The sequence below is a fragment of the Phyllobates terribilis genome, unplaced genomic scaffold (genome assembly GCF_046119375.1).
Source record: "Phyllobates terribilis strain yellow unplaced genomic scaffold, ASM4611937v1 Scaffold_5__5_contigs__length_657084704, whole genome shotgun sequence".
Taxonomy (NCBI): Eukaryota; Metazoa; Chordata; class Amphibia; order Anura; family Dendrobatidae; genus Phyllobates; species Phyllobates terribilis.
Genome location: NW_027362765.1, coordinates 538,340,320 through 538,484,498, shown reverse-complemented (window position 1 = coordinate 538,484,498; position 144,179 = coordinate 538,340,320).

The following is a 144,179-nucleotide window of genomic DNA, read 5'->3' as shown; positions in this document are numbered from 1 at the left end:
TTGGGCATCGCTACATGTGATCTCCTCTTGCCCTGCTTCAAGTGGACGAAGCGAGAGGCCCGAATCTATAGATGGAAAAGTGAACAGTTCTTCAGAGTGTCCAAGTGTGGGATACGTTGTCTCCGGGCACTCGGCATGGTGGGAGGAAGGAGGATTAGGGTGAGGAATATGCAGTCCAGACTCACGGCTACTGAGATTTGACCGTGTGAAAGACAGGGTCGTGGTGGTGGTGGCAAAGTGACTGGAAGCATTATCTACTATCCAACCAACAACCTTTTGACACTGCTCTGGGTTCAATAGTGGTGTACTGCGGTCCCCTAGGAATTGGGACTGGAAGGTCGGTGAGAATATGTGGGTGTTTATTGTGGCACAATTTCAGCTTGCCCACGGCCTCAGCCTCTGCATGCACCATCACCATCACGTCCAGTTCCCCGTCCCTTGCCACGCGCCTTACCCATTTTAAATGGAGAACAATATCTTCCATGCTCACTACAAATGGCTGAATTTGGAGCGAAGTTATATATGATCCGTGTGACAGAGAAACCACAGTTTTAAATACCTGGCCTGTAGGTAACTATTTTGAGCTGCAAATCGGTGTCAAAAACTTCACTGACACACTGAAACAAATTTTTAATGGAGGCCAGAAATGGCAATATTTTCTGAAAACGTATATGTGATCCGTGTGACGGACAAACCACAGGTTTACATAGCTGGATTTTTAGTGCTGTAATATGGAAAGGACCTGGCTGTATTCTGCACTGCCAACAAGCAAATGGCGCAGAAAAACGGTGTCCTCTGGATTGCTTTTTAAGCAAATAATGAGGATTGAGATCCCAAAAACATTATTCCTGGCCTCTGAGACCTGGGCCTATGTCTAGAAATGTTTAACAGCAGCAACAGCAGACAGAACTGGAATGGAGCCTCTTGTGCTATATGCACTGTAGTATGCTATATACACTGCCTGCCTGATATCTCTGCAGATGGATTAGTCCTCAGAAGGACTGTTTGTTGAGATGGATATGTGTAATATACTTCTGTTCTACCTACACTACCTAATAAACAAGCAAATCTCTCCCTAGCTCAGAAGCACCTCTCCCTACACTGTCTGATTGCGGAGTAGACTGACCAGCACAGCGGCGCCAGGTCTGATATAGACCTGATGACGCTGTGCGGCCAGCCAATCACTGTAATGCCACAACCAACATGGCTGTGGCATTACAGCGAGTGGCAGGTAATCCCTGCATGTTAATGGCCATGCAAAGAGCGCCAAACACGCAGCGAGGGGACCCGAGCATCCGCCCGAGCATCTTGCAAGCACTCGGCGAACTCCGAGCATCTCGAGCACTGAGACGCTCAGGCAAGTACCGAGTACTTGCCAGTATGCTCGCTCATCACTACTCATAACGTTTTTTGATCACTTTCTATTCCGATTTTTGGGAGGCAGAATGAACTAAGATCAGCAATTCAGGATTTTTTTTATGCCGTTCACCATGTGGTAAAAGTGATAAGGCAGCTTTATTCTTTGGGTCAGTACGATTACAGCGCTACCACATTTATATAATTTGTTTTCTGCTTTTACGCCATAAAATCTGTTTAATAGAAAAAAAGAATTGCTTTTTCATTGCTCTGTTCTGAGAGCTATAGCTTTATTATTTTTCTGCTGATGGAACTGTATTGCTCTGTTTTTTGAAGGACAAGATGGTATTTTCAGAACTTAATATTTGGTATAGGAACCTTTGTTTGCTATTACAGAAGTCAGATGTTTCCTGTAGTTCTTGACCAAGTTTGCACACACTGCAGCAGGGATTTTGGCCCACTCCTCCTTACAGATTTTCTCCAGATGTTTCGGGTTTTGGGGCTATCACTGGGCAACATTAACTTTCAGCTCCCTCCAAATATTTTCTATCGGGTTCGGGTCTGGAGACTGGCTAGACCATTCCAGGACCTTGAAATGCTTCTTAGGGAGCCACTCTTTAGTTGCCCTGGCTGTGTGTTTCAGGTAATTGTCATGTTGGAAGACCCAGCCACAACCCATCTTCAATGCTCTTACTAAGGGAGGGAGGTTGTTGGCCAAAATCTCGCAATACATGACCCCATCCATCCTCCCTTCAATACAGTGCAGTCATCCTGTCCCCTTTGCAGAAAAGCACCCCCAAAGTATAATGATTCCCCCACCATGCTTCATGGTTGGGACGGTGTTCTTGGGGTTGTACTCATCCTTCTTCTTCCTCCAAACACGGCGAGTGGAGTTGATACCAAAAAGTTCTATTTTGGTTTCATCTGTCCACATGACCTTCTCCCATGCCTCCTCTGGATCATTCAGATGGTCATTGGCGAACTTCAAACAGGCCTGGACATGTGCTGGTGTGAGTAGGGAGACCTTGTGTGCCCTGCAGGATTTTAATCCATGACGGCATAGTGTGTTACTAATGGTAATGTTTGAGACTGTGGTCCTAGCTCTCTTCAGATCATTGACCAGGTCCTCCCTTGTAGTTCTGGGCTGATTCCTGACCTTTCTCAGAATCATCCTTATCCCATGAGACGAGATCCTGCATGGAGCCCCAGACCGAGGAAGATTGACAGTCATCTTGTGTTTCTTCCATTTTCTAATAATTGCGCCAACATTTGTTGCCTTCTTACCAAGCTACTTACCTATTGTCCTGTAGCCCATCCCAGTCTTGTGTAGGTCTACAATTTTGTCCCTGGTGTCCTTAGACAGCTCTTTGGTCTTGGCCATGGTGGAGAGGTTGGAGTATGATTGATTGAGAGTGTGGACAGGTGTCTTTTAACAGGTAACGAGTTCAAACAGGTGCAATTAATACAGGAAATTTGTGCAGAGTAGGAGAACTTCTTATAGAAAAACAGGTCTGTGAGAACTAAAATTCTTGTTAATTGATAAGTGAGCAAATACTTATTTCATGCAATAAGAAAGTCGATATTGACTTTTAGGATTGCTACTTCCTATAGGTGGCACTAGAGTTCTAGTCCTCTTCCTCTCTGAAGAGACAATTGGCAGAATATTTTAATGCAACAAACTGTACACAGGAAGCTAGCAGATGTTCTTCCATCTACAGCCATTGTATAGAATGACATCTACACGGACAGACGGCTGAACCAATATTGTGAAATGTGTTACAGAGTTTGATTGTGCTAATTATTATCATCATCATTATTATTACACTACCTTATAGCTGTTGAAAAACTTTTATTTCACAAGTTGAAGTGGGGTTAATATCTTTGCTTAAAAAATCCTCAAGAAATGTTTCTCTTAATATTTCTCTGGGAAAAATGCATCAAAGATGATTTAAATATGCTTTTGCAAAAATGCCTTTTAAAGAACTTGTTCAGCGAACGATTGCTGTTATAATTGTTCTATTAAAAACTGTTTCCTACGGCAGAAAGGTACAATGCATAAATTAATCTTTTGCGTTTGACAGCTTTAAACTTGATCTGATAAATATAGGAACTGGCTGCGTGCCTATCAAAAGAAAAAATTAATTTATGTTAATGATCCTCTGGATTTAGCTAATGAAGCTCATTCTTCATTTATCAGCATCATTATTAGTATTAGTGTATCTGGTAAAGCAGCTCTGTTTATTGGTTTGATCTGCTACATATAAAAAATCAACCAATTCATCAAGGTTATTTTTGCTGGAATGTCATTTAGTAAAAATATAAAATTGTATAGGTAAAATATTTTTTGCTTGCTGCTTAAAATACATGAAAATACTTGTGGGATTTGGATTTTCATTATAGGATTAATTCCTGGTTAATCAGGTAATAAAAATGTTTTTTTTCTCTTAAATCCGATATGTCACTTGATTTCACAGTACAAACTGCATACATTATTACATTGATCTTTTCAACTTGATGAGCCTTGAGTACTTACTTTGAAAATTTGTGTCAGAATAATTGTATAATCCCTGTGAAAGTTTCTCTATCTAAAAAGGGCATTGTAGGAGTTGGACTCATAAAATGCTCATAAAAATGATAAGGATTATAAACCCATTCTCACATGGATTTTCAAAGTAAGTACATCAGCCTTACCAGGCCTGCTCGATCTATTTAATAATGTGTTTAGTTTCTATTGTTAAATCTTGTTATAGATCTGCTTTAATTTACTCTTTTGAATTTATTCTTTTGTGTAAGAAACTAATTAGCAGTTTTATTTGCTTTTTATCAAACTTCTCTCTATTAGTCCTTCATATCCATATCCTCTTGAGAAAGAAGCAGGCGAAACACGTGTCGGGGTGTGGAAATTCACATGGTCTTGGGGTACTTATTTCATACTTTATCATATTTATGATTATGTCTTTGGTAATGTAATTTCATACAGGGTATTTTTGTGTATATGAATTCATGATTAAGATGTGAAAATGTTCTCTATATGGCTCGGTTATGGCTATGCAGGGGTGGACATATAGTTGGCACAATCTGTGCAGCCCCGCACAGGGACCCAAGATGTAAGGGGGCCCATTTTCACCTCTAAATTCTGACCACTGTCACTTGATGAGGTAATAACTCTGGATCGCATCAACAGATCCCCCTGATTCTGAGTTTTTTTCGTGACATATTATACTTCATTATAGTGGTAAAATTTATTTAATATGACTGACGTTTATTTGTGAAAAAATCAGAAATTTGGCGAAAATGTTGAAAATTTCGCAATTTTCAAAATTTTAATATTTATGCCCTTAAATCAGAGAGAGATGTCACACAAAATAGTTAATAAATAACATTTCCCACATTTCTACTTTACGTCAACACAATTTTGGAGCCCAAATTTTTTTTAGTTAGGGAGTTATAAGCGTTAAAAGTTGACCTGTGATTTCTCATTTTTACAACAAAATTTACAAAACCATTTTTTTTAGGGACCACATTACATTTGAAGTCACTTTGAGGGGTTTATATGACAGAAAATACCCAAAAGTGACACTATTCTAAAAACTGCATCTTTCAAGGTGCTCAAAGCCACACTCAAGAAGTTTATTAACCTTTCTCGTGCTTCACAGCAATTAATCAAATGTGAAAGGAAACAATGAACATTTAACTTTTTTTCATTAAAATTTTACTTTAGACCCCAAAATCTTTATTTTCACGAGGGTAACAGCAAAAATTGGACCCCAAAAGTTGTAAATTTCTCCTGAGTACGCTGATACCCCATATGTGGGGGAAAGCCATTGTTTGGGCACACGGCAGGGCTCAGAAGGGAAGTAGCACCCTTTGATGTTTTCAACGCAAAACTCGCTGGAATTGACAGTGGATGCCAGGTCGCCAGAGCCCCTGATGTGCCTAAACAGTGGAAACCCCCCACAAATTACCCCATTATGGAAACTAGACCCCTTAAGGAACTTATTTAGATGTGTAGTGAGCACTTTGAATCCCCAAGAGTTTCGCAAAAGTTTATAACGTAGAACCGTGAAAAAAAAACATTTTTTTTCCACGTAAACGATCTTTTAGCTGCAATTTTTTTATTTTCACGAGCATAACAGAAAAAATTGGACCCCAAAAGTTGTTGTGTGTACGCGGATACCTCATGTGTTGGAGAAAACTACTGTTTGGGCGCACGTCAGGGCTCGGAAGGGAAGGAGTAACTCTTTGGAATGCAGACTTTGATGGAATGGTCTGTGGGTGTCATGTCACGTTTTCAAAGCCCCTGATGTGCCTAAACAGTGGAAATGCTCAATATGTGCCCCTTTTTTGGAAACTTGACCCCCCCAATGAATTTATCTAGATGTGTGGTGAGCACCTTCAACCCCCAGGTGCTTCACAAAAAATTATAACTTTGATTTGTGAAAATAAAAAAAATCTAATTTTTTCAACAAAAATGTTAAAAAAAATACTTTCTTAAGGGTAGCAGGAGAAAGTGGATCTCAAAATCTGTGCAATTTCTCCTGAGTACGCTGATACTCTTTGTGTTGGAGAAAACCACTGTTTGGACGCCCCTTCAGGGCTCTGAAGGGAAGGAGTGACGATTTGGAATGCAGACTTTGATGGAATACTCTGTGGGCGTCGTGTCACGTTTTCAGAGCCCCTGATGTGTCTAAACAGTGAAAATACCCAACAAGTGCCCCCTTTTTGGAACTGATTACTGATATGTGAATCTTATAATGTAGTGTCATACGTTGGTTGTGTAGGACAACCTGATGAACACTACACAACTGACGTAGGACAACCTGAGGAACACTACGTTAGTTGTGTAGTGTTAGTCAGGTTGTCAGATGTCAGAAATTAGTTTAGTAGTACGTGGAAGTATGGTACCTTCTTTGGTGCATTTGACTCGCCCCCTGGGCCGTGGGGTACCCGGAACCCGGCTTCTGTACGATGCTGGGGGTAGTAGTGGCAACCCGGTCCCGTGGCTCAGGGTGGTCCGACTGATGTTGTGGCAGTCTATTTATAGATTTGTGAATGTCCGACTACGCCACCCGTGGATTGCGGTCAGAGATAACCACCGCTGCGAGGCAGACCGCTGAGGCTGGTGTTGGGGTGCAGCACAGGGGTAGGATAACTCCCCACGGGAAGAGTGTAGCCTCAGGGCAGTGTAGGTAGATGCTGGGGGTGATGGTGCCGGCGCAGCAGAAATCACACTGAGTCCAATGATGCAGTCCAGGGTCTTTTACTCACAGTTGTTATCCAAGTCACTTCTGTCAGCAAGGACTGCCCGAGCCGCGCTGCGTCCACCAGGTGAGGAGCTCGGTCAACCCCCAGGCAATTCAGGAGTATGGCACAGGACCCCCTTCTGTCCTTTCTCTGGCCTCTCGTGCCCCACCAGTGTCCTGACTTCTGTCCGGCTACCGCGGACAGTGTCGGGTAAGCGTTGGCCTTCACTTCCCGCTATCCTATATGGTGCCTTCCTAGCAGGTTTAGCGGGGGGTCGCACCAATAAATGGTCACAACCTCTGGTTCTTGGCTGAGGGTAGATTCGCCTCCACCGACTTAGGAATCCGGTACCTTTCCACAGCCTGACCCTTCCACCCGGTATAATGGGGTATGCAACGGTTGCTGACCGCTCTGCATTCTTAGGGTCCCTTCTGCCTTCTTGTTTCTGGAGCCCTTCCACTCCTCTGTCTCTTCTCCTTCCTTCCTTCTCCTTCTTCTCTTCTCCTCTCTGGCCCCAGCCTTCTCTCTAGGCCTGCCTCGTGGAGCTGAGCTCAGGCTGAGCCGCGGCTCCCTATCAGCTCTCTCTCCCTTCCGCTGTGACTGAACTACTTCTCTCCACTCCACTCCTCGACTTAAGATGGCTCCCACCTTTTATCTACTTCTCTGTGTCTGAGCTCAGGTGACCTGCACCCAATGAGCTCCTTCCTGTGCTCCAGAAACCGCCCCCTTTCTGCTCCTACACCACTGGGTTCTCTCCCCCCTCCCCACTCCAGCCAGGGACATGGTCAGTTGTGCCCGCATCTGGGAGCACCGTCGAGCTGTCCCCCGGAAATGGGAAGTGTATGTGTGTGCAGCTAACTGAGCCCTGGTCCACACTCCATCCTTACCTGGGAGTGGAATATCACACCTCTGGTTGAGGTGCAATACCCCTGTAGCAACCGAGCCCTCTGGGCGCTACACATTCTTTCATGCACAGGCCAGGTTTGTCGGGTCAGGTGTCGCACTGATGGTATCCTTGCATATTCCCCTTTTGTAACACACTCGGCACTTCTTTTGTGACTTACCTTTTTTTCCGCTGTGAGGGACCTCCCCCCGGGAAATGCTGGCCTGGTACAATTCGAAGTCCTTCAGTTCCAGAAGTAATTGGGCCTGCTCTGTCACTACTGTCAAATATCAGGGCCTTGATCACTACCTCCTGGAACTGAAGGTATGACGTAGAAGTTTGGCCTGCACATCGTGATAGAAGGAAAGCATTGTGTATTGCCATCTGTACGATGTGCATGGCCGGCTTCTTGTACCACACCTTGGCCTTTCTCAAAGCACTGTATGGCTGGAGGACTTGATCAGAGAGATCAACTCCCCCGATGTACTTTTTGTACCCCAATACACAGTTTGGTTTAACGACCTGTGTAGTGGAACCTCGTACAATGCTAAGGATGCTGACATCACCATGTATGGTGGTCAAGATAAGGATATCTCTCTTGTCCTTGTACTTCCCCACCAGAAGGTGGTCGCTACATTGGGCTCTGCTGTCACCCCTTCTCAGCATCTGCCCAATTAGTGTCTTTGGGAGGCCTCTTTGATTTTTGTGGTACCTCGCACAGAGAGGGACTTGAAGAGAGGGACACTAGTATAAAAGTTATCCATGTAGAGGTGATTACCTTTATCCAGCAGTGGGTGCACCAAATCCCACACAATTTCCTCACTCCCTACCAAAACAGGGGGGCATTCAGGGGGTTCAATCTGGTAGTACTTCTCTTCGTAAACTCTAAACTTGTGAGTGAACCCTGAGGTACTCTCACACAGTTTATACAGCTTGATTCCATACCTGGCCCTCTTACTGGGCAGGTACTGCCGGAATCCAAGCCTACCCTTAAAATGAATTAGGGACTCTTGCACGCAGATGTCCCTTTGTGGGCACGTAAACTTCAGCAAACTTGCTGTTGATGAGCTCGAAGACCGGCCGAACTTTGAAAAGATCTTTAAAGTTCGGCTAATCGCATGCAGAACATTTTGCATTATCGTTGTAATGCAAGAACTTGTGGATGGCCTCAAAACGTGTCTGGGTCATGACTATTCGGAACACTGGAGTGTTATACAAAACGTCAACACTCCAGTATTGCCGAACTCCTGGCTTCTTCAAGATCACCATGTGAAGGAGCAGGCCCCGAAACTTCATCATTTCTACTGTGTCTACAGGAGACCAGTTTAAAATTGATGAAGTGCGGTTTTCTGCGAAAAACTGATGAACATACAAATTAGTTTGGCTCACCATAAGGTTTACAAAATCCTCAGAGAAAAAGACTTTGAAAAAGTCTATTTCAGTGAGGCCGTTGGTGTCAAACTTGATTTCTGATTCCGCTACAAAAATCAGGAATCAGTGGCTCATAATCTTTGGGGGGTGAGGTCCATACTGGGTGAGGCTTCTGTGGCACCACAAGGCCGAGCACAGCACAGATCAGATGTGTGACCACCCTGTACGAAACACTTAACAGCTTTATTTATATGGGCTAAATGGTGAAAAATAACAAATTGTATTATACAAGAAGTGCTTTGCAGTAAATCTGAATGTGAAGAGTGACAGTTTCCCTTTAAGTGACAGCAGACACAGTCGTAACTAATCACTTTTAACTCACAAATAGCAGCAGCAATGCAAATAATACAGCCCAACGTTACGGCCCGATTGCTGCGGATGTTGGCGCGCATATAGGAACTGTTGGTGCACTTCAAAGTTACAATCAAAGCAAAATCTTTTTAGTAACAGTTCTCTCATGAACTTCTCAGCAGTAGAACAACAAGTTACAGTAATATCTCCTCAACAACAGTTCCTCAGTAGTTGAACTACAGGTCCCAGCTGTATGTACTCATTCCTTGCTGCAAGAACTATTTGGTCACACTGAGATCCAGCTTGAAGTTGCAGCATTCAGATACCCTGGGAATACAAGAAGAGCAGGCAGGAACCTTCTTGGGGATAAGCTAGGCCTTGATTGACATCTTCTGCTAATCTGGCTGGTCTGAAGATGTGGTTCAGATCCAGGATTGTCTTCGCCCCTCACACCTTATCATCTGTCAGCACCATTTCTATGCCTCTGTTCTCTGCTGTCCAGTTCACAGTGGTTTGTCCTGATGAAGAAGTGTGCTACTTTGAAATGCGTTGACAATAAAGCCGCATTCTTGGATATCTGATTCCTGTTCATCATTGATCTACTAGCAGCGCAAATATTAACCCATTTATTTCCAGCCTTTTCTGGATGTTCTTTGCTGTCCAATATCTGACTCTCACCAGTCTGTAATGGATGATTGCACACATCTCTCTCTGCGCAGTCAGCACAATCCTTATTCTCAACCTGCTAGGCCAATCAGTCCCTTCCTTTGCTACTCTTCCTCTTCCATGGTGCAGAGGGGAGCAATGTCTGCTGGGAGTTGTAGTCCAGGGCAATGCAGCAAGGGAAGCATTAATGTCTGCTGCAGTGAATGTCTGTGGGATCCAAACATTCATAGTCTCTGTACACATGGCTTCCACATCAGGTGTCATACGTTTATTTGTGCTCCAGAGAGAAATTAGTTACTTGCATTGTTTAAATATGCATAAGAATATAGAAGAAGAGGCGTGGTTTAGTTTTATGTAGACCCCTGGGTTTTGTTACAGCTCAGACATTCATTTCTATGAGAGAACAATGATATAAACTTGATTAAATAGACAAATCTACCCCAGCGTCTAGACAACAAAAAACTATTGTGACATGCAGAAGTAGTGCTGTTGCTTCAAAAGCATCCAACAACTGTTACAAATAACACAAGCACAGGAGACTGGATGTGTTGTGCTTCAGAAGCATCCAGCAACTAGAGGGGTTAACACAGTCACAGGAGACAGGGAGTGTTTTAGCAGAGCCCCAAGGGGGATTGTGGGAAACTTGTTATTGTAGTCTGGCTGAAGCTGAAGAGAAAGGTGGTGTGTTGTCTGGATCTGACAGAAGTCAACTGAACAGGATTCTGATCAGGAGAGAAACTAAAGACAGGTCAGATAAACTCCTTGAACTAACAGTGCAGAGTATTATCGGGCAGGAAGATAAGGACTGGAAGGAATTGTGTCACAGGGATTATCTCCCTCATCAAACCCTCCCCCCCTCCATCTCCATGCAGGATAAAGAATGCTGTGTACTATTGTGTCCTTGTGAAGGAAAAGCCTATGGTTGTATATGCATAGAAGTGTGCTGCTAAGAGATCTAATCTATGCTGAATCATGCTACTAAAGAGACTGTAATACTGTGCCTTGTGAAGAAACTACTGTATTGTTACTGAAGCCAGTTGCTCAAGAAACTCAGACTGTACTGTAATGAAGATTGTTGCTGTAAAATCCCTGAATTGCACTGGCTGTGCTTCAGATTAAATTCCACTGTTAAACTGTTGAAAAAGACTCTTGTCAGATGTGTCTGGTCAGCAATTGAATCTATCCTGTGCCTGAGAGAAGCTACAGCCTATGGTCGCCCTGAGTAATGGTTGCCCTAGGATTCCAAAGAATTCATGAAACCCGTCTCGCCCTATCTGAACCTAGCGGCATGCGTGTAATATTGGTGGCCCGCACGGGGAATCCTGAGCGGGAATTAGCATGTAGAGAGAGAAGAGGAAAAGTGTCTGGAAAAACACAGCAGCACAGCACCTCAGTTCAAGGGGACCAGCCCTAAAGAAAATTCACTAGCAGCAATGGATGTGGAAATACAAATTAACAGAATTAGTGAGCTGCTTCTTCAGTTAACCTGTGAAGAATTGAGAACAGTAGCAGAACATGTAAAGATGTCAGAAGAACAGATTTCTAAAGCACACAACCGCAGGCAACTGTTAGCTGCCATTAATGCAAAAATGGATGAGCTGGGGGAGAAAGAAGTTGAAGACATCATGGCGACGTTCCTCCAGGAGCTAACACAGTTTCTAACCAGGTTGAAGTTGGAGGATGGAGGGGCGGCACCAATTACCAAAAGCGGGAATCTCCGTCCACAGACAGAACTACAGGAATTGAAATAACAATTCAAAGCCCTAACAACAGCCCTGCAGGAATTGACCAAAACCTCTGAACAGGTGACAGACTCAGAAAGAACCTTTACCCTTCTCGGGTTAGATAAATCAGGAAGACAGTCCTATCTAACATCACAAATCACCATAAGGAAAGAATTCAAGATCCTGGGACAGATTGGAGAGTGTGAACAGAAAGAGACACTGTTTTATACACTGTGTTCTAAATTATTATGCAAATAATATTTTCTCAGATTTTCCCAAATTACCTATATGAATTGCAGTCATTGTAATTTTCCAGTCAAATAACTATTAGAGTACAATTGAAAGTTTTTTGTACAAACTGCCTATGATAACAGTATTTTTTTAAAAAAATAAAAAACTCAAACTGCACTCAAAATGCATGTTCCAAATTATTATGCACAGCAGAGTTTTCAACCTTTTCATTTTAATAAAGAACAAAAAAATTGTCATTTTTTAATTCTAAGCATTAGCAGGTTATTACAAACTGAAATCAAACAGTTTTCAACTCAAAACTTTATTCTAGGTGATGTTACATTTGCACATAGGACCCCTTGTACGAAAGGAGCTTCTGAACTCTCTCGTCCATTGAATTTGTCAGGTTTAGGATGGTTTCTGCTTCAATTGTTTTGCATGAGGACAGAATACCCTCCCAGAGCTGTTGCTTAGATGTGAACTGCCTCCCGCCATCATAGACACTCCTTTTGATGATGCTCCAGAGGTTCTCAATGGGGTTGAGATCAGGGAAGCATGGGTGCCACACCATAAGTTTGTCCCCTTTTATGCCCATAGCAGCCAGAGATGCAGATGTGTTATGTTCAGCATGAGACGGTGGAACATGCATTTTGAGGGCAGTTTGAGTTTTTTAATTTTTTAAAAATATACTGTTATCATAGGCAGTTTGTACAAAAACCTTTCAATTGTACTCTAATAGTTATTTGACTGGAAAATTACAATGACTGCAATTCATATAGGTAATTTGGGAAAATCTGAGAAAATATTATTTGCATAATAATTTGGAACACAGTGTATGAACTTGTTGCACCAGATCGATGCAGGCTTACAAAAAGACTAGCAGCCAGATGAGATCATTGAGGGAGTGGTGAAAGCGATCAGCCCAGGACTGAACCTCCATATTATGCTAGAAATGAAGAGTCAATTGACCTTGCAATGGCTGAAGATGATTTTAAAAGGGCACTATAAAGAAGAGAGTACTTCAGAATTGTTCCACTGACTCATTAACCTCTAACAGAAAAATAATGAATCATCCCAAAGTTTCTTGAACTGAAGGATAGACTATTGTTTGCATCCAGAAATGTAGAAGCGGAGGAGAAGTTTGATGCTTGACTAGTCCAGAAGAAGTTCTTGAGATCATTGCGAACAGGGTTTATCAGCAAAGACATCAAGTTGCAGCTGAAACAGTACCTAGAATATCCTGGCATTCTGGACGAAGTCCTAATTGAAAAAATGAATGAGGCAGCTAGATTGGAGTCAGACAGTGAACAGAAGTTAAAGAAAGGCTCTGCTCCTAAAATCACCAAAATGAGTCAGCTGATGTTCGAGACACCCGGTGGCCAGTCCAAAGATCTTCATAGGACCCTCCATTGCCACCTCCGAGAGGGAACCTTAAATCACCAACAAAAGAGAGGACTGCCAGCGTTGACTGGGAGGAACTAATAGGAAAACTGCGAGCTGAGTTGATTGAGGTGAAAAAGTTGATTCGTTCCAGGCCAGAACCTGTATCCCTGAGACCCAGGAGTGGGTTCCAAAACAGAAGATACCTGGCTTGTGAAGCGTGCCATTCATCAAATCAGAGTACGGTGTGTGTCCACTGTCTAAGATGTGGTGAGGAAAGACATTATGCCAAGGAATGCCAATGGTCATGGTCGTTTGGGTTAAAAGACAGGAGGTTGCCAGTGCAGGGCGTCTGGTAACCATTGCATGGAGGATGCCACAGAAGCAAATCCAAATCTCACCAGACCCCAGAAAGGCACATAAGGTAAAATGGCTGTGTCAGTACTATCCCCAAGTGTGTTCCCATCTACAACAGCTGCAAGAGAGACAGGGGCATCAGTTACTTAATGCCCAGTGCGGAGGTCAAACAATGTACTCCTGGGAGGAGGATTCTTAGGTCAGTAAAGATAACCTCATCAGCCTAAACTATGAAAGGTACTTTATATAGCGCCAGCTAGATGGACTCCTGGTAAAAGCACTGTGGGACACAAGAGCCCAAGCGAGCCTTTTAAATGAAGAATGGAGCAGGCGCTACCTGCCACATACCTGCCTTCGGTCCCTAAAAGAACTCTTAGGACCAGTGGAACTCCACGGCAAAGCAGTTAACCAGACCGAAATCCCTTTCATAGGCTGGGTGGAAGTGACTTTCCAACTGAGGGCCACAAAGAACAGCAACACCATTGAGTTTTTGGTACCTTTTCTCGTGACCAGTGATCAGAACGTGGCAGAGGATTCTATCTGGGGTTATAATGTAATCAGTGAAGTCATCACGAAACACAAGTCAGGGATGCTGGTGACGCGCCCCCAGGGCCATGGGGTACTCGGTGCCGGGCCCGTCTTTGTTTGGGGAGATGTCACAGTGGCGGTGACCCGGTCAGTGACCCAGGGCGGTCATTCAAAAGGGGCTTATTTACAGGGGATTTTGTGATTTTATATATATATAGTTTGTGACGCCACCTGTGGTATGCGGCTATATGGGGCCGCCGCTGCTGTACAGAACCTCTGGAGCTGATGTTGGTGCAGCAGGGTTGGTTCAGCTCTCCACAGGCAGAGCTCAGCTCCAGGGCAGGGAATGTGGTAGATGTTATAGGTGAGGCTGGGCGTTGTAGTGCAGGGGTGATGGCGCAGATAATAATCACAGAGACAGTGGGGTGCAGTCCTCAGGGTCTTTACTCACGGTTGTTGCAGTCCAAGTTACAGGTACCAGTATAACTTCCCTCATCGTGCTGCGCTCACTCAGGGAGGGGTTCAGTCAACCCTCAGATATCTCCGGAGTACTTAGTGGGACCCTCTTCTGTGTGTTCTCTCTCTCTGCACCTCATACCTAGTGTCCCAATCCGGTACCCGCGGGCCTTCACTGGTGACGTCTGTTCCAGCCCCTGGGTCCTCTATGGCTACCTTCTGGTGAGACTGATATGGACTGTTGGCTGCAGGACTTGAAATACTGCAGCCTCCGGTTTCTAGTTGAGACATAGAGTACTCTGCTAGTAGAGGGACCGGTCCCCTTTGTGTGGCCTGACCCCTCCACCTCCCGGTAGATTTGGGCGTACGGGTGGCCTCCAGCACTGCCCGTACCCCTGCGGTCCCTTCCTCGTTCCAGGAGCCCTTCCTTCCTACTCCTCTCCTCTTCTCAGTCTTGGGCCTCTCACTAGGCCCTCTCGGGAGCAAAGCTTGTGCAGAGCCCCTGCTCCCCTCACTTTCCTCCTCCAACTGAATTCCCTTCACAAGATGGTTCCCTCTTTTATATCACTTCCTTTCATGTGCTCCCCTAATCTACTTCCTCCACCCACACCCTCTACATAGTTCCACCCTTCAGTTAGGGACCAGAGACTGTGCTCTCCCTTAGGAGCAATCTCGCCCTGCCCCCACTGAAGTGGAACTTGTTGGATGCAGGTGTTAGGGTCCCGGGCTGTACTCCTTCCTTAGCTGAGAATGAGATACCACACCTCTGGATGAGATGCAGTACCTCTTTGGTGACCGAACCCTCAGGGGCGCCACATACCCCCCTGGTAAAACACAGCACGTCCGCGGGCTGGAACAGAGTAAAAAACAGGGTATTTTACAGACATGCAAAATTTTTAGAATGCATTTGCATATAAGATCATAAACATAACATTTCTTCCCTTTATGGGAGGTACATTTCCTTATAGGTTTTGCTTTACTATATAAAACTTTTTTTTTTTAAAAGAACATTCTTATTTACACTCATAAAACATTTTTCATATAAAACATTTTTAGTAGGCTACAGCGCGATCTGTAACCGGGTGTCCATGTCACTGACAAAGGTGCGAAGTGTAACATGAGGGACCCGCAGGAAAACCCTCAAAGTAGGCACTGGGCGTGGCTGCAGGGCATAGGTGATCCAGGTGTTGGACCACATCTTCGGCCACGCCAACCGAGTTTTTGTTCTGAGGTCAGCTTTGTATGTATAAAACCAATAAGGGACACTTTAAGAAGTGCAACTATGTACAACGGAAAGTTCTTTGGTTATTCACCGTCCATAACCTGACAGTTCTTTTAAACGGGTAACAATAAAAGTTTAAAGGCACACAAATTAACTTTGTAAACTGGCAGGATTGTACCCTTCCAGGTAACTATAAACAGTGTCTTTAACACAGACAGTTCAACAGTGGAGCTCCCTCCGGGGGAAACTCCTGGTTCCTGCAGGCTGACCCAGCCAGGTATTCAGACTCACACTGCAGGGGCATGTCTCTCCTCTTCGCCACTCGGTACACTTGGAGGGCATACCACCCGCGCTCGCCCTTGTTGCGGGTAAAGGTGACATAGTCGCCAGGGTAAAGGTCTCGGCCGGGATGCCCATGTTGGAGGTGGGGTTCTACATCCCGCCGGTTGACGAAAACGTCCCAATCGGTGTGCGGCTCTCTCACAAAGCCCCACCCGGCGTCTACGTCAAACTTGACGACTATCCCCTCCAGACTGGGACTAGGGGTGGCAGCTCTTGCTTTGCGGGCCCGGGTTTTGGTCGCAATGTTCAGGGCCTCCATCTGTTCCCACCACACCTGCAGGTCGTGACGCTCCTTCTCCAACTGAAGGAGCTCCCTCCTGCAGTGCTCTTCCCTCCGGAGGGCCTGGGCCTGCGTCTCCCAAGGGAACCCCATGAGGTCTCCCTCCCGGTCGTCCCACCAGAACTCCTCTCCTTCTGGGCAGGTAACCGGGGGTGCAGGTGCAGGTGTCAGAGGGGGTCCTTGCTGGTCTTCATATCAGGTGGAACAGTCGTAGGAGGTCCTTCCATATACCCACTCAGGTGTGGGGGCAGGTGGATCCGGTAGGGGGCCCAAGAGCAGGTCGGCGGAGCAGGCGCCCGGGATCGGAGGTTCCACCAGAGGGCCCAGGAGCAGGTCAGTGGAGCAGGCGCCCGGGATTGGAGGTTCTACCAGGGAGCCCAGGAGCAGGTCAGCACTCTCAGCGCTTGGGACAGGGAGTCTCTTCTTACCTGCTCCTGCGGCTGCGCTTGTGCCGTCCTCTGCCTCCTGGCTCTGTTCAGGCTCCTCCGGGGCTGGGACGCTGCTGGTGGAGTGCAGCGCTGGCTGCTGCCAGGTCACAAGCTTTTCCAGCAGCTCCTTCTTCCAGCTGATGATGGCATCCTGCTGGGCCCTCTCCATCCTCTGGCCTATCTCCTGGATTTCAGCTTGGAGGAACTCGGTATCCTCCATGGATAACTCTGCCATTGCCTCCTCCAGGGTGAGAGGCATTGTTGATCGCTGTAGGCCATGGACGGGAGCTTGCTCCGGACTCTCCTCCATGTCGCCTGCCGGGTGCGGACTGTCTAGACTGCTGGAGACCCCACCCGTGTCTCCCGGGTTTCTTCTCTCCTCTCCCCTTTCGGGGGCAGTTCCATGGCAACTTGCTGTAGGACACACCTTGGGGCGGCCCCCCCAGCTTGATGGACACATCCACATACATGGTCACTGTTGCTCGGGGCGGGCCTCGCTTTTGGCGCCATTCTGGAACCCGGCCCACAATGGGAGGTGGTTTCTTGTTGTCTTTTGGCTCACACATAATGGCGCCCGTTCTTCTGGGGCGGGCGCCACATTCAGTATCGAACACAGTCTCTAGGCGCACAATACCCGGTGATAACGGGTGGGTTTGAATCCTGTTCGTGACGCCAAAGATGACGAGCCCCCTGGGCCGTGGGGTACTCGGTGCCGGGCCGGTCGTTGTTTGGTGAGATGTCACAGTGGCAGTGACCCGGTCCGTGACCCAGGGCGGTCATTCAAAAGGGGTTTATTTACAGGGGATTTTGAGATTTTATATATATATAGTTCGTGACGCCACCTGTGGTATGCGGCTATATGGGGCCGCCACTGCTGTACAGAACCTCTGGAGCTTATATTGGTGCAGCAGGGTTGGTTCAGCTTCCCACACAGGCAGAGCTCAGCTCCAGGGCAGCGAATGTGGTAGATGTTATAGGTGAGGCTGGGCGTTGTTGTGCAGGGGTGATGGCGCAGATAATAATCACAGAGACAGTGGGGTGCAGTTCTCAGGGTCTTTACTCACGGTTGTTGCAGTCCAAGTTACAGGTACCAGTGTAACTTCCCTCGTCGTGCTGTGCTTACTCAGGGAGGGGTTCAGTCAACCCTCAGATATCTCCGGAGTACTTAGCGGGACCCCCTTCTGTGTGTTCTCTTCTCTCTCTCTGGCTGTCTCCCTGCACCTCATACCTAGTGTCCCAATCCGGTACCCGCGGGCCTTGACGGGTGACGTCTGTTCCGTCCCCTGGGTCCTCTATGGCTGCCTTCTTGGTGAGACTGATATGGACTGTTGGCTGCAGGACTTGAAATACTGCAGCCTCCGGTTTCTAGTTGAGACATAGAGTACTCTGCTAGTTGAGGGACCGGTCCCCTTTGTGTGGCCTGACCCCTCCACCTCCCAGTAGATTTGGGCGTACGGGTGGCCTCCAGCACTGCCCGTACCCCTGGTGTCCCTTCCTCATTCCAGGAGCCCTTCCTTCCTGCTCCTCTCCTCTTCTCAGTCTTGGGCCTCTCACTAGGCCCTCTCAGGAGCAGAGATTGTGCAGAGCCCCTGCTCCCCTCACTTTCCTCCTCCAACTGAACTCCCTTCACAAGATGGTTCCCTCTTTTATATCACTTCCTTTCATGTGCTCCCCTAATCTACTTCCTCCACCCACACCCTCTACATAGTTCCACCCTTCAGCTAGGGACCAGAGACTGTGCTCTCCCTTAGGAGCAATCTCGCCCTGCCCCCACTGAAGTGGAACTTGTTGGATGCAGGTGTTAGGGTCCCGGGCTGTACTCCTTCCTTACATGAGAGTGAGATACCACACCTCTGGATTAGATGCAGTACCTCTGTGGCGACTGAACCCTCAGGGATGCAATTGCCACATCACTTGCCATACACAATGTGGCGGAAAATGTGATTCATAGAGTAAAGAAAGCACAGAATACAATGGATCGTAAAGAAATCAAGGTAGGCTGGCGCGCAATTATCCGCCATGCAACCCAAATGGTGGGGGGTGAGGTTTGGAGTCCGAGTAGAACCGGGAAGAAAGGTCCAGAAAAGACTGTTCGTGAAAAAGACTCCTCAGAATTTCCGGAAGGCCTAGTTCAAGGTGAGACTGTGCTTACGATTCCTACTGGTGGGTTTGCTCGACTGACAGTACCGATGATAAATGCTACAAAACACAAAATTAGACAGGATCCAAAGACTGTGTTAGGTCACATTGAAACCTTTAAAACGGTATATCCAACACTTGTGTGCTGAAGATATAGCGATAGCAAAACAGATGCTGAGAGAAGAGTGTCATGCATTCTCTAAAGATGACTCTGATATATGCTGTATCCCATCGTTGCAATTGAAAATCAATTTGCAAGACACGACCCCAGTAACCAGAAGTTACATGTCTGTGCCAAAACCATTACACCGTGAAGTGAAAGAGTATTTACAAGATCTAATAAACAGAGGTTGGGTCCAAAAGTCGAAGTCGTCTTATTCCTCTCCTATTGTGTGTGATAGGAAGAATGACGGTACGTTGAGACTCTGCTGTGATTACCGGGAACTAAACTGAAAGTCAGTACCTGATCGGCACCCGATACCAAAGATTCAAGATATGCTGGATAGCCTGTCAGGCAGTACCTGATTCTCTGTCCTCGATCAGGGTAAAGCATATCATCAAGGGTTTGTTGAAGAGTCCAGTAGACCTTCGACAGCATTCATCATACCGTGGGAGTTATCTGAGTGGATCCACATACCGTTTGGGCTCAGTTCAGCTCCAGAAGAATTTCAGAGGCGCATGGAGACCTGTTTGGAAGGATTGAGGAATGATATCTGCCAGCCATACTTGGATGACAATGTGGTACACAGCAAAACCTTCCGGGAGCATGTTGAACACATGAGGACCGTATTATAGTGGTATCAACAACACGAAGTTAAGTTAACCCCAAAGAAGTATGTACTGTTCAAAAGGCAAGTCTGATTTCTATGGAAAATTGTGTCCAGAGAAGGATTCACCATGGACCCAGCAGAAACCGCTCCAGTACTGGCCTTAAAAGACAAGCGGCCCTTTACTTTCGGGGAGTTGAGGCAGATTTTAGGATTCCTCTCCTACTATCATACTTACATTCGGAACTTCTCCAGGATTGCCGCCCCCCTTGGGGGGATGACAGAGTCAAAAACACCCATGGAGAAAAAGAAGAACGCGGATAGGATCGGGCTTAAAAGAAACAACAACTTTTCGTCCCAACAACAAATTCTCTGCACAGCAGACCACCAGGAGGTATTGGAAGAACTAATAGACTACCTGTTAAAACCACCTATCTTTGGATATCCTGATTTCAACTTACCACTTGTTCTTCACTGTGATGCTTCTCAAGTTGGACTGGGACCTGCCCTGTATCAGCATCAAGATGGAAAATTGAGAGTCATCGGTTACGGTTCTAGAACGTTGACAGACGCCGAGAAGAATTAACATCTACATTCTGGAAAATTGAAATTCCTGGCATTGAAATGAGCTACCTGTGAACGATTTAGAGATTATCTCTACTACAGCAAAGAGTTTGATGCGCCCAGGGGATGGGGATGACTCGGTACCCGGACCTTTACTTGGTTTGGTGATGTCGCGGTGGTCGGCTCTCGGGCTCGTACCCTGGGGTCACTCTTGAAAAAGGGGATTTGAACTTGGATAAAATAAATAAGTAAATAGTTTGTGACGCCACCTGTGGTTTCTGGTAATTTGTACCAGCAATGCTGCAGACCTCGGAGGCAGTTGATAAGGCAGCTGGGATGGAACGGCTCCCCACAGGTGGAGCGGGCCTCTGGGCAGGGTAGAGTTGGATGGTGGGTGGTGATGCTGGGACCTGTAGTGCAGACGGATTGGTGCAGCAGGAGTAACTGACAGAGACAGGGGATTCACTTCAATACCTTTACTGGTGCGGATGTCAGGTACGGTCCAGGGGACTCGGTAGGATGGGTGCACTTCAGGACTTCTCCCCAGTGAGTGGGTATAAGGCCTCCTGGTCCATGTCTGCCTCTCTCCCTGGAACTTCTGACCTGCCTGGAACAGGGTCTAGCTTCCTTGATGTTTCTCTCACCCGTATGCTTGGCGGCGAGGCCTTTCCCCTGGTTACCACTCTCCCTGGACGCTGGGGCCTTCGTGGTACCTAGTCCTCTAAATGTGCTGTATTCACGGGTGGACCGAGGGATATGAAATCCTCCTCAGTATGCCGTATTCCCTACTGGGCATGGAGGTCCCAATAGGCTCGGGCCCGGTGCCCGGCTTGCATCTGGGGACGAACCCTCTGTGGTTCCTCTGTCCCTCATGGCTCTTCTCCTCTCCTTGTCTTCTAGCCCACTCTAGGCTCTCCACTAGCTAGACTAGCCCGCAGCTTGGGCCTAGCCTGGCTTTCAGCCACACAGACTTCAGCTTGTCTGGAGCTGCAGCATCGTGTCACACTCACTGCTTCCCACTGACTGACTTCCTGAACTCCACCCCCCAGTATATATATACCTGACAGGGCTCCATCTAGTGGACTTTGGTGGAGGTGTCTGCATGTATTGAGGCCCCTGGGGAGAATCTGTCTGTGCAACACCCAGGAGTTCTGTGACAGCCTGCAGCCACAGGGCGTCACATATACACTGACAACAACCCTTTGACCTATGTCCTCACTACAGCCATAAAAGGTGGATAGGAAATGTGTCACTTGTTCCACATTCCACCGTGTTCAAAATAGATGCATAATCCAGATCTTATTAAATGGGTTTATTCTTCATAAAGCTAAAATCAGACGCGTTTCACAAATTAGAAAAAGATTTAAAAGACGAATTGAGTCTTGAACTGGACATTCGTTTGCTTTCCATTTACATAGATGAAGACATTTGCCCAAGGGGATTAAGGATTAATATGCCCTCTCCATTCCTAGAGGACTCTATTTTCAGCAAAGATTGGTCTACTATTTTAGAACTATGCATGCAGAATTTGTTAAATGCATTCATAAAAAAGATCTGAATTATGTCTTTCCGTCACAAACAGCATTTTTGACACTTCTAGGGAATTACTTCCTTTTGAGTCACATCCCCTTTTCAGTAAAATCAATAACAATATAACGAGTATTTTACAGAGTGAACATGAGACCATTATGCGTAAAGCAAAAAAACTCCAGAGGGATAGAGGGGATTTTGGGCTTAATCAACCCATGGGTGACTATGCCAGACTTACCACAAATAGCAACATGGCGATCACTCCCCCTTGTTAAGAAACATGGCCACGCACATTTCCCTAATGGAAGCAGATCTTTTTCCAACAGTAAGTTTCACAATAGAAAAGAAACCCATTATCAACAGTATACTAAAACAAATGATATTCCTAACAAAACTACTGCAGCTGGTAAATTGCCTACTTGCATGAGCTCTGTTAATAATATCCCTTCAGAATATGTATTGTCCTCACAATGCGATAGTACAAATAGGAATTCCACTAGGAACTTAGTTGCCACTATTGAAAGAGTGGTCATTCCACCACCATCCAATTCAGGATCTACTAAGCATGGCTCCTCTAGATCTCTGCAATCACTGGATGGCTTATCAAACATTAGCCAAAACTAAAAAAAACCTGGAGGAGATTAAACAACAGATCAGTTTAATACCGGAAGAAAGGAGAAAATCCCTCACCCAAAGTGATTTCCTATGTGACATTGGTAATATCCTTACTAACACACCAGCGAACATCACTGATATGCTTGATCTCTCCCTACATTGCACACCTGACACCTCGTCATCCTGCCTTACCGGCCAGGCAAATGACGCATTGTCCAATTCTCACATTTCATCTAATGCTACCACGCTAGTAGACAATACCAATAAGAGAGCAGCTCCACATGTGTAACTGAATTTTTACCCAGGGTAATGGTCCTCGCACAGGATACGTTATACCACTATTTCAGAAGATTAGGCGAAAGAAAAAACACAGGAGAGGCAGCAGAGGAAGAGGTAAGCAAAAAGAGATTTGTAGACAATTAGAGCCACCAGCAAGATCCAATGTTTTCAACTTGTCTTCCCACACATTAAGTGAACATGACATTTTTCTTTTATCCAAAGGATTATCATTTTTCCCCACTTATAAATGTAAGGATTTCGACATTTTTCTAGATCTTCAAGCCTTCATCAGGAAACTGACCATCAAGAGGCATTTTGCTATTAAGCCAGCTAATACCATTCAAAGCATAGATATAGTTTCTAATACATCCAACGACACGTTACACACCAATTTAAAAAATAAATCGAGATTCTATCCAGTGGAAAGTAGAAGTCACCAAATTGATACATTCAGTGAGATCACCATGGCTGATTTTAAGAAATTAGTGGAGACTCCATTATACCACAACAATAGAAACCTTAATAATAAAGAAAAAAGAGCTCTTTATGAACTTCAGAGCAACAGCAGTATAATAATCAGATCAGTAGATAAAGGTGGAGGGATTGTCATACAAAACTTCAGTAATTATATAGAGGAGGCTAACAGGATCCTCAATAATACCGATTACTACAGAGTAATCCGCCACTATCCATCAGAAGAGACCATAGGCCCACAGAGCTTATAGGAAACTAATAGAAAAAGGTTCTTCAGAAGGTGTGCTTAAAGAAAATGAGAGAAAATTTCTGCTAATACAAAATCCCTGTTTGCCTTTTTGATTATCACCTTCCAAAAAATCATAAGGATGAAAGCAAACCTCCAGGGAGACCCCATTAAATTGGGTATAGGCTTGCTTACCAGCAATCTTGCAGAATACATTGATGTTCTGCTACAACCTCTTGTTAAAAACTTAAGGAGTTACCTCCGAGACCTGGGCCATCTCATTAGACTTACTAAAAATATTAAATGGAAGGACACAAATGTTTCTTTGAGCTTAGATGTTACACCAATATAGACTGGGACATTGGTCTTTTATGTGTGCAATATATAGTCAGTAAGGACAATTGTTTATCTTCTGCTCACAAAACCTTTATTTTATCTGGCCTATTATTCATTTTGAGTAATAACTATTTCACGTTCCTCCATTGCACATACCTCAAATCAAAGGGACTACGATTGGGTTAAAGGTCGCACATACTTTCGCTAACATTTTTATGGGTGTTTTTGAACTTGTTTTCATCTATGGGGGTCCTTTTTACAAAGTTATTGTTTTCTACAAAATGTACATTGATGATTTGATTTTTATCATTGATAGCAGTATTATAGAACCATCTACCTTTACTGATTTTCATAATAATCGATGGGGTATCATCTGCTTCAATCCTGAACTTGGAGATAATAGCATTAATTTCTTAGACCTAACACTTTTTATAGAACATCACGTGATTCATACCAAAACTTTTTTTAAGAAAGTGGACGCCAACAGTTACATCCACTATGATAGTGGACATCACAATAAAAGGCTACGCAATATCCCATACAACCAATTCCAAAGAATTAGGAAGAACTGCAGTTCTGAGACAGATTTTAATGATCAATTTAGCATTCTGAAAAATAATTTTTTTCAACAATGTTACTCTAAGGGTCTTGTTAAAAAATCGTTTGAAAAGGTAAAAGATACAGTACAGACCAAAAGTTTGGACACACCTTCTCATTTAAAGATTTTTCTGTATTTTCATGACTTTGAAAATTGTACATTCACACTGAAGGCATCAAAACTATGAATTAACACATGTGGAATTATATACTTAGCAAAAATATGTCTTATATTCTAGGTTATTCAAAGTAGCCATCTTTTGCTTTGATGACTGCTTTGCACACTCTTGGCATTCTCTTTATGAGCTTCAAGAGGTAGTCACCGGAAATGATCTTCCAACAATCTTGAAGGAGTTTCCAGAGATGCTTAGCACTTGTTGGCCCTTTTGCCTTCACACTGCGGTCCAGCTCACCCCAAACCATCTCGATTGGGTTCAGGTCTGGTGACTGTGGAGGCCAGGTCACCTGGCGTAGCACCCAATCACTCTCCTTCTTGGTCAAAGAGCCCTTACACAGCCTGGAGGTGTGTTTGGGGTCATTGTCCTGTTGAAAAATAAATGATGGTCCAACTAAACGCAAACCGGATGGAATAGCATGCCGCTGCAAGATGCTGTGGTAGCCATGCTGGTTCAGTATGCCTTCAATTTTGAATAAATCCCCAACAGTGTCACCAGCAAAGCACCCTCACACCATCACACCTCCTCCTCCATGCTTCACGGTGGGAACCAGGCATGTAGAGTCCATCCGTTCACCTTTTCTGCGTTGCACAAATACACGGTGGTTGGAACCAAAGATCTCAAATTTGGACTCATAAGACCAAAGCACAGATTTCCACTGGTCTAATGTCCATTCCTTGTGTTCTTTAGCCCAAACAAGTCTCTTCTGCTTGTTGCCTGTCCTTAGCAGTGGTTTCCTAGCAGCTATTTTACCATGAAGGCCTGCTGCACAAAGTCTCCTCTTAACAGTTGTTGTAGATATGTGTCTGCTGCTAGAACTCTGTGTGGCATTGACCTGGTCTCTAATCTGAGCTGCTGTTAACCTGCAATTTCTGAGGCTGGTGACTCGGATAAACTTATTCTCAGAAGCAGAGGTGACTCTTGGTCTTCCTTTCCTGGGGCGGTCCTCATGTGAGCCAGTTTCTTTGTAGCGCTTGATGGTTTTTGCAACTGCACTTAGGGACACTTTCAAAGTTTTCCCAATTTTTTGCACTGACTGACCTTCACTTCTTAAAGTAATGATGGCCACTCGTTTTTGTTTTCTTAGCTGCTTTTTTCTTGCCATAATACAAATTCTAACAGTCTATTCAGTAGGACTATCAGCTGTGTATCCAGACTTCTGCACAACACAACTGATGGTCCCAACCACATTTATAAGGCAAGAAATCCCACTTATTAAACCTGACAGGGCACACCTGTGAAGTGAAAACCATTTCCGGTGACTACCACTTGAAGCTCATCAGGAGAATGCCAAGAGTGTGCAAAGCAGTCATCAAAGCAAAAGGTGGCTACTTTGAAGAACCTAAAATATAAGACATATTTTCAGTTGTTTCACACTTTTTTGTTAAGTATATAATTCCACATGTGTTAATTAATAGTTTTGATGCCTTCAGTGTGAATATACAATTTTCATAGTCATGAAAATACAGAAAAATCTTTAAATGAGAAGGTGTGTCCAAACTTTTGGTCTGTACTGTACCTGTAGCCACAAATCCCTTCTCACCGGTTCCAATTTAAATAAAACACATTTTGAACACAGTATGAAATTCATCACTAGTAGTGATGAGCGAGTATGTTTTGTTAACTCTTTCGCCGAGTATGCTCGGCCGAGAACGGAGTATTTATAGCATGCTCGGTGATATGTTTGAATCACTCCCGTGTGCATGATTTGTGACTTTTTGACAGCTTTGATACATGTGAGGAATGTGTAAGAAGCAGACATTCCTCACATGTATTAAAGCTGTCAAACAGTCGCAAATCATGTTCACGGAGCGACAAAAACTTAACCCCCGAGCACGCTGTAAATACTCGGTGCTCGCCCGAGTATAGTCGGCGAAGGGTTAACAGAACATACTAGCTCATCACTAGTGTTGAGCATTCCGATACTGAAATATCGGGTATCGACCGATATTCGCGGTATCGGAGTTCCGATACTGAGTTCCGATATTTTTAGAATATCGAATACCGGAATCGGAAGTTCCCATAATGCCTGCGCTCTGCAGTGTCTCTGAAGGATGACAAGCTGGATGGCAGCGCTCAGCTTATTATACTTGTCATTTAGTGTTAAAGGATTTATTAAAAAAAATAATAGTGTTTTCATGCACCGTCTCTTTAAAAAAGCCGGCCGGCAATTCAGCATCGGTACCCGACAATTTAGAATAGAAAGAATAAAGCATCACACATAGATTAGATGCATAGAAACATGTCAGTCACATATATAAGAAGTACAGTGATAGTGTTGATTACTGTACTTGTCATTTAGTGTTAAAATAAAGTATTTATTAAAAAAAAAATTGGCGTGGGGTTCCCCGTAGTTTTAGTCTCTAGTGGAGGTTAAGCAGACGGCTGGGGCTGATGTTTGAAGCCTGGGAAGGGGGTAATACCCACGGAGCTTCCCAGGCTACTAATATCAGCCCCCAGCTGAATACAGTCTGTGATGCAATGTGATGTTGGTGGATGGAATGAGGCATGATGTCCCAGATTCAGGTCTGGGGAACAGGTGGGCCAGTCCATAGCTTCAATGCCTTCATCTTGCAGTAACTGCTGACACACTCCAGCCACATGAGGTCTGACATTGTCCTGCATTAGGAGGAACTCAGGGCCAACCGCACCAGCATATAGTTTCACAAGGGGTCTGAGGATCTCATCTCGGTACCTAATGACAGTCAGGCTACCTCTGGAGAGCACATGGAGGGCTACTGACCCACTGCCAAATTGATCATGCTAAAGGATGTTGCAGCCAGCAGATCGCTCTCCACGGCGTCTCACGTCTGTCACATGTGCTCAGTGTGAACCTGCTTTCATCTGTGAAGAGCACAAGGCGCCAGTGGCGACTTTGCCAATCCTGGTGTTCTGTGGAAAATGCCAAGCATCCTGCACGGTGTTGTGCTGTGAGCACAACCCCCATCTGTGGACGTTGGGCACTCATACCACCCTCATGGAGTCGGTTTCTAACCGTTTGTGCAGACACATGCACATTTGTGGCCTGCTGGAGGTCAGTTTGTAGGGCTCTGGCAGTGCTCCTCCTGTTGCTCCTTGCACAAAGACGAAGGTAGCGGTCCTGCTATTGGGTTGTTGTCCTCCTACGGCCACCTCCACGTCTCCTAGTGTACTGGCCTGTCTCCTGGTAGCGCCTCCAGCCTCTGGACACTACGCTGACAGACACAGCAAACCTTCTTGCCACAGCTCGCATTGATGTGCCATCCTGGATGAGCTGCACTACCTGAGCAACTTCAGTGGGTTTTAGAGTCCGTCTCATGCTACCACAAGTGTGAAAGCACAACCAACATTCAAAAGAGACCAAAACATCAGCCAGAAAGCATTGGTACTGAGATCTGGTCTGTGGTCCCCACCTGCAGAACCACTCCTTTATTGAGGGTGTCTTGATAATTGGCAATAATTTCCATCTATTGTCTATTCCATTTGCACAACAGTATGTGAAATTGATTGTTAATCAGTGTTGCTTCCTAAGTGGACAGTTGATTTCACAGAAGTTTGATTAACTTGGAGTTATATTCTGCTGTTTAAGTGTTCCCTTTATTTTTTTGCGCAGTGTATTTTGAACACGGAGGAGCGCGGAATAAGTGACACATTTCCTATCCACCTTTTATGGCATTTCGGACCCTTGCGATTTGGTGTCTCCTGCAGCACTTTCAATACCATCTATATGAGTTGTGCATTTCACAACTGAACAAGGTGAGCACATTACTACTTTCATTCAATTTTTACATTGGTAACAGCACTATTGCGCCCCTACATTTTATATCTTAGTACAGCCAAACTGAATGCAACGGGTCAGAGATGGGTTGCTGAACTAGCTGACTTCAATTTCAGCATCAAGTACAGGCCAGGAAAATGTAATGCGGATGCTGACTGACTGTTGGGAATGCCACTAGTGCCTGAGGAGTTCATGCCAGAATGCTCGGAGGAAGTCAGTCTGGAGAGCACTACCCAAGCAGTGCAAGCTTATCAAGAGGAAGACACACCATTGTGGTGTCTGTTGATGGTGGAAACATACCCTAAAAGCAAGAGAACAAGATCACCCCCTGTCCATTCAACAACTACCAAAAGGAAAAATCCGTAGAGCACAGCGGGAACAACAGATAATTGGTAGAATACTATTTTATGTGGACCAAAATCGTTTTCCAAGTAAACGGGAGAGAGATAATGAGTCACCAGTAACTGTTTTAGTTATGGAATGGACGAAGCTCTACCTCAGTGAAGACAGTATCCTGTATCATAAAAGAGGACAAAAACAGCAGTTGGTACTACCCAGAGTATTCCGTAGGTTGGTCTTCAAAGAACTTCATGAAAACATGGGACACCTGGGAGTGGAAAGGACAACCAACTTGATCCGTGAACATTTCTTCTGGCCATACATGCAGAGAGATATTGAGAGGTACGTGACCAGGGAGTGTGGTAGTCTGAAAGATAAATGTCCCAGCTCATCAACCTGAGCACCTATGAGCAACATCCAAACTACGTATCCATTTCAGATGGTCTCAATAGACTTTCTACATCTGGAGACATGCAAGGATGGTTACGAATACATATTGGTGGTGCTGGACCATTTTAATCGATTTGCCCAAACATATGCCACCACCAATAAAGCAGGTCAATCAGCGGCAGAGAAGATCTTCAATGATTTTGCTTTGAGGTTTGGGTTCCCTATGAGGTTACACCATGACCAAGGAAGAGAGTTTGAGAACCAGCTCTTTGCCAAGCTAGGAAAGTACTGTAGAATTCAGAGATTCCACACAATGCCCTATTACCCAGAGGGTAATGGACAAGTGGAACATTTTAACCAGATACTATTGTTGATGTTGCGTAGTTTAACAGCTGACGAGAAGAAAGACTGGAAGAGTTCTGTCAAAAGTGGTACATATGAGAAGAAAAAAGGCCAAATGTTCAATAGTGGACAGACCATAGTACCAAAACCTAGTGTCAGGCACCAAGTCCGTATTGCCTATGCCAATAAATGCATAAAAAATAGGAGGACACTTGAGTACTGTGGCAAACAATGAATATAATTTTATTTAAGTACAAATTTCAAGTTATAAAAAGCATATAAAAGTTACAGTGGCAGGGGGGTAAGGTGCAAAGTGCCAGAGGCTGGGGAGTACCGAGGGGGAGCGGGCAGTATAAAGTTGTCGATTTGTATATACAGTCAGTACAAGCATAGGTGAGTCAATGTTGATATATACAAGATAATAAAATCTATAGCGCCAAGGAGGAGGTAGCCCCCTATATCATAACATCCACCCCGCACAAAGCGAGTAACATAAAGTAAAAATCACAGTTGATATAATTTAGCATACAGGGAAGCCTCAACCTTATTCATTGCCTATATATAAGTTCCCCCATATCAAAAGACGGGGGTATTAGTAAGGCCAGTAATCCATATGGCGCATAGGTACAGTGACTCACCACAGACAAACGGAATAAGAAGGGCCCACGACTGGCACTTTGCACCTTACCCCCCTGCCACTGTAACTTTTATATGCTTTTATAACTTGAAATTTGTACTTAAATAAAATTATATTCATTGTTTGCCACAGTACTCAAGTGTCCTCCTATTTTATATGCAAAAGTGGTACATGCCTATAACTGTACAAAGAGCAATGCAACGGATTACTCACCCTTCTTCCTATTATATGGGCGATCACCAAGACTGCCAATCGACATCATGTTTGATACGGCGGTGTCAGAGACATACAAAACGTATCTGGAGTACATTCGAAAATGGAAGGAATGGATGGCAGAGGCATACAACATAGTGTCCAAAGTGGTTACGCAAGGACAGAGCAAGAGTAAGGAGTACTACGATCGAAGATGTTATGGAGCAGAATTGGCACTGGGAAGCCGGGTGCTAGTCAAGAACGTACGTGAGAAAGGTGGTCCAGGAAAACTTTGTTCATACTGGGAAAACAAGGTGTATGTGGTTGTAAAGAGGAAAGCCGATGACAGTCCAGTGTATGAAATCCGATTGGAAAGAGGGGACAAGAAAAACAGAATAGTCCATTGGAATTTATTACTACCCTGTGATTATCTCCCACCACAACAAGACTTCCCAGAAGCAGACCACTACAGATTGAAGCTCCGGTGGTGGATAGTGACCTTGAAAGTTCAGATAAAGAAGAGCACACTGTTGTATTTCTCGGACCGACAAGGAGAGGGATGTACCATCCTCAGGAGATTGAACTAAGTCCCGAGGCTCCAGAGTTTGTACCAAGGAGTACAGAAGAAGTCCAATTCAGATTTGATGATCGAACACCGGTCACTGGAGAGACCGATCGACACTCAGGAGAAGCAGCATTACCAGATCATGTGGAATCAGGCGATTCCGGAGAAGTACAGGAACTTACAGAGGCAGTTCCAGGAGCATCTGAGGAAGCACGGGAAATGAGTGTGGAGGAAGAAACTCTTGTGACCAAAGAACCCGTGGTATCCGAGGAACAACCCACCAGGAGGATGTCAACTTGAGAAATGAGGAGGCCCGTGATGCTGACGTATGAGATACTTGGTGAACTGAGTCAAGTGCTAAGGACTGTAGACTGGAAACAGGTATCTATGCCTACAGACCAGGTAAGCCCACTGGAGTGACATTCACCACAGAGAGGCAGTATGTAAGATGTTGCCTGGTGGAAAGACTTGTTTTCATGCTTTGATTTTCCTTAAAAGACTTTGTAGAAACAAAGAACTTTTAAAGCCTAGTGAGAGAGAGCTGGTTGAAGACGTACGAAAAGCTCCAGCTGAAGAGATACTGATTGTTTTAATTGTGTTAATTATTTATTTCTTACAGGCGTCCTACAAGAAAAAGATTGCAAGAATAGGTTAGGTTGTTATCAATGTTTATGAATGTTATACCAATTTGACAATGCCAATTTGTATAATAAAAGTTATTCAACTTTTACCACTATCTTAGAATTGGTCAGATTGACCAATTAAGACGAATGTCAAGGACGACATTCAAAAAGGAGGGAAAAGTGTGACATGCAGAAGTAGTGCTGTTGCTTCAAAAGCATCAAGCAACTGTTACAAATAACACAAGCACAGGAGACAGGAAGTGTTGTGCTTCAGAAGCATCCAGCAACTAGAGGCGTTAACACAGTCACAGGAAGCAGGGAGTGTTTTAGCAGAGCCCCAGGGGGATTGTGGGGAACTTGTTATTGTAGTCTGGCTGAAGCTGAAGAGAAAGGTGGTGTGTTATCTGGATCTGACAGAAGGCAACTGAACAGGATTCAGATCAGGAGAGAAACTAAACACAGGTCAGATAAACTCCCTGAACTAACAGCGCAAAATATTATCGGGCAGGAAGATAAGTACTGGAAGGAATTGTGTCACAGGGATTATCTCCCTCATCAAACCCTTCCCCCTCCATCTCCATGCAGGATAAAGAATGCTGTGTACTATTGCGTCCTTGTGAAGGAAAAGCCTGTGGTTGTGTATGCATAGAAGTGTGCTGCTAAGAGATCTAATCTATGCTGAATTATGCTACTGAAGAGACTGTAATACTGTGCTTTGTGAAGAAACTACTCTATTGATACTGGAGCCGGTTGTTCAAGAAACTCAGACTGTATTGTAATGAAGATTATTGCTGTAAAATCCCAGAATTGCACTGGCCGTTCTTCAGATTAAATTCCACTGTTAAACTGTTGAAAAAGACTCTTGTCAGATATGTCTGGTCAGAAATTGAATCTATCGTGTGTCTGAGAGAAGCTGCAGCCTATGGTCGCCCTGAGTAACGGTTCCACCAGGATTCAAAAGAATTCATGAAACCTGTCTCACACTATCTGAACCTAGCGGCATGCATGTAACACTTTAATAGCTGCTGGTGGTCCTATAAGTGCCCTGTGTGTTTTTTCATTCCATAAAGTAAAACAAAAAATAATATGAGAAAGTACCATGGTGCTGATTATAGGAGATTAAAATAAAAGTGACCGGGAGTATATAGGACAAAACAACAAAAACTCTTGATGTGAAGATGATAGAGTATGCACCTTGAGAAAAGGTACAGAATAGTGATGAGCGAGCGTGCTAGTTTAACCCTTTAACTGAGTATGATTGAGTGCTTACCGAGTATCTTCGGCTTGCTCCTATATTATGTTCGAGTCCCTGCGTCTGCATGATTTGTGTCTGTTGGCCTCAACACATGTGAGGATTCCCTAACAAACAGGCAATCCCTGCATGTGTTGAGGCTGTCTAACAGTCATAAATCACGCAGACGCAGGGACTCGAACATATTATACGAGCATGCCAAAGATACTCGGTAAGCACCCGAGCATGCTCGGTTAAAGGGTTAAACGGGCACGCTCACTCATCACTAGTAGAGAAGTTGACATATACTTAACTGCACTGCTATGTAGGATAAGAGGTTCCATGCTTGTAGTTATGTTTCAAGTAGTTTTATTACACGTTTCAAGTCTATACTGGTCTCTTTCTCAAATCAAACTACATAATGTATACACAATCACAATCAATCGGAAATATAGTTTTGGAAAATTGTGGGAACTACCCTGACAAAGAAGAACAGCATCTTTTGAAATGTGTTAGTAGTTTTTTGGCTCATCTAAGCCACTATACTTATCAGCGAGAGACATCACATGGCATCTCCAGGAACTCTCACACATGATTTCCAAGGACACTACCAGCCAGAGCACCCTAGAAATAACCACACTCTGCTATACATGGGATATCCATAAAGACTCCAGGAGTTTACACAGACTGTGCACAGGACCTGGCACCTTGGCCCTGCATACTCCTATACTATGCCCAATGGACATTGTCACAATTTTACAAGACTTTGGCCCCAATTCATGAAAGCTTTTATGACTGAAAATGAAAACTAGTGTAAAAAGCTTTGAAAAGTAGCTCCATTGCTACAATGTTGCAACTTATGATGTTTTCAGGCCAGTTTCACCTAGCTCTGTTAAAATGGGTGGAGCTGGTGAGGGAAGGGGTTATGATGGGGGCGTGATGCCACAGCTGGTCTAGTTCATAATGAGTTGTGGTATATCTTACACTAGAAATCTTGCTCACTGACTGGAGTAAGACTTGAGGCATGGTGGATCGAGGTGCACACCACAGGAGCGTCTGACTCTACCACACCCATTCATTATGACCAACGTGAAAATTGCCAGTCTTGATGAATCAGGGCTTACAGTATATTTCTGCTTGATTCCATAGGAGCAGTTACCGGCATATTAAGTGAGACTATTCAGATACTTATTTATCTCAAGGTGCGTGTGTCATCTTCTTATCCAGAGTATTTCTATTGTTCCATATACTTGTAAGGGTGTGTTGTTGCCTAAACATGCTCTTTATCCCTTCTTGGTAAAAAAGTAGATGTGTTATGGGAGTAATAACCAGACCTTAATAATGTTTTTATGTATTGTATGTGACTAATATAATGTGTACTGTTTTGGTTGAAGGTGACTAATGTTGAAATAATGAAAATGCGTTTTAGTATGCTGTAATAAAATGACATAGGGAAAGTATAGAAAATTAGGATTAAGATAAGGTTAGTTAGAAACAGGGAGTGCAGTAGGGTGCACTGTAGTGTAAGAAATACAGTACAGACCAAAAGTTTGGACACACCTTCTCATTTTTGCTTTGCTGACTGCTTTGCACACTCTTGCCATTCTCTTGATGAGCTTGAAGAGGTAGTCACCGGAAATGGTCTCCTCAGACCAAAGCACAGATTTCCACTGGTCTAATATCCATTCCTTGTGTTCTTTAGCCCAAACAAGTCTCTTCTGCTTGTTGCCTGTCCTTAGCAGTGGTTTCCTAGCAGCTATTTTACCATGAAGGCCTGCTGCACAAAGTCTCCTCTTAACAGTTGTTGAAGAGATGTGTCTGCTGCTAGAACTCTGTGTGGCATTGACCTCGTCCCTAATCTGAGCTGCTGTTAACCTGCAATTTCTGAGGCTGGTGACTCGGATAAACTTATCCTCAGAAGCAGAGGTGACTCTTGGTCTTCCTTTCCTGGGGCGGTCCTCATGTGAGCCAGTTTCTTTGTAGGGCTTGATGGTTTTGCAACTGCACTTGGGGACACTTTCAAAGTTTTTCCAATTTTTCGCACTGACTGACCTTCATTTCTTAAAGTAATTATGGCCACTAGTTTTTCTTTACTTAGCTGCTTTTTTCTTGCCATAATTCAAATTCTAACAGTCTATTCAGTAGGACTATCAGCTGTGTATCCACCAGACATCTGCACAACACAACTGATGGTCCCAACCCCATTTATAAGGCAAGAAATCCCACTTATTAAACCTGACAGGGCACACCTGTGAAGTGAAAACCATTTCCGGTGACTACCTCTTGAAGCTCATCAAGAGAATGCCAAGAGTGTGCAAAGCAGTCATCAAAGCAAAAGGTGGCTACTTTGAAGAACCTAGAATATAAGACATATTTTCAGTTGTTTCACACTTTTTTGTTAAGTAAATAATTCCCTATGTGTTAATTCATAGTTTTGGTGCCTTCATTTTGAATGTACAATACAGAAAAATCTTTAAATGAGAAGGAGTGTCCAAACTTTTGGTCTGTACTGTAGGTAAAATTATAGTTATGAGGTTCAGAGAATTCCCCAGATGGGAGGGGGGGTGAAGTGATAAATAGGAAGAGTATTTCCTGAGTGGACCAGATAGGGGAATATAGATAAAAGAGTTGGAGCATTGAAGTATGTGCAGGAGGAATAACTGAGAAAAGGGGCAGGAAAGGTTCAGGGCCAGTGGGCCAAAGGTCAATGGTGATGCAGAAAGAGGAATAGAAAGGGAGAAGCAGCATTATGGAAATGGAAGCGGCCCACTTCAAAGAACCTTCTTTAAATGTCTGAGGCCTATTGCATTGAAAAGACATGGAGGAGCCAGCCTTACTTTCGTCCCAAAAGGGGAAAATGGACGGTGATGCCCAGATAGGAAGCAGAACCATGTTCTTGAAAGCTGCGGATCCAGGTGAAACATTCCTGAGGAATAAAGAGTCAGGAGAGAGAGGGAAATTGAAGGTGTCTGAAACTGAGACTGCTGTATTTCATTGTGCTGTAACTGTGACCAATACTGAACTGAAGGAGTTAAGTAAAATTGTTCTGTTGAAAAAGGAGTCTGTGCTTGATTATATGCCTGCACCTGAGATCGGAGCCCTGGAGCACATGGGACCCTCAAAGAAAATGTGAGTGTTACCTATTATACACAAACCACATGGAGAACAGGACACTATCTTCAATTTGTGGTGAGCCAGGGTGTGGGAGAATAACAGTCTCTCGTCACTACCACCTTGTGTCCCTCACATACTCCCTGTCACTGTCATTTTTAATCTCCTATTATCAGAATATAAACTTCTTCAAATGGCAACTTGTAGTCCTTTAATTAAGTCTTCATGTAACCTTTCACAGTGCGCTGAAGGAATCATGACAGATACTTTTCTCTGTCATGCAACAAAAAAATTCAAATGTCAGGAAGATTTAAAATGTGAAGTAGATGTGTGATTTACAGGGGTTTTCTTTTCACAGATAATCCATTTAATCTGAGAGCTGCTGTAGAGGCCAGTTGGAAGACATAGCTTTGACTTCCAAGACCACAAGCAGACATCTTATTTTCATAGAGGAGAAGGCAGCTGGGTGGTCATTTCTCTAGTAGAGAAAATGTACAGTGGCATGTAAAAGTTTGGGCACCCCTGGTCAAAATTACTGTTATTGTGAATAGTGATGAGCGAATATGTTAAAAATTCGATCTTAAATGTTAAGTTTGACACATATGTGGCACATTCGGATTTGTGATCGGAAAGGCGAGCAAAATTTGTTAAATTCGGGAAAATAAGTAACATTCGGCGAATTTACGTGGTTACGTAATTGCGAGGCAACTACTGCATTTTTTACAGTTTTGCTACCATAGTGCTTGCGTATGATGAACGGGGAGACGTGGCAGATGAGTGGGGGGCTGGTGAAAGCTCAGAACAGGCCAGATCAGCGGAGCGCTGTTTTTTTTTTTTCCTTCCTGTAGGCGATAACTTTAAGCTAGGAAAGCCAAAGAGAGCACAGGATGCATCCACAGTGTCCCAGACACAAGGGCTTCTGCAATTGGCTGCTGAAATCACATGTCCATATAAAAACCGACCATGTTCCCTCAGCGCCATTTTATGCATATCACTGCTGGACACAGATGCTGCTCCTGGACCCAGCTCCTGTGTAATGACAAATATTAGCTAGATAGATGGGCGCTTCTGTTGAAGTCAGATAGTGTAGATAAATTTTTTTTTTTGTGCAATTACTGAGATTCTCACAGAAAGGGCAGGGTATATGGCTCAGAACAGTGCTGTGCATCAGTTGTACTGTGCTCCATGCAAACCTTCAATCTAGTTTTGCACTTGCTAATGTGATAAAGCAAGCAAACAAGCAAGCAAGCCCTTGTGGGCTACTTTTTGCTTTTGTGGGGTTGAAAGAAGCTCTGCACTGACAAGCTCTGCAGATAGCTGAATGAGTGTAGAGCACCAAAAACTTTTTTTTCATTTGCTAATATGATAGTGCAAGCTGTGTTAGCCCAGTTTGTCATTTTTTTGGTGTGTGAACTTCAGCTTTATGCACAGTAAAACAAATATTTTTTTGCTGTTGCTAGCCACAGTGAACCAAAGATTTTTTTTGTGTCGGAGACGTGTTACACTCTGCTATAAGGCATCTAGTGCTTTTAGTGGTGGTGAAATTCAGCTGTTCTCAGAGTAAAAAATAGATATTTTCTGTTGCTAGCCACAGTCCACCAACGATTTTTTTGTGTCGCAGACATGTTACACTCTGCTATAAGCCACCTAGTGCTTTTAGTGGTGGTGAAATTCAGCTGTTCTCAGAGTAAAAAATAGATATTTTCTGTTGCTTGCCACAGTCCACCAAAGATTTTTTTGTGTCGCAGACGTGTTACACTCTTATATAAGCCACCTAGCCACGGTGAAATTCAACTCAACTGTTTTCAGAGTAAAAAAATGTTTTTTTATTGTTGCTAGTCAGAGTCCACCAAAGATTTTTTGGTGTCACAAACGTGATGCACTTTGCTAAAAGCCACATACTATATTAGTGGTGGTGAAATTCAGCTGTAGGCAGAGCTTATGTTGAGTAAATAAATCTATTTTTTACTGTGACTACCGTGATACAGCAGGCTAGATCTGAGTATGAAATATCTTGGAACATATAGTCTATGTTTTACAGGCCTCATCCACAGTCAAAAAATACTTTCTTTGATTCCTAACGTTATACAGCTGGGGATATCTCAGTTTGAATTAGTTTGGAGAATATCTCGTATGTTATACAGGCCTCATCCACAATAAAAAAATACTTTCTTCTGTTACTAATGTGACAGTATTACTTATGTGATACAGTAGGGGACATCTCAGTTTGAAATTGTTCGTAGCATATCTCCTGTGTTATACAGGTCTTATCCACACTAAAAGATACTTTCTTCTGTTACTAACATCATACACTAGGGGATATCTCAGGGTGCCAAGGGAGGGTGGTTCACTGCGATCAAATTATGTTGTCGATACAAGAAAAACTATTAGTGAAGGTGTTAGTGAAGGCGAGGAACAAATGGAAGAGGAAGAGGTGATGGGCAAGCAACAGTCAGAACATGAAAAGGATAATCATCCCCTCTCTGTTCTTGTTTGGCAGGTGGGGACGGAGGAAATTACCCAGCCACCAACAGAGCATGGGCTTAAACCCATATACGGGGATCATAACATGATCCCCGTATAGTTATGATTCAAAATAGTGCTGACGACTGGGTTGTCACTCTGTTAGAGCCACGTTATGAGAGTAAATTTTGCCAGATCCTTCCCGCCCTGGAAAGGGACCCGCAAATGCTGGAGCATCGAAACACGCTTTTACACAACCTTCACATAGGTTTTCCCCAAGCCAGTAGTGAGGCACACAGAGTTCATCGCAGCTCTATACTTCCAACCCCCGGCACGTCAATTCGTCAATGCCAAAATATTAGCAGCAGCAGTAGTGTAAGTGGCAGATGAAATTTCTGTGAGTCCTTTCACACATTTTTTAGACCAGCTCATACACCTGCACTACAGAGTACAAGTCTGACACATCGTGAACGACTGGAGAGTATGGTGTACTCCTGATTGAGTCTCCATCTGCTGAGTTGGCTGTAGTGGAAGTGGTTTTGGTTCCTAATTCTACAATTTCTACTGTAGTGAAATTAATGCCACTTTGCTGGTGTCTGCCACAAATTTTTGGAAATGTGGGGAATCCTGATTTCGTCTCCATCTATTGGGTTGGCTGTAGTGGAAGCCGTGTCGGTCCCCATTATACTACTTAAACTCTAGTGAAATTCATGCCACTTTGGTGGTTTTAGGCCCTCATTTTTTTTAATGTGAACACTCCTGATTGTGTCTCCATCTATTGGGTTGGCTGTAGTGGAAGAGGTTTCTGTCTCCATTATACTACTTCTACTCTGATGAAATTGATGCCACTTTGCTGGTGTCTGCCACTAATTTTTGGAAATGTGGAGAATCCTGATTGGGTCTCCATTTATTGGGGGGGGCTGTAGTGAAAGAGGTTCTGGTCTCCATTAAACTACTTCTACTCTGGTGAAATTGATGCCACTTTGCTGGTGTTTGCCACTAATTTTTGGAACTATGGGGAATCCTGACAGGGTCTCCATCTACTGGGTTGGCTATAGGGGAAGAGGTGTCGTTCCTAATTCTACAATTTGTTCTGCACTGAAATTAATGCCACTTTGGTGGGTTTAGGCCCTAATTTTTGGAAATGTGGAGAATCCTGATTGGGTCTCTCCATCTATTGGGTTGACTGTAGTGGAAGAGGTTTCGGTCTCCATTAAACTACTTCTACTCTGGTGAAATTGATGCCACTTTGGTGGTGCTAGGCCCTAATTTAGGGAAATGGAAATGTGGCACCCCAGGGGTCTGGTTACCACAGTAATAGAAATATTACGTCTGAGAGCAAGTGGGAGGTTTCCTGGTCAGGAGCCCTTAAACATGCAACACCTCCTGTCCCAGACCAGATAGGGGAGGAACCTGCCCTATATAAACTGGATCTGGGGCGGGGTTAGTGAGTCAGAGCCTGGAGTTTGTTCCAGACACAGGGAAAGTAACAGTGAGGAGCTCTGTAGGAGCAGGAGCTGAAGACCAGGGACTTGAGCTAAGCGGAGTTCGTCCTGGCAGAAGAATCTAGGAACCGGACACCGGAGTCCGAGGCTGCAAGGATCTTTAAGTCCAGCAGCAGAAACCAGCCGGCAGGGGATTCCAGGTCCTCTGGCCATAGAAGCCCGGAGGCTCAGTCACGAGCAAGGGACCAGCACCGCCATCGAGGAGCGGAGGCTAACAGAAGGCCCCAAGTCACCAGCCATACGGGTGAGCACCACACGGTGCACTCAGGGACGTGGGCTACTTCCACTCGCTTACAGCAAGTTATCCAGGAAGAGTGCAGACAGACGGGGAGGCCTACAACTCCACCTGGCCAGGGGAACTCCTGTTTGCTCACAGACTGACCAGGCCTCTTATGCCAGCCAGTACTCCCGGGAGGGTCTGCATTATTAACTTCAGTAAAGACCCTGAACTGCACTGCAAAGACTCGTTCCTGCTGCGCTCGTGCACCATCACTCCCATCATCCACACTCACTGCCCTGAGGTAATACTCCTCCCGTGGGGAGTCATCCCATTTTCTGCTGCGCATACAACACCAGCCTCAGCGGTCTGCCTCGCAGCGGCGGTACACCATGACCGCAATCCACGGGTGGCATAGTCGGACAATTAACCTAAAACCTATAAAGACTGCCACTGGTTTGACCACCCTGAGCCACGGGACCGGGTCACCACTACTACTCCCAGCGTTGTCCGGAAGTCTGGTCCCGGGTGCCCCATGGCCCAGGGGGCGAGTCAGCTTTTTGGCGTAGTCAGCAGGATTGTGACCAACTCGCTACAAACGGGTATTGTGTGCCTGAAAAAAGACTTTGCACTTACCTGAGTGAAGTTTCCCGCCATCCGGAGCCGTTTCCCGCCATCTTCAGTCGTTTCCCGCCGTCATCAGCCGTTTTCCCGCCATCAGACTCCATCTTCAGGACGCCGCGCGGGAAGAAGAGGGGCGTGGACGTCCAAACCACGCGAGACCCGAAGCTCCACCCCACGCACCGACGCTGCACAAGGTCCTGGAAGGGAGAGAGAGCGACGCTGACGTCACCAGGACGCGACGCAAGGTCCTCGTCCGGAGCAGCACCAGCGGAGCCGCGGCCTACAGAAGAGGAACATCGGAAGGTAGGCCACGCTTAACTAGGGGGGAGGAAGATGACGGACGCAGAGGGACCTTCTACCACCAGCGCCGCTGCAGCAGCGGTGATGCCATTCACAATGCCATACATCCCCGGAGCGGCCTGGCTGCCCCAATATTCAGGGGAGTCGCATAGCCTAAGCGACTTTAAAGAGAGACTGTACAGCCTATTTAAAGTATACCCCCTGACGGAGGGGCAGAAAGTGAGCATATTGATAGGCCAGTTAACCGGCGCAGCCCAGCGTGAAGTAAAATCCTGGTCAGTCCGGGACAAGGAGACCGTAAAGGAGATCTTGGCCCGTCTGAAGGACACTTTTGATACCCGCACCTCAGCCGAGATCAAAATGAGATTTTAAGGGTGCAAGCAGCGGGCCCAAGACAGTATAAGAGACTATGCTTTGAGTTTGCAAGAAGCCCTGGGAGCCATTAAACAGGCAGACCCTGACAGTGTGCGGAATGCAGATGAACTGTTAACTGAGCAATTCATTGAGGGTCTGCTGTCCAACGCCCACCGAACCCAGTTACATGCAATGGCCTTGCAGAACCCTGGTTTAGACTTTGCAAAGTTCAAAGACAGGGCCATCCGGGTGCTCCGAGAACCGGCACCGGGTAGCGCTGTAACCCACCGGCGCCCTGCTATTACCTATCATCAGGAGGCGGCGCCCTTGTCTACAGAGTCTGCAGGAGCTGGTGCGCAGGCTTTGGACAACAACCCGGCTACAGACCTGCACCATCAGGTCCAAGAGCTGACTAAAAGCGTAGCCGCGCTAACCATAACTGTGCAGTCTTTACAGGTCTCTCCTCCAGGAAAGATCCAGCTGGCATCCGGACCAGAGGACGTCCCGTGGCGCCGACAGAGGAGGATCCCATCGTCCAGAGGAAGACCCAGCGACAGATACAACGAGGACAGACAAGCCATCTGCCGCCGCTGCAATCAACCCGGACATATGGCAAGGTACTGTCATTTAAACGGGCACAACCTGGGGCAGAGGGCCAACCTCCAGGCATAAGATCATCAGGCCCCTCAAACTGGCGTGATAAATACGTAGGGGGACGTCCAGTCTTGCCTGTGGTACTGGATGGCATTCCAATGAGTGCCATACTAGACACCGGGTCACAGGTAACTACCATCCCTTATGTGCTCTTTAAGCGGTATTGGAATGACTCGGACATAACCCGCTACCCAGATGACGACCTGAGTATCATCGCCAGCAATGGTCAGCCCGTGCCGCAGGTGGTATTCAAAGAGGTGACCATTAAAATCGGTAAAGTCGAACTGGTGGCACAAGGACTGATTATTGTGGGAACTAACGTGATTGAAAATTGTCTTGCAGAGATAATTCTCATTTTACAGCAGGTTGCCAAGAACGTGTTCTCCAAAAAGAGATCCGGGCACTGATGAAACGGCAACAAGTGGAACTATCTGGTGGTGAGATTGGTAGCGTGAGAATGTGTGACCCGTTCCCTATTGCCATGCCCCCGAAAAGTGAGATGATGATCTGGTGCCGGGCAGCTATTGGTCTAAGAGGTAGAGACTACCAAGCAATGGTGGAACCCGTTTACTCAGACAGTAGGCCCACCATTTTGACAGCACGGGGGGTAGTCGATGTACGCCATGGGAGAGTACCTGTCCACATCATAAATATCGGGGAGAGACAAGTATACCTGCCCCGGTATGCCACGCTAGCCAAATTGTTCACCATAAACCAAAATTCTGTAAGGGTCGTGGAACCCTTGCCTCCATCTCAACCAGAGGAAGGTAACGGCTCTAAGAATCAAATGGAGGACTGGTGTCAGCAACTGCATTTGGGTACTGACTCCACTCACTACACCAAAAACAGGGAGTCTACCGGGTGGTTCAGGAGTACGAAAGAGTCTTTAGTAAACACCCGCTAGACTTCGGACGAGTGAAGGGGGTAGAACATCACATCCCCACAGGAGACCATCCACCCATAAAGGAAAGATACCGCCCTGTACCCCCTGCACACAAAGGGGATGTTGCGGGACATGAAGGAGGCTGGGATAATCAGGGACAGCTGTAGCCCCTGGGCAGCTCCACTAGTTCTAGTGAAAAAGAAGGACAACACAATGAGAATGTGTGTAGACTACAGAAAGGTCAACCGTATCACACACAAAGATGCGCACCCGTTACCTAGAATAGAAGAATCTTTAGCTGCATTAATATCTGCTAACTTCTTCTCCACTTTGGATCTTACTAGCGGGTACTGGCAGGTTCCTGTAGCAGAGGCAGACAAGGAGAAGACTGCATTCACCACCCCGATGGGTCTCAGCGAATTCAACTGTATGCCGTTTGGGCTCTGCAACGCACCAGGAACCTTCCAGCGGTTGATGGAATGCTGTCTGGGACACCGGAATTTCGAGACGGTCCTGTTATACCTGGATGATGTTATCGTTTATTCCAAAACCTACGAGGACCATCTGAAACACCTGGCAGAAGTGTTTGACGCCCTGGCAAGCTACGGCCTAAAGGTGAAACCCTCCAAGTGTCACCTGCTGAAACCAAAGGTACAGTACCTGGGACACGTGGTGAGTGCTGACGGAGTGGCTCCCGACGACGATAAGATCACCGTGATTAAAGACTGGCCAAGACCCTCCAGCATAAAGGAAGTGCGGCAGTTCCTCGGGTTGGTAGGCTACTACCGAAGATTCATTCCCGGTTTCACCAAAATGGCAGCTCCTATGCAGGACCTCCTGATAGGTCAATCCAGGAAGGCCAAAAACCAGAAGCCGCCCTTCAGGTGGGAAAAGCTGGAAGAGGAGTCCTTCCGCCAGTTGAAGATGGCCCTCACGGGGGATGAAATCCTGGCGTACCCTGACTACGGCCAGCCCTTTATCCTCCACACAGACGCCAGCAACATCGGGCTAGGAGCCGTACAGTCCCAGATCCAGCAGGGGAAAGAACGGGTAATCGCTTACGCCAGCCGAAAACTATGGCCCACAGAGAGAAACCCTGAGAATTATAGCTCATTCAAGCTATAGTTCCTGGCAGTGGTGTGGGCAGTGACTGAATGTTTCAAGCTTTACCTTGCCTCTTCCAAGTTCGCCGTGTACACGGATAACAACCCGTTGACACACCTGGACACTGCAAAACTTGGTGCCCTGGAGCAGAGATGTATGGCCCGCCTGTCCAACTATGAATTCACCATCAAATACCGGGCGGGACGCTCAAATGCCAATGCGGATGCCCTGTCCAGAATGCCAAACTTACCGGACATAGGGGAAGATCCAGAAGAACTGGAAGAAGTCGAACTCCCTGCGTTCCACCATCATGGGATTACCCTGTATTCCCACCGTGTAAGGGACAGGCGCTCTGCTACATTCAATCCCTTACCCCACTACAGCTGGGCGGAGACACAAGACAGTGATCCCGCAGTCCGTCTGGTGAAGGAAATGCTGACACAGGCTGATGCCCGTCTTGACCCAGATGCTCCGGAGGAGACCAAGCAGCTGTGGAAGGAGAAAAGTAAACTGTTTCTTTACAAGGAGAAGCTGTGCCGGAGAATGGTCAACTCTAGAACACATGAGCTGACCTGGCAGATAGTGGTCCCAAGACGAGACGCGGCTATGGTTCTGGAGGCATACCACGACGGAGCAGGATACTTCAGATGGAAGAAGCTGGAGTTCTTGTTGCGTGGACGGTTCTACTGGGTAGGCATGAGAGGAGCCATTGAGAGGTGGTGCAGAGACTGTGACCCGTGCAGCCTAAGAAGAAGAGACCGTGCCAGCCAGAAGACTCCCCTGCAGCCCATCATCACCAGGCAGCCACTGGAACTGGTAGCCCTGGACCATGTGAAACTGGCTCCAAGAAAATCTGGGTACGTCTACGCCCTCACCATCGTATATCACTACTCCTGGTTCCTGGTGGTGGTCCCTGTCAAAGACTTAACAGCTCAAACAGCAGCCAGAGCCTTCCAGCTGCACTTCTGCCGTCCACATGGGTATCCGGAGCAAGTGCTGACAGTCCAAGGACCAGCCTTCGAAGCGGAGGTCTTCCAAGAGTTCTGCAATCTGTATGGCTGCAGGAAGATAAGAACAATGCCCTATCACCCTCAGACTAACGGACTATGTGAGAAAATGAACCAGGTGGTGATAGACTTGCTAAAACATTGCCCCTGGAAGAACGCAGTCTGTGGCCTGAAAAACTGCCTGATCTGGTGGACTTGTATAATCACATCCCCGTAGGTTCCACCAACTGTACCCCGGCTTACCTAATGAGAGCAAGACCTGCTAAGCTGCCTATTGACCTGGATATGGGAGTCCTGACACCTGAGGACACCTCGCCAGAGGCAGACTGGGATACAGAACGGCAGCTGCAGTATCGGAAAGTACAGGAGAGCAACGAGCGAAGTCTGTCTCAAGCAAGAGAAAGGCAAGAGAAGACTGATAACCAGCATGCTCCCGCTGTTCCCCTGGTACCTGGAGAGCAGGTCTTGAAGAGAAAGAGGCGGCTCCAAAAGTTGGACGACCAGTGGGAGAAGGACCCGTACACAGTACTGCCTTCAAGTCATGATAATCCAAAAGTCTGTGTAATCAGTAAGGATGGAGGAGAGACCACAGCCATTGTCTCCAGAGACCACCTAAAAAAGTGTCCCGAGCAGCTGCAAAGCCCTGACGAAGATCAAGAGAACCCTCAACCCGCAGAGGAAAGGGAAGAAATGATCAGTACTGTACTCGGAGACTTTCCCCAGTCCTGGACACAAATCAACAACGCTATCGTGGTACCCGTCCTCACCTTTCTCCAGCCAGCCCCTCAAGGGCCTACAGAAGAACAGGTAGTGTCGGAAGAGCAGCCGGCCCAGGAGGCAGAAGAATCCATACCAGCAGCCCAGGAGAATCAACCCTCTGCTAGTAGTGAGCCTGCTGTGCCCCTAGTAAGCCAAAGAGTATGCAGAAAGCTGCCAGGCCTACCCGCAACACCTCCTACACCCTGTAGGGCAGAACCAGATAGTGGGTTACGTAGGTCCACCAGGAGCACTAGAGGACAGATGCCCGCTCGCTGGAGATTCTAAACTATAATGTGAATTTACCTGTAAACTACAAATGTTGAAAATGGTTTATGTTTGCTGCCTGTTTATTAATTATGTTTCTCTAGTTACCCTTCAGGTTTATTTGGACTGACAGGTTATGGACGCTGAGTAACCGGAACTACATTGTAGATAGTTACACTTGGTGCTTCTTGCGAAAACGGCCACGGAAGAAAAACCTGTCTGGCGTGGCCCCGTGTGGTCCAAAGTAGTTAGCTTCGCCTTGCAGCCATGCCCAGGGCCAACGTTTGGGGTTTGCTTTGGACAGGTCCCCTACTCCGTTCAAAAACTTCACCCTGGGTGATATGGACACCCGGTTACGGAAGTGCCGTGACCTTAAAGACAAAATGTCCTTGTACATATGTTATGCTATTGTTATACCATGTATTTGTGTTTTCTTAAAAATGTGTTTAGTCCCGGAGTACTAAAATTCACTAGGGGGGAATGTGGCACCCCAGGGGTTTGGTTATCACAGTAATAGAAATATTATGTCTGAGAGCAAGTGGGAGGTTTCCTGGTCAGGAGCCCTTAAACATGCAACACCTCCTGTCCCAGACCAGATAGGGGAGGAACCTGCCCTATATAAACTGGATCTGGGGTGGGGTTAGTGAGTCAGAGCCTGGAGTTTGTTCCAGACACAGGGAAAGTAACAGCGAGGAGCTCTGTAGGAACAGGAGCTGAAGACCAGGGACTTGAGCTAAGCGGAGTTCGTCCTGGCAGAAGAATCTAGGAACCGGACACCGGAGTCCGAGGCTGCAAGGATCTTTAAGTCCAGCAGCAGAAACCAGCCGGCAGGGGATTCCAGGTCCTCTGGCCATAGAAGCCCGGAGGCTCAGTCACGAGCAAGGGACCAGCACCGCCATCGAGGAGCGGAGGCTAACAAAAGGCCCCAAGTTACCAGCCATACGGGTGAGCACCACACGGTACACTCATGGACGTGGGCTACTTCCACTCGCTTACAGCAATGTAGCCAGGAAGAGTGCAGACAGATGGGGAGGCCTACAACTCCACCTGACCAGGGGAACTCCTGTTTGCTCACAGACTGACCAGGCCTCTTATGCTAGCCAGTACTCCTGGGAGGGTCTGCATTATTATCATCAGTAAAGACCCTGAACTGCACTGCAAAGACTCTGAGTCGTTCCTGCTGCGCTCGTGCACCATCACTCCCATCATCCACACTCACTGCCCTGAGGCTATACTCCTCCCGTGGGGAGTCATCCCATTCTCTGCTGCGCATACAACACCAGCCTCAGCGGCGGTACACCCTGGCCGCAATCCACAGGTGGCGTAGTCGGACAATTAACCTAAAACCTAAAACCTAGAAAGACTGCCACTGGTTTGACCACCCTGAGCCACCGGGTCGCCACTACTACTCCCAGCGTTGTCCAGAAGTCCGGTCCCGGGTGCCCCATGGCCCAGGGGGCGAGTCATAAATACTTCTGATTGAGTCTCCATCTACTGGCTTAGCTTTAGGGGAAGACGTGTCATTCCTAATTCTACAATTTCTACTGTAGTGAAATTGATGCCACTTTGCTGGTGCTTGCCACTAATTTTTGGAAATGTGGGGAATCCTGATTGGGTCTTCATCTATGGGTTGGCTGTAGTGGAAGAGGTTTTTGTCTCCATTAAACTACTTCTACTTTGGTGAAATTGATGCCACTTTTGGTGGGTTTAGACCCTAATTTTTTGAAATGTGGAGAATTCTGATAGGGTCTCTCCATATATTGGGTTGGCTGTAGTGGAAGAGTTGTTGGTCACCATTCTTTGGTGCAGATATTTTTGTCACAGGGGTACAAAAGATATAATCAAAATTGGTTTTCTTAGTACCGTGGTATATAAAGCAGGCTATATTTCATCTTTTAATTTTTTCGGTGCTGATATTGTCCTCCATACAGGGGTACACATTAGTAATGAGAGAGCACTAAATGTGCTCAACTTAGTGGTTCAGCGGTTTCTCAAAACCTACCCAGATCTGCCAGAGCTGCTTGTGAAAGTACAACACGTGTGCTCATTTCAGACAGTCAGCTATAGCTTCCGTCACCCTGGCAGTGCTTCAGCAGCATATGCAGCTTCCAGGTCACCAACTGTTGTGCAATGTCACCACACATTAGAAATCAACGTTGCAGGTGTTGGTAAGAATTTGTGATCAGCAGAAGGCAGTTGTTGAGAACCAGCTTCAACATGCCTATCGGCATTCAGGTCAGCCTCCCCACATATGAACTGATGAGTGGTCATGGATGTCTTACATATGTACAATCCTCAAAAACTTTGAGGACTCCACCAAGATGGTGGGCGGCGATGAAGCCATAATTAGCATCACCATCCTGCTTCTCTGTCTACTGAAACACTTGGTTCTCACAGTTAAAGAGGAAGCATTGCAGGCGGAGCAAGGAACTATGCAGCCCAGCCTCATCTCATCTCAATGCGGATTGGGCGATAATGAGGAGGAGGATAAGGAGGAGAACATGGACAGTTGTCCTCTTGGGGAGGACAGGGAAGTCTTGGCTGTCTTGGAAGTAATGTTCTGGACCCGTGTTTGTGGGAGGCGAGGACAACACCGGGAGAAATAGTGGCGGCTGGGGACTGAGGATGGAGACCCAGCCACCGCCGCCGCTATGAGGTTGTGAAAAATAAAAAGCTTCCGCCTGCACGAGCCTAAAAGGCAACATGTCAAGTGCAAGCAGCTGTCCAGAAATGTGGAAGTTTAGTATTGCGGCCTGTGGGTGGGTAGGTGGCTGGCTGCATACTTGCGCTTGCATTCAAAGTAATAAAAAACTAAGGATATGGATGGCCTCATTATCATCACAACCTGCAAGGTTTGCGCTATGAACTCTCCTGATGGAGAAGCCAGGGCCCACCGGTGGAGTCTCTGGTTCTCTGGTGGGCCAGTCCAACCCTGCTGAGAAGCATCCCTGGCTAAGAAACGTGTGTGGGAAGGTTCCTGGACACTCTATGGCTGCTTTTTTACTATGGACTGGCTCCAGCAATCCATAAGATTGCAATATATAAGATCCCTTCACTGGCTCCCAATTGCCCAGCGTATGCAGTTCAAACTACTAACACTGACGTACAAACCCATCCCGAACCTTTCTTCTCCATACATCTCTGAACTAATCTCCCGATATATTCCCTTCTGTAATCTCCGGTCCTGCCAAGACCTCCTTCTTTCCACACTTATTTATTCCTCACGTAATCACCTCCAATACTTCTACCAAATATCCCCCATCCTCTGGAATTCTGTGCCTCAACACGTCCAATTAGCCACATTCGGATCCTTCAGACACAACCTGAAAACCCATCTCTTTAATACAGCCTACAGCCTGCTATTGTCTCACTGCCACCTCACCTCAACACCACCGGAGCTAATGCAACTCCACTACCTACTGTCTCCTTTCCCACCATCCTGTAGAATGTAAGGCCACAAGTGCAGGGTCTATAAGACTTAAGATGCAATATGGCACCTTGGAAAAGCCCAGTTATGTGCTACCTCTGATATCTAACAATAACAAACAGGTCATGCTAGAGAAACTTGCACCTACTGCCACTCAATGTCTTCAGCTCCTTTGTAAGAAGCTAATGATTGCTCAGCCAGTCTACGAATTAAAATTCCTGAGGCATGGAAAGGAGATTGTGGCCTCTATCATCATGAAGGCGTTTGCTCGTTGTCTAGTAGACTGGCTTTTATACTAAAGATCCTGCTCATTTTTATAGTTTTAAGTGAGCACGCAGAGACTGTGGTTTCTGCAGCAGCGTACCCAGGCCGGGATAGTGGTGGAGAAATTGCTGTACCATCAGGTTGAGGATGCTATCCATGCAAGGCACGTGTCTGAGGTTGCCTTGACGTAGGGCCGCCACTGGGTTTGCTTCGTTATCGCACACGGCCTTCCCTTGCTCCAGGTTCAGTGGAGACAGCCATTGCGCAAAGTCGGCCTGGAGAGCTGTCCACAACTCTCAGCTGTATGACTACAATCTCCAAGGCATATTAATTTTAACACTGCCTGATTGCGGTGAGACCTGGCTGCTCAGTACGGAGGTGGGGGAGATTCTCTCTGCACTGTTGGAACGTTGTGTCTCAGTAAGACAGAGGTTGCAGGTAGAGGCCCTAGAGGAGGTGGAGGATGCAGAAGCACTGGAGGAAGTTTTAGATATAGAGGTTTGTCCCGCAAGCCTTGGGGATTCCAACAATTGCTGTGTAGTGACACCTTGGTGTCTAGTGATTTAGTTCTCCATCCCCTGGTGTGTAGTTCTCCAACCTTAGCTGTTTAGTAGGTTAGTTTTCCAACCCCTGATGTCTTATTAGTTAAGTTCTCCAACCCCTGTTTTCTATTAGTTTAGTTCCCCATGTTCTGGTGTGTATTTGTTTCATTCTCCAACCTTAGATGTTTAGTAGTTTAGTTCTCCAACCCCTGTTATATATTAGTTTAGTTTTCCATGTTCTGGCGTGTATTTATATCTTTATCCAACCCATCCATACCCACCCCCAGGGGTTAACATCTTGTGACAAGTGTTTGGAGTCTTCTTGGACTCTACTTCGTCTGGGCCCTGATCAACTGAAAAAAAAATTGGGCATTGCTACACATGCTTTCACCCTCTTGAGTCTGTGAAGCTTTGGATCAGACCTCTGATGCCCCGGAATAGAATGTGTGAACAGCTCTGCAGACTCTCCCATCTTTGCTTCTCCACAGTCAGTTGGCCGGTTGGAGAGTTGTGACGTGGGTGAAAACAAGGGTAATTGGGGTGCCACCTCTGAGGACTGTACTGTGTGTGATGTTAATGTGGAGGAAGAGGAGCAGAGGCCACTTGATGCAGCGCTTGTCATCTACTGGAGTACATGTTCTTCCTGCCCCTCATGTACAAGGCGTACCGCTGTGTGACTGCCAAAGAAAGGGAGTGCAGTCCAGTAACAGAAGTTTTCAAAATGCTGCACAATTGCTCACTGCAGCAAAACAAACCTACTTCTCATCTCTCATATCATACGTGTCTCACAACCCTAAACAGCTATTCAGTACCTTTACATCCCTCCCCTGTCCACCAGCGCCCCCTCCCTCTCCTCTCCTCTCATCTCAGCTGAAGACTTAGCCTCATTATTTAAGCAGAAGATTGACAACATAGGGCAAAGCTTTTGCTTAAAGTCCGAACAGCCCCTTCTCATAACGATTCAACTCTCCTCCTCCAAAACCAGCTTCTCTGCCATCATGGAAGACCATCTTTACTCTCCAAATCACATCTCATCGCCTGTAAACTTGACGAAATACTATCCCACCTTATTCCAAGCCATACCACAGTCTTCATCCCAAGCCTAACCCTCCACTTCTACCTGTCACTAACAACTTGCGTCTTCGTCTCGTGATTCAAACCTCGATCACACCCATCCTCCAAAACCCCTCCCTTGACCCATCCTATGTTTAGCTATCGCCCCATCTCACTTCTCCCTTATGTCTCCAAACTACTGGATCAACATATCTATTTTGAACTGTCCTCCAACCTCTCCTCCCGCTCCCTCTTTCACCGCTTCCAACCTCACCATTCCACTGAAACGGCCCTGACTAAAGTCACCAACGACCTACTAACTGTCAAATCCAAGCAAGACTACTCTGTCTTCCTCCTCCTAGAACTGTCATCTGCCTTTGACACGTCTTAGACCATAACCTCTTACTACAGACTCTCATCTCTCGGCATTACAGACTTGGCCCTGTCTTGGATCTTTTCATACCTAACCGACAGGACATTCAGTGTCTCCCACTCACACACCACCTCCTCATCTCACCCCCTATGTGTTGGTGTCCCCTAAGGCTCAGTTATAGTACCCAGGCTCTTCTCCATCACAGATCTACCTCTCTGGACTTGATATCGCCTCCTTACTAACCAGAATCCCACAATGTTTGTACTATATTTCATCTTTCTTCTCTGCTAGATTTGTAAAAATTAACATGGATAAAACAGAATTCATCATCTTTCCACCACATCATTCACCCACCCTCCCAACTGACATACCGAAGTGAACGGCTGCCCAATCTCCCTAGTCCCGCAAGCTTGACTCTGATCTGTCCTTCAAACGTCAGATCCAAGCCCTTTCCACTTGCTGTTGACTCCAACTCCAAAGTATCTCGGGGATCCGCACATTCCTCAACCATGAATATAGAAAAACACCAGTGCATGCCCTTATCATCTCCCTCTTCGACTACTACAAGATCCTACTATGTGGCCTCCCTTTTACGACTCTCGCACCCCTCCAATCTATCCTAAACTGTGCTGGCCAATTAATCCACCTGTCACCCCGCTAATCCCAGGCTTCTCCCCTATGTCAATCCCTGCGCTGGCTCCCTGTTGCCCAGAGACTCCAGTTGAAAAGCGGAACTTTGGCATACCAAACCATGAAAAACCTGTCTCCTCTATACATGTGTGACCTAGTCTCCCTGTTTTAGTTACCTGCACGCAACTTCCCATCCTTCCAAGATCTCCTTCTCTACTTCTCTACTTCCCTCTTATCTCTTCTTGTCATGATCGCATACAAGGTTTGTCCCGTGCATCTCTGCTACTGTGTATTGCTGTACCCCAACACATCAGACTCTTGCCAACTGTGCAAACCTTGAAGAGAAAGCTGAAGACCCACTTCTTGTGACAAGCGTACAGTCTGCGGTAAGCCTTGCTCCATCATACCGCTGCATGACTAGCTGTACCCTGACCTACTGTATCCTCACCCATCCCTTGTAGATTGCTTGTGTGCCCTGGCGGGCAGGGTCCTCTCTCCTCTCGTACCAGTCGGTGACCCCTTTTGACATGTAATGCGCCACAGAATAAATGTAGCTGTAATAGTAATAATAATTATAGTACTTGTACTCTGGGTCAATTGATGGCACTTTCTATGTGTCTACCCCTAATTTGATGTATTTTGACAGCTTTTGGGCCGGTTTTAAGATGTTGCATATGCATTTTTTTTGTCCACCCATTGAATCCTATGGCGCTCGGTAACGTTCAACGAATAAATCTGCGAATATCGCAAATCCGAATCGAAGACTGAAACATTCTCTCATCTCTAATTGTGAACAGTTTAGCAAGTTGAACATGAAATTGTAACATCCCTGTCGGCGTGCTTGCATGGTGCAGCACCTCCCACCGCAATCTTACCTGTCAGTCCATGTTGCACTCTTTGCTCCAGTATCTGCTCTGTCCATGTCTCTTGTCTGATTGCTTAGGGCGTCGGCGCGGTTTTCTGCTTGTTTCTTATAGCTACTGTGTGCACAGTCCTAATGCATCCCCAGCCTATTGCTGTGAGTCACTGGATACTTATACCCCCTCCACCCAGTAGGAGGTGCCTGAGCAACACTTTCACTCAGTTTGTCTTTGCAACTGAGGTGCCAGGTCCTGTCCTGACTCTAGTCTGTCCGCCACCCTGGGGGCTGAGTACCCAGGGCGTTTTCCTGTACCTGTGACTTCTAGTCTGTTTCCGCCACCCTGGGGGCAGAGTACCCAGGGCCGCTACCTGTATCTCTGACTTCTAGTCTGTTTCCACCACCCTGGGGGCTGAGTTCCCAGGCTCGTTCCTGTATCTTGTTCCCGGTTCAGTTCCTGTCTGAACAGTGTCCTAGCCCGTTACTTGTTTCTCTCTATGTCCATACCTTCCCTTTTCCTGCAGTGTCTGAACCTGCACCTAACTCCAACTCGTTGTCTCTGTACTTCTGTTTGTGAGTTTTGCGTCCACTCGCTACTTCATTGTAAGTACCTTATGTGTATCTGGTTCTGCTTGTCCCCTTTCCCTGCCTCCGTATCTACCTCCTGTATTCTAACCATCTTCCTGTATTTTCCAGTCTGTTCCATGTGAACAGAGCCCTGTCCTGTCTGCCATAACCTTCTGCTCTGTTCTGCTCTGCTTGTTCTCCGCTCCAGCTGTTCCGCTCTGCTCCGCTTGTTTACCGCACCTGCGGTTCTGTTCTGCTCTGCTTGTTCACCGCTCCGGCGGTTCTGCTCTGCTCCGCTTGTTTACCGCACCTGCAGTTCTGTTCTGCTCTGCTTGTTCTCCGCTCTGGCGGTTCCGCTCTGCTCCACTTGTTTACCGCACCTGCGGTTCTGTTCTGCTCTGCTTGTTCACCGCTCCGGTGGTTCCGCTCTGCTCCACTTGTTTACTGCACCTGCGGTTCTGTTCTGCTCTGCTTGTTCACTGCTCCGGCGGCTCCGCTCTGCTTGTTTACCGCACCTCCGGTTTTGCTCCGCTCTGCTTGTTCACCGCACCTGCGGTTTTGCTCCGCTCTGCTGGTTCACCGCACCTGCGGTTTTGCTCCGCTCTGCTTGTTCACCGCACCTGCGGTTGTGCTCTGCTCTGCTTGCTCACTGCACATGCGGTTTTGCTCCGCTCTGCTTGTTCACCGCTCCTGCGGTTTTGCTCTGCTAGTCCACCGCACCTGCGACTCTGTTCCCGTATCCCAGTCTGTACTGGTCCCTATCCAGCCTGCGTTCATACCTGCCAGTATCTGCCTGTCTGCATTCCAGCCGTGCCTGTCAGCACCCGCCTGTCTGCATACCAGCCGTGCCTGCTAAGTACCCACCTGCCATCATACCAGCAGTGCCTGCCAGTACCCACCTGTCGGCATACCAGCAAACCTGCCTGTTCCTGCATTCCCCAGTGTGGGTCAACAGTTGTGACTGGGGTCTGACCTGGAGTAGCAACTGGTCCCTCTGCTCGGTTCCTCCCTGGTTCACGGAGTCGACTGAGCCGCCGTGCGACCTTGGTTGGACCGGGTTGATACTTAGTTACGCCCCTCCAGGCACTCCTCGGTTCATGGTACAGAGGGATCACTAATCACGCTCACGTCAGTCAGTCCGGGTGCGAGCGTAACAGAAATTATCTCTAAAAGTCCTATAGTTAAAGATGACACCTTTCCTTTGTATTTTAGGCAAAATATATATATATTTTCATCTTTTACATTTTAAAAATTACAAACAGGAAAATTTGCTTATGTAAAAGTTTGGGCACTCTTCAGGATAAGTGCCTAGTAGCATCCCCTTTTGAAAGTATCACAGCTTGTAAACACTTTTTGTAGCCAGACAAGAGTCTTTCAATTCTTGTTTGAGGGATTTTCCTCCATTCTTCCTTGGAAAATTTTTCCATTTTTGTGAGATTCCTGGGTCGTCTTACATGCACTGCTATTTTGAGGTCTAGACACAGATTTTCAATGATGTTCAGATCAGGGTACTGTGAGGGCCATTGTTAAACCTTCAGCTTGCGCATTTTGAGGCGATCTATTTTGGATTTGGACATGTTTAGAATCATTACATTATCCATTTGTAGAAGACATCCTCCTTTCAACTTCAGTTTTTTGCAGATGATGTTATGTTTGTATTAAGAATTTGTTGAAGTTTCATTGAATTCATTCTTCCCTCTACCCGAGAAATGTTCCCTGTGCCATTGGCTGCAACACAACACCAAAACATAATTGATCCACCTCCGTGTTTGATGGTTGGCGAGATGTTCTTTTTCCTGAAATTCTGTGCCCTTTTTTTCTCCACACATACCTTTGATTATTGTGGCCAAAGAGTTCTATTTTAAACTCATTGGTCCACAGGACTTGTTTCCAAAATGTATCAGGCTTGTTTAGACGCTCTTTTTCATACTTCTGACACTGAATTTTATAGGAAGGATGCAGGAGAGGTTTTCTTCTGATGACTCATCCATGAAGCCCATATGTGTGTAGGTGTCTCAGAACAGTAAAACAGTGTACCACAACTCCAGAGTCTGCTAAACCTTTCTGAAGGTCTTTTGCAGTCAAATGAGGGTTCTGATTTGCCTCTCTAGCAATCCTACGAGCAGTTCTCCCTACAATTTTGCTTGGTCTTCTAGCCCTTATCTTGACCTCTAGTGTTGCTGTTAACTGTCATTTCTTAATTACATTTCAAACTGAGGAAAGGGCAACTTGAATACACTTTGCTATCTTCTTATAGCCTTCTCCTGCTTTGTGAGCCTCCACCATTTTCAACAGGACAATGACCCCAAACACACTTCCAGGCTGTGTAAGGGCTATTTAACCAAGAAGGAGAGTGATGGGGTGCTACGCCAGATGACCTGGCCTCCACAGTCACCAGACCTGAACCCAATCGAGATGGTTTGGGGTGAGCTGGACCGCAGAGTGAAGGCAAAAGGGCCAACAAGTGCTAAGCATTTCTGGGAACTCCTTCAAGATTGTTGGAAGACCATTTCCGGTGACTACCTCTTGAAGCTCATCAAGAGAATGCCAAGAGAGTGCAAAGCAGTCATCAAAGCAAAAGGTGGCTACTTTGAAGAACCTAGAATATAAGACATATTTTCAGTTGTTTCACACTTTTTTGTTAAGCATATAATTCCACATGTGTTAATTCATAGTTTTGATGCCTTCAGTGTGAATGTACAATTTTCAAAGTCATGAAAATACAGAAAAATATTTAAATAAGAAGGTGTGTCCAAACTTTTGGTCTGTACTGTATATATTTGTCAAAAATACTAAGGAAATGTGTCATATTTAACTTTAGGCCTTTCAGAGATCATTTTATCTTCATCTTATTTAACTGTTTACAATACCAGTAATTTTAACTTGGGGTGCCAAAAATTTTACATGCCACAGTAGTAATGCATTAAAACATGGCAGACATTCATATGAGTTTGTGCTCTCCACTCTTGCTAGTAGAGATCTATATATCCTGATATGGTACATGAACAGGTGTTATCCTAATGGAAGGAATCCTTTAATTGTCCATTTCTGTATCTGCAATTGCAAATCTAAGGCGTCTAATCTGACCTGCAGTTTCTGTCTAGGCTGCTACAATATCTGTTAGTACAGGTAATTCCAAAAGTGTATTCATCTGTATAAAAGAAATTTAACTGTTAAGGCTGCATTCACACGTTGCGGCTGTGTTGCATTTTGATTTTGGAAAACATAATAAATTCAATGTGGCCCCAACATGTGAATACAAACTTTCACTTCTGTTACATAGATTTATACACTTGGCACACACATTTACCACAGTCTATAGCACAAACAAGTATTGTTCTAGTAGCTTCTCAGTGTCCCTGCTAGGCAAACCTTAGAATTATTTTACTAATCTTCCTCAGCTAGGCTAACACTTGCTCAGGTTCCTGGACAGTCTATGGTGACTCCTCGCAAACTCCAGTGGGCCTCCAGATTTTCCAGGCTACACAATACCTTCCTGTTTGCTCCCAGCAGTTTTTCACATGTCAACTCTAACTCTTCTCTAGAGGGCACTCAGCCATCTCTACTGTTATCTTCTTTGGTTTTTCCCCTCTAACTAGTTCTGCCACCAAATCACTATGATCCTCTGAGATTCTCCTTTTCAGCTGCAACTTCAGTAATACTGCATCAAGTTTATATAATTAAAAAGAATAAATTGAACCACTGTGCTGATAATCAGTTATGAGAGAAAGAAGAATAAACTTAAGAATAGCAGGATAAATAAAAAAGGAAGAAAGAAAAAGAAGAACATGGAACCCAAATGTGTTCTTCAAAGTTATACCAAAGGGTGTCTTTAATAGTGTTGAGCCACCCCCGTAGTGTTCGAGTTCGGTTCGGTTCGTCGAACACCCGTGTGTTCGCCGAACTGTTCGTCGAACTGTTTGTCGAACACCTTCGAACACCATTAAAACCAATGGCAGGCAAACAAAAACACATAGAAACACATAGAAAACACCTTCAAAGGTGTCCAAAAGATGACAAACTGCTCAGAAGACACAACTAACACATGGAAAAGTGACAAGTACATATAGTCATGCGAAAAGAAAAGAGGTGGAGGAGTAAAAGGAGGGGGAGACACAGATATAGGCATGTCATGCCCTTCTAAAATCCAAAAAGTGAGAAGCCGACACGGCCAGTCCGCTCCTGCCCGTGCCACCTCCGTGTCGCCGGGTTTGTGCCAGAGCCGCGGTGAACCCTGACGGCCAGCCCCCCTCTCCCAATACTGGTGCCTGTCCGCTGGTGGGTCGAGCGAGCCCCCCTGTGGTGGAGGCAGCTCTAAGCTTTTTAATTTAAATTGTCTCTCTAATTTGAATGAATACACTTTAAATCCATTTACAAGGATCTATTGGAGGGCAAGTCTCATGGCAGCAGCCGCGTAATTCCAGCTCTAGTAGCGTCCACTAAAGCTGCAGCAGTTAAAAAGCTTTTATAAGGATCGAGCTCGGCTGTCCACCGCAAGGCATCCTACTGCCAGTCCCAGCCCCTATGCCTTGGGGTGCCTCCTGATGCTCTTCACTGAGTATCCCGTGGTCCCGAAGCATTTCCTTTGAAAAAATTAAGTGTCCAAACTACAGGTGGTGTAGCTTGCTTAACAGCCGGGATAATCCGCTGACTAGCAGACACTGCTACTAGGCACCAAGTATTTCCTGGGCTAGATGCAGTTAAAAATTTGTAATTAGATACTCTCGTTGGATGCTGAGAAAGCATTCCATAGAGTCTCCTGGCACGCCATATATGATTCTCTTAAAAAGCTTGGGGTAGGGGTCTAGGGGACCCTTTTATAGCCAAAATCACGGCCCTGTATCGCAATACGTCACCTAGGCTGAAGATAAATGGAACTGTAGCACCCTGAGGGCTCGGTTGCTACAGAGGTATTGCACCTCACCCAGAGGTGTGATATCTCACTCTCAGGTAAGGATGGAGTGTGGATCAGGACCCGACACCTGCATGCATTACACCACATTGCCTTGGGGCAGGGCGACCAATATGCCCCTGAGATGGGCACGACAGTCCCTGTCCCTGGCTGGAGTGGGGGGAGGGAACACTGAGGAAGGGGAACCCTGTAGTGCAGGAGCAGGGAGGAAGCAGTTCCTGGGTGCATTGAGAAGGGAGTATAAAAGGTGGGCACCATCTTAGTTCAGTGCAGAGAAGTATGAGCAGAAGTGACAGGGAGCAGGGGCTCTGCATGAGCTCTGCTCCGGAGGCAGGCCTAGTAACAGAGGCCCAGGCCTGGAAGAGGGAGAAGGAAGGAAGAGGAGCGGAGAAGGCTCCAGGAACAAGGAACGAAGGGATCCCAGGGGTGCGGACGGGTGAGTCGCCACCGCACGCCAGAATCCACCTGCGTGGAGGGGTCAGGCCAAAGGGGGAGACCGGTCCCCGAAACTAGTGGAGGCAGGAAATGACCCTCAGCTAGAAACCGGAGGCTGTGACATTTTATGTGGCGCAGCCCCTCGCTACACCCGCTAGGAAGGCACCACATAGGGTGAGGGAAACTGGCGCCAAGTTTACCAAGAGGAGGCCCGAGGCAGCCGGACAGAAGGGTTGGTAAGAAAGGCCAGACAAAGGACACACAAAGGGGGACCTGTGAAGCACTCCAAAGTTATCTGGGAGTTGTCTGAGCCCCTCACCTGGTGAGCACAGTACGACGTGGGCAGCCGTTACCTGCAGACGTGGTCTGGATAATAAGAACTGTGAGTAAAGGCCCTGGACTGCATCACTGACTCCGTGTCGTTACTGCTGCTGCCCTGCACCATCACCCCCATCCTCCGCATACACTGCCCTGAGGCTATACTCCTCCCGTGGGAAGTTATGCTACGCTCTGCTGCACCCACAACACCAGCCTCAGCGGTCTGCCCTGCAGCGGCGTTTCACTCTGACCGCAATCCACGGGTGGCGTAGTTGGACATTTAAACATCAAATCCACATAAATAGTTCCGCCACTGGTTTGACCGCCCTGAGCCACGGAACCGGGTCACCGCCACGGAGACTACAACCACCAGCATCCACCAAAAAGGGTCCGGCTCCGGGTGTCCCAAGGCCCAGGGGGTGCATCAGAACATTTTCATCACCTTTCACAATCACCAATGGGACAAGGCAGGGATGTCCTCTGTCCCCTCTCTTATACATCCTAGTGACGGAGCACCTGCTCTCATCAATTCGCCATAACCCCAATATTAGGTGGATTGAGGTGGGAGGCACCGAGTACAAGTGCTCTCTATTTGCTGATGATGTCCTAGTATATATCACTGAATCACATATATCCACCCATGCTGTTATGGCTGAAATAGATCACTTTGTTACATGGTCAAATTTTAAAATCAATGCAGCGAAGTCTGAGGCCCTCGATGTCTCCCTCCCCAAATCCATACAGGATTCCATCCAGTCCAACTTTCCCTTTGCCTGGCCCTCACAGGGTATCAAATACTTAGGAATTCCTATTCATAGAGACCTCTCCCATCTATGTTATCTTAATTTTGGGCCCTTTATTGAACAACTCCATACAGTCCACGGTTGGCAAGTTAGAACTGTAAGATTCACTACGTGAACCACTGGTGTTTTGTGCAAAAGCACATGTACACTGTGTTCCAAATTATTATGCAAAAAGTGTTTAGGAGTGATAAGGGAAGAATTTGTTTGTTTGTCAGTTAAACTCATTGATGGTGATGTGTGTCAGGGCTCTTTATATCACTGTAAGCAATTGCAGACACCTGTGCTAATTAGTTTGGCAGGTGTGTCCAATGAAAGGCAAGACTACTTAAGAAGGCTGTCCCACATTATTAAGCAGCCTACATTTTCTGCCAAAATGGGAAAGAAAAAGGATGTGTCGGCTGCTGAGAAGCAACAAATTGTGGAGTGTTTAGGTCAAGGCATGACTACAATCAACATTGTGCGATGATCAGGATGAAGTGTCTTGGCAATCAAGAAGTATGTAGCTGATTCACAGTACACACGTGTGCGTGCTGATAAGGGCAAATTGAGGACTCTTTCCTACAGGCAATTACGTCAGGGTAAAAGAGCAGCGGCAAAAAAGCCTTGTCATAGCAGCAGACAAGTTTTTGAAGCTGCTGGTGCCTCCAACGTCCCCCGAACAACAAGATGCAGGGTCCTTCAGAGGTTTGCAGCTGTGCATACGCCATCCTGTCGACCTCCTCTATCCACTTCACACAAGCAGAAACGGCTCCAGTGGGCCAAACATTACATGAAGACTGATTTCAAAACAGTTTTGTTCACGGATGAGTGCCGTGCAACGCTCGATGGTCCAGATGGATGGAGTGGAGGATGGCTGGTTGATGGACACCCCACGCAAACACGGCTACAGCGCCAATAAGAAGGAGGTGGAGTAATGTTTTGGGCTGGAATCATGGGGAGAGAGATTGTCGGCCCCTTTAGGATCCCTGAAGGGATAAAGATGAACTCAATAATGTATATGGTGTTTCTCAAACAGCACTTGCTGCCATGGTTCAAGAAGAAGAACCGTGTATTCCACAGCAAGATCATTTTTATGCATGATAATGCACCATCTCATGCTGCACATAAAACATCTGCATCTCTGGCTGATATGGGCATAAAAGGGGACAAACTTATGGTGTGACCCCCATGCTCCCCTGACCTCTGCCCCATTCAGAACCTCTGGAGCATCATCAAAAGGAGCGTCTATGATGGCGGGAGGCAGTTCACATCTAAGCAACAGCTCTGGGAGGGTATTCTGTCCTCATGCAAAACAATTGAAGCAGAAACCATCCAAAACCTGACAAATTCAATGGACGAGAGAGTTCAGAAGCTCCTTTTGAACAAGGGGTCCTATGTGAAAATGTAACATCACCTAGAATAAAGTTTTGAGTTGAAAACTGTTTGATTTCAGTTTTTAATAACCTGCTAATGCTTATAATTTCAAAAATGACCATTTTTTTGGTCTTTATTAAAATGAAAAGGTTGATCGAAAAGTTTGGGGGATCTAAGAGTGTGGCAACCCAGTAGTCAGGATTACTTCGAATTCTGACATTATGAGGGTCATAGTGCAGCAAGAAGGCACTTATTGTTAGAACCTTGCTCTTAGGTTTTTTCCTTTGCTGGTCACATGACCTTGTTGGCCTATTTAATCCTGCTCCGCCCTTCTGGCTTTGCTGGACTTCATTGTATAACTACTTTCTAGCTAGCCTGTGCTCTGTATCTAACTCTGTTAGTTTGCTTGGTCTACGGACCTCAGTGTTCTATATATTTTGTTTGTTTGTCTGTCTGCTACTATTTCTGTTAGGAGGTGTCCCATTTTCCTCCCAGTCCTTAGTACTTGTAGGGATTCCTTCCCACATCTATAGGTCTCCGTACAGACTACCTTAGGACTTTAGCAGGTCTGATCGCAGGATCAGGTCCCCTATTACATCGTAGGGATAAAGCTGAGTTCTATCGTAGGGACAGATCTCCTCTCTTTCCTTAGCTCTGGTAGCAGAACATAACAGTAAGTCCAGCCTGCAAATTCTCTAAGGAAAGATTTTTCTGTTCCATCATGGTGTCGGTTCAGGATTTGGCTCATCGCCTGCAGGGACTCTCTCTGGAGGTGGCCGAGCTCCGTCAGCACGTGAGTAACTGTCCTGGAGCACATTTCTTGGAGCCTAAGGTATGTTTGCCGGATTTATTTTTTGGTGAACACCGAGAATTTTTTTCATTTAAAAATGCTTGCTTATTGTATTTTCGTTTGAGACCCAAGTCCTCTGGGGATGAATCCCAGCGCATAGGGTTCATAATGTCACTTTTGCGCAAAGAGCCTCAGGAGTGGGCCTTTTCTTTGCAACCTAGTGATACATGCTTCAGATCAGTGGATAGTTTTTTTTCTGCTTTGGGACTATTATATGATGATCCTGACCGTGTCGCATCAGCTGAGACTGAGTTGAGACGTTTGAAACAGGGATCAGGTAATGTGGAAAAATATTGTACTCATTTCCGTCGCTGGTCTACTCAAACAGGGTGGAACGATTCTGCTCTGAAAAGTCTATTTCTTGCTGGGCTCAATGAAAGGGTTAAAGACCTGCTAATTGCTTATCCTACACCTGAAGATTTGCAACAGGCTATGCAATTAGCTATACGGGTGGATAGGAGACTGCGTGCAAGGGTTAATGAGAGCAAATCCTCTGCTATGTCAGTTTCTGGTTATGAGAATGTGTGTACTAACAGTGGTGAACCGATGGAGATTGGATCGGTGGCACCTCGCTCTCAAGAAAAAGACCGTAGATTTTTTGAAGGCTTGTGTTTCTATTGCGGAAAATCTGGTCATTTGATTAAAGGCTGTGAGCTTCGTATGAAGAAAGAAAAAAAAATGGTCAGTCATGCCCGTATTGCCTGTTTAAATTCCATGGGTGTATTTTTAGCTGCTTCCACGATTGCTCAGGAAAAATTAATGGAATTTCGGGTGTTTGTTGACTGTGGGTCTACTCTGAATGTAATTGATGGGGGATTCTTGGAAAGACTCAATTTAAAACCCGAACCTTTATCATCCCCCATTGCTGTGGTTTCTGTGGATGGTTCCCCTTTGAAGAATATTACTCTCAAGGTCTGTGAATTTCCTCTCACTATTAATGGTGTTCACCATGAGAAATTGGATTTGGTAGTTTTGAATAACTTGCCTTCTCCAGTAATATTGGGATTGCCCTGGTTAAAATTTCACAATCCTGTACTGGATTGGTCTACCAGTGAAATTAAATCCTGGAGCCATAAATGTTATGACAAGTGTTGTAACGGGCGTATTGCAGCTTTGGATAGGGGAGAATTGCCTGTTCCTATTCAGGATTTTTGGAGAGTTTTTTCTGAGAAGGAATCACAGGTTTTGCCTCCCCATAGAGACTATGATTGTTCTATTGAATTTGTCCCTGGAGCGACTCTTCCTAAAAGTCGTTTATTTAACCTTACTATTCCTGAGAGGAAGGCTTTGGAGGAATACATACAGACAAGTTTGGCCGCCGGTCACATTAGGCCCTCTAAGTCTCCTGTGGCGGTTGGATTTTTTTTTGTAAAAAAAAAGGACGGCGGTTTACGTCCTTGTCTGGATTTTCGTGAGATTAACAAAATTACTGTACGCAATCCTTACCCACTGCCATTGATTCCTGATCTGTTTAACCAGTTAATGGGGGCCAAGTGGTTCTCTAAAATTGACCTTAAGGGGGCATACAATCTGTTGCGCATGAAGGAGGGTGACGAATGGAAGACTGCTTTTAACACTCCTGTGGGTCATTTTGAGAATCTGGTTATGCCTTTTGGTCTTACTAATGCTCCTGCATTTTTTCAGAATCTTATTAATGACATCCTTAGACCTTTGATCGGCAAAAATGTGGTTGTGTATTTGGATGACATTTTGATTTATTCGCCGGATCTGGAGTCTCATTGGCGGAGCGTACGTGAGGTATTACAGTTGTTAATGGACAATTCGCTTTTTGCCAAGCTGGAGAAATGTGAGTTCGCTGTACAGAGAATTAGTTTTTTGGGTTACATTATCTCCAGCGAAGGTTTTGAGATGGACCCGGTTAAAGTTCAAGCTGTACAGGAATGGCCTAGGCCTATTGGTTTGAAATCGATACAGAGGTTTTTAGGTTTCGCCAATTATTACAGAAAATTCATAAAAAAAATTTCTAGTATTGTCAAACCTCTGACCGATCTCACCAGGAAAGGTGCTGATGCGGTTCAGTGGTCTTCTGAGGCTATTGAAGCTTTTGTGTTTCTAAAGGAGAGGTTCACCTCTGCTCCCATCCTTATGCAGCCTGATGTGACTAAGCCGTTTTTGGTTGAGGTTGATGCTTCCTCTGTGGGGGTTGGCGCAGTATTGTCTCAGGATAACGGGGATGGATTACATCCCTGTGCCTTTTTTTCAAAAAAATTTTCGGAGACTGAACTGAATTACGATATTGGTAATCGGGAATTATTGGCTATTAAACTCGCATTTGAACACTGGCGCCACTTCTTGGAAGGTGCGGAATTTCCCGTTCAGGTTCTTACGGATCATAAAAATCTGATATATCTTGATGCTGCCAAGCGCCTGAATGCCCGTCAGGCTAGGTGGGCACTGTTTTTCTCGCGGTTTAATTTCTCCGTTACTTACATCCCTGGTACTAAGAATGTTAAGGCGGATGCCTTGTCTCGCAGTTTTTCTCCCATAGTCGGTGCTGAGAAAGAGGAGAACATTTTACAAGAAGGTGTTGTGATAGCTGCTTTGGACTCCGTTTTGGAAGATGAGATTCTTAAAGCACAGGAGAATGCCCCATCTAACACTCCTCATGGGAGGTTGTTTGTGCCTGGGACCTTTAGGAGAGATTTGTTTGTTGAGTGTCACGAATCTCGGTTGGCAGGTCATCCCGGAATCTCTGAGACCAAGAGACTGGTGGGTCGCAGTTTTTGGTGGCCTGGATGGCAGAAGGAAGTCATTAAGTGGGTGCGTCAATATACTATATGTGCTAGATCTAAGTCCTCACATGCTCCTGCTGCGGAGTTGCTTTGTCCTTTGGAGGTTCCCAGTGCTCCTTGGACACATTTGGCTATGGACTTTATAACTGACCTTCCCCCCTCTGAGGGTTTTACTGTCATCTGGGTGGTCGTGGACTGTTTTAGCAAGATGTGTCACTTGGTTCCCTTCGTCAAACTGCCCTGCGCTAAAACTCTCGCTAAGGCCTTTGTCAAGGAAATTGTCAGACTTCATGGCGTTCCTACTGACATTGTTTCTGATAGGGGTCCTCAGTTCGTGGCTCGTTTTTGGCGTGCCTTTTGTGACAGGTTGGGAGTTCATTTGTCGTTCTCGTCCGGATATCATCCTGAATCTAATGGCCAGAAAGAAAGGAAAAACCAGGATGTTGAGCAGTTCTTGCGTTGTTTTGTGGCAGACAATCAAGAGGGGTGGTCTGAGTTTCTGCCACTTGCTGAATTTGCTCTGAAAAATCATACATCTTCTTCTGCTGGTTGTTCGCCTTTTTTTTGTTGTTCTGGGAGACATCCGTCGTTTGGGTCGTTCTCCAAGTTGGGATCTGCCGTGCCTGAGGAGGAGAATTTTTCCGGTGATTTGGAGAGAGTTTGGACGGATGTGCGTGGTAATCTTCAGGAGGCCAACAGAAAATCTAAAGACTACTTTGATAGGAAACGACAGGAGGTTTTGTTCGCTGTTGGTGACATGGTTTGGTTGTCCTCTAGGAATCTGCGGTTGAGGATTCCTTCTAAGAAATTGGGTCCCAAGTTTGTAGGGCCCTTTAAGGTGCTTCAGGTTGTCAACCAATCTGCTGTTAGGTTGGAGGTTCCTACCTCCTGGAGAATTAATCCGGTATTTCATGTCTCTCTGTTAAAAAAAGCTGTTGTGTCGGATGGTGACGCCTCTGCCTCTGTTCCTCCGGTGGTGGAGGACGGGGAATATGCAATTTCTCGCATCCTTAACTCTAGACGGTATAGAGGTAGTTTGCAGTATCTTGTGGCCTGGAAAGGTTTCGGACCCGAGGATAACTCTTGGGTGAGGTCAGATGATGTTTCCGCGTCCAGACTTATCAGAGCGTTTCACAGGAGATTTCCTGATAAGCCTGGTCCTAGGGGATCCCCAGGATCCTCTTAGAAGGGGGGGTACTGTTAGAACCTTGCTCTTAGGTTTTTTCCTTTGCTGGTCACATGACCTTGTTGGCCTATTTAATCCTGCTCCGCCCTTCTGGCTTTGCTGGACTTCATTGTATAACTACTTTCTAGCTAGCCTGTGCTCTGTATCTAACTCTGTTAGTTTGCTTGGTCTACGGACCTCAGTGTTCTATATATTTTGTTTGTTTGTCTGTCTGCTACTATTTCTGTTAGGAGGTGTCCCATTTTCCTCCCAGTCCTTAGTACTTGTAGGGATTCCTTCCCACATCTATAGGTCTCCGTACAGACTAGCTTAGGACTTTAGCAGGTCTGATCGCAGGATCAGGTCCCCTGTTACATCGTAGGGATAAAGCTGAGTTCTATCGTAGGGACAGATCTCCTCTCTTTCCTTAGCTCTGGTAGCAGAACATAACACTTATGTGTCTTGCGCATCTCGGAGCCCCAAAATTATTTTCCGGGCTAGATGCTGCTAAAAATTATTATTAATTTTAAATCTAGTGGAGCTTAGTATACATGGCCTAATAGAATCAGTGCTGCACACTGCTACAAAGCCCAAATTATTTTCCAGCCAAGGTACAGATAAACATGATTAGTAATTTTAAATCTGGTGGAGCTTAGTATAGATGGCCTAATAGAATCAGTACTGCACACTGCTACAAAGCCCAAATTATTTTCCAGCCAAGATACAGATAAACATGATTAGTAATTTTAAATCTGGTGGAGCTTATTATAGATGGCCTAATAGAATCAGTGCTGCACACTGCTACAAAGCCCAAATTATTTTCCAGCCAAGATACAGATAAACATGATTAGTAATTTGAAAGCTTAAAACGGTTGGTGAGGTGATTTTAACCAATCATCAAGCTTTTACTCTCCCCAGGATGACACAGGGGAAGAAAAGTCGTTTCGGATCCATGATTTGTTCATCTTTATGAACGTGAGTCTGTCTACATTATCAGTGGAGAGCCGCGTGCGCTTATCTGTCAGCACACCACCAGCAGCGCTAAACACACGTTCAGACAGAACGCTGGCTGCGGGGCATGACAAGATCTCCAAGGCGTAAGTGGCTAGCTCCGGCCATTTATCCAGATTGGAAGCCCAAAAAGAGCAAGGGTCCAGTGACACAGTCATGGCTTCAATGTTTACTTGGAGATACTCTAGGCGTTGACTATGTGTCAGACTTCTTGTCTCCTGTGGCCTTGCAAAGGATGGGCTAAAAAAGTGGTGAAATGATTCCGCAAAATTGATGTTACCAGCAGATACTGTGGTTCTGTTACGGTTTGAGTGCTGAACACTCGACGGTCCCACGGTTGGCAAGTTGGAACTGTGAGATTCACTACGTGCACCACTGGTGTTTTGTGGAAAAGCACATGTAAGATTCTGCAACAGTCTCTGCTGATACTCCTGCATGCGTGCATCCCTTTCTATGGCAGGAATAATTTCTGCAAATTTACTTTTGTACCGGGGATCTAACAGTGTGGCAACGCAGTAGTCAGGATTATTTCTAATTCTCACAATTCGAGGGTCATGTTGCAGGTAGTGCAGCAAGAAGGCACTCATGTGTGTTGCGCATCCAGGAGCACCAAGTCCCTGTTGTGTTGGTGGCGAGGTAACAATCATGCTTCCTTCCTCTGTCCTCTCCCCCCAACCTCGCACAACAGAAATGTGATCAAGGTCTCCCTCATCTGATGAGTCTTCCATCAGTTCGTCCTCCACTTCTTCCTGGGCTCCTGCACCTTCCTCACTAGTTTGGCAGCTACCATGCGCCCTGGTAAAACCATCTCCCCCACCCTCACATGCCTTCCGCCTTGGTGCTGCCGACCGTCTGGACCTTGCAGATGTAAGCCCTTCCGCATACAACTCCTCTTCCTCTACTTCCTCCACCTCCTCTTGTGCCACCACCTGACTCCGAATTCTGTTTAACATGTGCTCCAGCATGTAAATCACCGGAATAGTCATGCTGATAATGGCATCGTCAGCACTAAACATCTTCGTCGCCATTTCAAAACTGTGCAGAAGGGTGCATAGGTCCCTGATCTGAGACCACTCCTCCAGCGTGATTTGCCCCACCTCTGGATCTCGTTGGCCCAGGCTATACATCAGAACGTATTGCACCAGGGCTTGTCGGTGCTGCCACAGTCACTGCAACATGTGCAGAGTTGAATTCCACCAGGTAGGCACATCGCATTTTAGCCGGTGAAGTGGCAGGCCCAAAGACTTCTGTAGAGATGTAAGTCGCTGAGCTGCGGGATGCGAACAGCGGAAGTGAGCACACAGCGACCGTGCCCTCTGCAGAAGGCCATCTAGTCCAGGATAGTGGGCTAAAAATTGCTGGACAACCAGGTTCAACACGTGAGCCATACAAGGCACATGTGTGACATTGCCCCGGCGAAGGGCCGCACCCAGGTTTGCAGCATTGTCGCACACGGCCTTCCCTGGTTTCAGGTCCAGTGGAGACAACCATTCATGAAATTGGTTCTCCAGAGCTGACCACAACTCCTCAGCTGTGTGACTCACATTTCCCAGACATTTCAAAGTAAAAACCGCCTGATGACGTTGAACCCTACTGCCAGCATAGTAAGGAGGTGTGCAGGATCCCTTCTGCGCAGTTAGAAAGCTTGTGGCATGACCAGACAGGCTTTGGGTGCAGGTGGAGGACCGAGAGGAGGTTGAGGAGGCAGAAGCAGTGGAGGAACTTTGAGATAAAGAGGATTGACGCACAACTCGTGGGGACGGCAAGACTTGGATAGCAGCCCCTTGTCCTGCTGTCACCATAGTTACCCAGTGCCCAGTCAGCGACATGTAACGCCCCTGTCCATGCCTACTCGTCCAAGTGTCTGTGGTGAAATGCACCCTGTCACACACAGAGTTTCTCAAAGAAGCGGTGATGTTGTGTGCGACATACTGGTGGAGCGCAGGCACACCTTTCTTTGAGAAGTAGTGCCGACTGGACATCTAGTACTGGGGCACTGCGACGGACATAAGGTCTCGAAAATCCTCTGTGTCCACCAGGCGGAAAGGCAGCATTTCTGTAGCCAAGAGCTTGCAGATGGTGAAATTCAACCTCTTAGCTTTCTCATGGCTAGGAGGAAATGGTCTTTTACTTGTCCACATCTGAGGGACCGAGGGCTGGCTATTGTGCTTAGATGGGGTTGATAAGGGTGTCCCCGGCAAACTGCCGGTCTGTGAGGAAGATGCAGGCGGACATGTTAGGTTGCCTTGATCCAAAGGTGGTGCTATCGATGTCGGACAGCGCTCAACACCAGCTGGTGTTACCACCTCCAAAGAAAATGATGACCTGCCAATCACGCTGGCTGTTGCGGGTAAAGAGGTGGCAGGTCTGCGCCCCAAAACAGGTGTGACTGCTGTCCCCCCAGTCACAGAGGATGAAGAGGCCGCGGATGCACAAGATATGGCAGACGGTGGTTGGCCCGGGCGGCTAGGCCGCATTGTAGCACAGTGAGCTTCCCACTGCAACTTATGCTTCATGTCCATGTGCCGGTTCATGCATGAAGTACTCAAACTATGTATTTTTTGGCCTCTACTTAGCTTTTGCTGACAAATGTTACAGATAACAAGAGTTGGGTCATGTTTATCGATCTGAAAAAATGCCCAGGCTATGCAAGGCTTAGCACCCATGCGACCTGAAGAGCCACCACGACTTGTGGTGAGAGGCAGAGTTGTGTTTGAGGATGGAGTTGTTGACGTGCTTCCAGTACTACGTCTCTGTCCAGGAAGGCGCAACCTGACCTCGTCGTCACTAGCATCCTCCTCCACCTCCTCTGCTGACCTCATCTCTTGGCTGACTGTGGGTTGACAGTAAGTGGGATCTCCAACCTCATCATCATCACCCTGTGCGTTATCACACCCGTCGTCCACAGAGCCAACCTGTTCCTGCCCTGACAAAAAACTAAAGTTGTCGCTCCAATCAGGTATTTGAGTCTCATCATCGTCTTCCTCATTGTCTCCACCAACAGGAGTTAGTTTGGGAATGAGGGTCTACATTATGGTCAGAACCTTCTGTGTCTGGTCCTGGATCCGACTCATAAAGATTCTGGGCATCAGTGCAGATCATTTCCTCGTCTGGATTCACAGAAGCGCTGGAGTCGACCTCTGATTCCCAGGCTATAGTATGAGTAAACAGCTCTGCAGACTCAACCATCTGTTCTACCTCATACTCAGACGGGCAGCTGGAGATTTGGGAGCTGTGAGGAAGCAAGTGCGATTGGGGTGACATCTTTGAGGACTGGAGTATTTGTGATGTTGAAGTTGATGTGGAGGAGAGCCCACTTAAAGGAACACTTGATATCCGTTGAAGCACCTGCTGTTTTTGTGCCTCATCTGGAATTTGTAGCGATTGGCGTGGCCGTAAGAAAGGGATCTTATCACATTGTCCGCTAAAAGAAGTAGACATTTTAGTTTGGCTGGAAGATGGTCTTTCTTCTGCAGATGTTACTGTTGTTTTAACACCTACCCCACGGACACAACCTTTTTTCCCCTTCCCAACACGCCTATTCCCCTTTCCACCAGCAGCAGGCCTTTTTCCACTCATTTTGGTGGTTAACTAATTCACAACTCTGGAGTTGTTTGCACAAAAAAACAATGGATGGGAACCGAGCAGAGCTGAGTGGCCAAACTGTGGTGTTAGGCCAAAACTATTGGCTGGGTTAGATGCAGAAAAAAATTATATTCAATTTGCAACCTGATGGAGGTCAGTATAGATGGACTAATAGAACAAGTCCCACCCACAGCTAGAAGCCCAAATATTTTTTCAGAGGTAGATGCAGAAAAAAAATATATTCAGTTTGCAACCTGATGGAGGTCAGTATAGATGGACTAATAGAGAAAGTCCCACACACTGCTAGAAGGCCAAATATTTTTTCAGAGCTAGATGCAGACAAAAAATTATTTTTAATTTGCAACCTGATGGAGGTCAGTATAGATGGACTAATTGAGAAAGTCCCACACACTGCTAGAAGGCCAAATATTTTTTCAGAGCTAGATGCAGAAAAAAATTATATTCAGTTTGCAACCTGATGGAGGCCAGTATAGATGGACTAATAGAACAAGTCCCACACACAGCTAGAAGCCCAAATATTTTTTCAGAGGTAGATGCAGAAAAAAATTATATTCAGTTTGCAACCTAATGGAGGTCAGTATAGATGGACTAATAGAACAAGTCCCACACACAGTTAGAAGCCCAAATATTTTTTCAGAGGTAGATGCAGAAAAAAAATATATTCAATTTGCAACCTGATGGAGGTCAGTATAGATGGACTAATAGAGAAAGTCCCACACACTGCTAGAAGGCCAAATATTTTTTCAGAGCTAGATGCAGACAAAAAATTATTTTTAATTTGCAACCTGATGGAGGTCAGTATAGATGGACTAATAGAGATAGTCCCACACACTGCTAGAAGGCCAAATATTTTTTCAGAGCTAGATGCAGACAAAAAATTATTTTTAATTTGCAACCTGATGGAGGTCAGTATAGATGGACTAATAGAGAAAGTCCCACACACTGCTAGAAGGCCAAATATTTTTTCAGAGCTAGATGCAGACAAAAAATTATTTTGAATTTGCAACGTGATGGAGGTCAGTATAGATGGACTAATAGAACAAGTCCCACACACTGCTGGAAGGCCAAATATTTTTTCAGAGCTAGATGCAGACAAAAAATTATTTTGAATTTGCAACGTGATGGAGGTCAGTATAGATGGACTAATAGAACAAGTCCCACACACAGTTAGAAGCCCAAATATTTTTTCAGAGGTAGATGCAGAAAAAATATATATTCAATTTGCAACCTGATGGAGGTCAGTATAGATGGACTAATAGAGAAAGTCCCACACACTGCTAGAAGGCCAAATATTTTTTCAGAGCTAGATGCAGACAAAAAATTATTTTTAATTTGCAACCTGATGGAGGTCAGTATAGATGGACTAATAGAGATAGTCCCACACACTGCTAGAAGGCCAAATATTTTTTCAGAGCTAGATGCAGACAAAAAATTATTTTTAATTTGCAACCTGATGGAGGTCAGTATAGATGGACTAATAGAGAAAGTCCCACACACTGCTAGAAGGCCAAATATTTTTTCAGACCTAGATGCAGACAAAAAATTATTTTGAATTTGCAACGTGATGGAGGTCAGTATAGATGGACTAATAGAACAAGTCCCACACACTGCTGGAAGGCCAAATATTTTTTCAGAGCTAGATGCAGACAAAAAATTATTTTGAATTTGCAACGTGATGGAGGTCAGTATAGATGGACTAATAGAACAAGTCCCACACACTGCTAGAAGGCCAAATATTTTTTCAGAGCTAGATGCAGAAAAAAATTATATTCAGTTTGCAACCTGATGGAGGTCAGTATAGATGGACTAATAGAACAAGTCCCACACACTGCTAGAAGCCCAAATATTTTTTCAGAGCTAGATGCAGAAAAAAATTATATTCAATTTGCAACCTGATGGAGGTCAGTATAGATGGACTAATAGAATGATGCTATGCCCAAAAGATTTTACTTCACTAGGTGCAGTAAAAAAATTGGTATTCTATACACAGGTGGTATATCCTGCAACACAGATAGGCTACTCCACTGACTAACACACTCTGCAGTAGGCCAAAAAGGATTAGCTTTGCTAGATTCAGCCGAATGCTGTGAAAAAAACTTGCACAGCACTGGCACAGACCTGCCTGGCAAAAACTGATAGGAACTGATGTAACCTAGTCCTGAAAAGGACTGCAATTACAATTAGTCTTTACTCCCACAACCTATCTATTTAAGAGCACAGACCTGCCTGATAAAAGTCGTAGGAAATGCTGTAACCTAGTCCTTAAAAGGACTGCAATCACAACTATTTCCTACTCCTAAGCTATCTGTAGATTTGTGCGAAAATTGGCTTGAAATTAACAAGGTATAGCGCACATAGCAACAGCGGTGCCGTCTAACACGCAGCTGCAGCAGTGAGAAAATGGTGGCGACGGGGAAAATGGCTGGGTCTTATAGGGCAAGGACATGTGACATACACTGCCAATGACACATGCCCTTGCTTGTGTGAAAAAAAGCACTTTTCTCCGTGTGTGCGCTGCTGATAGGCTGACAGATTGCACCTCCCCACTGTAAATGCGGGAAAGAGAAAAAAAAATGGAGATCTTCATTATTCCTGCAGAGATCCATCCCCTGCCCCTCCCCCCGCCCCGCTATACACTCAAACTGCGTATTAACATTAATTTTCATCATTACTGAGAAAAAATCCAGTTATGATTTTGGTGCACGAACAGTTATCGAACATAACCTCGAACAGCCGAATTTTTCTCAAATCGTTCGTGTTCGCCGAACGGCTCGAACACAGCCCAAAACAGCTCGAATTCGAGATTGGCGAACAGTTCGAGTCGAACAACGCTCATCTCTAGTCTTTAATTGCAGACGTGTCCTAGTGTACTCTTTATATATTCTTCTTTAGAACCAACCTCTCTTTGCCAGAGTGGTGGTGGTTGTATTTTGGTGGTTTATATTTGGTGGTTATATTCAGCTCTTCAAGCGAGTCATATTACAAACCTCTGCTCATCATCAATTGTACACAGCTTGAGGGGGCTGAAAGAAAGTTTTTATCAATAATTAGGAATAAAAGAATATATTCTATGGGTAAAGATGGAAGGTTAGTAATAGTGAAATGTAGTTTGTTAAAGAATGCCACCTGGCCATATAAAAAACAAGGTCTGTCATCATCTTCTGACTATTGGAAAAAACTATGGCGAATGTAGTTAATTACATTAATCCATCAAAGTATTCAGTATGTGTCTCTGGTTATGTGATTCTCTTATATTGCTTTTTATCATCTTTCTATTCTACTGTATCCTTTTTGATTCATGATTTTTTAAAAATATTTTTGAGTATTATATTCATTATTTTGCTCAAACCTAAATTGTACAACAAATATTGAGGTCCATTTTCTCCTGCTATCCTTGTGAAATTGAAACAATTTTGGGCCAAAACATTTTTGTAAAAACAAAAAGCTAATGTTTTTAATTTTCACAGTTCAACGTTGTAAAATTCTGGGAAGCACCTGTGAATTCAAGGTGCTCACCACATGTCTAAATAAATTCCGTGAGGGGTCTAGTACCCAAAATGGGGTCACTTGTAGGGGGTTTTCAATGTTTAGGCACATCAGGGGTTCTCCAAATGCGACATGACGGCCACAGACCATGCCATCAAAGTCTGCTTTCCAAACTGTCATGCTTTCCTTTCCGAGCCCTGATGTGTGCCCAAACAGTAGTTTTAACCCACATGGGGTATCGGCATACTCAGGAGAAATTGCACAACAAATTGTATGGTTCATTTTCTCCTGTTACCCCTGTGAAAATAAAAAATTTGGGGCTAAATTCATTTTAGAGGAAAAAAATAGATTTTTTATTTTCACAGCTCAATGTTATACATTTTTGTGAAGAACCTGGAGGTTCAAGGTGTTCACCACACATTAAAATAAGTTCCTTGAAGGGTCTAGTTTCCAAAATAAGATCACTTCTGGGGGGTTTCCGCTTCTTAGGCACATCAGGGGCTCTCCAAATGCAACATGGCGTCTGCTCTCAATTCCAGCCAATTTTACGTTCAAAAAGTCTCATTCCCGCTGCTCATTCCTTTCCAAGCCCTGCGGTGCGCCCAAACTGTAGATTTCCCCTACAAATGGGGTATCAGCGTTCTCGGGAGAAATCGCACTACAAATTTTGGTGTCCATTTTCTCTTGTTACCCTTGTTACCCTTATGAAAATAAAAACATTTGGTTCTGAAGTAAAATTTTTGTGCAAAAAAGTTAAATGTTCATTTTTTCCCTTCCATATTGCTTCAGTTCCAGTGAAACACAGACAGTGAATCTTGTTGAATGTGGTTTTGAGTACCTTGAGGGGTGCAGTTTTTAGAACAGTGTCACTTTTGGGTATTTTCTGTCATATAGACCCCTCAAAGTCACTTCAAATGTGAAGTGGTCCCCAAAAAAATGGTTTTGTAAATTTTGTTGTAAAAATGAAAAATCGCTGGTCAACTTTTTAACCCTTCTAGCTTCTTAACAGAAAAAATTATGTTTCAAAAATTGTGCTTATGTAAAGTAGACATGTGGGAAACGTTATTTATTAACTATTTTGTGACATAACTCTCTGGTTTCAGGACATAAAAATTAAAAGTTTGAAAATTACGGAAATTTTCGCCAAATTTCAGATTTTTTCACAAATAAGCACAAGTCATATTAAACAAATTTTACCAGTGTCATGAAGTACAATATGTGATGAAAAAACAGTCTCAGACTCAGTGGGATCCATTGAAACGTTCCAGTGTTATTATCACAAGTGACACTGGCCAGAATTGTAATATTTTGGCCTGGTCATGAAGGTGAAAACAGGCTTGGGGATAAAGGAGGGGTTAAGCAATCTGTAACAACATTATATCGTATTTCACACATGAATTGCTTGAAATTGAAAAATAACTTGCATTTATATATGCACTCGCTGATACAGAGGGAGGAGTAGAAGTGTTGAACCTGAACTTGCTACTTTAACTGGCATTTATATTCCTTTACTCCCCAGCTGTCATCAAGTCAGACAGTTTATCTCTATTATTTCATCTCAGCTTCAGACATGTCCACGTCAAGCTCACATTACAATTAGCTGTACATCATAAAAATGGAAAATTTACAGTTTGGGCCAGGCCGCCCCCAAATTTACCACTAGGCGCCAGAGATCCGGTACCTAGGGCGGCCGGTTGCGTGGAACGGCACCAGGATCAAGATTTAAAAAAAAAATATATATATATTTTTAAATATTCCCTCCCCCAGACTCTATAAGAAAACCGGAGGGGGAAGTGTGTTGGGGAGTTGCTCCCCTGTATTCCTGTATTAACATCTACAAATGAACAACTTCAAGGGTCAGTGGAGCTCCAATAAGCTCCCTGACCCAACGTGCAGCGGCATGCACACGATCCTGATGTCTCTGCAGTGAGATGAGTTTACCTCACCATGCTGCCAACATCACTACAGAGCACCACAGAGGAGGAGAGGTCACCAGAGCCAAGAGCAGGCAAGCACTCAAAGAGCCGAAGATGCAGGTGCAGCTTACAGTGGTCTCAATGTACAGAATGGGCAGCAGGCTCAGTATGCATGGGGTGGAATCACTATGAGAAACAGGTCAGCGTGAATGGAGAAGGGTTGCCGTGGGGAGGTTTTGGAATGGAAAAGGGTCAGCCTGTGGTGGGCTTGGAATGTAAAAAGGGGTAGTGTGGGGTGGGCTCAGTATGGAAAAGGAGGCAGCATGGGGTGGGATCAATATGTAAAAAGGGCAGAGTAGGGTGAGATCACAATTGAAAAGGGGGCAGTGTGGGGTGATCTCTGTATGGAAAAAGGGGCCACATGGGGTGGGATCACTGTGGGAAAAGGAGGCAGCATGGGGTGGATCACTATGGAAAAGGGGGCAGCATGGGGTAGGATCACTGTTGATAATGTGGAAGCATGTGGTGGGATTATTATGGAAAAGGGCAGCGTGGAGTGGGATCACTATAGAAAAGGGGACACCATGGGGTGGAATCACTATGAAAACAGGGAAGCGTGGGTTGGGATCACTATGGAAAAAGGGGCAGTGTGTGGTGGGCTCAGTATGAAAAAAAGGGCAGTGTGGGGTGCTCAGTATGGAGACAAGGTAACATGGGCTCAGTATAAAGAAGGGTAACATGAGAAAGACAATTTGAGGAGTGGGCAGCATGGGGTGGGGACTGTGTGGAGAATGTAATTCATAAGTAAGGAGGGTGCTGTGGGTATAATTCATAAGTGTGATGGTCATATTATGTAAGGGGGGATGGTGTGGTGATCATGGCATATAAGGATGGATAATGTGGTCGTCATAGTATATAAGGGGGAATGGTGTGAAGGTCATAGTATATAAGGGGATGCGTGGGATACTCCCTGCCCATTGCTGGTCCCTAACATCTTTTCCCCAGGATTGTGGAAGAACAGTACAATTCAAAGATACGTTAGTATTAGTGCTTACTTTCCTGTACGCTAAAAAGAAAAGTCATAGAACCACCTTTAAAGTAATCTGCTGTACATTAACCAAAAATAGAGAGTAATTTTCCTTTGAAATATATAAACATCAGGAGTGTAGAAATTTGCTATACCATTTGTGCTGCATTATTTTCCACATTTGTAATAACTCTATTGCACCTGGACTATTCCAGCAGCAACAATGAAAGCAGATATCAGGGTGATTATTTTCAATAGGTTTAATATATGTCTTCTAGTGCACAATTTTCTCTGGTTCTCTGCAGGAGCCGCTGCATGCTGAGCTTCTCCTGGGAGTACAATGCGCTCTCAGGATAGTGAGCTATCAATAATGAAGACATCTTATGATGGTAGCATTCTCATTATTGACTGGCTGGTAAATGGTTTGCTGTGGAAGCACATACCACAGGAAATAAAGGCCACCATGGAATAAGTGCAGCAGTGAACTGTTGTATTTCTTTACATGAGAGTAGCAATGAAATATGGTTCTAAAAACTTTGCAAAATGGCAAAATTGTATTTATTTACCAGTTAGAAGAGGAGAGGAAATGTCACCTACTTACATATCACTTACTTTGTTAACCTCTGGGAACAGCATTCTGTAATTATAGAAGTCAGTATGAAATTACAGATTATGCAGTAATAAAATAGACATTTCTGATTCTACAAATATCTTCTACTGATATTTCCTGGCAATTAGAATTTGTGGAAATAGCCAAATGCAGAAATATGTTCTAAATATTTGTCACTTTTAAAAGGAATCTATCAGCCGGTTTTTGCTATGTAACCTGACAGCAGCATGACGTAGGGGCAGAAACCCTGATTCCAGCGATGTGTCACTTACTTGACTGTATTTTGCTGTTTCAATACAACCAGTGTTTTATCAGCAGGAGATTATCACTATAGGACAAGCTGTCTTTTGCCTCCTAGTCCAACCACATTCCCAGCACTGATTAGCAGCTCTGTGTCACTACACAATGTACATAGAAAGCTGTGGTGTAGGCGGGTTATACACAGCTCAACATCTCAGCTATGCTAGGACTGCAGTAGAGACTGTAGAGCTGGTAATACCAAGCATAATCACATAGACTTTTTGTAATAAAATGATGCCCGACTCCCATCCATAAAGGGGTTGGCATTTTCCTTCTTCACCCCAGAAAAATTAATAAGTCTATACTCACCTTCGGTTCCAGCAATGTCAGAAGTCGCATTCCCGGGGCCTACATGACATTGTTATGACATGTGGGCCCCCAACCGATCAGTGCCCGCTTCCTTCACCCCGCCTTCGGACATTTGAGCAGGATCTCAGCTCAGTGCTCACATCCTGCTCAAATGTTTGAAGACGGGGAGACGGATGCTGGGGGGCTGATTGGTCTTGGTGCTCGCGTGTCATAACAGTGTCACGTGGGCCCTGGCTATGCGACTTCTGACATTGCCGGAACCACGGCCACAATGGACGCGAGTATAGGCTTATTTATTTTTATGGGGGCGAACAAGGGGAATGAGTAGGGGTTGTCCAAGTAGTGTACATCCCCTTTAAAGGGGTTGTTTTTTTTTTAGTAAACGTCTGGCGGCTGGCCTGTGCTGTAGGTTATTATAAATAAAGTATAAAGCTGTCACATTATTTATTCCATACGGCGAAAACCTTAAACATTTTTTTTATAAAAAAAATACTCCATAAATGTCACACTGAAAACACAAAAATTGAATAAAAAGTGAACAAAAAGTCATATGTAAAGGTATAAATGAAAATTCCAAACCATCCCAAGCGAAAGGAAATAAATTTTTGTAAAATATTGTTTTTCGTGTGTAAAAGTCGCAAAGAATAAAAAAATATATAAATCTGGTATTGCTGTAATTGTACTGAACCAAAGATGAAATCGGTCTTATCACTTTTATCGCACAGTGAACTGCACAAACCCCCCCCCCCAAAAAAAAAAAAAAACAACGAGCGAATTGCTGGTTTTTCTTCATTTTGCATCTGTTAAATATGAATACATAGCAATCAAGAAATGTTATGTACCCCATTGTGGTACTAAAAAATCCTTCAGTTCGTGCAAAAAACAAATCTCCATACAGCCCTGTTAGCCAAAAAATAGAAAAGTTACAGCTCTCAAAATATGATGACGAAAAAACTTTTTTTTCTTTCTAAAAAAGCATTTTTACTGTTTGATAACAGCAAAACAAAAGAAAAATATATAAATCTGGATTCACAGTAATCGCACTGACCCGAAGAATAAATCCATCTTATCACTTAAAACAGCATAAAAATAAAAACTATTCTTGTTCTTTTCTTTATTGGTTCATTCTGCCTCCCAAAAATCACATTTATTTTGCTCTCTTCGCTTTGCACTTACATTGAGGTTTCAATATAAATTCCCAAAAATCACGATTCAGACAAAACCCTGAAGGAACCACTCACTATAATGAGGCAGAAGGAGCCACTTTGGCCTTCGTCTGGTCTCTGTTCCGGCGGTGTCCCATTATTTTAGGCGTCTTTAAGCGCACAAGTGTGGTCAAGCACACTTCTGTGAATGCCTAAAAAGATGGATACCATCGGAGCAGACAACAAACAGTGTCAAAAGTGTCTACATCTGACTCAGAATGTCAGTTTTATCTGAAGGAGGAGAGAGTGAAGCAGCCACTGATTGGCTGCAGGTTGTATGTGACATGGTCTGGGGGCACCAAAAGAAAATTTTGTACAGGGCACAATTTAGCCTAAGGCCGGCCCTGATTCTAGTGTTAAGGTACTTTGATATTTGGAGGATATAAAGTGTTCCATAGGGACCATTTTAGATTATATTTAGAAATAGTAGTATTCTGGAGAGCAAATGTTACTTCAAAAACATTATGTGTAGAGGTTCTGTCAGTTACTTCCAATAGCGAAGGAACGTTGGGTTGTTTCCATTTAAATGCTATTATTAATTTCGTAACCAGGAATACATGAGAACAAATTGATCTTGTTTTGGGGGATAAATTATCTAAGTCTAAAGACAGAAGGGCCGAATGGGGAAGACTTGGAATATCAAAATTACATGCTTTGTTAAGTAGATAAAACACTTCTTTCCAAAGATTTTTAATTGGACAATCCCAGAAAATATGGTATAGACTTCCTTTAACACAACAGTTCCTCCAACATTGGTTCAAAAAGGCTTTATGAAGTTTGACAGGGGTAAAATACCACCTTGATAGTATTTTATAGCAAGATTTGTGTAGGCTTGCATTTAGTGATGATGAATAAGCTATTTTAATAGCTTTATGTCATTTGTCTGGAGTAAAATGGGTGTTTAATTCCTTTTCTCAGCTGAACATAAATTTATACTTAGTGAAAGAAGTATCGGCGTTGAAAAGAGAATATATTTATTTGGTATTCCAAATAGCATTGTTATCGGGATTTTTTTTATGAATGAGTAATTCTTCCGGAAATGTTAAAGGAAATTTGTATTTGTTACGTAAATAATTCCTTATTTCTAGAAAGGTGTATATAAGTCCTCTTCCAGGAAATCGTATTTGAGTTTGAGGTGTAAGAAGTTTTAAAAGGAGTCTCTTTTGTTCTCTTTTATTATTTGCGCAAAGTTGCAAATACCATTTTTTCCCATAGTTTATATGAAAACGTGGGATAGCGTTTTTTAGAGTGGAGATAGGGATATTCTCCTCCAACAGAACTTTCCATTCACCTGTCTGTAAATAACATTTATATAAACATCATGCTGATATCAGAAATACATGGTTGTAAAGGGATGAGTTTCTACATAGTTTCTTCTCATGTGTCAATCAGTTACTGATATGACAATTAATTACTAACATGAGGTGCTTCCTCTGTTTTTAAAAAAAGAGGTTCATCTAGGGGTGAGACTAGCTCTTTTCATGCCCAAGTTGGCATTTTCAGAATGTGCAATGCCACCCTCGATTCCTGAGGCATAGTAGCTGTCAGATGATGAATTTAAAGGGCTTGTCTGGTCACATTAAATGGAGCAGTGCACAAATTGAATGGTCCTATGATATTGATGAGTTCAAGGTAAATCATCAATATCAGAATAGTGAGAGTCCGACCAAGGTCATATTTATCCGTCTTCACTAGAGGGCAAGTGTCTACAGCAGCGCATTGTGAAGGGCAGTACCAGCTAATGATAATATATATATACAGTTACAGTACAGACCAAAAGTTTGGACACACCTTCTCATTTAAAGATTTTTCTGTATTATTTTCATGACTATGAAAATTGTACATTCACACTGAAGGCATCAAAACTATGAATTAACACATGTGGAAGTATGCACTTAACAAAAAAGTGTGAAACAGCTGAAAATATGTCTTATATTCTAGGTTCTTCAAAGTAGCCACCTTTTGCTTTGATGACTGCTTTGCACACTCTTGGCATTCTCTTGATGAGCTTCAAGAGGTAGTCACCGGAAATGGTCTTCACTTCACAGGTGTGCCCTATCAGGTTTAATAAGTGGGATTTCTTGCTTTATAAATGGGGTTGGGACCATCAGTGGTGTTGTGCAGAAGTCAGGTGGACTTGTTTTAATGTCCTTAAAACAAGTCAAAATGATGCTCAGTATTGTGTGTGGCCTCCACGTGCCTGTATGACCTCCCTACAATGCCTGTGCATGCTCCTGATGAGGTTGCGGATGGTCTCCTGTGGGATCTCCTCCCAGACCTTGACTAAAGCATCCGCCAACTCCTGGAAAGTCTGTGGTGCAATGTGACGTTGGTGGATGGAGTGATACATGATGTCCCAGATGTGCTCAATCAGATTCAGGTCTGGGGAATGGGCGGACCAGTCCATAGCTTCAATGCCTTCATCTTGCAGGAACTGCTGACACACTCCAGCCACATGAGGTCTGGCATTGTCCTGCATTAGGAGGAACCCAGGGCCAACCGCACCAGCATATGGTCTGATAAGTGGTCTGAGGATCTCATCTTGGTACCTAATGACAGTCAGGCTACCTCTGGCGAGCACATGGAGGGCTGTGCGGCCCTCCAAAGAATGCCACCCCACACCATTACTGACCCACTGCCAAAACGGTCATGCTGAAGAATGTTGCAGGCTGCAGATCACTCTCCACGGCGTCTCCAGACTCTATCACGTCTGTCACATGTGCTCAGTGTGAACCTGCTTTCATCTGTGAAGAGCACGGGGCACCAGTGGCGACTTTGCCAATCCTGGTGTTCTGTGGCAAATGCCAAGCGTCCTGCACGGTGTTGGGCTGTGAGTAGAACCCCCATCTGAGGATGTCGGGCCCTCATACCACCCTCATGGAGTCGGTTTCTAACCGTTTGTGCAGACACATGCACATTTTTGGCCTGCTGGAGGTCATTTTGCAGGGCTCTGGCAGTGCTTTTCCTGTTCCTTCTTGCACAAAGGCGGAGGTAGCGGTCCTGCTGCTGGGTTGTTGCCCTCCTACGGCCACCTCCAAGTCTCCTGGTGTACTGGCCTGTCTCCTGGTAGCGTCTCCAGCCTCTGGACACTACGCTGATAGACACAGCAAACCTTCTTGCCACAGCTTGTCTTGATGTGCCATCCTGGAGGAGATCCCACAGGAGACCATCCGCAACCTCATCAGGAGCATGCCCAGGCATTGTAGGGAGGTCATACAGGCACGTGGAGGCCACACACAATACTGAGCCTCATTTTGACTTGTTTTAAGTACATTACATCAAAGTTGGATCAGCCTGTAGTGTGTTTTTCCGCTTTAATTGTGGGGGTGACTCCAAATCCAGGCCTCCATTGGTTAATAAATTTGATTTCTATTGATGATATTGATGATTTTTGTGTGATTTTGTTGTCAGCACATTCAACTTTCTACAGAACAAAGTATTCAATGAGAATATTTCATTCATTCAGAGCTCGGATGTGTTATTTAAGTGTACCCTTTATTTTTTTGAGCAGTGTATGTGTATATGACGCGCCCCCTGGGCCGTGGGGTACTCGGTGCCGGGCTGGTCGTTGTTTGGGAAGATGTCACATTGGCGGTGACCCGGTCCATGACCCAGGGCGGTCAGTAAAAAGGGGATTTTATAGTTTTTATGTACAAAGTTCGTGACGCCACCTGTGGTATGCGGCCATATGGAGCCGCCAATGCCGTGCAGAAACTCTGGAGCTGATGTTGGTGCAGCAGGGTTGGTTCTGCTCTCCACAGAGAGAGCTTAGCTAAAGGGCAGGGAATGTGGTAGATGTTATAGGTGATGCTGGGCGTTGTAGTGCAGGGGTGAGGGCACAGATAATAATCACAGAGACAGTGGAGTGCAGTCCTCAGGGTCTTTACTCATGGTTATTGCAGTCCAAGTTACAGGTACCAGTGTAACTCCATCGTTGTGCTGCGCTTACTCAGGGAGGGGTTCAGCCAACCCTCAGATATCTCCGGAGTACTTAGTGGGACCCCCTTCTGTGTTCTCTTTCCAGCCGTTTCCCTGCACCTCATACCAAGTGTCACAATCCGGTACCTGCGGGCCTTGTCAGGCGACGTCTGTTCCGTCCCCTGGGTCCTCTATAGCTACCTTCTTGCTGAGACTGATATGGACTGTTGGCTGCAGGACTTGAAATACTGCAGCCTCCGGTTTCTAGTTGAGACATAAAGTGCTCTGCTAGTTGAGGGACCGGTCCCCTTTGTATGGCCTGACCCCTCCACCTCCTGGTGGATTCGGGCGTACGGGTGGCCTCCAGCACTGCCCGTACCCCTGGGGTCCCTTCCTTGTCCCTGGAGCCCTTCCTGCTCCTCTCCTTCTCTTTTTGTCCTGGGCCTCTCCTCAGGCCCTCCTCCTGAGCGGAGCTCCTACAGAGCTCCTGCTCCCAACTTCTCTCTCTGTAGACTGAACAGACTGAACTCACTAAACAAGATGGCTTCTCTATTTATACCTTTCTTCATGTGCTCCCCTAAGCTACTTCCTCCACCCACACCCACTACATAGCTCCTCCCATCAGCTAAGGACCCGGGACTGTGCTCTCCCTTAGGAGCAATCTCGCCCTGCCCCCACTGCTGGTATGCGTTGGATGCAGGTGTTAGGGTCCCGAGCTGTACTCCCTCCTTACCTGAGAGTGAGATACCACACCTCTGGGTGAGATGCAGTACCTCTGTGGCGACCGAACCCTCAAGGGTGCCACATATATATATACAGTGTAAAAGAATGCAGCAGCACTCCATATGGCCAAGATACGTCTTAACAATGAAAATATTAGATCTAAACTGTTTTGCTCAGCAACAAGTACTTGCAAAAAACTAAGGTTTTTAGCGCATACAGCTGCTGTAACTATAAAATATTATATTAAAATATTTGATATATTTTATAGTTACAGCAGTTTGCACCAGTTCGCATTAGGAGGTGCTGTTCAGGTTTCTTTGGTTTGTATTACTATAAGGGGGTGTAACTGCCTCTTGCCTGATTCTGCACTCCTCCCTTTAACCAGCAGGTGATGTATAAACAGCTCTGCTTGCCCTTTAAATGTAGGTGTTTTTAGCCCAGAAGAAGACATGTTTGTCCGTTTAGTTGTAGGCTTGTAGCCCAAAAGTGGCATGGAAGGCAGAGTAGTTACCCATCAAGGGGAGGTTACCTTGCCATGGTTGATGGGCACACATGACCTTCGTTTTTTGTAAGTACTTGTTGCTGAGCAAAACAGTTTAGATCTAATATTTTCATTGTTAAGAAGTATCTTGCCATATGGAGTGCTGCTGCATTTTTTTGATATATTTTATAGTTACAGCAACTGGTACCAGTTCACATTAGGAGGTGCTGGTCAGGTTTCTTTATATGTATATACATATATATACAGCTCTGGCAAAAATTAAGAGATCACTGCACAATTTTCTAAAAATCACCATCTCTAAATGTCTGACAGCCATTCCATTCCAGTGTCAGTTGAATTCCAAGCAAAGTACACCTCATTCTACTTAAAGTGCTTCTGATTAGGTGATCACCTGAACCAAATCTTATGTATCGAGGGAAAGTATAAAAAACACTGCTGTGGTCTTCACAATCCTCTTGCAATAGAACAAGCTGGATGGCAAAACAAGTGCTAGGAATACCCCAAAAGTAATTTGAATGAAAAAATAACCATGCCAAAGGAGTTGAAAAGAAAATTCTTGAGTGAGGAAAAGAAGGGCTCAATTCTGGCTTTACTATTTGAGGGATACAGTGAGCGTCATGTTGCCTCCATCCTTAATCAAGGTCAAGCAGCAGACATTGGGGACAACAAAGCTACAGACCGGCAGAGGGTGAAAGCGACTCTCCACTGACCGGGATGACCGTCATCTTATTCGAATGTCACTCAGCAACCGCAGGATGACATCAAGTGACCTACAAAAGGAATGGCAAATGGCAGCTGGGGTGAAGTGCACGGCAATAACAGTTCATAACAGGCTCCTAGAGGCAGGCCTCAAGTCATGTAAAGGTAGAAAAAAGCCTTTCATCAATGAGAAGCAAAGGAGAGCCAGGCTGAAGTTTGCCAAAGACCATAAGGATTGGACCATAGAGGACTGGAGTAAGGTAATCTTCTCTGATGAGTCTAATTTTCAGCTTTGCCCAACACCTGGTCGTCTAATGGTTAGACGGAGACCTGGAGAGGCATACAAGCCACAGTGTCTTGCACCCACTGTGAAATTTGGTGGAGGATCAGTGATGATCTGGGGATGCTTCAATAAGGCTGGAATTGGGCAGGTTAATCTTTGCAAAGGACGTATGAATCAAGCCGCATACAAGGTTATCCTTGACAAACACTGGCTTCCTTCTGCTCAGGCAATGTTCCCCAACTCTGAGGACTGGTTTTTCCAGCAGAACAATGTCCCATGCCACACAGCTAGGTCAATCAATGTGTGGATGAAAGAGCACCATATCAAGAACCTGTCATGGCCTGCCCAATCTCCAGACCTGAACCCCATTGAAAACCTCTGGAATGTAATCAAGAGGAAGATGGATAGTCACAAACCATCAAACAAAGAAGAACTGCTTAATTTTTTGTGCCAGGAGTGGCATAAGATCACCCAAAAGCAATGTGAAAGACTGGTGGAAAACATGCCAAGACGCATGAAAGCTATGATTAAAAATCATGGTTATTCCACCAAATATTGATTCCTGAACTCTTCCTGAGTTAAAACATGAGTATTGTTGTTTCTAAATGAATAAGAACTTGTTTCTTTGCATTATTTGAGGTCTGAAAGCACTGCTTCTTTTTATTATTTTGACGATTTCTCATTTGCTGCAAATAAATACAACATTTTTAGCTTTGAATTTCGGAGACATGTTGTCAGTAGTTTATAGAATAAAACAACAATGTACATTTTACTCAAAAATATACCTATAAAGAGAAATATCAGAGAAACAGAACATTTTGCAGTGGTCTCCTAATTTTTGCCAGAGCTGTGTATATGTATATACTGTAATATATACTGATATATATTGTAAGGGATCAGGTCTCAGGTAGACACTAGTGCACACACAAGGGTCCGATTCATTAGTTGAAAACAAACGTGCGGTTTATTAAATGTTCATAAACCATCTAGCTTAACAAAAAAAATAGCCTCTTCTGGGTACAAAAGGAATAGCAGCACAAAAATGGAAAATAAACAGTCCATATATAGCACAGGCTCACGCGTTTAAATGTGAGACCTTCACTCAGCCTCTAGCAGAGACTGAGCCACACAGGCAAGGTCTTCCACCTTGCACACATCACACTAATGGTACAGACTTCCTTACTAGTGTTGAGCCACCCCCGTAGTGTTCGAGTTCGGTTCGGTTCGTCGAACACCCGTGTGTTCGCCGAACTGTTCGTCGAACTGTTCGTCAAACACCTTCGAACACCGTTAAAACCAATGGCAGGCAAACAAAAACACATAGAAACACATAGAAAACACCTTCAAAGGTGTCCAAAAGCTGACAAACTGCTCAGAAGACATAACTAACACATGGAAAAGTGACAAGTACATATAGTCATGCGAAAATAAAAGAGGTGGAGGAGTAAAAGGAGGGGGAGACACAGATATAGGCATGTCATGCCCTTCTAAAATCCAAAAAGTGAGAAGCCGACACGGCCAGTCCGCTCCTGCCCGTGCCACCTCCGTGTCGCCGGGTTTGTGCCAGAGCCGCGGTGAACCCTGACGGCCAGCCCCCCTCTCCCAATACTGGTGCCTGTCCGCTGGTGGGTCGAGCGAGCCCCCCTGTGGTGGAGGCAGCTCTAAGCTTTTTAATTTAAATTGTCTCTCTAATTTGAATGAATACACTTTAAATCCATTTACAAGGATCTATTGGAGGGCAAGTCTCATGCCAGCAGCCGCGGTAATTCCAGCTCCAGTAGCGTCCACTAAAGCTGCTGCAGTTAAAAAGCTTTTATAAGGATCGAGCTCGGCTGTCCACCTCAAGGCATCCTACTGCCAGTCCCAGCCCCTATGCCTTGGGGTGCCTCCTGATGCTCTTCACTAAGTATCCCATGGTCCCGAAGCATTTCCTTTTAAAAAATTAAGTGTCTAAACTACAGGTGGTGCAGCTTGCTTAACAGCCGGGATAATCCGCTCACTAGCAGACACTGCTACTAGGCACAAAGTATTTCCTGGGCTAGATGCAGTTAAAAATTTGTAATTAGATACTCTCGTTGGATGCTGAGAAAGCATTCCATAGAGTCTCCTGGCACGCCATATATGATTCTCTTAAAAAGCTTGGGGTAGGGGTCTAGGGGACCCTTTTATAGCCAAAATCACGGCCCTGTATCGCAATACGTCACCTAGGCTGAAGATAAATGGAACTGTAGCACCCTGAGGGCTCGGTTGCTACAGACATATTGCACCTCACCCAGAGGTGTGATATCTCACTCTCAGGTAAGGATGGAGTGTGGATCAGGACCCGACACCTGCATGCATTACACCACATTGCCGTGGGGCAGGGCGACCAATATGCCCCTGAGATGGGCACGACAGTCCCTGTCCCTGGCTGGAGTGGGGGGAGGGAACACTGAGGAAGGGGAACCCTGTAGTGCAGGAGCAGGGAGGAAGCAGTTCCTGGGTGCATTGAGAAGGGAGTATAAAAGGTGGGCACCATCTTAGTTCAGTGCAGAGAAGTCTGAGCAGAAGTGGCAGGGAGCAGGGGCTCTGCATGAGCTCTGCTCCGGAGGCAGGCCTAGTAACAGAGGCCCAGGCCTGGAAGAGGGAGAAGGAAGGAAGAGGAGCGGAGAAGGCTCCAGGAACGAGGAATGAAGGGATCCCAGGGGTGCGGACGGGCGAGTCGCCACCGCACGCCCGAATCCACCTGCGTGGAGGGGTCAGGCCAAAGGGGGAGACCGGTCCCCGAACTAGTGGAGGCAGGAAACGACCCTCAGCTAGAAACCGGAGGCTCTGACATTTTATGTGGCGCAGCCCCTCGCTACACCCGCTAGGAAGGCACCACATAGGGTCAGGGAAACTGGCGCCAAGTTTACCAAGAGGAGGCCCGAGGCAGCCGGACAGAAGTGTTGGTAAGAAAGGCCAGACAAAGGACACACAAAGGGGGTCCTGTGAAGTGCTCCAAAGTTATCTGGGAGTTGTCTGAGCCCCTCACCTGGTGAGCACAGTACGACGTGGGCAGCCGTTACCTGCAGACGTGGTCTGGATAATAAGAACTGTGAGTAAAGGCCCTGAACTGCATCACTGACTCCGTGTCGTTACTGCTGCTGCCCTGCACCATCACCCCCATCCTCCGCATACACTGCCCTGAGGCTATACTCCTCCCGTGGGGAGTTATGCTACGCTCTGCTGCACCCACAACACCAGCCTCAGTGGTCTGCCCTGTAGCGGCGGTTCACTCTGACCGCAATCCACGGGTGGCGTAGTCGGACATTTAAACATGAAAACCACATAAATAGTTCCGCCACTGGTTTGACCGCCCTGAGCCACGGAACTGGGTCGCCGCCACGAAGACTACAACCACCAGCATCCACCAAAAAGGGTCCGGCTCCGGGTGTCCCAAGGCCCAGGGGGTGCGTCAGAACATTTTCATCACCTTTCACAATCACCAATGGGACAAGGCAGTGATGTCCTCTGTCCCCTCTCTTATACATCCTAGTGACGGAGCACCTGCTCTCATCAATTCGCCATAACCCCAATATTAGGTGGATTGAGGTGGGAGGCACCGAGTACAAGTGCTCTCTATTTGCTGATGATGTCCTAGGATATATCACTCAATCACATATATCCATCCATGCTGTTATGGCTGAAATAGATCACTTTGTTACATGGTAAAATTTTAAAATCAATGCAGCGAAGTCTGAGGCCCTCGATGTCTCCCTCCCCAAATCCATATAGGATTCCATCCAGTCCAACTTTCCCTTTGCCTGGCCCTCACAGGGTATCAAATACTTAGGAATTCCTATTCATAGAGACCTCTCCCATCTATGTTATCTTAATTTTGGGCCCTTTATTGAACAACTCCATACAGACCACGGTTGGCAAGTTAGAACTGTAAGATTCACTACGTGAACCACTGGTGTTTTGTGGAAAAGCACATGTACACTGCGTTCCAAATTATTATACAAAAAGTGTTTAGGAGTGATAAGGGAAGAATTTGTTTGTTTGTCAGTTAAACTCATTGATGGTGATGTGTGTCAGGGCTCTTTATATCACTGTAAGCAATTGCAGACACCTGTGCTAATTAGTTTGGCAGGTGTGTCCAATGAAAGGCAAGACTACTTAAGAAGGCTCTCTCACATTATTAAGCAGCCTACATTTTCTGCCAAAATGGGAAAGAAAAAGGATGTGTCGGCTGCTGAGAAGCAACAAATTGTGGAGTGTTTAGGTCAAGGCATGACTACAATCAACATTGTGCGATGATCAGGATGAAGTGTCTTGGCAATCAAGAAGTATGTAGCTGATTCACAGTACACACGTGTGCATGCTGATAAGGGCAAATTGAGGACTCTTTCCTACAGGCAATTACGTCAGGTTGAAAGAGCAGCGGCAAAAAAGCCTTGTCATAGCAGCAGACAAGTTTTTGAAGCTGCTTGTGCCTCCAACGTCCCCCGAACAACAAGATGCAGGGTCCTTCAGAGGTTTGCAGCTGTGCATGCGCCATCCTGTCGACCTCCTCTATCCACTTCACACAAGCAGAAACGGCTCCAGTGGGCCAAACATTACATGAAGACTGATTTCAAAACTGTTTTGTTCACGGATGAGTGCCGTGCAGCGCTCGATGGTCCAGATGGATGGAGTGGAGGATGGCTGGTTGATGGACACCCCACGCAAACACGGCTACAGCGCCAACAAGGAGGAGGTGGAGTAATGTTTTGGGCTGGAATCATGGGGAGAGAGATTGTCGGCCCCTTTAGGATCCCTGAAGGCGCTAAAGATGAACTCCATAATGTATGTGGATTTTCTCAAACAGCACTTCCTGCCATGGTTCAAGAAGAAGAACCGTGTATTTCACAGCAAGATCATTTTTCTGCATGACAATGCACCATCTCATGCTGCACATAAAACATCTGCATCTCTGGCTGATATGGGCATAAAAGGGGACAAACTTATGGTGTGACCCCCATGCTCCCCTGACCTCTACCCCATTCAGAACCTTTGGAGCATCATTAAAAGGAGTGTCTATGATGGCGGGAGGCAGTTCACATCTAAGCAACAGCTCTGGGAGGGTATTCTGTCCTCATGCAAAACAATTGAAGCAGAAACCATCCAAAACCTGACAAATTCAATGGACGAGAGAGTTCAGAAGCTCCTTTCGAACAAGGGGTCCTATGTGAAAATGTAACATCACCTAGAATAAAGTTTTTTAGTTGAAAACTGTTTGATTTCAGTTTCTAACAACCTGCTAATGCTTATAATTTCAAAAATGACCATTTTTTTGGTCTTTATTAAAATGAAAAGGTTGATGGAAAAGTTTGGGGGATCTAAGAGTGTGGCAACCCAGTAGTCATGATTACTTCGAATTCTGACAATATGAGGGTCATGCTGCAGGTAGTGCAGCAAGAAGGCACTTATGTGCCTTGCGCATCTCGGAGCCCCAAAATTATTTTCCGGGCTAGATGCAGCTAAAAATTATTTTTAATTTTAAATCTGGTGAAGCTTTAGTATAGATGGCCTAATAGGATCAGTGCTGCACACTGCTACAAAGCCCAAATTATTTTCCAGTCAAGATACAGATAAACATGATTAGTAATTTGAAAGCTTAAAACGGTTGGTAGGGTGATTTTAACCAATCATCAAGCTTTTACTCTCCCCAGGATGACACAGGGGTAGAAAAGTCGTTTCGGATCCATGATTTGTTCATCTTTATGAACGTGAGTCTGTCTACATTATCAGTGGAGAGCCGCGTGCGCTTATCTGTCAGCACACCACCAGCAGCGCTGAACACACGTTCAGACAGAACGCTGGCTGCGGGGCATGACAAGATCTCCAAGGCGTAAGTGGCTAGCTCCGGCCATTTATCCAGATTGGAAGCCCAAAAAGAGCAAGGGTCCAGTGACACAGTCGTGGCTTCAATGTTTACTTGGAGATACTCCTGTACCATCGTCTCTAGGCGTTGACTATGTGTCAGACTTCTTGTCTCCTGTGGCCTTGCAAAGGATGGGCTAAAAAAGTGGTGAAATGATTCCGCAAAATTGATGTTACCAGCAGATACTGTGGTTCTGTTACGGTTTGAGTGCTGAACACTTGACGGTCCCACGGTTGGCAAGTTGGAACTGTGAGATTCACTACGTGCACCACTGGTATTTTGTGGAAAAGCACATGTAAGATTCTGCAACAGTCTCTGCTGATACTCCTGCATGCGTGCATCCCTTTCTATGGCAGGAATAATTTCTGCAAATTTACTTTTGTACCGGGGATCTAACAGTGTGGCAACCCAGTAGTCAGGATTATTTCTAATTCTCACAATTCGAGGGTCATGTTGCAGGTAGTGCAGCAAGAAGGCACTCATGTGTGTTGCGCATCCAGGAGCACCAAGTCCCTGTTGTGTTGGTGGCGAGGTAACAATCATGCTTCCTTCCTCTGTCCTCTCCCCCCAACCTCGCACAACAGAAATGTGATCAAGGTCTCCCTCATCTGATGAGTTTTCCATCAGTTCGTCCTCCACTTCTTCCTGGGCTCCTGCACCTTCCTCACTAGTTTGGCTGCTACCATGCGCCCTGGTAAAACCATCTCCCCCACCCTCACATGCCTGCCGCCTTGGTGCTGCCGACCGTCTGAACCTTGCAGATGTTAGCCCTTCCGCATACAACTCCTCCTCCTCTACTTCCTCCACCTCCTCTTGTGCCACCACCTGACTCCGAATTCTGTTTAACATGTGCTCCAGCATGTAAATCACCGGAATAGTCATGCTGATAATGGCATCGTCAGCACTAAACATCTTCGTCGCCATTTCAAAACTGTGCAGAAGGGTGCATAGGTCCCTGATCTGAGACCACTCCTCCAGCGTGATTTGCCCCACCTCTGAATCTCGTTGGCCCAGTCTATACGTCAGAACGTATTGCACCAGGGCTTGTCGGTGCTGCCACAGTCGCTGCAACATGTGCAGAGTTGAATTCCACCGGGTAGGCACATCGCATTTTAGCCGGTGAAGTGGCAGGCCCAACGACTTCTGTAGAGATGTAAGTCGCTGAGCTGCGGGATGCGAACGGCGGAAGTGAGCACACAGCGACCGTGCCCTCTGCAGAAGGCCATCTAGTCTGGGATAGTGGGCTAAAAATTGCTGGACAACCAGGTTCAACACGTGAGCCATACAAGGCACGTGTGTGACATTGCCCCGGCGAAGGGCCGCACCCAGGTTTGCAGCATTGTCGCACACGGCCTTCCCTGGTTTCAGGTCCAGTGGAGACAACCATTCATGAAATTGGTTCTCCAGAGCTGACCACAACTCCTCAGCTGTGTGACTCACATTTCCCAGACATTTCAATGTAAAAACCGCCTGATGACGTTGAGCCCTACTGCCAGCATAGTAAGGAGGTGTGCAGGATCCCTTCTGCGCAGTTAGAAAGCTTGTGGCATGACCAGACAGGCTTTGGGTGCAGGTGGAAGACCGAGAGGAGGTTGAGGAGGCAGAAGCAGTGGAGGAACTTTGACATAAAGAGGATTGACGCACAACTCGTGGGGACGGCAAGACTTGGACAGCAGCCCCTTGTCCTGCTGTCACCATAGTTACCCAGTGCCCAGTCAGCGACATGTAACGCCCCTGTCCATGCCTACTCGTCCAAGTGTCTGTGGTGAAATGCACCCTGTCACACACAGAGTTTCTCAAAGAAGCGGTGATGTTGTGTGCGACATGCTGGTGGAGCGCAGGCACACCTTTCTTTGAGAAGTAGTGCCGACTGGGCATCTGGTACTGGGGCACTGCGATGGACATAAGGTCTCGAAAATCCTCTGTGTCCACCAGGCGGAAAGGCAGCATTTCTGTAGCCAAGAGCTTGCAGATGGTGAAATTCAACCTCTTAGCTTTCTCATGGCTAGGAGGAAATGGTCTTTTACTTTTCCACATCTGAGGGACCGAGGGCTGGCTATTGTGCTTAGACGGGGTTGATAAGGGTGTCCCCGGCAAACTGCCGGTCTGTGAGGAAGATGCAGGCAGACATGTTAGGTTGCCTTGATCCAAAGGTGGTGCTATCGATGTCGGACAGCGCTCAACACCAGCTGGTGTTACCACCTCCAAAGAAAATGATGACCTGCCAATCACGCTGGCTGTTGCGGGTAAAGAGGTGGCAGGTCTGCGCCCCAAAACAGGTGTGACTGCTGTCCCCCCAGTCACAGAGGATGAAGAGGCCGCGGATGCACAAGATATGGCAGACGGTGATTGGCCCGGCCGGCTAGGCCGCATTGTAGCACACTGAGCTTCCCACTGCAACTTATGCTTCATGTCCATGTGCCGGTTCATGCATGAAGTACTCAAACTATGTATTTTTTGGCCTCTACTTAGCTTTTGCTGACAAATGTTACAGATAACACGAGTTGGGTCATCTTTAGCGATCTGAAAAAATGCCCAGGCTATGCAAGGCTTAGCACCCATGCGACCTGAAGAGCCACCACGACTTGTGGTGAGAGGCAGAGTTGTGTTTGAGGATGCAGTTGTTGACGTGCTTCCAGTACTACGTCTCTGTCCAGGAAGGCGCAACCTGACCTCGTCGTCACTAGCATCTTCCTCCACCTCCTCTGCTGACCTCATCTCTTGGCTGACTGTGGGTTGACAGTAAGTGGGATCTCCGACCTCATTATCATCACCCTGTGCGTTATCACACCCGTCGTCCTCAGAGCCAACCTGTTCCTGCCCTGACACAAAAAACTAAAGTTGTCGCTCCAATCAGGTATTTGAGTCTTATCATCGTCTTCCTCATTGTCTCCACCAACAGGAGTTACAGTTTGGGAATGAGGGTCTACATTATGGTCAGAACCTTCTGCGTCTGGTCCTGGATCCGACTCATAAAGATTCTGGGCATCAGTGCAGATCATTTCCTCGTCTGGATTCACAGAAGCGCTGGAGTCGACCTCTGATTCCCAGGCTATAGTATGAGTAAACAGCTCTGCAGACTCAACCATCTGTTCTACCTCATACTCAGACGGGCAGCTGGAGATTTGGGAGCTGTGAGGAAGCAAGTGCGATTTGGGTGACACCTTTGAGGACTGGAGTATTTGTGATGTTGAAGTTGATGTGGAGGAGAGCCCACTTAAAGGAGCACTTGATATCCGTTGAAGCACCTGCTGTTTTTGTGCCTCATCTGGAATTTGTAGCGATTGGCGTGGCCGTAAGAAAGGGATCTTATCACATTGTCCGCTAAAAGAAGTAGACATTTTAGTTTGGCTGGAAGATGGTCTTTCTTCTGCAGATGTTACTGTTGCTTTAACACCTACCCCACGGACACAACCTTTTTTCCCCTTCCCAACACGCCTATTCCCCTTTCCACCAGCAGCAGGCCTTTTTCCACTCATTTTGGTGGTTAACTAATTCACAACTCTGGAGTTGTTTGCACAAAAAAACAATGGATGGTAACCGAGCAGAGCTGAGTGGCCAAACTGTGGTATTAGGCCAAAACTATTGGCTGGGTTAGATGCAGAAAAAAATTATTTTGAATTTGCAACCTGATGGAGGTCAGTATAGATGGACTAATACAAATAGTCCCACACACTGCTAGAAGCCCAAATATTTTTTCAGAGGTAGTGTAGATGCAGATAAAAATTATTTTTAATTTGCAACCTGATGGAGGTCAGTATAGATGGACTAATAGAATGATGCTATGCCCAAAAGATTTTACTTCACTAGGTGCAGTAAAAAAATTGGTATTCTATACACAGGTGTTATATCTTGCAACACAGATAGGCTACTCCACTGACTAACACACTCTGCAATAGGCCAAAAAGGATTAGCTTTGCTAGATTCAGCCAAATGCTGTGAAAAAAACTTGCACAGCACTGGCACAGACCTGCCTGGCAAAAACTGATAGGAACTCATGTAACCTAGTCCTGAAAAGGACTCCAATTACAATTAGTCTTTACTCCCACAACCTATCTATTTAAGAGCACAGACCTGCCTGATAAAAGTCGTAGGAAATGCTGTAACCTAGTCCTTAAAAGGACTGCAATCACAACTATTCCCTACTCCCAAGCTATCTGTATATTTGTGCGAAAATTGGCTTGAAATTAACAAGGTATAGCGCACACAGCAACAGCGGTGCCGTCTAACACGCAGCTGCAGCAGTGAGAAAATGGTGGCGACGGGGAAAATGGCTTGGTCTTATAGGGCAAGGACATGTGACATACACTGCCAATGACACATGCCCTTGCTTGTGTGAAAAAAAGCACTTCGCTCCGTGTGTGCGCTGCTGATAGGCTGACAGATTGCACCTCCCCACTGCAAATGCGGGAAAGAGAAAAAAAAATGGAGATCTTCATTGTTCCTGCAGAGATCCATCCCCTGCCCCTCCCCCCACCCCGCTGTACACTCAAACTGCGTATTAACATTAATTTTCATCATTACTGAGAAAAAATCCAGTTATGATTTTGGTGCACGAACAGTTATCGAACATAACCTCGAACAGCCGAATTTTTCTCAAATTGTTCGTGTTCGCCGAACGGCTCGAACACCGCCCAAAACAGCTCGAATTTGAGATTGGCGAACAGTTCGAGTAGAACAACGCTCATCTCTATTCCTTACAGTGGTGGCCAAAAGTATTGGCACCCCTGCAATTCTGTCAGATAATACTCAGTTTCTTCCTGAAAATGGTTGCAATCACAAATTCTTTGGTATTATTATCTTCATTTAATTTGCTTGCAAGGAAAAAACACAAAAGAGAATGAAGCAAAAATCAAATCATTGATCATTTCACACAAAACTCCAAAAATGGGCCAGACAAAAGTATTGGCACCCTCAGCCTAATACTTGGTTGCACAACCTTTAGCCAAAATAACTGCGAACAACCGCTTCTGGTAACCATCAGTGAGTTTCTTACAATGCTCTGCTGGAATTGTAGACCATTCTTCTTTGGCAAACTACTCCAGGTCCCTGATATTTGAAGGGTGCCTTCTCCAAACTGCCATTTTGAGATCTCTCCACAGGTGTTCTATGGGATTCATGTCTGGACTCATTGCTGGCCACCTTAGAAGTCTCCAGTGCTTTCTCTCAAACCATTTTATAGTGCTTTGGGAAGTGTGTTTTGGGTCATTGTCCTGCTGGAAGACCCATGACCTCTGAGGGAGACCCAGCTTTCTCACACTGGGCCCTACATTATGCTGCAAAATTTGTTGGTAGTCTTCAGACTTCATAATACCATGGACACGGTCAAGCAGTCCAGTGCCAGAGGCAGCAAAGCAACCCCAAAACATCAGGGAACCTCCTTCATGTTTGACTGTAGGGACCGTGTTCTTTTCTTTGAATGCCTCTTTTTTTTTCCTGTACACTCTATGTTGATGCTTTTTCCCAAAAAGCTCTACTTTTGTCTCATCTGACCAGAGAACATTCTTCCAAAACGTTTTAAGCTTTCTCAGGTAAGTTTTCGCAAACTCCAGCCTGGCTTTTTTATGTCTCGGGGTAAGAAGTGGGGTCTTCCTGGGTATCCTACCATACAGTCCCTTTTCATTCAGACGCTGATGGATAGTACGGGTTGATACTGTTGTACCCTCGGACTGCAGGGCAGCTTGAACTTGTTTGGATGTTAGTCGAGGTTCTTTATCCACCATCCGCACAATCTTGCGTTGAAATCTCTCGTCAATTTTTCTTTTCCGTCCACATCTAGGGAGGTTAGCCACAGTGCCATGGGCTTTAAACTTCTTGATGACACTGCGCACGGAAGACACAGGAACATTCAGGTCTTTGGAGATGGACTTGTAGCCTTGAGATTGCTCATGCTTCCTCACAATTTGGCTTCTCAAGTCCTCAGACAGTTCTTTGGTCTTCTTTCTTTTCTCCATGCACAATGTGGTACACACAAGGACACAGGACAGAGGTTGAGTCAACTTTAATCCATGTTAACTGGCTGCAAGTGTGATTTAGTTATTGCCAACACCTGTTAGGTGCCACAGGTAAGTTACAGGTGCTGTTAATTACACGAATTAGAGAAGCATCACATGATTTTTCAAACAGTGCCAATACTTTTGTCCACCCCCTTTTTTAGGTTTGGTGTGGAATTGTATCCAATTTGGCTTTAGGACAATTCTTTTTGTGTTTTTTCATTGAAGACAAATGAAGATAATAATAGCAAAGAATTTGTGATTGCAATCATTTTCAGGAAGAAACTGAGTATTATATGACAGAATTGCAGGGGTGCCAATACTTTTGGCCACCACTGTATATATGCTGTATCACGCCTTGGGGTGGGGATACGTGAGCAGCCAGTCCCACCCATTTCTTTGACTGCTTATAAACACAGAATAATAGAATATTAAAATTAAGAGAAAAGGAGGCCTTTTGGATATTTCGTCTTAATACTCAGGAACCAAATGGCCTCAATCGTGAATATGAGATTTTATATTGAGCATCCCTATACCTCTTGCACCGTTAGTATGTTATAGTGTTTATCAATAAATACCTGCCTGTTATACTCCAGTTGACAACACGTTTTCTATGCTGATGAATAATGTATTCCATTCAGTGATTTTTCTTTCTTTTCTTATTACAGGTACCAAAGGTCTCCATTAGGTATTTGTTCCTTACCTTCCTTTGGTTCTTCAGTCACCATGTTTTCCTGCCTCTTTTTTCCTGGTTCCTAACTTTCCTTTCTGATAATTACATTCATTACACATTTTCCGTTTATTTATCTCACATCCATTCTTTTTACATTATTGCCCCTGTTTTGCCCTTCCCTTAATAAACCCTTCTATTACAGGTCCCGTATATCATGGCATATTAGTATAGATGAATACATTTTCCACCTTACTCCTCAGCCCAATGTCCATCTTAACTAATGCGCTGTACTTTGCTGGAATTCAATCCACTCATGCGCACTGCTGTCCTTAGTCCAAGCCTCATTTTCTTCTTGTGCGACGTCACTTCCCCTAGATGGAACGCAATGACGGCTTCCTGATCAGCTGCTTCCTCCTTCAGGCACATGTACCTAATGAGGGACGGAAGCACCAAGCACCGGATAAGGTAACGTTCCAAATACCCGTGGGAGGGCTTTTTTGCATCCTTCAGTATTCTCACGGGCTCTGATCCCTTTATGAGAGTTTCTGTTCACTTGGTTAACTCTTTCTTTCCCTTATGGAGGTAGAAACTTTACCTATGGTGTCTGGTAACCTGACAGTTCTATATCTAATGTACCTCATGCTCCTAACTTTTGGAAGCCATTACATTAATAGAGTTTCCTAAAATGATTATTTAGGATGTGTTATATATTATTTATGTAATTGCTTTCATGCACTGAGTATTGCGACCACTATATACTTATATGTATTTTTATGTTTAGATAACCTTGAAAAAGGCAACAGCCAAAACGTTGGTGATTATCTCATTTCTGGGTCACTCTCAAAATAAAAATCTTTTTTGGCATATTACAATCCTCTCTGCTTCATTGATTACAGTTGTGCCAAAGGATCATATACACTATATGCTTATAAACCCAGCCGTAGATACACCCTATTACCTCTCTCAGCTGGAGCCTGCTTTTTCAGGTTTACATCACTGAGGCTACCAAACTCAATGATACATATCTCCCCACGAGGACCTGTCCAGCGACCATCTTACTATATATATATACAGTCATGTTGAAAGTGTCGGCACCCTTGAATTTTTTCAGAAAATTAAGTATTTCTCCCAGAAAAGTATTGCAATTACACATATTTTGTTATACACGTGTTTATTTCCTTTGTGTGTATTGGAACACAAAAAAACTGAGAAAAAAAGGCAAATAAGACATGTCACACAAAAGCCCAAGAATGAGCCAGACAAAATTGTTGGCATCCTCAACTTAATATTTGGTTGCACACCCTTTAAAATAAATAACTGCAATCAATCGCTTCCTAAACCAATCAACAAGCTTTTTACATCGCCCAACTGGATATTGGACCACTCTTCTTTTGCATCTGCTCCAAGTCTCTCATATTTGAAGCTTGCCTTCTGCAACACTTATATACTGTATATATATATATATATATATATATATATATATAGTACAGACCAAAAGTTTGGACACACCTTCTCATTTAAAGATTTTTCTATATTTTCATGACTTTGAAAATTGTACATTCACACTGAAGGCATCAAAACTATGAATTAACTCATGTGGAATTATATACTTAACAAAAAAGTGTGGAACAACTGAAAATATGTCTTACATTCTAGGTTCTTCAAAGTAGCCACCTTTTGCTTTGATGACTGCTTTGCACACTCTTGGCATTCTCTTGATGAGCTTCAAGAGGTAGTCACTGGAAATGGTCTTCCAGCAATCTTGAAGGAGTTCCCAGAGATGCTTAGCACTTGTTGGCCCTTTTGCCTTCACTCTGCGGTCCAGCTCACCCCAAACCATCTCGATTGGGTTCAGGTCTGGTGACTGTGGAGGCCAGGTCATCTGGCGTAGCACCCCATCACTCATCTTCTTGGTCAAATAGCCCTTACACAGCCTGGAGGTGTGTTTGGGGTCATTGTCCTGTTGAAAAATAAATGATGGTCCAACTAAATGCAAACCGGATGGAATAGCATGCCGCTGCAAGATGCTGTGGTAGCCATGCTGGTTCAGTATGCCTTCAATTTTGAATAACTCCCCAACAGTGTCACCAGCAAAGCACCCCCACACCAACCCACCTCCTCCTCCATGCTTCACGGTGGGAACCAGGCATGTAGAGTCCATCTGTTCACCTTTTCTGCGTCACACAAATACACAGTGGTTGGAACCAAAGATCTCAAATCTGGACTCATCAGACCAAAGCACAGATTTCCACTGGTCTAATGTCCATTCCTTGTGTTCTTTAGCCCAAACAAGTCTCTTCTGCTTGTTGCCTGTCCTTAGCAGTGGTTTCCTAGCAGCTATTTTACCATGTAGGCCTGCTGTACAAAGTCTCCTCTTAACAGTTGTTGAAGAGATGTGTCAGCTGCTAGAACTCTGTGTGGCATTGACCTGGTCTCTAATCTGAGCTGCTGTTAACCTGTGATTTCTGAGGCTGATGACTCAGATAAACTTATCCTCAGAAGCAGAGGTGACTCTTGGTCTTCCTTTCCTGGGGCGGTCCTCATGTGAGCCAGTTTCTTTGTAGCGCTTGATGGTTTTTGCAACTGCACTTGGGGACACTTTCAAAGTTTGCCCAATTTTTCGGACTGACTGACCTTCATGTCTTAAAGTAATGATGGCCACTCGTTTTTCTTTACTTAGCTGCTATTTTCTTGCCATAATACAAATTCTAACAGTCTATTCAGTAGAACTATCAGCTGTGTATCCACCTGACTTCTACACAACACAACTGATGGTCCCAACCCCATTTATAAGGCAAGAAATCCCATTTATTAAACCTGACAGGGCACACCAGTGAAGTGAAAACCATTTCCGGTGACTACCTCTTGAAGCTCATCAAGACAATGCCATGATATTATGTGTTTGGAAGCTTCTGATAGCTTTTTGGCAACATCTGAGTGAATTAGAGACACACCTGTGGATGCATTTTAGTGCACACCTGTAATACACTGCTTTTTTGTGTAGCACCATGGGAAAGTCTAAAGAAATCAGCCAAGATATCAGAAAGAGAATTGTGAACTTGCACAAGTCTGGCTCATCCTTGGGTACAATTTCAAGATACCTGAAGGTGCCTCGTTCATCTATATAAACAATTATATGCAAGTGCAAACAGGATGGGAATGTCCAGTCACCATATCGCTCAGGAAGGAGACAGGTTCTGTGTCCCAGAGATTAACATGTTTTGGTCCGACATGTGCATATCAACCCAAGGACAAAAGCAAAAGACCGTGTGAAGATGATGGCGGAACGGGTAAGATTGTGTCAATAACCACAGTGAAACCATTACTGTATCAACATGGGCTGAAAGGCTACTGTGCCAGGAAAGAAGCCATTACTCCAAAAGAAACATAAAAAAGCCAGATTAATGTTTGCAAACGGGAACAAAGACCTTAATTTTTGGAGACATGTCCTGTGGTTTGATGAAATTAAAATTGAACTTTTTGGGCATAAAGACCATCGTTACGTTTGGAGGGAAAAGGGAGGAGGTTGGAAGCCTAAGAACACCATCCCAACTGTGCAACACGGGGTGGCAGTATCATGTTGTGTGGTTGTTTTTCTGCATGAGGGACTGGTGCACTTCACAAAATAGATGGCATTATGAGAAAAGAAGATTATGTGGCAATACTGAAGCAACATCTTAAGACATCAGCCAGGAAGTAAAAGCTTGGGTGGAAATGGGTCTTCCAAATGGACAATGATCCGAACCATACTGCCAAAATGGTAACAAAGTAGCTTAAGGAAAACAAAGTTAATATTTTGGAGTGGCCATCACAAAGCCCTGATCTCAATCCTATTGAAAATTTATGGGCAAAGCTGAAAAGGCAGTTGCGAGCAAGGCTACCTACAAACCTGGATCAGATACACCAGTTTTGTTAGGAGGAATGGGCTCAAATAGCGAACAACTATTGTGAGAAGCTTGTGGAAAGATATCCCAAATGTTTGACCCAAGTTATTCAGTTTAACCCATTTACCCCCGAGTGTGGTTTGCACGTTAATGACCAGGCCAATTTTTACAATTCTGACCACTGTCATTTTTTGAGGTAATTACTCAACGGATCCCGCTGATTCTGAGACTGTTTTTTCGTGACATATTGTACTTCATGATAGTGGTAAAATTTCTTTGCTATCACTTGCGTTTATTTGTGAAAAAATTGGAAATTTGGCAAAAATTTAGAAAATTTCACAATTTTCAAAATTTTAATTTTTATTCCGTTAAATCAGAGAGATATGTTACACAAAATAGTTAATAAATAACATTTCCCACATGTCTACTTTACATCAGCACAATTTTGGAACCAAAATTTTTTTTTATCAGTGCGCTATAAGGGTTAAAATTTGATCAGCGATTTCTCATTTTTCCAGCAAAATTAACAAAACCATTTTTTCTGGGACCACATCACATTTGAAGTGACTTTGAGGGGCCTTTATGACAGAAAATACCCAAAAGTGACACCATTCTAAAAACTGCATCCCTCAAGGTGCTCAAAACCACATTAAATAAGTTTATTAACCTTTCACGTGCTTCACAGGAATTTTTGGAATGGGGAAGAAAAAAATGAACATTTAACTTTTTTCACAAAAATGTTAGACCCCAATTTCTTTATTTTTGCAGTGGTATCAGGAAAAAATGGACCCCAAAATTTGTTGTGCAATTTCCCCTGAGTACGCAGATACCCCTTACGTGGGGGAAAAACACTGTTTGGGTGCACATCAGGGCTCAGAAGGGAAGGAGCGCCATTTGACTTTTTGAATGTAAAATTTGCTTGAATAATTAGCGGACGCCATGTTGAGCTTGGAGAGCCCCTGATGTGCCTAAACAGTGTTAAACCCCCACAAGTGACACCATTTTGGAAACTAGACCCCTCAGGGAACTTATCTAGATGTATGGTGAGCATCTTGAACCTCCAGGTGCTTCACAGAAGTTTATAACATGGAGCCGTTAAAATAAAATTTTCACATTTTTCCCACAAAAATGTTTTTCAGCCCCCAGTTTTGCATTTTCATAAGGGTAACAGGAGAAATTGCACCATGCAACTTGTTGTGCAATCTCTCCTGAGTAAGCTGATACCCCATATGTGGGGGAAAACTACTGTTTGGGGGCACGGCAGGGTTTGGAAGGGAAGGAGCGCCATTTGACTTTTTTAATGTAAAATTTGCTTGAATAATTAGCGGACGCCATGTTGCGTTTGAAGAGCCCCTGATGTGCCTAAACAGTGGAAACCCCCCACAAGTGACACCATTTTGGAAACTAGACCCCTCAGGGAACTTATCTAGATGTGTGGTGAGCATCTTGATCCCCCAGGTGCTTCACAGAAGTTTATAACATGGAGCCGTGAAAATACAATTTTCAAATTTTTCCCACAAAAATGTTTTTCAGCCCCCAGTTTTGCATTTTCATAAGGGTATCAGGAGAAATTGCACCATGCAACTTGTTGTGCAATCTCACCTGAGTAAGCTGATACCCGATATGTGGGGGAAAACCACTGTTTGGGCGCACGGCAGGGTTCAGAAGGGAAGGAGCGCCATTTGACTTTTTGAGTGTAAAATTTGCTTGAATAATTAGCGGATGTGCCCATGATGTGCCTAAACAGTAGAAAACCCCCACAAGTGACACCATTTTGGAAACTAGACCCCTGAGGGAACTTAAGTTTAGAACATGAAGCAGTGAAAATAAAAAAATGTAACTTTTTCCACAAAAATGATCTTTTTGCCCCAATTTTTTTAGTTTCACAAGGGTAAGAGGAGAAAATGGAACCTAAAAACTGTTGTGCAATTTCTGCTGAGTATGCCAATACCCCATATGTGGGGAAAATACACTGTTAGGGTGCATGTCAGGATTCAGAAGTGTGACTTTTTGAACGTAAAATTGCCTGGAATCACGCCATGTCACATTTCGGGAGCCCCTGATGTGCCGAAATAGTGGAAACCCCCCACAAGTGACCCCATTTTGGAAACTAGACCCCTCATGAATTTTATCAAAGGGTATAGTGTACATTTTGAACCCAAAGGTACAACAGAATTTGATAACATTAGGTCATCATATTGAATAAGTTGTCATTAGTCTTGAGCACAAGTGCTCGCTACTTGAGTTTGCATCGGGTACTCGGGTATGCACCAAGTATCGCGGGTGCTCGAATGACATGCTTGAGTCCCCGCCCCGCATGTTTCATGGTTGTTAGACACCAAAAAAAAAAACATGCGGGGATCGCTCGTGCATGGCAGGTGTTTACAGCAACGTTTTTTTGGCCGCGAAGCATGTGGGGCAGAGACTCGAGCATGTCACTTGAGCACCCGCGATACTCAGTGCATACCCGAGTACCCGATGCAAACTCAAGTAGCGAGCATTTGCGCTCAACACTGGTCGCCATTTTCATCATTTTTTTTTCTTTACTTTTGAAAAAAACCCAACCCTAGCCCCAACCCTAATACATCCCCAACCCTAACCCTAGCCCAACCCTAACCCTAGCACAACCGTAACCCTCGTGTGGTATAAGTGATTAAACTACTTTATTCTTCTGGTCGGTGTGATTACAGCAATACCAGATTCATATCGGGTTTTTATGACTGACAGCTGTCACACACTAAAAGACACATTTTTCCGCTTTTTTGCAAAGACTAGTGTTTGCATCACCATATTTTGAGAGCTATAATTTTTCCATATTTTGGCCGACAGAGTCATGTGATGGCTTGTTTTTTGCGGGAAAAGTTGACGTTTTTATTGGTATCATTTTCGGGCACGTGACATTTTTTGATCGCTTTCTATTCTGATTTTTGGGAGGCAGAATAAACAAAAACCAACAATTCAGGAATTGTTTTTTGGCGTTTTTTTTTATGCCGTTCCGTGTGTGGTAAAATTGATAATGCATCGTTATTTTTCAGGTCAGTGCATTTACAGCGGTACCGCATTTATATAGTTTTTTTATGTTTTGCCGCTTTTACACAATAAAAACGATTTTCTAGAAAAATTATTTTTTTTGTATCGCTTTATTCTGAGAGCTATAACTTATTTTTTTTTCAGACAATGGAGCTGTGTCATGGCTTGTTTTTTGCGGGACAAGATGACGTTTTAAGTGGTACCATTTTTATTTACATTCGTCTTTTTGAACGCGTGTTATTCCATTTTTTGCTTGGGTGTATGATGATAAAGCATTGTTTTTTGCTTCGTTTTTTATTTTTATTTTTTACCATGTTCACTAAAGGGGTTAACTAGTGGGACAGTTTTATAGGTCAGGTCGTTCCGGACGCGGCAATACCAAATATCTGTACTTTTATTGGTTTATTTTTTTTTTCATAATAAATAAACATTATGGGTTCAATATATTTTTATTTTTGGGGAATTATTTTTTCATTTTTATTTTTTTATTTTTACAATTTTTTTTTTTTTTTTTTTCACTTTTCTACTTTTTTTTTTACTTTCACACATTGTCCCACTATGGGACTTTCACTGTTTGCAGCCTCATCGGTTGCATGGCATAGAGAGCAGCAGCTCCCTTTGTCATGCAGCCTGTCAGCGCTGCACACAGGGGAGACATTACTTTGGTCACGCACTGCGCATGACCAAAGTAATGTCCTGCCTCCTGGTGACCCGGATGTTGTCATGACGACATCGGGTCATCATGGCAACATCCGGAAGCCGCCGCAGACATCACTGGATGCCGGCAGGAGAGGTGAGTATTCCGATCACCTCCGCCCTTGCCACCGCAATGCTGCGATCGCCTTCGGTGCAGGACTGCTCCCAGTACATAGCACCGGGTGTCAGCTGTGACAATCAGCTGACACCCGGCGGCGATCGCCCTGCACCGCTTGTGTGCGGGCGCGATCGTAGCGCGCGTAATAATACGTAGCTGGTCCATAAGTCCCAGGGCACAGCTACATACTATTACTGACATGGTCGGAAAGGGGTTAAGGGCAATGGTACCAAATACGAATGAAATATATGTAAACATTTGACTTTGCAGTAAGTAATAAAAATGCCTTAAAACATTGTCTCTCTCTCATTATTCTGGCATTTGGCAAATATTAAAAATTATGTAAATCCAAATTGACCTAAAATGGGAAAGGTTTATTCTGATTTCATGTCAGATATTGAGAAAAACATGCATGTGTGTCTTTTTATATAGTGTATGTAAACTTCTGGTTTCAACTGTATATACATACAGTCCTGCTCATTGTTATTGTCACCCATGAAGTTTAAGTACATAACGTGGAATATCTCCTGAAAAAAATGAATCAATTGAAACAGTTTTTACGTATAGAGCCCTCGTGTTAAATACAAAAGAGCAAATGATAAACAACAATTTAAGACAAACAACAATGGGAGGGAAAAATATGAAAACCTAAAGCTTGCTGTGCCACTGGTATTGGCACCCTTCACATTAATTTAGTATGGAAACACATTTTGACTCGCCTGTGGTAAATCATAAAAGAGATTCATCTGTGCTTAATTGTCGGTGCCCATGTGACATGAAGTAGCCAATGAATGATGACTTCAGTGTTTTAAGAAATCACATGGTTGGAAAGGTTCATTTCTCACAATGACAAAGACAAAGGAGCTGTCTGAGGACATCAGAACTGCTAATATTAGCAAACACAAGACTTCCAAAGGGGATAAGGCCAACTCCAAAGACCTTGGCATCCTAGTTTCAACAGTGAGCAATGTTATGTAGCACGATAGTAACAGAAAAAATTTAGATTTTATAATATGAACCCGTGGATTGAGCAGAATATCAGCACCAAAGAATTTAAGGCTAAAATGTGGCCTGCTTTATTTAGCACGGTAGTAAGACAACAAGTTTACAAGCTGAAATGTGGCCTGCTGTATCACATTAGTAACAGAAGAAAATTTTTTTTTTTACTGTGGACGAGCTTGTGATACAGCTGAATTTCACCACCAGAAAATTACAAGTTGAGATGTGGTGTGCTTTATGTATCACGGTAGTTACAAAAAATTCGATTTTTTACTGTGGACAAGGTCTGTTAACAGCAGAATATATGCGCCAAAAATTACAAGCTGAGATGTAGCCTGCTGTACGTATCACAGCAGTAACAGAAGAAATTAGATTTTTTTTTTACCATGGACGAGCTCTGGATACAGCTGAATTTCACAGCAAAAAAATTACAAGCTGAGATGTGGCCTGCTGTATGTATCACATTAGTAACAGAAGAAATTACATTTTTTACTGTGGACAAGGCCTGTATACAGCAGAATAAATGCCCCCAAAAAATTTCAAGCTGAGATGTGGCCTGCTGTATCACATTAGTAATGGAAGAAATTAGATTTTTTACTGTGATTGAGGCCTGTATACAGCAGAATATATGCACCAAAAACTTACAAGCTGAGATGTGGCCTTCTGTATCACATTAGTAACAGAAAAAATTTGATTTTTTTTTTCTGTGGATGAGCTCTGGATTCAGCTGAATTTCACAGCCAGAAAAATTTCAAGCTGAGATATGGCCTGCTATATCACGTTAGTAAAAGAAGAAATTAGATTTTTTTTACTGTGGATGAGCTCTGGATACAGCTGAATTTCACTGCCAGAAAATTATAAGCTGAGACGTGTCCTACAGCAGGTTAGTAACAGAAGAAATTAGACTTTTTTATGAATCCGAATGTGTAATTTTCATGCCGAATTTGAAAAAAAAAAAACGTTTTTGAACATGTTCGCTCATCTTCAGAAACCCATTGTGATATCATGTTTGTCACACTGAAATGTTTTAGATCACAAAACAAATTTAAATATTAGACAAAGATAACACAAGTAAACACAAAGTGCAGTTTTTAAATGAAGGTCTTTATTATTAAGGGAAAAAGAAATCCAAACCTACAGGACCCTGTTTGAAAATGTGATTGCCCCCTAAGCCTAATAAATGGTTGGACCACCCTTTGCAGCAACAACTGCAATCAAGCATTTGCAATAACGGGCAATGAGTCTTTTACTACGCTCTGGAGGAATTCTGGCCCACTCATCTTTGCGAAATTGTTGTAATTCAGCCACAGTGGAGGGTTTCTGAGCATGAACCACCTTTTTAAGGTCATGCAACAGCATCTCAATCGGATTAAGGTCAGGACTTTGACTAGGCCACTCCAAATTCTTCATTTTGTTTTTCGTAAGCCATTCAGAAGTGGACTTGCTGGTGTGTTTTGGATCATTATCCTGCTGCATAACCCAAGTACGCTTCAGCTTGAGGTCATGAACAGATGGCCGGACATTCTCCTTCAGGATTTTTTGGTAGACAGCAGACTTCATGGCTCCATTTACTACAGCAAGTCTTTCACTTCCTGAAGCAGCAAAACAGCCCCAGACCATCACACTACCTGCACCATATTTTACTGTTGGTATGATGTTCCTTTTCTGAAATGCTGTGTTACTTTTGCGCCAGATGTAATGGGACACACACCTTCCAAAAAGTTCAACTTTTGTCTCGTCGGTCCACAGAGTATTATCCCAAAAGTCTTGGCGATCATTAAGATGTTTATTGGCAAAACTGAGACGAGCCTTTATGTTCTTTTTGCTCAGCAGTGGTTTTAATCTTGGAACTCTGCCATGCATGCCATTTTCCCCCAGTCTCTTTCTTATGGTGGAGTCATGAACACTGACATTAACTGATTCTTTTGTGATCTCTTGGATGAGTCGTCGCTACGCTCTTGGGGTAATTTTGGTTAACAGGCCACTCTTGGGAGGGTTTTCCATACTGACAAATCTCAACTACTTTGTTTCTCAATTGTTCCTGAATTTCGTTGGTTAGCAGCATGATGTCTAACCTTTGAGGATCTTTTGGTCTACTTCACTTTGTCAGGCAGGTCCTTTTTGGCCATGGCACCACTATCAGTATTCGGTCAGTATTTTTTCTCAGGAGTGGAGACCAAAACAAAGTGAGGAATAATCAGAGAAAAGGTATAATAGAAACAAGTGCACCAATTCTGCATTTATCACCCACTCTTGGTTTGGCTCCCACTCCGAGGAAAAAATACTGACCGAATACTGACCAAATACTGATACTGTGGGGCCATGGCCTTTAAGTGATTTCTTGATTGAGAACATGTGTGGCAGTAATCAGGCCTGTGTGGCTAGGGAAATTGAACTCAGCTTCCCAAAGATGGGATAAACCACAGTTAATTTATATTTTAAGGGGGAGGAACAATTACTTTTTCACACAGGGCCCTGTAGGTTTGAATTTCTTTTTCCTTTAATAATAAAGACCTTCATTTAAAAACTGCATGGTGTGTTTATTTGTGTTATCTTTGTCTAATATTTAAATTTGTTTTGTGATCTGAAACATTTAAGTGTGACAAACATGCAAAAGAATAAGAAATCAGGAAGGGGCTCCAGACTAATCTATATAGGAAAAACACGGCAACCAACAGCATTCTGGATGCTAATAGTGTCCACTCGGATAGCACTATTAAAGGTATCCCTAATAGTGTTGAGCCACCCCCGTAGTGTTCGGGTTCGGTTCGGTTCGTCGAACACCGGGATGTTCGAGGAACTGTTCGTCGAACTGTTCGTCGAACACCTTAGAACACCGTCGAACACCGTTAAAACCAATGGCAGGCAAACAAAAACACATAGAAACACATAGAAAACACCTGCAAAGGTGTCCAAAAGCTGACAAACTGCTCAGAAGACACTCTCTTTAAAAAAGCCGGCCGGCAAATTCAGCAGCGGCATACACCGGTACCCGACAATTTAGACAAGAAGGAATAGAGCATCACACATAGATTAGATAGATAGAAACATGTCAGTCACACATATAAGAAGCACAGTGACAGTGTTGGTTACTGCACTTGTCATTTAGTGTAAAGGATTTATTAAAAAAAATATTAGTGTTTTCATGCACCGTCTCTTTAAAAAAGCCGGCCGGCAATTCAGCATCTGTACCCGACAATTTAGAACAGAAAGAATAGAGCTTCACACATAGATTAGATAGATAGAAACATGTCAGTCACATATATAATAAGTACAGTGATAGTGTTGCTTACTGTACTTGTCATTTAGTGTAAAGGATTTATTTAAAAAAATAATAGTGTTTTCATGCACTGTCTCTTTAAAAAAGCCGGCCGGCAATTCAGCAGCGGTACCCGACAATTTAGAACAGAAAGATAGAGCATCACACATAGATTAGATAGATAGAAACATTTCAGTCACATATATATGAAGTACAGTGATAGTGTTGGTTACTGTACTTGTCATTTAGTATTAAAATAAAGGATTTATTATTAAAAAAATTGGCGTGGGGTTCCCCTTAATTTTAGGCTCTAGCGGAGGTTAAGCAGACGGCTGGGGCAGATGTTTGAAGCCTGGGAAGGGGGTAATACCCACGGAGCTTCCCAGGCTACTAATATCAGCCTCCAGCTGAATACATAGCCTTTACTAGCTATTAAAATGGGGGACCCCCCCAAAAAAATGACGTGGGGTCCCCCCTAATTTAATAGCTAGCAAAGGCTAGGCAGACAGCTGGGGGCTGATATTAATAGCCCAGGAAGGGAGCCATGAATATTGGCCCCCTCCCAGGCTAGAAACACCAGCCGTCAGCCGCCCCAGAAATGGCGCATTCATAGGATGCGCCAATTCTGGCACTTAGCCTCGCTCTTCCACGCTGCCCTGGTGCGGTGGCAGGGGGTAATAGGGTTGGGGTTGATGTCAGCTTATAATGCCAGCTGACATCAAGCCCAGGTTAGTAATGGAGAGGCGTCTATAAGACACCCCCATTACTAACCCCATAGTCAAAGTTAAAAAAAACACAAACACCCAGAATAAAGTCCTTTAATTGAAATAAAGACACAATCCTTTATTGTTCTAAATTAAACCATACTTACCATCACGCCCATTCCAGCTGAAGCCAACGATCTCCTGCAATAAAAGAAAAATAATAAAGCAACCTCATCCTTACCTTTCCATGGTTCCCACGACAGCTTCAGCTCTGCTACATCGAGATGACAGGCTGGACCGCAGCAGAACGCTGCCATCCAGCCTCTCATCCCGCAGACACTGAGAAGCGCAGGCTTGCTTGCGCTGCTCAGCGTCTCTCTGTGACGACATCCAGATGAGCCGAGTTCATGTCCAATGAACTCGGCTCACCTCATGCACGTCACTGACAGCGTGGGAAAATTCTCACGCTGAAGCGCTGATTGCAGGAGAATTTTCCCACGCTGTCAGTGACGTGCAGGAGGTGAGCTGAGTTCATTGGACATGAGCTCACCTCATGCACATCACTGACAGCGTGGGAGTATTCTCCTGCACTCAGCACTTCAGCGTGAGAATTTTCCCACGCTGTCAGTGACGTGCATGAGGTGAGCTGAGTTCATTGGACATGACCTCGGCTCATCTGGATGCCGTCACAGCGAGACAGTGAGGAGCGCAAGCATGCCTGCGCTTCTCAGTGTCTGCGGGATGACAGACTGGATGGCAGCGTTCTGCTGCGGTCCAGCCAGTCATCTCGATGTAGCAGAGCTGAAGCTGTCGTGGGAACCATGGAAAGGTAAGGATGAGGTTGGTTTATTATTTTTCTTTTATTGCAGGAGATCGTTGGCTTCAGCTGGAATGGGCGTGATGGTAAGTATGGTTTAATTTAGAACAATAAAGAATTGTGTCTTTATTTCAATTAAAGGACTTTATTCTGGGTGTTGTGTTTTTTTTAAATACTTTACTAGAAATTCATGGCGGTCATGTCTAATACTGGCGTGACCCCATGAATTTTGGGCTTGGGGCCAGCTGATAATACCAAGCTGGCCCTAACCCCTTTATTACCCAGTGAGCCACCGCACCAGGGCCCTGGATGAGTTGGGTACAGCGCCAGAAGATGGCGCTTCTATGAACGCGCCATTTTCCGGGGTGGCTGCGGACTGCAATTTGTAGCGGGGGGGGGGCCCAGAAAGCTTGGGCCTCCCTGCGCTGCAGATTCCAGCCCCCAGCTGCCTAGTTGTACCTGGCTGGACACAAAAATAGGGCGAAGCCCCACGTACTTTTTTTTTAATTATTTCATGAAATTCATGAAATAATTAAGAAAAAAAGGCCTTCCCTATATTGTTGTGTCCGGCCAGGTACAAATAGGCAGCTGGTGGTTGGGGGCAGCCCGTTCCTGCCTGCTGTACCTGGCTGGACACAAATATAGTGCGAAGCCCCATTTCAATTTTTTTTAATTATTTCATGAAATTCATGAAATAATTAAGAAAAAAAGGGCTTCCCTATATTGTTGTGTCCGGCCAGGTACAAATAGGCAGCTGGTGGATGGGGGCAGCCCGTTCCTGCCTGCTGTACCTGGCTGGACACAAATATAGTGCGAAGCCCCACTTCAATTTTTTTAAATTATTTCAGGAAATTCATGAAATAATTTAAAGAAAATTGACGTGGGGCTTCGCCCTGTTTTTGTGTCCAGCCAGGTACAACTAGGCAGCTGGGGTCTGGAATCCGCAGCGCAGGGAGGCCCAAGCTTTCTGGGCCACCCCCGCTGCAAATTGCAGTCCGCAGCCACCCCGGAAAATGGCGCGTTCATAGAAGCGCCATCTTCTGGCGCTGTACCCAACTCATCCAGGGCCCTGATGCGGTGGCTCACTGGGTAATAAAGGGGTTAGGGCCAGCTTGGCATTATCAGCTGGCCCTAAGCCCGAAATTCATGGGGTCACGCCAATATTAGACATGACCACCATGAATTTCTAGTAAAGTATTTAAAAAAAACACAACACCCAGAAAAAAGTCCTTTAATTGAAATAAACACACAATTCTTTATTGTTCTAAATTAAACCATACTTACCATCACGCCCATTCCAGCTGAAGCCAACGATCTCCTGAAATAAAAGAAAAATAATAAAGCAACATCATCCTTACCTTTCCATGGTTCCCATGACAGCTTCAGCTCTGCTACATCGAGATGACAGGCTGGACCGCAGCAGAACGCTGCCATCCAGCCTGTCATCCCGCAGACACTGAGAAGCGCAGGCTTGCTTGCGCTCCACAGTGTCTCTCTGTGAGGGCATCCAGATGAGCCGAGTTAATGTCCAATGAACTCGGCTCACCTCATGCACGTCACTGACAGCGTGGGAAAATTCTCCTGCACTCAGCGCTTCAGCGTGGGAGAATTCTCACACTGAAGCGCTGAGTGCAGGAGAATTCTCCCACGCTGTCAGTGACGTGCAGGAGGTGAGCTGAGTTCATTGGACATGAGCTCCCTTATGCACGTCACTGACAGCGTGGGAAAATTCTCCTGCACTCAGCGCTTCAGCGGGAGAATTCTCACGCTGAAGCGCTGAGTGCAGGAGAATTCTCCCACGCTGTCAGTGACGTGCAGGAGGTGAGCTGAGTTCATTGGACATGAGCTCACCTTATGCACGTCACTGACAGCGTGGGAGAATTCTCCTGCACTCACCGCTTCAGCGTGAGAATTTTCCCACGCTGTCAGTGACGTGCATGAGGTGAGCCGAGTTCATTGGACATGAACTCGGCTCATCTGGATGTCGTCACAGAGAGACGCTGAGCAGCGCAAGTAAGCCTGCGCTTCTCAGTGTCTGCGGGATGAGAGGCTGGATGGCAGCGTTCTGCTGCGGTCCAGCCTGTCATCTCGATGTAGCAGAGCTGAAGCTGTCGTGGGAACCATGGAAAGGTAAGGATGAGGTTGCTTTATTATTTTTCTTTTATTGCAGGAGATCGTTGGCTTCAGCTGGAATGGGCGTGACGGTAAGTATGGTTTAATTTAGAACAATAAAGGATTGTGTCTTTATTTCAATTAAAGGACTTTATTCTGGGTGTTTGTGTTTTTTTTAACTTTGACTATGGGGTTAGTAATGGGGGTGTCTTATAGACGCCTCTCCATTACTAACCTGGGCTTGATGTCAGCTGGCATTATAAGCTGACATCAACCCCAACCCTATTACCCCCTGCCACCGCACCAGGGCAGCGTGGAAGAGCGAGGCTAAGTGCCAGAATTGGCGCATCCTATGAATGCGCCATTTCTGGGGCGGCTGACGGCTGGTGTTTCTAGCCTGGGAGGGGGCCAATATTCATGGCTCCCTTCCTGGGCTATTAATATCAGCCCCCAGCTGTCTGCCTAGCCTTTGCTAGCTATTAAATTAGGGGGGACCCCACGTCATTTTTTTTGGGGGGGTCCCCCATTTTAATAGCTAGTAAAGGCTATGTATTCAGCTGGGGGCTGATATTAGTAGCCTGGGAAGCTCCGTGGGTATTACCCCCTTCCCAGGCTTCAAACATCTGCCCCAGCTGTCTGCTTAACCTCCGCTAGAGCCTAAAATTAAGGGGAACCCCACGCCAATTTTTTTAATAATAAATCCTTTATTTTAATACTAAATGACAAGTACAGTAACCAACACTATCACTGTACTTCATATATATGTGACTGACATGTTTCTATCTATCTAATCTATGTGTGAAGCTCTATTCTGTCTGTTATAAATTGTCGGGTACAGATGCTGAATTGCCGGCCGGCTTTTTTAAAGAGACGGTGCATGAAAACACTATTATTTTTTTTGATAAATCCTTTACGCTAAATGACAAGTACAGTAAGCAGCACTTTCACTGTACTTCGTATATATGTGGCTGACATGTTTATATCTATCTAATCTATGTGTGAAGCTCTATTCTTTCGGTTCTAAATTGTCGGGTACAGGTGTATGCCGCTGCTGAATTGCTGGCTTTTCATGTTTCACTGTTGGCACTGTTCCCATCGATTTGGGCAATCACTGTAATGCCACAACCACCATGGCTGTGGCATTACAGTGAGTGGCAGACAATCCCTGCATGATTGGTGCTCTAAATAGCGCCAGACATGCAGGACACGCTTTTGGTGCACGAACAGTTATCGAACATAACCTCGAACAGCCGAATTTTTTGCAAATCGTTCGGGTTCGTCGAACAACTCGAACACCGCCCAAAACAGCTCGAATTTGAGATTGGCGAACAGTTCTAGTCGAACACCGCTCATCTCTAATCCCTAATCGGGAAATCCTCCATCTCAGACGTAACTGCTCTACCTTTGAGTCATTCAAGGTATGTTCTTTTGACTTGACTCAAAGACTTTTGGAGAGAAACTAATCCAAAAGAACAATCATAAAAGGATTATAATATATCATTGAGAACTAATCAAAAAGATCTACTTATCCCTAAAATTAAGAACTATCAGAATAATATTAGATTCATCATCCATTATCATGAGGAATGGCAGTGTATGATGATATCCTCAATAAACATTGGAATATCCTGAGATCAGATAGAAACCTTTATGATAACTTGACACCATGGGTCTCCTCTGGTTATAGGAAAGTCACATCACTTTTGGATATGTTGGTTTCTAGCCATTTTATATGTGATGTGAAGAAATCAGAAACCAAAAGTCCTGGTTTCTACCCATGTAAGCGATGCAGGGCCCGTCAGATCTTGATCTCTAAGAAGGAGGTAATGGATGAATTTGGGAAGAGACATAATTTAAAACAACTAGTGATTAGCGAACGTGCTCGGATAAGAGGTTATCCGACCACACTCGGGTGCTGAGTATCTTCGGCGTGCTCGAAAAATTGGTTTGAGTCACCGTAGCTGCATGTCTTGTGTCTGTTCGACAGCAGTATCACATGCAGGAATTGACCAACAAACAGGAAATCCCTGCATGATGCATGTGTTGCGGCTGTTGAACAGTCATGAGACATGCATGTGCGGCGACTCAAACTGATTTTTCTAACATGCCGAAGTTATTGGGTTAGCATCTGAACATGCTCGGATAACCCCTTATCCGAGCATGTTCACTCATCACTAAAAACAACATATTAACTGCTCCTCTATGGGAGTAGTATACTGTCTGGAGTGCCCCTGCAACTTGAGGTACGTGGAGAAAACCATAAGGGCCCTCAAAACACAGATTTGCGAACACATCAATAGCATAATCATCTTTGAGAATAATAAAACACCTGTAAAGAGCAGAAGAGATTATTCACCCCTAACACCCATAGCAAAGCATTTTAAAAATTGTCATAATTGTTGGTGAAAAGAACTGAAGGGATGGGGATTATGTCAAATTAAATTGGACATTAGGGGAAGAGATCTTGATTCTGCTTTGTTGAAGAAAGAAAGTGAATGGATATTCCTTATGAATTCTGTTCAACCACATAGCCTGAATGAAAATTACAATTTTGGGTGCTTTTTTTATAACTGCTACAGACAGATTTATATTGTATTCCAATATTTTGTTGGTGTCAGCCCTTAAAATTTTTCAATTCAGATAGTATAGAATATGATGCCATAAATTAAATTGCACAAATTCAATATAAATCTAAGGATATATGCAAATGTGACCTTCTATCTAATAATATATACTTAGATTAATCTGGGTTAATATAATGTATTTGATGTGACTTATCTTGTCTTTATATTGAGGAACCAATTGTTTTACATTATCGAAAACAGACTAAGGAACCTTTTTAAACACTTAGGAAGCCTTTGCAGGTGTTTTTTGTTAATTATTCTAATTTACTTAGATAATGACTTTTGTGTTTTCATTGGCTGTAAGCCATAATCATCAATATTAACAGAAATAAACACTTGAAATAGATCACTCTGTAATGACTCTATATAATATATGAGTTTCACTTTTTGTATTGAAGAACTGAAATAAATTAACTTTTTGATGATATTCTAATTTAGTGACAAGCACTTGTAATTGTATGGATTTTTTATTATTATTTTGCTTATTTTATTTTTGTTTTATGATTTTTGATTTACATTAGCTAGAGTTATAATGTTATTATTATTTGAAGTAATTTTGAAGTATTTGGAACTGAATTAGTCTACTGTATTCCCAAGACACTATATTGCTTAAGATTGGATGATTTACTTGTCAATCACTTTAGATCCTTTAAATAGGTTGCGAATGCAGCGTATTTTGCCCTTAGATAAAGCCAATACATATCACCGAAACACGTGTCTGGGACTTGATCTCAGTGTACAGGGATAGCTGGGTTATATTGGACAGGGCTAGCAATGACGAAGGAAATTAGAATATACTGTATCTTTGCTTACAGCCAAGTAATAGACACATTACATATGCCTCAATAGTGTTTGCCTTATTTACACCCAATGTTAATAACACTGGGAGTTGCGGTGATCTGACACAGCTGCTGACTCTGTTTTGGCTGAGTTCGGCACTCCAGTCTTATATTAAAATGTATGCCACCTGAAGATAATGCGATTTTTAGATAGCCGGTGTTGATTCCAACTGTATTAGTGCTTCACTTCATTTACATACTAAAGTGCATGCCGTGCCATACCATATAGCTGCTATTGATTTCATTCCTGAGCATGCCACCTTAATTAAATCACATACCGCCCCAGGATAGCGCACTATATCAGACAGTGCATTTCTTGGATAAATTTAACTCTAAGTGTCTGTTGATTTAGCCACGTCAATCGCACTATACATTTACAGCAGCACAACCTCTTTGCTGCGGGTGTGATATATCAGCCGTGGTCAATCACTGCATATGTGTGTGACGCTACTTAGACAAGTTATACACTTAATACATGTTTCGGCGCTACTAATAATTTAAATAGGCAAGTATTTGTGAAATAATCCTTGCGAGGTCTATCCTATTGATAACTGATGGTATATTATTAGTGATGAGCGAGCACTAAAATGCTCGGGTACTCTTTGCTCAGGTCAAGCAAATTGGAATGCTCGAGTGCTCGGTCCAAATAACGAGGCCAATGTAAGTCTATGGGAGACTCGAGCAATTTTCAGGCGGCTCCCCCCGGCGGTCTGCAGAGGGCCTAAAAATTGCACAAATCAATGCGAACATTGCTCAAATGACATGGGAACAGCATGGGGAAGACCCCTGGAAGCATTTCTGACTCCCAGGTCACTGCTGGCAACAATATTGTCAGAGAGATTACGCCACTTTTACATACTCACAATAAAACATACAAAAACTAAACCAAAATGGATTTCGCTGGGAAATATGTTAAGGAACATCCTTTCCAGGGCAATGACTTGTATATAAGCCAAAATAAATAATCAAAACCAAAAATACTACTCCACACCTTGGGCTATGTTCACACATAGCGTTTTTGATGCGTTTTTGCACTTTTGCATTGCCTTCAACCGTGACAAATGCATTCACCGGGAAATGTCATTTTGACATTTTACGACCATATCTGGCCAAGTGGTGTGTGAACCATCATCAGACACATCCTGTTTCATTTATGAAGGAGGGATTGTGAAAGTCACAAACACTATTTTTAAAGCCTTAGTATTCTTAAACGGCCAGCAGTCAGCTATGCTTTGTTTTTCCCATTATTAAAGAGTGGGTCTCCTATACTGTTATTACGTATGCAGTGACTGCCAAAAATTTGGACGAACCCCAATACCCCTTTGAAGAGACATACAGGAGGGTCTCAGTAAAAAAAAATGTTCCCATTATAAAGGAATGGATCTCCTATAGTGGTAATGCCCATGCTGTGACTGCAAGGGCTGTCAAAATTTGGTAAAAATCCCACTAACAATTTAAAGACACATAGAGCTGGGCAACAGTAACGACATGTTCCCATTAGAAAGGAGAGGGTCTGCTATACAGTTATAAGGTATGCAGTGAGTCCAACAGCTGCCAAAATGTAGGAAAAACCCCACCAACAATTTAAACACACATAGAGATGGGCCACAGTAACGACATGTTCCCATTAGAAAGGAGTGGGACCCCATACTGTTCTTGCGTATTTGGTGGAACACGAATGTCCCTTGCAAGCGACGTAGATATGGTGATATGGTAAATATGGTGGTGATATGGAGCAGGATGTGGAGGATGAGGCAACGGAGGAGGACAAGAGCAAATAGATAAAATCAAGAAGCATATACCCATGTTTGTGTGTGAAGACAGAGGTGTATGGGAATAGAGTTAGACCTCCCAAAAAAAGACACTATATTTGAGTTTATGTTACGCTATCATTCGGTGGTGTTGAGAAGTCTGGCCTAATCAAGCCCTTGTTCATTTTTATAAGAGTCAGCCTGTCAGCATTTTCAGTTGACAGGCGGATGCCAGATTATTGGTTATAATTCCACCAGCGGCACTAAAAACCCACTTTGACAAAATGTTAGCAGCAGGGCAGGCCAGGACCTCCAAGGCGTAGAGCGCCAGTTCATGCCACATGTCCAGCTTGGATACCCAATAATTATAAGGCACAGAGGAATAACGGAGGACTTTGATACGGTCGGCAAGGTACTCCCTCACCATCTTCCGAAACTTTTCCCTCCTTGGGAGAGTACCCCACCCCTCAGGGCCTGTGCAATCTGAGGGTCTGAGAAGACTGTCCCAGAACTTTGACAGTTTTCCCCTGCCTCTACTGGATTGCATTTGTGTTTCTCTTGCCTGTACTCCTTGGTTCTCCAACGAACTGTGACCTCTGCCTCCAGCATTTTCAGATGGTAATTTTTTAAATAATTCCCCAACAAGGGCCTTCTGGTACTGCATCATTTTATTAGGCCTGTCCTGCAAGGGAATAAGAGACAGAAAGTTCGCCTTGTAGTGTGGGTCTAGAAGTGTCACCAACCAGTAATGACTGTCACCCAAAATTTGGGCAATGTGAGGGTCATGGGAAAGGCAGCGTAACATAAACTCAGCCATGTGTGCCAAACCACTAACAGGCAAGACTTCCGTGTCCTCATCAAGAGGACGATTAGCCATGCTCTTATCCTCCTCCTCCTTCCTGTCCTCAGGCCATCCACACTGAACAGACGGTATAACAGTTGTGCAGGTAGTACCGTCTATAGTGCAGGAAAATAGCTCCTGTTTTTCCTCCTCCTCTTCCTCATTGTCACCCAATCTACATTCGGATGAGATGAGGCTGGGCTGTTTGGAATCACCCTCTATGGTTCCTTGCTCCATATCATTGTGCTCCACCTGCAATGCATCCTCTTTAATTGTGAGCAGAGAGCATTTCAGAAGACAGATAAGCGGGATGGTGACGCTAATTATGGCGTCATCGCAGCTCACCATCTTGGTGGAGTCCTCAAAGTTTTGGATGATGGTACAGATGTCTGACATCCATGTCCATTCCTGAGGTTTTATGTGTGCAGTCTGACATGAATACAGACAGCCTGGTTGATACTGGTAGCCAACAACTGCCCTCTTCTACTCACAAATCGTTCCCAACATCTGCAATGTAGAGTTCCAACGCATGGGGACATCGCAGATCAGTCGATGAGCTGGAAGCTGCAAATTCTGCTGAAGCACGGCAAGGATGGTGGAAGCTGTAGCTGACTTTCTAAAATGGGCACACAGGTGGCGTACTTGGACAAGCAGATCCGGCAGATCCTGGCTGTAGGTTCAGCAGTGTCAGCCACAGATCTGCCTGCTCTTTCAGAGCTGTCCACAACTCTTCAGCGTTGTGCGGTTTGTCACCTTATCATATTAGCTTCAGCACAGCCTGTTGCCGCTTGGCCGAGGCAGTGATGCAGTACTTCAAGCTTGCGACTGATGTTTTCATTTCGGAGATGGAGGCTAAAAAGGAGGAGGAGGTGCAGGAGCTGTACAATGTGGGGGCAACCCTGATTGACCCAGGGCCCGCAATCCTCAGCGTCGGGAGGACGTTTTCCGTCTCAAGGTCTGACTGGATCCCGGCTTCCACTATATTAACCCAGTGTGCCGTCAGCGAGATGTACTGTCCCTGCCCACAAGCACTTATCCACGTGTCCGTGGTTGAGTGGATTTTCCCAGTAACTGTGTTGTTGACGGCACAGCTAATGTTGTGAGACACGTGCTCGTGTAATGCAGGGATGGCACACCAGGAGAAATAGTGGCGGCTGGGGACCAAGTACCGAGGGATAGCCACCGCCATCAGGTTGTGGAAAGCTTCCATCTCCACGAGACTGAACGGCAACATTTTGAGCGCAAGCATTCGCGAAATGTGTGAATTTAGTAGCGGGGCCTGTGGGACATTGACTGCGTATTTGCACTTGCATTCCAAGGACTGGGGTAGGGACAGCTGAACGCTGTGCTGTGACAAGGACATGGACGTGCTTGCGGATGGTGCTAGTTGAGAGTGTGCAATGACACATGCAGAGCGAGAGGCATCTTGGCATGCGCCATGGACAGGGGATTGGCATGCACACACAACAGTGGAAGGAGCAGTGGTGTCACCCACAGACACTGTTTCTGGACCCTTGGATTTGGCCCACAAAGTCTGTTTTTTTTTGGTGCCATGTGCCTGATCATGCTGGTGGTGGTCAGGCTGCTAGTTTTGCTACACCTACTGATGCTGGCCTGGCAGGTGGTGCAAATGGCCTTTATGGGGTTATCTGAGGAGTCTTTAAAATACAATCAGACTCTGGAAGATTTAACAGCTGCACTGGCAACTTCCGTTGTGTTGGCGTTACGAGGAACACTTTCCCACCTTGTGTCAGCTGCCACCACACTACTTCTTCCTGCCTGTTGTGGTGCTGTGCCTCCCTCCCCCTGTGTGCTGCTGTCCTCGCTCTGTATGTCTCCCTGCCAGGTTGGGTCAGTTATTATATCATCCATCACCACATCTTCCACTTCCGCACCCTGATCCTCCTCAAAACTTTCTGCCAATTGTGTCTCATCATCATCATCCACCTCTTGCGACAGTAACTGAACAGTTCTTCTGAGTGTCCAAGTGGAGGATCAGTTTTCTCCGGGCACTCAGCATGGTGGGAGGAAGCAGGATCAGGGTGAGGAATATGTTATTGGCACAGGAAGGTCAAGCGAGAAGATGTGGGTGTTTGCTGTGGAACAATTTGAGCTTGTCCATGGCCACGTTCTTGGCCTCCGCATCACCATCTCTATCAGGTCCACTTCCCCGTCCCTTGCCACGCACCTTGCCCATTTTAAATGGAGGACAATATTTTCCACGCTATGTGTGATACGTCTGACAGAGAACGACAGTTTTAAATAGCAGGCCTGTAATTTACTAATATTATTCTACACAGAGACCTAGTGTGAATAGCTTTACTGACACACTACAACAAAATGGAAGGCAGAAATGGCTGATTTTGGAACACTATTATATGTGATATGTCTGACATAGAACATTGAATTAAAATAGCAGGCCTGTATTACTAATATTACTCTACACAGAGACTTAGTGTGAATAGCTTGACCGACACACTGCAACGAAATGGAAGGCAGAAATGGCTGATTTTAGAATGCTGTTATATGTGATATGTCTGACAGAGAACCACGGTTTTAAATAGCAGGCCTGTAATTTACTAATATTATTCTACACAGAGACCTAGTGTGAATAGCTTGACCTACACACTGCAACAGAATGGAAAAGGAGGCCAATATTTTCCATGTTCAGTTCAAATTTCTGGATTTTTATCACTAAAATATGGAACAGATCTAGCTGTATTCTGCAGTTCTAACAAGCAAATGGAGCAGAAAAATGGTGTACTCTGGAATGCTTTTTAAGCAAATAACCAGATTTAAGCTAAAAAAATTTTTGCGCTGGTCCCTGATATCTGGGTATATCATATATATATATGTTGTGGAATACCTATACTAACAGGACGTTCAATAGACTGTTAGTTCAGATGGATATACAGTACAGACCATGTGGATTTATTTGCTTAACAAAAAAGTGTGAAACAACTGAAAATATATCTTATATTCTAGGTTCTTCAAAGTAGCCACCTTTTGCTTTGATGACTGCTTTGCACACTCTTGGCATTCTCTTGATGAGCTTCAAGAGGTAGTCAACGGAAATGGTCTTCCAACAATCTTGAAGGAGTTCCCAGAGATGCTTAGCACTTGTTGGCCCTTTTGCCTTTACTCTTCACAAAAATATACATTATACCTATCTTCTGATGGCCCACGGTCTCCATAGCGATCCGTCCAGGCTTGCCGGCAGCTCGCGATGGTCTAAGAAGGACTTGCCGTGACGTCATTTAGTCATGTGACCCGTCACATGACTAAATGACATCATGGCAGGTCCTTTTAGTTCACCACGAGCTGCCGACAAGCCAAGATGGATTGGACAAGGACACCGGGAGCCATCAGAAGGTAAGTATAATATTTATTGTTTATTTTTACCATTCTTTTACGGTCACACTATAAATCTATGCCGGTTGCATGGATTTATATAGTGTGACCAAGTTGTCAAGCACTTTCCAAGTGATGCTAAAATCGCTTGGAAAGCACTTGACAACCCGCATGCGGAAATGCATGTGAAAAACGCTTCACTTCCGCTTGTCCCTGGCAGGAAAAATGCATGTAAAATCTGCATGCGTTTTTTCTTACAGGGAGATGCAGAAACGCTCAGGAAAAATCCGGAGCATTTCTGCATCGTGGGCACATAGCCTCAAGCTTTAGGCAATTTGACATTAGGTATAAGATTAATAGCACAGTCATAAGGGTGATGGAGAGGTAATATCTGCCTCTTTTTCTGAGAACACATCTCCAAAGTTTTTCAGGTACCCTTGTAGACTCTCCAGACTTGAGGAGCAAATTTGTAAAGAACTAAGGCATTTCTTATGACAGTTGGGGCTCCATTTAATTATATTCTTCCCACCCCAATCAATAACAGAATTGTGAATACGCAGCCATGGAAACCCCAATAACAACCCAGCAGGCAAATTATCCAAAACATAGCAGAGATGGACCCACTTTAAGTGTGAATTCCACCATTGTCAGGCGGACAAATTTTCTGAGTAATGGTGTCCTGTCAATGGCAACAATTTGAATGGGTCTTTCTAACCTAACTCTCTCTAATCCTAATCTCAGGACCAGTCATGAATTGATGAAGTTGGCAGCAGACCCACAATCAATGAACGCTGTCGCTGATAATGACTGTGTTACGGTTTTATCTTTAATGTGGTCTTGGGAAGCTAAGTAAGTGACAGCTCAGCCACCATATGGGATCTGGAGTGTGCTGGAATGTGACAGTCCAGTCATATAATCTGCTGCTGGGGCGTACTGAGCTGTCAGAATTTTGATTGACAGCCGTGTTGCTCAATGCGGCCTAGCCTGCAGGCATTACCCAAGGTGCCTCCCAATCTTGGTGATTTGTTTTCTACTTAACTGGTTTGCTGTGAGCAGTCCAGTGTCAGCTGTAGCTTAGCTTGGTATGGTGTGTGCTTAGCTCTGGGTTTTGATATTGTCTTATTCTCTGATCTTGTTGCCGGACCTAGGATTTGTCCTGACCATTGTTGTGGATTATCCATTCTGCTTTTGATGCTCACTGACTGCAGGTACCTGACCCTGGACTTGACCTGTAGTGACTCAGCATCACATTACCGCTGACCATTTACTTTTTTTTGCCAGCATGGATCCCATGCACATGCTTGGTTATCACGTGGTGAACCTGTCTTTGGAGATTCATGATCTGGCTGAGAGACACCAGATTCTTGAATCTTCTCAGTCCCAGTTGCAGGGCCAGGTGGCTAGCTCTAGGAAAACTTCCCATACCTCTTCGCTGTCAGCGGAGACTGCGATGTCTGCACCTTAAGATATTAAATTGGTCTCCTCCAAACTAGTAGTGGCCCTCCCTGATAAATTTTGGGTGGAGAGAAACCAGTTTAGGGTGTTTAGGGAGAGCTTTAGGCTATTCTTTACCCTAAGACCTCGGTCCTCAGGGGATGAGTCACAGCGGATGGGACTAGTCATTTCCCTTTAGGGAGGGGGTCCTCAGACTTGGGCATTTTATTAGTTCCTACAAGCCTGAGAATGGTCTTCAGTTGATGCATTTTTTGATGCCTTAGGGGTTATCTATGATGAACCCGACAGAATCCAGGTTGCGTTGCAGTCCCTCCTAATTTTTGGCAGCCCTTGCGCTTAATGCATAGGCTTTACCAGCCTAGTAGTTCCACTCCTTTAAAATGGGAAAAACAGTTTTTCTGAGGCCTTCCTCTATGTGTCTTCCAGGGTGTATTGCAGTCCCTCCAAATTTTTGGAAGCCCTTGATCCTAGTACATAGGCTTTATGAATCTAGGAGTCACACTACTTAACAATTTTAACAAAATGTGTATGAGGCCCTCCTTTATGTGTAATATAGGGTGTATCGGAGTTCCTCTTCCTTCTAATTTTTGGCAGTTCTTGCATTGTCCTCATAGGCTTTGTGAGTTTCAGAATCCCTCCTTCATAAATTAAACAGGTTGTGTCTGATAATGTCACACACACACCACATGCCCAGATAAGATAGTAAATGTTCAAATGACATTTACTGGTGACTACCGGTAGGTATAGTTTTATTTCCCCCTCTACTATGTCATCTACTGTAGTCATAGGCGATGGTTAAATACAGTAAGAGATGGCCTGGCTATTAAGGGGTGGAGGAGGCGTTTAGAGGTGCTATTTTCTCTCTTTTTAATTTTGCCTTATATACAAGTCATTATACAGGAAAAAATGTTTCCTAACATTTTTTGCTGTAAAATCCATTTTATCTTCGGTTTTGTATTTTTTATTCTCAGTCCGTAAAAGTGGAATAATACTCTGACAACACTGTTCCCAGCAGCGACCTGTGAGTCAGAGATGCATCCAGATGTCTCCCCATGCTGTTATTATTCCGTTTGAGCTATGTTTCCATCCATGTCAGTGATTTTACTGTCTCCCCAGCCCTCCTGATAGGGTCTCCCGGAAAAATGCTCGAGTTTCCCATTGACTTCCATTTTCCTCGGTGCTCGAGTTGAGCCCTTCCTAGCATCCGACCTACTCGATACGAGTACTGACCGCTAAAGCATTTTAGTACGCGATAATCACTAATCCTAATATATTGGAGCTGTGCTACTAATGCATCTATAAAGAAGGCTGATGCAGACCTAAGTATTGGTTCTTGGAATATTTGGGGTAAGACCTCTGATGACAGTGGTAAATTGTAGAACAACAGGTTCTGAAACTGAGGAGTTTAAATGAGAAATGACTCTTGTAAGTGATAAGGTTTCTGCTTGTCACTTGTTATCTGGAACTGGTGAGCTCTAATCATCATGAGATGGGTGGGGAAGCAAAGTATAATACTTTATTCAGCTCAGATGGGAAACTTTATTTTTATTTATTATACTTTACATATATAACGCCATCATATTCTACATTGTGGCTCACAGTCTAAACTCCCTATCTGAATGTCTTTAGAATGTGGGAGGAAACCGGAGAACCCGGAAGAAACCCACGCTAACATGGGTAGAACATACAAACTCCTTGTAGATGTTGTCCTTGGTGGGATTGCAGCCCAGGACCCCAGTGCTATAAGACTTCAGTGCTAACCACTGAGTCACCGTGCTGCCCCAAATGTAATTCTGACAAGTTGTTTCCATTAAAACAGATCTATCCATTGCTTGTTCAGCCTTGTACTGTATAGCGAGTAGAGCTGTCTGTCTTGTCTCTTCACCCTGAGTTGCTCTTGATGCTGTTAACATCCTTACGTGATGGCCAGTTGATGTAATCGGCCTCCATAGCGGCGGAAATAACAGTTATTATCGGCTATTTTTTTAAAACGCCCGAATCTACAAAGACAGAAGGAATATTTGTTAACAGACTGGCATGAATGTTGGTTAGTACCATGGATTGTTTAAAAAAGATCAGATTGTAACCAATATATGAAGAACTGTCTGTAGACAACAAAATATATTATGTAGCATCCATAACCCTACAGCTTCCAGACGTCAGTCTACTCTGATAGTAGTAAAATATAAAAGCATAATACCAACAGAACCGCACAGGTGTCATTCCACAGTGATTGCGTTTCATGAGGTATCGAAACATCAAATTTACTTACCTGTTAAAGTACATTGACAGTAGAAGTTATATCATGAAGTATAATTGTGATAACGCTTCACCTCTGGCAGCTCAGGATGGATAGAATTGATGCTTTTTGCATAAGCCTGCCATAAAGGACCATGTTTGTCTCTCAGTACACCATCGATTAACCAGCAGGCAGCATGGCACATCTCGTGTGCAAGTGTGGATCGTAATCGCTCTGAAAATAAAATAATTTTTACAGGCATGAGATGAACTAAGTATGCACTGTTTTAATTTTATTCTTTTACATCAGGACATAATAAAAAAATATGTGGTCATTAGAAGGTCTTCAAAGAAGGGAAATACAGGCGTGCCTGGAGCAATTACAGTTGCCACTTAGGGCACTGAGAGCGGTGTCTGTTAAAACACTGACTGAGAGACACACTGAACTGTGCACTGTGGAGCTGGCTGTCAGTCAGTGCCGGGGTGTGCTTACTGTTGCCACTTTCAATGATCAGTGACTGTAATTGCTCCGGGCACAGCCACTGAAAGCCGGCAGCTCCCGGATGAAGTAAAGTTCATTTTCTCCCGGATGCTGCCCTTTCAGTACTGCGGCTGGGCACCTTCATAAAGCTATTAACCTACACATTAACCCTATATCTGCAGACTAATAGCATTATTGGACCTAACAGGTTTCCTTTAGGTCCATAATACTAGCAGTGCATGGTTGCTACTTCCCTAGTTAATTCTTATTAAAGCAGCAAAGGTGTACTTACTTTTTCACACACTGCTTTTCCATGTTGGTCTCATTTTTGTCAAATACATAATGATACAATGTTATTTATCAAGAGTTGTTGTTTTTTTGAGGTTGTATTTACCTAATATTAAGACATTCTAAGGACCAAATGCTTTTTTATTTTATCCTGGTATGTACATCTATAGAATTCAAAGAGGGTGTACTTCTCATGATTGTATGTACAATGAGTATATAAGATGTATTACAGCCCAAGTAGCAGCTTTTTACCATGTATATATGTTTATCTTATGAAGCTGCTGGATAATTATTATTATTATTATTATTATAAGTAATGTGAAACCTACCGGCAGAATCCAAGACATTTTTAGAAAGTTCTGTAATGGAATAATGTTGGTTATTTATCTCCAAGTTATAGGTTTGACCGGATATTGGGGTCAGCGTCTTATTCCATATAATTTTCATTTTGTCAGGAAGCTAAAAAGAGGAAACAATTTCCATTAAATCTGTAAATTCCCAAGTACCCAAAGCTCATTTACATTACTGGTCTCCTTACTTACATACTTAATTTAGTTGACATTTGGACATTTTATAATATGTCAACTAAATGTTTTTATTTATAAATGTAAAAATCCTTTGAACATCAAGCTAAAATTTAAGAATCTCTGTCTATACATGTTGAAGCTCATGTAAGGTCTCCACTCAATCCAGATATAAGAAGGGGGTTTTCCTGAGATTTTCAATAACTAAATTACAGAACATTGACAAAGGTGTTGGGGTGCACTCCAGAAAGCTAAAACCACTTTTCTTGGAAATAAGTTTGGGAGGAGGGAGAGCATGGATAAGTCATGTATAACCCAGATACTGATGATAGCATACCTAATTCTCAAAGACGGTTTTATTATACAGCTGATACAGTCGTTTCGCCAGCTCCTTTTTATTCGCTTGGTAGTTTCTCACGTAGATGGAACTGGGTGATATGATGTCTTCCAGAAAACAACCAGGGATTTTGCACATTGGCATACTGGGAAAAAATAGGAATTATCTATAAATTCACAGGAAACATTTCTTGCCTAGTTCATGGTTTTGTATAGAGATATTTATATACAACATAACTCACCTTTCCTCTGTGTCGGAGCTCTCCTTATTAATAGATGGTTCATTATCTGTTCAAAAATATGGAAGAGTGAAAAGATTTTTCTACGTTTTAGGCTCAAAACTGATGATTTTGCTGATAAGGAATGTAAGAGTACAGGTCCACACTAGAGAGGGGTCTATAAACATGGAGCCCGGAGAGTCAATAAGACTACAAATATAGATTCAAACCAGAACAGAATACATCACTGACCAGACTACCAGAGATCCACAGGATCCAACATTAGGACCAGGAGCTCACATTATAATGAGGTCCAAACACAACAGGACCCAGGAGTTTAAGCACCTGCCTATTCCACCTGCTGCACAGTTAAACTGTCCTTATTAATGATATGATGTATGTGTTCAGTACAAGATTAGAAGATAACATGTCCTATGTAGCTGGAGTGTGGACCCTCAACAATCTCAATCATTCTAACAATGGTTTTCCGGAAATAAATGGTTGTCAGGAAATAAATAGAAGCTTAAAAGCTGAGATTAGATGATTTCCAACTAGATATGAAAAGTTAAGTCACTTAATATGTTGTACACCACTAACACAGGTAATACTGTCATATTAATATTTTATGGGAGATCAAAAGAAAAGATCTGTCCAGTGGGTCCTCTATTTAAAATGAAAATAGACATCCCATGACCTTATTTGCTGTGTCATGGTAGCTTCCATAGGTTTTAATGGAGATGTGGGAGCACTTGTATAATACTCTATTGATGTATATGGGACTTACAGCAAAACCCAAGCTAATTTATTGCACTGCTGTAAGAAATTCTGTAAAGACAACGGTGACCATAAGTCAACATGGCAGTCACTTGTTCTGCCAATATGGAATTGTCCATCACAAAAAACTAAGAATTGTTCTTTCTACAAAAACATCAACCTGAATTTTATTTGGATGTTACTACTTACTTTTATTTGTGGAAGTTTCTCCACTATTAGAATTATCTTTATCACTAATAGTGATGTCGTCATCAGAGCTGTGAAATAAATGTAACAAAATGTCAGCCCATCACTAATCAATAATCTCCATAAAGTATCTAGTAATGGAGAAGATGTATGTCCTACCTGGTAGTATTGTCCGAATTGATATTCAAAGTTAGTAATTTCAGATCTGTGGGAGCAAAAAACATAAATCTGTTTTTATAATATTGTAATAACAATGACTGAGACTCAACGTTAAATAAACAAATGCAAATATAGTAATCATTATACCCTGATATGTACATGGGGAAAATTATCCCATTCAGCTACAGCAAACTGCACTGTGGACAACTTTAGTCAATGTGACTCAACATGAGAAGAAGTTCCCAAATCCCATTTATTTCTTAACTAATAACGATAGCATGAATATTCCTATCCAAATTTTAAAAAGAAATAATGAATATTAATTCATTACTAGGGGAGTAAAATCTCAGTTGTAGAGCGTGCGATCCCGACCAGACCTGTGGAGTCAGGGAGCCTGCCTACGCATTTTAGATATATTTGTGTCTGAGTACGCACATTCAGTTGAAAAGTATTGTGCCGCAGAGAGCTGACTGCTCCCTACACCACAATATCTTTACAGGCCGACGGTCAATCAGAGGTATGCCCATCGCGGATGGCACATGAGGTCACTTGCCATGAGCCAGTGCTAGCTATAGAGCAGAAAGAGACACTGCTGGCTGTAAGAGCGGGGTAAGGTAAGATTAATCGTTTGTTTATTTTTTTAATGTGTTTGAGAATACCCCCAGGATAGGGGACATTGTTACACGAAGGGGCCAGGATCGGGGACATTAATACAGGAAGGGGCCAGGATTAGGGACATTATTACAACACAGGGGCCCAGACGGAGAACATTAATACAGGACGGAGAACTTATTTACAAAATGGGTGCCAGTACGTGGAACATTATTATAGGAAGAAGCCAGGACAGGGGATATTTTTACAGGATAGGTGCCAAGACGATAGACATTATTACAAGCATTTTTCAGACGGCTCCCACCGGCGGTCTGCAGAGGGCCTAAAATTTGCCCAAATCGATGGGAAAAGTGCTCAAATGACATGGGAACAGAATGGGGAAGACCCCTGGAAGCATTGCTGACTCCCAGGTCACTGCTGTCAACAACCTTGTCAGAGGAACATCCTTTCCAGGGTAATGACTTGTATATAAGGCAAAATAAATAACCAAAGACAAAAATACTCCTCCACACCTTGGGCTATGTTCACACGTAGCGTTTTTGATGTGTTTTTGCACTTTTGCATTGCTTTCAACCGTTACAAATGCATTCACCGTGAAATTACATTTTAACATTTTACAACCTTATCTGGCCATGTAAGTGTGTGAGACATGACCAGACACATCCTGTTTCCTTTATGAAGGAGGGACTCTGAAAGTCACAAAGCCTATTTCTATAGGGCCATCAGGGGGCCTTTACTATTCTTAAAGGGCTAGCAGTCGGCCCTCACTAATGTTAGAGAGCCATCAGCCGGCTATGCTTTTTTGTCCCATTACTAAAGAGTGGGTCTCCTATACTGTTATTGCGTATGTGACTCGCCCCCTGGGCCGTGGGGCACGCGGATCCGGGCAATAGGGAGACGCTGGGAGTAGTAGTGGCAACCCGGTTCCGTGGCTCAGGGTGGTCAGACCAATGCTAGTCTGCTACTGTACTTTAGATAATGTCCGACTACGCCACCCGTGGATTGCGGTTATTAGGAACCGCCGCTGCAAGGCAGTCCGCTGGGGCTGATGATGTGTGCAGCTGGGATGGTGTGACTCCCCACGGGAAGAGTGCGGCCCCAGGGCAGTGTAGTGGATGGTGTGAGTGATGGTGGTGAGAGTCCCAGTACCGGTAGTGCTGGAGGAGCGAAAGAGCACACAGACAAAGTACTGCAGTCCAATGTCATTTACTCACAGTTCAGGTACTCCAGGTCACTTCTGTACAGGTAGTGACCGCCCGAGCCGTGCTGCGTCCACCAGGTGTGGGGCTCGGTCAACTACCAAGCAGTTCAGGAGCATGGCACAGGACCCCCTTTAATCCTTTCTCTGGCCTGCCTCACCAGTGACCCACTTTTGTCCAGCTGCCGCGGACTTGTGCGGTTAAACGTGGGCCCCGTCCTCCGCTGTCCTATATAGTGCCTTTCTAGCAGGTTTGATGAGGTGTCGCACCAATAGATGATCACGACGACCGGTCATTGGCTGAGGGTAGTTTCTCCTCCACCAACTTGGGATCCGGTACCCTTAATCTGCCTGACCCTTCACCCTGGATTCTCGTGGGTTCTTAGGGTCCCTTCCACCTTCTTGTTCCTGAGCCCTTCTGTTTCTCTGTCTCTCCTTCTTTCTCTGTTCCTTTCTGTTCCTTTCTCGTGGAGCTGGGATGAGACTTAATCACAGCTCCCTTTCACCTCCTCTCTCTCTTCTCCGGCCTCTCACTAGGCCCTCCTGGAGTAGAGCTCCTACAGAGCCTCTACTCCCTGTCTTCTCCTCTGACTGAACTGACTTCTCTTCTCTCCTAGAGCTAAGATGGTGCCCACCTTTTATACCTCCCTCTGACCATGAGCCCAGGTGACCAGCAACCAATGGGCTCCTTCCTACACTCAGGAACCTATCTGCCCCTACAGCACTGGGTGTTCCACCCCCCTCCCCACTGCAGGCAGGGACATAGTCGGTCGTGCCTGCACTTCTGTCTAGTGGGAGCACCGTTGAGCTGTCCCTCGGAAATGGGGTGTGTGTGCTGTATGCAGCTAACTGAGCCCTGGTCCATACTCCATCCTTACCTGGGAGTGGAATATCACACCTCTGGTCTGAGGTGCAATACCCCTGTAGCGGCCGAACCCTCGGGGCGCTACATTCCCCCCTGGTAAAGCACAGCACGTCCTCGGGCTGGAAAAGAGCAAAAACAATTAATTACAGGACATGCAAACTTTTTAAAACTTTTCACATCAGGAAACAGGCAATACGGTTCAATTCCCTTTATGGGAAACGCTTTTCTTTTCTTGTCACACTATTATAAAACACATACTAATACCTCTGGAACTCTTTTGACATATAAACATTATAGAAAACATTCGCAACACTATTTAGCAGCATATAAAAACTTTTCATATAAAACATTTGCAGGAAAACATTTTTACAACACATTCTTGGATCCTGGTGGCGGTGCAACTTGCGACCAGGTGTGCACTCTTCTTGTAAGTGCAGGAACTTTGGCAAACTTGTAAACACGAGCGACTTGCTATCCCGAGGTAGACGTGGTAGTCTTTTTATAAAACCAGTAGGGGGCGCTTTAGGAAGCGCAACTATTTACAAGGAGTGGCCACTCTCAGTCCTCGGCCAGTTTTGGGGAAGGGGAATGGCTGCTCACAGTCCTCAGCCTGGTAGGGGATGAGGGGCACACAGGTAACAGTCTCTTAACAGTAATCAGTTCTCTGTACCCTGACGGGTAACTATGTACACAGGTACTTTGCTACTTACTAGTAGCGGTGTCCTCCATATGCTCCTTCTTCCTCCTCATATGGCTCTTCAGACCCGTCCGGGTCCTCTTGGCTCTCCTCATAGCCGCGGTGTTGTAGCTCCTCCTCAGTGAGCCGATGGACATGTAGGGCGTATGGTCCTTTTGTGCTTACGTGGCGGGTAAAGGCGACCACATCACCAGGGTATAGGTCAGTCCCAAGGGGTGGTGGCTTCAGGACCGGGGGCGCACGTGGTTGGGAGGCGCCTGGGGAGTTCAGGCTTTGCGACCGGGCCGGTGACGCTTCTCTCTTTACGGCGCCCGGGGTCAAGGGGCGTGGCGCCCGGTGGGGCGTGGCCACGGCGCTCGCCGCTTGAGGCCTAGCTGGGAGAAGTGACGGCGCGGCAACAGGTGCGGTGAGTGGGGCTTCAGGTTCTGCGGCGGGAGGCTGGGGCAGGATTGCGGCTGCTGGGCCTGGGGTGGTAACGTCCCCTGTACTTGCCTCGGTCCTCGTGGCTCCCTCCGCGACGCTGTCTTCGGCCTTCACTCCTCCTGCACTGTCCTCAGAGGCAGGCGCCCTGTTGGGTGCTGGCAGTGTCTCTTGCGGCTGGGTCATGGCCCGCTGGGCCACCTCCTCCTTCCAACCGGCGATGACGTCCCGCTGCGCCCGGACCATTCTCCGGTCCAGCTCCTCCACCGCAGTCCGCATGAACTCTGGGTCTTCTTTGGGGAGCTGCGCTAGCAGCTCCGTGAAGCTGCATGGGGATTTGGCCTGCAGCAGGCCACGCGCCAGGGTGCTGGAGCTGGTTCCTGTCTCTATCTCTGGGTGCGGCCTGGAGAGACTGGTCCAGACCGCGCCCTGCCCCACAGTTTTCTTCTCTTCCCACCCCCATTGGGGGTGGTCCCGGGGCAACTTGGTCACAATCACTTTCAGGGGCAGCCCCCCCACCTTGATGGACATCTCCACAGCCGTGCTCATGGCTGTTGGGGGCGGGCTCCTTCTTTGGCGCCATTCTGGGATCTGTCCCACGATGGGAGGGGGCCTCCTGTGGTCTATTGGCGCGCACATTATGGCGCTCGTTCTTCTAGGGCGGGCACCATTTTCCGCACAGTCAATTTTCAATAAAACAGTCTCTTTCTCTTCAGGCGCGCAGTACCTGTTTTTAGCGGGCACGTAATCCTGCCGACTACGCCAAAGCTGACTCACCCCCTGGGCCGTGGGGCACGCGGATCCGGGCAATAGGGAGACGCTGGGAGTAGTAGTGGCAACCCGGTTCCGTGGCTCATGGTGGTCAGACCAATGCTAGTCTGCTACTGTACTTTAGATAATGTCCGACTACGCCACCCGTGGATTGCGGTTATTAGGAACCGCCGCTGCAAGACAGTCCGCTGGGGCTGATGATGTGTGCAGCTGGGATGGTGTGACTCCCCACGGGAAGAGTGCGGCCCCAGGGCAGTGTAGTGGATGGTGGGAGTGATGGTGGTGAGAGTCCCAGTACCGGTAGTGCTGGAGGAGCGAAAGAGCACACAGACAAAGTACTGCAGTCCAATGTCATTTACTCACAGTTCAGGTACTCCAGGTCACTTCTGTACAGGTAGTGACCGCCCGAGCCGTGCTGCGTCCACCAGGTGTGGGGCTCGGTCAACTACCAAGCAGTTCAGGAGCATGGCACAGGACCCCCTTTAATCCTTTCTCTGGCCTGCCTCACCAGTGACCCACTTTTGTCCAGCTGCCGCGGACTTGTGCGGTTAAACGTGGGCCCCGTCCTCCGCTGTCCTATATAGTGCCTTTCTAGCAGGTTTGATGAGGTGTCGCACCAATAGATGATCACGACGACCGGTCATTGGCTGAGGGTAGTTTCTCCTCCACCAACTTGGGATCCGGTACCCTTAATCTGCCTGACCCTTCACCCTGGATTCTCGTGGGTTCTTAGGGTCCCTTCCACCTTCTTGTTCCTGAGCCCTTCTGTTTCTCTGTCTCTCCTTCTTTCTCTGTTCCTTTCTGTTCCTTTCTCGTGGAGCTGGGATGAGACTTAATCACAGCTCCCTTTCACCTCCTCTCTCTCTTCTCCGGCCTCTCACTAGGCCCTCCTGGAGTAGAGCTCCTACAGAGCCTCTACTCCCTGTCTTCTCCTCTGACTGAACTGACTTCTCTTCTCTCCTAGAGCTAAGATGGTGCCCACCTTTTATACCTCCCTCTGACCATGAGCCCAGGTGACCAGCAACCAATGGGCTCCTTCCTACACTCAGGAACCTATCTGCCCCTACAGCACTGGGTGTTCCACCCCCCTCCCCACTGCAGGCAGGGACATAGTCGGTCGTGCCTGCACTTCTGTCTAGTGGGAGCACCGTTGAGCTGTCCCTCGGAAATGGGGTGTGTGTGCTGTATGCAGCTAACTGAGCCCTGGTCCATACTCCATCCTTACCTGGGAGTGGAATATCACACCTCTGGTCTGAGGTGCAATACCCCTGTAGCGGCCGAACCCTCGGGGCGCTACATTCCCCCCTGGTAAAGCACAGCACGTCCTCGGGCTGGAAAAGAGCAAAAACAATTAATTACAGGACATGCAAACTTTTTAAAACTTTTCACATCAGGAAACAGGCAATACGGTTCAATTCCCTTTATGGGAAACGCTTTTCTTTTCTTGTCACACTATTATAAAACACATACTAATACCTCTGGAACTCTTTTGACATATAAACATTATAGAAAACATTCGCAACACTATTTAGCAGCATATAAAAACTTTTCATATAAAACATTTGCAGGAAAACATTTTTACAACACATTCTTGGATCCTGGTGGCGGTGCAACTTGCGACCAGGTGTGCACTCTTCTTGTAAGTGCAGGAACTTTGGCAAACTTGTAAACACGAGCGACTTGCTATCCCGAGGTAGACGTGGTAGTCTTTTTATAAAACCAGTAGGGGGCGCTTTAGGAAGCGCAACTATTTACAAGGAGTGGCCACTCTCAGTCCTCGGCCAGTTTTGGGGAAGGGGAATGGCTGCTCACAGTCCTCAGCCTGGTAGGGGATGAGGGGCACACAGGTAACAGTCTCTTAACAGTAATCAGTTCTCTGTACCCTGACGGGTAACTATGTACACAGGTACTTTGCTACTTACTAGTAGCGGTGTCCTCCATATGCTCCTTCTTCCTCCTCATATGGCTCTTCAGACCCGTCCGGGTCCTCTTGGCTCTCCTCATAGCCGCGGTGTTGTAGCTCCTCCTCAGTGAGCCGATGGACATGTAGGGCGTATGGTCCTTTTGTGCTTACGTGGCGGGTAAAGGCGACCACATCACCAGGGTATAGGTCAGTCCCAAGGGGTGGTGGCTTCAGGACCGGGGGCGCACGTGGTTGGGAGGCGCCTGGGGAGTTCAGGCTTTGCGACCGGGCCGGTGACGCTTCTCTCTTTACGGCGCCCGGGGTCAAGGGGCGTGGCGCCCGGTGGGGCGTGGCCACGGCGCTCGCCGCTTGAGGCCTAGCTGGGAGAAGTGACGGCGCGGCAACAGGTGCGGTGAGTGGGGCTTCAGGTTCTGCGGCGGGAGGCTGGGGCAGGATTGCGGCTGCTGGGCCTGGGGTGGTAACGTCCCCTGTACTTGCCTCGGTCCTCGTGGCTCCCTCCGCGACGCTGTCTTCGGCCTTCACTCCTCCTGCACTGTCCTCAGAGGCAGGCGCCCTGTTGGGTGCTGGCAGTGTCTCTTGCGGCTGGGTCATGGCCCGCTGGGCCACCTCCTCCTTCCAACCGGCGATGACGTCCCGCTGCGCCCGGACCATTCTCCGGTCCAGCTCCTCCACCGCAGTCCGCATGAACTCTGGGTCTTCTTTGGGGAGCTGCGCTAGCAGCTCCGTGAAGCTGCATGGGGATTTGGCCTGCAGCAGGCCACGCGCCAGGGTGCTGGAGCTGGTTCCTGTCTCTATCTCTGGGTGCGGCCTGGAGAGACTGGTCCAGACCGCGCCCTGCCCCACAGTTTTCTTCTCTTCCCACCCCCATTGGGGGTGGTCCCGGGGCAACTTGGTCACAATCACTTTCAGGGGCAGCCCCCCCACCTTGATGGACATCTCCACAGCCGTGCTCATGGCTGTTGGGGGCGGGCTCCTTCTTTGGCGCCATTCTGGGATCTGTCCCACGATGGGAGGGGGCCTCCTGTGGTCTATTGGCGCGCACATTATGGCGCTCGTTCTTCTAGGGCGGGCACCATTTTCCGCACAGTCAATTTTCAATAAAACAGTCTCTTTCTCTTCAGGCGCGCAGTACCTGTTTTTAGCGGGCACGTAATCCTGCCGACTACGCCAAAGCTGACTCACCCCCTGGGCCGTGGGGCACGCGGATCCGGGCAATAGGGAGACGCTGGGAGTAGTAGTGGCAACCCGGTTCCGTGGCTCATGGTGGTCAGACCAATGCTAGTCTGCTACTGTACTTTAGATAATGTCCGACTACGCCACCCGTGGATTGCGGTTATTAGGAACCGCCGCTGCAAGACAGTCCGCTGGGGCTGATGATGTGTGCAGCTGGGATGGTGTGACTCCCCACGGGAAGAGTGCGGCCCCAGGGCAGTGTAGTGGATGGTGGGAGTGATGGTGGTGAGAGTCCCAGTACCGGTAGTGCTGGAGGAGCGAAAGAGCACACAGACAAAGTACTGCAGTCCAATGTCGTTTACTCACAGTTCAGGTACTCCAGGTCACTTCTGTACAGGTAGTGACCGCCCGAGCCGTTCTGCGTCCACCAGGTGTGGGGCTCGGTCAACTCCCAAGCAGTTCAGGAGCATGGCACAGGACCCCCTTTAATCCTTTCTCTGGCCTGCCTCACCAGTGACCCACTTTTGTCCAGCTGCCGCGGACTTGTGCGGTTAAACGTGGGCCCCGTCCTCCGCTGTCCTATATAGTGCCTTCCTAGCAGGTTTGATGAGGTGTCGCACCAATAGATGATCACGACGACCGGTCTTTGGCTGAGGGTAGTTTCTCCTCCACCAACTTGGGATCCGGTACCCTTAATCTGCCTGACCCTTCACCCTGGATTCTCGTGGGTTCTTAGGGTCCCTTCCACCTTCTTGTTCCTGAGCCCTTCTGTTTCTCTGTCTGTCCTTCTCTTTCTCTGTTCCTTTCTGTTCCTTTCTCATGGAGCTGGGATGAGACTTAATCACAGCTCCCTTTCACCTCCTCTCTCTCTTCTCCGGCCTCTCACTAGGCCCTCCTGGAGTAGAGCTCCTACAGAGCCTCTACTCCCTGTCTTCTCCTCTGACTGAACTGACTTCTCTTCTCTCCTAGAGCTAAGATGGTGCCCACCTTTTATACCTCCCTCTGACCATGAGCCCAGGTGACCAGCAACCAATGGGCTCCTTCCTACACTCAGGAACCAACCCCTATCTGCCCCTACAGCACTGGGTGTTCCACCCCCCTCCCCACTGCAAGCAGGGACATAGTCGGTCGTGCCTGCACTTCTGTCTAGTGGGAGCACCGTTGAGCTGTCCCTCGGAAATGGGGTGTGTGTGCTGTATTCAGCTAACTGAACCCTGGTCCATACTCCATCCTTACCTGGGAGTGGAATATCACACCTCTGGTCTGAGGTGCAATACCCCTGTAGTGGCCGAACCCTCGGGGCGCTACATATGCAGTGAGTGGCAGGGCTGCCCAAAATTTGGACGCACCCCAATACCCATTTGAAAAGACTTAGAGGAGTGCCTCCTGAAAATAATGTTCCCATTATTAAGAAGTGGGTCTCCCATAGTGTTGGCCTATGCAGTGAATGCAAGGGCTGCCAAAAATTGGGAGGCACTCCAATGCCCCTTGGAAGAGACATAGAAGGCCTCATGAAAAAATATTCCCATTATTAGGAAGTGGGTCTCCCATAGTGTTGGGCTATGCAGTGAATGCAAGGGCTGCCAAAAATTGGGAGGCACTCCAATGCACCTTGAAAAAGATGTGGAGGAGGGCCTCAAAAAGAAAGGATCCCATTAGAAAGGAGTGGGTCTCTTATACTTGTAATGCCCATGCACTAAGTGTATGGGCTGACAAACATTTACCCCTGGGGGTGTACATGAACATACTGTATAAACATTTTTTTTTACGGGCATCATAATCACCCTTTAAAAAATGATGTGGGTGTTGCATCACGGACCACGGTCACCCTGGTGATATGGTGGTGGAGAATGAGGAGAAGGAGAAGGACAAGAGCAAATAGACAAAATCAGGAAGCGTATACCCAAGTGTGGGTGTGAAAAGGTGCATGGGAATACACCTCCCAAAAAAAGACACTGGATTTGAGTTTATGTTACTCTGCTATCATTCGGTGGTGTTGAGAAGTCTGGCCCAATCCAGCCCTTGTTCTTTTTTATAAGAGTCAGCCTGTCAGCATTTTCAATTGACAGCCGGATGCGCTTATCAGTTATAATTCCACCGCCGGCACTAAAAATCCGCTCTGATAAAACACTAGCGGCAGGGCAGGCCAGAACCTCCAAGACGTAGAGAGCCAGTTCATTCCATGTGTTCAGCTTGGATACTCAATAATTATAAGGCACAGAGGAATCACGGAGGACGTTTGCATGGTCGGCAAGGTATTCCCTCAGAATCTTCACAAACTTTGCACTCCTTGTGAGAGTACCCTGCGCCTCAGGGGCGGGGCTGAGAAAACTCTCCCAGAACTTTGATAGGGTTCCCCTGTCTCTGCTGAATTGGAGTTGTGTCTTTCTCGACTGTACTCCTTGGTTGTCCAACGAACTGTGACCTCTGCCGCCAGCGTTTTCAGATGGGAATTTTTTTAATAGTTCCGCAACAAGGGCCTTCTGGTACTGCCCCTTTTTTGTAGACCTGTCCGCCTCAGGAATAAGGGATTTAAAGTTCTCCTTGTAGCGTGGGTCTAGAAGTGTCACCAACCAGTAATGACTGTCATCCAAAATTTTGAGAACTCGAGGGTCACGGGAAAGGCAGTGTAACATAAACTCAGCCATGCGTGCCAGACTGCTAACAGGCAAGACTTCCGTGTCCTCACCCAGAGGACGACTGACCATTCTCTCCTCCTCCTCCCTGTCCTCAGGCCATCCACGCAGAACAGACGGTATGACAGTTGAGCAGGTAGTACCGTCTTTAGCGCATGCAACTAGCTCCTGTTCTTCCTCCTCCTCCTCCTCTTCTTCATCGTCACCCAATCCACGTTGGGATGAGATGAGGCTGGGCTGTGTGTAATCACCCTGTATGGTTCCTTGTTCCATCTCATCATGCTCCGCCCGCAATACATCCTCTTTGATTGTGAGCAGAGAGCATTTCTGAAGACATAGAATTGGGATGGTGACGCTAATTATGGTGTCATCGCCGCTCACCATCTTGGTGGAGTCCTCAAAGTTTTGGAGGATGGTACACATGTCTGACATCTATGTCCACTCCTGAGGTCTTATGTGTGGAGTCTGAGCTTAATACCGATGGCCTGGTTGATGCTGGTAGTCAACAACTGCCCTTTTCTGCTCACAAATCCTTCCTAACATCTGCAGTATAGAGTTCCAATGCGTGGGGACTTCACACACCAGTCAGTGACCTGGAAGCTGCAAACGCTGCTGAAGCACGGCAAGGGCGATGGAAGCTGTAGCTGACTTTCTAAAATGGGCACACAGGCGGCGTACTTTAAGAAGCACATCCAGCAGCTCTGGGTAGGTTTTGAGAGACCTCTGAACCACTAGGTTAAGCACATGGGCCAGGCATGGTACATGTGTGAGCTTGCCTTGCCTCAGAGCCACCACCAAGTTCTGGCCATTGTCACACACGACCATGCCTGGCTGTAGGTTCAGCAGTGTCAGCCACAGAACTGCCTGCTCTTTCAAAGCTGTCCACAACTCTTCAGCATTGTGCGGTTTGTCACCTAAGCATATTAGCTTCAGCACAGCCTGTTGCCGCTTGGCTGAGGCAGTGCTGCAGTGCTTCCAGTTTGTGACTGATGTGGTCATTTTGGAAATGGAGGCTGAAGAGGAGGAGGCTGAGGAGGATGAGGTGCAGGAGCTGTAGACTTTAGTGGCAGCCCTGATTGATCTAGGGCCTGCAATCCTCGGCGTCGGGAGGATGTGTTCCGTCCCAAGGTCCGACTGGGTCCCGCTTCCCACTATCTTAACTCAGTGTGCCGTCAGTGAGATGTACTGTCCCTGCCCACAAGCACTTGTCCACGTGTCCATGGTTAGGTGGACTTCCCCTGTAACTGCATTGTTGAGGGCATGGCTAATGTTGTGGGACACGTGCTTGTGTAATGAGGGGACTGCACACCGGGAGAAATAGTGGTGGCTGGGGACCGAGTACCGAGGGAAGGCTGCCGCCATCAGATTGCGGAAAGCTACCGTCTCCATGAGCCTAAAAGGCAACATTTCGAGTGCAAACAGTCGCGAAATGTGAGAATTTAGTAGTGTGGCCTGTGGGGCGTTGGCTGCATATTTGCGCTTGCGTTCCAAGGACTGGGGTAAGGACAAGTGAACGCTCCACTGGGACAAGGACGTGCTTGATGATGGTGCTAGTTGAGAGTGTGCAACGACAGGTGCAGGGCAGGAGGCATCTTCGCATGCACTATGGACAGGGGATTGGCTTGCACGCACAACAGCGGAATAAGCAGTGATGTCACCCGCAGACACTGTTCCTAGACTCTGGGTTTTGGCCCACAAAGTCGGGTGCTTTGCTGCCATGTGCCTGATCATGCTGGTCGTGGTCAGGCTGGTAGTTTTGCTACCCCTGCTGATGCTGGCCTGGCAGGTGGTACAAATGGCCATTTTGGGGTTATCGGCAGAGTCTTTAAAAAACAACTAGACTCGGGAAGACCTAACAGTTGTACTGTCAACTTCCGTCATGTTGGTGTTGCGGGGTATTGTTGCCCGCCTTCTGTCACCACACTGCTTCTTCCTGCCTGTTGGGGTGTTCTTCCTCCCTCCCCCTGTGTGCTGCTGTCCTCGCTCTGCATGTCCTCCTGCCAGGTTGGGTCAGTTACTATATCATCCATCACCTCGTCTTCCACTTCCGCACCCTAGTCCTCCTCCTAACTTTCTGGCAATTGTATCTCATCATCGTCCACCTCTTGTGACACTTTCGCACTTTAACCTTCGTATGACCGTGGTTGCTCAAATATTTGGGCATCGCTACATGCAATCTCCTCTTGCCCTGCTTCAAGTGGACCAGGAAAGAGGCCCGAATCTATAAATGGAAAAGTGAACAGCTCTTCAGAGTGTCCAAGTGTGGGATCAGTTGTCTCTGGGCACTCAGCATGGTGGGAGGAAGGAGGATCAGGGTGAGGAATATGCGGTCCAGACTCACGGCTACTGAGACTTGACCGAATGGAAGACAGGGTGGTGGTGGTGATGGCTAAGTGACTGCAAGCATTATCTGCTATCCAACCAATAACCTTTTCACACTGCTCTGTGTTCAATAGTGGTGTTCTGCGGTCCCCTATTAATTGGGACAGGAAGGTCGAGCGAGAAGATATTGGTGTTTCAATTTCAGCTTGCCCATGGCCTCGGTCTCTGCATGCACCATCACCATCACGTCCATTTCCTCGTCCCTTGCCATGCACCTTGCCCATTTTAAATGGAGGACAATATGTTCCACGCTCACTACAAATGGCTGAATTTTTAGCGAACTTATATGTGATCCGTGTGACGGACAAACCACAGTTTTAAATAGCTGGCCTGTAGGTAACTATTTTTAACAGCGCCGACCTTGTGTCAATAAGTTTGCTGACACACTGCAACAAAATTTCAATGGAGGCCAGAAATGGCAATATTTTCAGCGCAATTATATGTGATCTGTGTGACGGACAAACCACAGTTTTAAATAGCTGTATTTTTAGGGCTGTAATATGGAAAGGATCTGGCTGTATTCTGCAGTGCTAACAAGCAAATGGCGCAGAAAAACTGTGTTTTCTGGATTGTTTTTTAAGCAAATAATCAGGATTAAGATAAAAAAAAATATTCCTGGCCCCTGATACCTGGGGCTATTTCTACAAATATCTGTAAAACACCAGCAGACAGAACTGGAATGGACCCTCTTGCTATGTGCACTGCAGTCTTCTATATGCCCTGTCTGCCTGCCTAGCACTGATATATCTGCAGCTGGATTAGTCCTCAGAAGGACTGTTAGTTGAGATGGATATGTGTCTCTAATATAGTCTGATATACCTACACTAACTAGAAACAAGCAAATCTCTCCCTTGCTCAGAAGCAGCTCTCCCTACACTGTCTGATTCTGGAGTGACTGTGATGAGCATGGCGGTGCCAGGTCTGATATAGACCTGATGACGCTGTGCGGCCAGCCAATCACTATAATGCCACAACAAACAGCGTCAAATATGCAGGGAAGGGACCCGAGCTCCCGCCGAGCACCGAGCAGTAGCGAGCCTGCTCGCTCATCACTAATCATTACAGAATAGGTAACACGATGGAGGATGTTATTACAGCATAGGGGCCTAGGCGGAGAACATTATTACAGGACGGGGGATTTAATTACAGAATGGGTGCCAGGACGTGGGGACATTATTACAGGATAGGCACCAGGAAGGGGGACAATATTACAAAATGGGTGGCAGGACAGATGACATTATTGCAGGATGGTAGCCAAGACAGGGGAAATTATTACAAGATGGGGGCCAAGACAGAGGACATTATTACAAGAAAGGGGTCAGTATTGGAGACATCATTACGTGATTGGGTACATTATTACAGTATGGAACCAGGATGTTGACATTATTACAGGATAGGGGGCCCAATGGATTAATTGGATCAATTTATGATTTTATAGAGCGAGATCTTACTTATGTGTTTATATATATTGTGCCATGGTGCAGCTATAATATTTACTGTATACGTTTCTCAACTAAGCTTA